Source organism: Plectropomus leopardus, chromosome 23, assembly GCF_008729295.1.
Source record: "Plectropomus leopardus isolate mb chromosome 23, YSFRI_Pleo_2.0, whole genome shotgun sequence".
In the NCBI taxonomy this organism is placed as follows: Eukaryota; Metazoa; Chordata; class Actinopteri; order Perciformes; family Serranidae; genus Plectropomus; species Plectropomus leopardus.
In genome coordinates this window covers 3,713,183-3,834,637 of record NC_056485.1, presented here as the reverse complement: position 1 = coordinate 3,834,637, position 121,455 = coordinate 3,713,183, and the positions used below count along the sequence as shown (strand labels likewise).

General features: G+C 37.9%; 5 protein-coding genes and 1 non-coding gene across 6 annotated transcripts; all 6 read left to right on the top strand.

Moving 5' to 3' along the window:
* The first annotated feature begins 15,684 nt into the window (after positions 1-15,684).
* On the top strand, positions 15,685-22,792 carry serpine1 (serpin peptidase inhibitor, clade E (nexin, plasminogen activator inhibitor type 1), member 1). The gene is made up of 9 exons (XM_042512551.1): positions 15,685-15,752; positions 18,351-18,589; positions 18,702-18,926; positions 19,335-19,529; positions 19,629-19,827; positions 20,388-20,488; positions 20,609-20,695; positions 21,375-21,458; positions 21,568-22,792. The coding sequence occupies exons 2-9, from the start codon at positions 18,352-18,354 to the stop codon at positions 21,612-21,614; spliced, it is 1,176 nt and encodes a 391-aa protein (XP_042368485.1). The 5' UTR covers positions 15,685-15,752; position 18,351; the 3' UTR covers positions 21,615-22,792.
* A 186-nt stretch (positions 22,793-22,978) lies between these two features.
* Positions 22,979-40,448, top strand: ap1s1 (adaptor related protein complex 1 subunit sigma 1). Its single transcript, XM_042512552.1, has 5 exons — positions 22,979-23,128; positions 27,156-27,334; positions 31,127-31,235; positions 31,399-31,536; positions 32,264-40,448. The coding sequence occupies exons 1-5, from the start codon at positions 23,126-23,128 to the stop codon at positions 32,309-32,311; spliced, it is 477 nt and encodes a 158-aa protein (XP_042368486.1). The 5' UTR covers positions 22,979-23,125; the 3' UTR covers positions 32,312-40,448.
* A 4,542-nt stretch (positions 40,449-44,990) lies between these two features.
* vgf (VGF nerve growth factor inducible) lies at positions 44,991-49,913 on the top strand. The gene is made up of 2 exons (XM_042512609.1): positions 44,991-45,142; positions 47,707-49,913. Exon 2 carries the CDS (start codon positions 47,757-47,759, stop codon positions 49,911-49,913), a length of 2,157 nt encoding a protein of 718 aa, XP_042368543.1. The 5' UTR covers positions 44,991-45,142; positions 47,707-47,756.
* An 8,164-nt stretch (positions 49,914-58,077) lies between these two features.
* On the top strand, positions 58,078-58,159 carry trnal-aag. Its single transcript has one exon. It is a non-coding gene; the product is annotated as a tRNA-Leu (tRNA).
* Positions 58,160-59,359: 1,200 nt separating this feature from the next.
* snapc2 (small nuclear RNA activating complex, polypeptide 2) lies at positions 59,360-67,740 on the top strand. Its single transcript, XM_042512806.1, has 6 exons — positions 59,360-59,727; positions 60,505-60,678; positions 60,949-61,087; positions 62,812-63,651; positions 64,623-64,711; positions 66,063-67,740. Exons 1-6 carry the CDS (start codon positions 59,518-59,520, stop codon positions 66,354-66,356), a joined length of 1,746 nt encoding a protein of 581 aa, XP_042368740.1. The 5' UTR covers positions 59,360-59,517; the 3' UTR covers positions 66,357-67,740.
* Positions 67,741-76,788: 9,048 nt separating this feature from the next.
* Positions 76,789-89,169, top strand: muc3a (mucin 3A, cell surface associated). The gene is made up of 12 exons (XM_042512375.1): positions 76,789-79,275; positions 79,395-79,510; positions 80,708-80,772; positions 81,131-81,176; positions 81,254-81,309; positions 82,753-82,874; positions 83,097-83,156; positions 84,872-85,043; positions 86,142-86,303; positions 87,491-87,585; positions 87,793-88,031; positions 88,499-89,169. Exons 1-12 carry the CDS (start codon positions 76,941-76,943, stop codon positions 88,541-88,543), a joined length of 3,513 nt encoding a protein of 1,170 aa, XP_042368309.1. The 5' UTR covers positions 76,789-76,940; the 3' UTR covers positions 88,544-89,169.
* Positions 89,170-121,455: the final 32,286 nt, after the last annotated feature.

Here is a 121,455-nt window from a genome sequence, read left to right as displayed (position 1 = left end):
TGTGGATTTTAATCTATTTGGAGAGCAAAAATTGGACAATAGCAGAATTATTATTCTTTTGTTATTATACATTTTAAGCACATTTTCCCAGGTCATTTTTTGTTTTTGTTTTTTTCTTTGTTGTCATCATGTATTTTTTATTTTATTTTATTGCTAAATTTTTAAGGTATATTGAAAATAACCTTAATTATATATTTAGAAATATTTTAAGAATTTTTAAAAAAAATTATTAGACATTTTTAAGCACAGGTCATTTCATGTTTGTTCACTAAGCCAAGTGCAGGTTATGTAGGAAGCTCCCTGCAGCATATAATTTTATCCTTTAGGTTTAGCATGTCTGTCAGTATAAAAAAAAAAAAGTAGATATTACTTAAGTTTGAGCAGCACTGGCAACTAAGACATTTACTGATAGTGCAGTGAATTCTGGTCTTTTTACATGCTTATTTTATTGATCGTATATAATCAAACAGCGCTGAGCAAACTCTGCGAAAAACTCCTTAAAAAATCAATTTCAGTGTATGCTATATTTCGAATATTTTCAGCACTTTACCTCGCTGTGCCAGTGTTAAGGGACTGTACTTTATTTATCAGAGGAGGGGGTGGCTGGAGTGTGACTTTTTTATTTAAAATAATTATAAAATAGTGCCTTTTCCATCTGTATGTCCCTCCTCAGTGCTTTTTTTTAGAATGCCTAACCCATTTTTCAGCACCCCTTCCCCTCTCACAAGGCCAGCCCCTATCGCTAACCACCATGGGAGGTCGGCCAAGGATGTGGAGCACGCATAAAACGCCTGGTCCACTTTAAGACCGATTGAGGTATTTATATAACAGAATAGTTTGACTTCCAAAGACATTATCTGGGTTTGTTAGTCCTATTTCAGGAAATTCGATTCAGTCTGATTTCAGTAGGACTAACATGTTTACACGCATTTTAAAAGTCCACTTTTGGTTCGGACTAACACAGTAATACCACTTTTTCTAACATCAGGTAAACATGCTGAGTGAGAGGCAATAGTTGGAGCTACAGCACATCTGGATCTAATTTCTGGTGCTTCACATGTTTTTCCACATTCCTCTCTTTTTTCCTGCCTTCGTGTTTCTCAGATGAATTGACATGGGAGCAGGAAGTGATGAGAAAATTAATGGTGTGTTTATCACAGAGGGGTTCTCCTCAAGAAAAGTGCAACATGGGAAAAATGAGCGAGATTTTATAAATAAGTGGAGCTCTCTGACTTCCCATTGTACACTGCTTTTCCATGTCATCCCAGTGGGAACAAGCCTGCACGGTTGAGTAATGACAGAGTGGCTTTGGGCTGGGTTAACACGTACCTTACAAGCAGCAGGATGGTGGTTTAGCTGAATCTGGACTCCATTTGTTAGAAGCAACTCTCTTTCTGGTATTGTCCTGAAGCTCTCACTTTACTGGCAGTGTGTGATGTGTTTGTTGAGCCCAACTGTGAATGGAGCAAATGGAAGAATGTGCTCGGGGTCGAGCCTTGACTTGTAGCGACTCCGCTGAGGGACTGAATCTTCAGCGACGCGCAGAGGGAGATGGAAAACACAGCGGGGGAAAGTTGACTGAAGGTTGAAGGGGCATGTTTGTCATGGTGCTGTGAGGAATGAATCACCACAGGGAGGTGTGTGTGTGCGAAAAAATAATTGGGAAAATTGGCTGCTTGATTTCTTTCAAAAACACTGAAGCAAGGCAATGAGTAATTGAAGAAGAATGACCCCAAATCAGAAAGAAATGAATAAAAAGTACAAGAAAGCTGCCCAAAAATTAGCACAAAAGAGGAAAAAAAAGGTAAAAAAAAAAAAAAAAAAAAACTTACAAAAAAGGAAATGATCTAAAATATGCTTAAAAACAATTTGTCAACATCTTCTTAAATATGTAATTATGATAATTCTAATTTTTTTAAGATCTTTTTTTTCCCAAAAAAATTTGGATGAAGGCCAATAGCAACACAAGGAGAAAATACCCAAAATTAGCAAGAAAAATGTTTTAAAGAAATACAAGAAAATTAGCTGAAAATAAGTCAACCAATTAATTTATAAATCGATAAATAAATAAATACAAAAATAGGAAAAAAGCTTAATAAAAATAATAATTTGTTTTTAAATAATTCTAAATGTGTAATTATGATAGCTTTTGCCCTAGTATTTTGGCTTTATTTTACTAGACATTTTTCTCTTGCATTTAAAAAATGTACTAAATCTGTAAATTTCTCGCAATTTCTTACCAAGTTGCTCATTACCTCTTTTTTCTCATGTTGTTGAAAGAAACTGAACCAGTGTGCACAGAGTTCAAAGGTTTAAATACTTGTTAAAGACGTCACAAAGCAGTTCCAGAAGAGTGCTGTCGATCCAGATTTCAAAGGGTTAAAAGAGGCCTTGCATTTAAAAAAGGGGGAAACATTTTGCCAGTCCCATCCACAATGGACCAGTTCAAGTTCAAATTTAAATCAAAGTTAGGTCTGTTTCAGTTTCTCTACATAATGTTTTCCGAAACTTGTATTCCAAGACACTTTTTTTATGATTCTGCCAGACAAAACTGTCACTGTTAAACTTGCATGTCTTATTAGTGTAAAACCATTTGTATCTTTATATGTGAATTGCACATCAAGTCACCAAATTTGGAAAAAAACACAGACATCACAAACTCAGTCCTCACTGCAATCTGTCGTCTGACAGGTCGAGTCTGGACTGTTATCGCTCCGACTGAATTGTGCTGAGTCTATCGTCTAATCACGTCCGTTTATGTAACACTGTTATGAGACACAGTCACTGGGAGACACAACAGCAGCTGGGCTGTGGTGGAGCGTTAGATGGAGATCAGACGGGCACTAGAAAAGAGGAGTCAGTGATGACAAATAAAAAGGCTGAAGCGAAACAGCAAACGAGGGAATATTTAGTGGAGAATGTTGCTCATCTAAGAGCTTGTCACTTTATTGCACAGCCGATATGCACACCAGTACACAGACATATATAAAAAGTTTAACTCTTTGAAAAAAATACGTCATTCAATATTTATCTTCTTAAATATTGTAATTTTACAATATTTACAGGACTGCAGCCAATAAAATGACAGGGCACAAACATGTATTTACACTGTCTCAGAATTTTAATCAGCTCATTAATTCATGGTCTGTACAGTACTGTATAATGTCCATTATATAATGACTCACACAAATACTTAACTCCTGATACCCTTGTGTTAAAGGGGAAGGATAAAGATGTTAGTTGTGTTCATTTTTGTCGAGTAATACATTCATTTGATAAGCACGGACCAGAAATCAGCCACAACCATGAAGTTAAAATGTAAATACCTCCTGTTCTCATTCACAGGATATCAAATACTACAGCTTTGTTATGTCCTTGGTTTGTGATATCGAAGTACAAAGTACGCTTTAGTGTCGGTACGAATGCACTGGGTTCTCAGCTAACTGCAATTTAAATCTAACTTTGGCAATATTAGACACTCAGGAAAACTGACTGGTCAAACAAAAACAGGGCTTTCGCTCAGGAGGCCGCAGTTTGTGTCCTCTGTAAAATCAAAGGCCAACCATGTGTTATTTTAACTTTTGTTGCACATAAGTTACGAAGGGTAACGTACTTACGTACTTATACCTTTTCACATACTCATTACCCACTTATGTCACATTACATAAGTAACTAAACAAATGTGCTTGTTTTTTATTTTATTTTTGTCTAAAAGAAGATGGCATGATTGTAATATTAGGACAAAACATAAAATATCAAATTACCGCATGTCGGTAACTACTAACTCTTTGAAGACGCTCATATTTTACACCGTCTTTGTGAATTGTTTTTTGCAATGACACTCATGTCACATTTTTTTGTCAGATAGATGCATATTATCTTATTTAAATACATGGAAATAGCACAGGAGCACAGAGATGTTATTTGCATGGCAGAGCAGTTAGGGGTGCATTTTACCGTTGGCATATACTGTGAGAATCACACAGTTTCGTTTTGTCATGTTTAGGCAGGTTTTGTGGCTGCAAAATCTACTCGCTGCTTTTGTGATTTTGCCTCTTTATCTTTTAATTTGTAACCCATTTGTTTTTCTCCCAGCAACATGCAGCGGACCTACAACCACCAACACAATCATTCCATCACCAAGTCAGATCCTGAGGCTATCTATTAAAGCTTCTGTTTTTTCCTTGTGGTTATGGTTAGATGAGTCATTAGGTAAGGGATAGGGTTGGGTTAGAGGTCAATGAATGGAAAATTCTGTTATGTAATAGTAATGTATACACAAATACGGACCTAAGCTTACTCAGTTAAAGGGCGGCAGTCTTCAGACTATTTGTTTTGTCTCCTTGCAAGACAAAGTTATGGGAGATGAGGGTGCACAACACATAGAAACACTGACTCAAAGGCCCTCATGGGTGGTGCAAATATAGCCAAAAGATACAGTGAGTCAGTCTCTCCTGCAGGTAGAAAGGAAAGGGTGGGGTGGAGGTAAGTCAGAACTTGATGTGCAAATAAATTAATGTATTTGTCAAGCATTCATGCTTTGACAGTTAACAGAGAGAAGTGAAAAGGCAAAGACCAAACACAGACCTCCTTAGCAGAAACCCAACAGCATTGGTATATCGGTCAAGAACTGAAATCAGTCAACCAATCAACCATTTTACTTGACAAACGATCTCTGGTGGTCGGGCAAGCACTGACTGTTGTTTCTCAGAAGCAAAGGATGGTGCACCATGATGTTGTAATGGCATTGCAAAGCCCCTAAGGCAGAAAGTTGGGGCGGATCTTTGGTGTTGAAAGCCGGTGACTTTAACATTAGAGACCACTGCTTCCATCTTGTCTCCCACCTATTGGTAGTTTGGCCACCATCTTTCTTGCTGTAGTTGCCTAATCCTAACCTTACCTTAACCAAAAAAGTGGTAGATACGAAAAAGCTTATATGAGTCATTTTTGCAATGCGTCAGAGGTTAAAGATTGGTATGTAGGGCTGGGTATCATTAAAAAATATATGCAGTACCAATACCAGAACCCCTAAATTGCACAGATACCAACAGAATACGTCATTTGATACCCAAATTATGATGGCAGAACAAGAAAAAATTTTCCTGATCTGGCAAGGGACCAGGATCAGACCGTAGATGCAAAAGTGATCGAATGCAGGTATTGTTTAAATGAAGAATGAAAAGTTTTGGTACTACTTGGTTCTGGATAATTTTGGTTGATACCTTAAAAGTAACTAGTTCTGATACCCTATTTGTAAGATAGAAAAATAATTGTACTGGTGACTCAGGCACCAGATAAGTGAATACTAATACATGGAATTTTGGAAGGCTATGACAAATGACCTGTTGTTGTTTGGGTTGGAGAACAGAACTCCAAGGACTAAGTTACATTTGTCCATTACCTTAAAAATTGCAGCCTGACAGGAAAACGTTCAACACAAAGTCTAATTTACCTGAGCTGAAAACTTCAGAAGCAGTAACTGGACATTGTGTTTTTTTGTCAACACTCAGAATAATGAACAGTCTAAGGAACTTGTCTCTGCAACTCAACTTAAGTAATAAAACTTTCTCAGCACACTTATGTTTGTGTTCTGCCTTGCCTGAAGAAGTTGAAAAGGTTCCTGAATTTTTTTCATGCTGTCTGTTCAGTACAAACACTTGGCCATCCAAGAAAACACTGGGTGGGTCCAGGCAAGATCCAGATTTTCTTGGCCAAGATTCAACAAGTCAAGTGTTTTATCTGTAAAATCGCTGCAGGGCTTATCTAGATTCATGTTAGTTACAGTGTTGGAGAGCAGGCATGTGAGGTGTTCCAGACTCTTTGTGATCTGTCCGGTTTTTTATGGAGGGTCAGCATGAACCGGCCAGGTTATGTAATTGTTCATGACAAGGTGTCGTAGATTAATGCAAGTGTATTCATGCATGCAGCATACCAATCTTTATGTCTGTACATTTGGTCTGGTTCACCAAAACCTCACCCACTTAATCACTCTAACCACATGTGGGTTAACTCAGGACAAACAGTAGAGTTTTCCATTCGTTTTTCCTTTCAACTCCTACTTTGTGGTTTACCATCAGAGGTCTTACTGTACATCCTGCTGATTACACGCTGACCTCTTTGAGTATGATTAGGTCCAGAGCTATGGAAAGATTATGTAATTACGTTTAGGGCAAAGGAATAAATTAGGAAACATTACTTGATCCCCTTTCCTGGGAAAAATACCCATGGCAGCCCAGAATTTTTAGCATATTTGTGTTCAGACTGCACTGTTCACACATCTTCCTACAAAATGTAATGCACAGAAATTTGTCTACATATATGTAATCATGAGCCAGTAACTCATGTATAATCGACATATTTGGGAAGGGGAATACGTTGACAGGAGAAAAGAAGGAATTGGTTTAAAAATGTGGCAGGTTTGAGGGATGGATGGGTCGCAAAACAAAGGACTTTCGCCAGGAAATTTGTGTTCGGATCCGTGTGAACTTGAATGAGTTTTGAGTCATTTTTCAGTTTGTTGTCACCATGTTTCTTTTCCTAAACCTAGCCACAGTCACCGTACTCACCTAAACCTAACCCCCATAACTTAACCATTATCGTGTAAAGAGAAGTCAGGTAAATGTTATGGAGGACTATCATGGAGGATAACGTCAGATTTTATTATCACTTTGTCTTTCTTTGTTTTTTGGGGAAATTTGGTTTTGATTTCTCTTCAGTTAAACTGACTTCACTTTCCATCAAATAAGATAACTTTTGTTATTTGGAAACTCTTGCCACACAGTGGGCTTTTGAAGGTTTACTCAGCAGCATGAATAATGCTACAACGAGCTCAGGTCATCCTTGGTCATGCAAATGGACTGTCGCTCCAATTGACACATTCATTGTCAGGGGTGAATGTGCTATTTCGACAAATTCTTTGGGTCTGAGATTATGCATTTACCAGTCACAGCGGCAGCTTTTTCCTTCAGTCTGTGTCGTTATCAACAAAACTTCACACTTTCATTTCCCATCCTCCCTTATATAGGAACTCCTTCCAGGATGACTGTTTTTCTCTAAAGATACCAAAGCTTGCTGCTATGGCTCCATTTTATTATTTCTTTTTTGTTGAACCTTTTTTCCATTTGTCATTGTTAGTTTGATTAGTTTATTTTTGTTTTTTTTTTCTTTTTCAGTTTGCTCAGCATAGACTTGGTTCGGCATGGCTCTAATATGATGGACTATTCACGCAAGGATGCCAGGTAAGTTAGTTAGCAACATTATGTCAATATAAAACATAATCTGCATGGTATTGTGTTTCCTGCTAAAATATATTTGTCATCATCTCTAAAAACTTTCTTCACTTTGGTGCCCCTTTTGTTTTTATCAACCCTGTCTCACAGACCGCCTGAGCTTGCCCCTGCAACTCACGTGCCACCTCAGTACAATGTCTTGTGTTTTTCCAACATACCACAATGCCAACAATGCGCAAGACAAATAAGATAACCTTTAGTCTCAGTCTCTGCTTGGATGCCGGGAAGTGTGACTATCTATTACCCTTGATTCACTTCCTGTTTTTAATCCCATGAGGCATGTCCTGTTGTCTGCCGTTACATGACAAAACTTGACAAATCCAGGGCTGTTCCTGTTTTTCTACAGGTTCCAAAGAGTTGTATAAACACCTCTTTAGCAGAAAGTAGCACCTTGCAAAGGAACATGCAGAGCATCTTCACGCTGACTGGAGCTTCAACTCCCTTTTATGAAAAAAAAAAAAAAAAAAAATTAATTAAATTGTTTGGCAAGGCTATGTTTTAGGGGGAGAAAAATCTAATTTTAGTGTTAAAGTTAAAATTAAAAGTTAAAATTATGAGAACTTGAACAGATTTAGCTGGCTTAATGTGGACACACTCTTACATTACGCTTACAGCAGTTGATAAAACGGACCCAATTTGGATTCATAGCCATACTAATGGGGCATATCAAGAGATGTTGATGTTGTTCTGTCTGCCGGTCAACCACTTTGGTCCAGACAGAAATAACTTGACTGCTGAATGGATTGCATGAATTTTTGTAGAGACATTTATGTTCCTCAGAGGATGAATCCTACTAACACTGGTGATCTTCTACACTGTCAAATCTAAGAAGTTGATTGTCGTTATTTATATTTACGGTACATGTAAGTATTTTCTTGAAATATAGATGTATTCACTTAATTTCGTGAAGTTGTTGGAACTTAAAAATGTATAGTGAAATGACCTTGTCCTTTGTAAGTGTTAACATCTTCAGTAAACCAGGTTAGTCTGATTTAAATTAATCATCACAAAGAGGAAAGTTAGCTGATCTATGAGTTCTGTTTTCTTAACATGTTTAAGACAAATACAAATATGATAGGCTGCAAATGGCAGAATACAGATATATAGCGCAGTAAACTTGGCTTACTGAAGTTGCTAAAACGTAAAAAGATTGATTTAATTAAACTTGTTATTTTTAAGTTGCAAAAATTTAACAAAAATAAGTACATATAAAGACAACTGGGACTGGCTGTTACGGAAAATGAATGAATAAATGAAAGTACATATAAACAAAATTTTAAGTAAACTCAGCAATAACATATTAAGTAAGCATGAATTAAGATCAATAGTTATATTTACTTACATTTTTTAAGGAGTTTCAAGTAAAATCCAGTCTTCAAAAAAGTGGTAACTCTTCACAATAACCATCATTAACACTTGGTCAATAAAACTTTTGTTAATATTTCTTTTAGGTAACCAAACAATGAAATAATAGGAAAAAGGAATAATTATCAGTAGTGCTATAATTGATGTTATTTTAACAGTTTATTGTTGCACATATTATGTTATTTTCTGTAAGAAATTAAGTATTTGTTAATGGTTAATTATTTGTTTGTGAACTGTCGATTAAGATTATTAGGATGCTTTGATGAGGTTGCAACTGATAATTATGATGATACCTTGTTTAATTATTAATTATTACTGTGTAGTGCAGCTATAATCATTTGGGTGGCCTTTAAAAAGTTGCAAATAAAGTTGCCCTAAACAAGGCATTATAATAATTGATTGTACTTTAAAGTAGCCATCCAGTAATGTTTTTGTATAGTAAACAAACCCTGTATTGACCATTCAGAAATACTTAATATAGTTTGTGAATGATATAGTTTTGAATGTGTGCAACAGTAAACTGTAAGCAAAACAAATTCTAATATTACTAACAACATTATTATTCATCATTTCATTGCTGACAGTAAAATAACTATAAACTGAAGTTTTTTGCAATCAATTTACCATTTATTAATCATGCTAAACTGTAAACTATATTTTGCTTTTTTCCACTTTCAATCATCTTTATATCGACTGTAGGGACTACAGCACACACACAGCTCCATATGACAAGACCGCACATATGGATCTACTTCTCAAGCTGTAGTCTCAAACAGAAGTATAGAAGGGGGTGTGAGCACATGGTGCAAGTAAAAAAAGAGGAAATTCCATTAGGATTCACTGAAAATTAATAGACTTCACTGCATATGACCAGTATCTCATCAAACCAGTCTGAACTGGTGACTTAAATCAGCCTTGTTGGTGACTTTTACTTGTATCAGCTGCCAGGTCTTGCATTGCAGCAATCTTTTCTTGCTGACTTTTCTTTCTTTTTTTTACCGTAAACTAATAATGTTCTTCATCCAAATGATCAAGAGACGCATGACTAACAAACAGCACAGTCCTGTGTTTGCAGTTTTTTGGATTCCAGAGAATGTATAATGAGGGGATGACATTAATGTGTGCGCACTTATGTGCTGCTGACATGTGGTCTCATGATGTTGTTTCCAAGTTATTTGTAAAACATTTAATAGTTGGCAAAATGAGACTGCAGAAATACAATATGTTATTGCTGATCAAATCAAAACACACTAGTTCATACCGGTTTGATCATAAACTTATCACATGTTCAATCTTTCTTCTTCTTTAGTGTGTTTTTATTTTCAGGGTGTTTTTTTTTTAGGTGTATCCTAATGGTTGGAAATTTGACGGAGAACCCAAACATAGAAGCTCTCTCATTCACAGTGTCATTCTTTCCAGTGTCAGACCACCAAAACCTCAATTTAAAAAGGTCAGCTAGCGAAACAGGGAATCCTCTCACTTCATACTTACACCATGTGCTCACTGCCGTTTCCTTACAAAGAGAAACCGTCTCTAGAAAACCACAGTTACTAAGAAACTTCTGAGAAGTTTTTCGCAAGAGGTTTCCCTCCTATGTCCTAATGGAACGAGTGCATGGAAGAACGTGGAGGGCGTAGGTCAGCACATTTGTTCAGAATAGTGTCTATGACAACTGGGATGTAATTCAGTGGCTGTGGTTACATAAGCCAAATGTTTCCTCCTCATGTGAAATCAATCTACAAAAGTACTTACATGGGAGCTAAATACAGCGAGTGGATAAGGTGTAATGTTTTTATTGACGTATGCACAATACTCAAGTTAATATTTCAGCACTTGAAAGTTTTGTGGGAAAAGATTTTGTCAAGATGCAAGTCCAGCTAGTTACATTTTCCCTTACCCGGCCATCCAAAATGTTGCCTTAGCAAAAGCTTATACCTGATCAATAAGCCATTAAAGTAATTATTTACAATCAAGTAGCATCTTCTGGGGTTAAAAAAATGGCACCATTACGGAAGTGCCAAAATCTGCAGTTCCTCTAATGGCCACTTGAGGCTGACTCCAATAGCGAGTCAATTCCTATTGACCCCCATGTTAAAATGCCCAGCTTTAGAGCAGAAATAAACTGCGGATTTGGTCTCTATAGCTAATTTTGATATTCAATAAAACTGTTCTGGACCCAAATTTACCCAAAGATAATTTGTTGTCAGTCATACAATTTCTTACCAGAGTTCTCTACTTTGAGTTTCCTGTATTACTCAGATGTCCTTACCTGATACTAGTAAGCTAGAATCATCTGCATAAAGCATAATTTTACATGTCACTGCTGTTTAGGTAACATAACAGTGGCATAACCCCAGATTCACTGAGTTTAGGCATAGCCATAGCTTTCACTCGACGTGTTTCAGTGTCTTTTCAGGATAAAAGCTTATTGTGACTATTTAGTCTCCTTAAAGGTCTTGTGCAGCATTTGGTTGCAGTAAAGACCCTCTAAGGAGGTTGAAATTCAGTTTTTCCGGAAGTACATTTGTTTAAGTGGTTTCTCATTTGCAAAATTTAGCATTAGCATTATCACTATCACAGCTGACTATAGATGTTTATGTGTTGTCCTGACCAAGCTAGCAGGAAGCATTTGGATAGCATTGCCACCCTCTCATCTGAAAATCCAACATGGCAATGGCCAAAATGCCAAATGTCAAATATTACTTTATACAGTTGAGTTTCAATGTGGCGTGTGAGAAAGACTTCAGAAAGGTATGTCTTTATTCTCATTTTGTTTTTATTCATTTTCCTTATGTAACTCACAAGTCATGTAACATCTAATAGTGAACACCTTTGGGATTTAATGACTAAGTCTGTGTGTGTGATGTTGTGTGTTATCTTGGCAACAGTTGATTCCCAAGTTCTTGAAGCCCCCTCAGAGAACTGGGTGGGTGGTACACACCGAAATTTCCATACATGACCCTATATGGAATGAACCCAACCCTTGGGGGTTGTGGGGGGTATGCCAAGTTCCAGTGAAAACATGTGTCGATGCATCCGTTTATTTTTGGCAACATTGTCTAAACAAACAGCAGAATGACATGTGCAGAAACAACAGTGGTCTCCATACATGACTCATGAGGCCACTCACCCGAGACCATTATTATTCTCTCATTTGTGTGGTTGTGTTTGTTCTCGCACACACATTTCCAAGTTATTTAGTGGTAACTGCAGGTCTTTAAGCTTGATAATAAATTAGCTGTGCTATGTAATTTAACAAGACAATTAAAATGCAACATCACTCAAACACAGCCACCAGGAACATGGTAAATGGTTCTATAAATGTCCCTCACAGACAGTTGTCTTGGCATGAAGAAAGATAAAAGGCTGAAGACGATGACATCAGGACAGTCTAGTTTCTAAATCTTGTCATCTTAGTTTATAGCTTGGGTTTGTTCACCCCATTCTCCTCCCCAAGTTGTCTAATACCAACACTTTGACACACCCCTATGTGTGGTATCTACACCAAAGTCACTCTTTGGTGTCTTGATGAGATGCATCACGCTTTCACCTAACTCCAGTGTAAATTCACAGTAATACTTGGCAGTAAGAATAACAAAGGTAGTTTAAAGAGTGAAAAGGCTGTGCATGGCGGCAGATGGATGGGTCAAAACAAGACTTTTACTTAGGAGTCCGCATTTCTTGGTTGATGCAAGACTCTCACCTAGGAGACCACGGTTCTTGGTCAAAACAAGACTTTCACCTGAAGGGCAGCAGTTTGTGGTTGATAAAGGACTTTCATCTGGGAGACTGGTCTTGGTGGATGTAAGACTTTCACTTAGGAGACAGCAGTCCTTGGTCAGTACAAGATTTTTACCTGGGAGACCACAGTTCTTGGTTGATACAAGACATTCATGTAGGAGACCGCAGTTTTCGATCAATACAAGACATTTACCTAGGAGACTGTTCTTGGTCAATACAAGACTTTTACCCAGGGGACCATTCTTAGTCGATAAAAGATTTTTACCTCGGAGAATGTCATTCATCTAGGTGACCACAGTTCTTGGTCAATACCAGACTTTCACCCAGGAGACAGTTCTTGGTCAGTACAAGACTTGCACTCAGAGGACTGTTCTTAGTCAATACAAGGTTTTTATCTAGGAGACCCCAGTTCATGGTCAATACAAGACTTTTACCAAGGTGGTTGATACAAGACTTTCATCTGGAGACCTCAGATCTCTGTCAAAACAAGACTTTCACCTAGAAGACAGGAGTTCTTCTCCCATGCAAAACCAAAAGTCAGTGTTGTTTCAGTATAACGTCTTACATGAAACCAAGAGTCAACACATTTCGCGTAAAAACCAAAAGTCATTGCTGTTTTAAGACATGGTTGTGTAATTTCCAGTTCATTTGCACTGGCGTCACACTCTGTAATTTATGTGCAACCTACCTATTTTACCCCAAAGCATGATCTTTTCTCTAAACCCAACCAGATAGTTTTGTTGCCTGAACCTAACCACAACCATTTCACAACATTATCCATTTGTTAGATTATATTTCAGCTGTGCCTTGCATAGATACACTAAAGGGTACCATGTGCATCATTATGACAAAGACACTAGATCATCGTTTTGCAAACACATCAAATCTAATAGTGAGATGCCTAGATTTCCACTTCAAGCATTCAGAGATCACTGATACTGGCAGTCACACCTCGTTGCACTAATTATTATAACTTAAACACATTTTAGCTTGTTATTGCTGAGTTTGCGTGTGTCTCCTTTCTTTGTTGTGGCCTATGAACTGGTCATAACAGCAATGAAGGGTATGGAGGTTCGGGGCTGTTAGTCCCTTTACAATCTAACAATTAATGTCTGCTTTTTATAAAACACTTTGCCATTCTTGACATGCACAGTTAATTTAAAAAGACATCACTGAGGAAAAATAAAACCAAAAACGATTTGCATGGATAGTTGCTGTACCAAGGAAAATAAGAAAACATGTCTTTTTGTAATGTGGTCGACCCAGCCTTTTCTCCTCCCTCTATTGCTCAGTGTTTTCCCAGTCTAAACAACTTCTAGATACATTCATTTTGCCTTTTTTTCAGTGTTTAATAACCAAAAAAGTAGACATCAAGTGCTTCAGAGCTGACGCATCAGATCCAAGAAGCTGTTAATGGCTTTGCTTTGTGACTTCTAAGAGAAAAACTGGCTTCAACCAGGATTTTTGTGGCTCCGCTAAAGGACTTGTAGATTTGGAAAAAGTGTGTTAATTCCCATTCTCTGCTCTGTCTACCAGATGCTTGATGAGTAGTGGGATTTGGAATGCTGGGAGTCACAACCAAATTTGGTATTTTGATTTGTCACCCCCAATAGTGAGTGTCGAGAGAGTGACTGTATGAAAGATGAGCTAATGTGAAAGACTTGCTAAGTTATATTAACTGCTGTGCCTTCTTGTAAAAACGTAAACATTAATATTTTTACACTTTAAGTCTTTTCTGGTAATTTAGAAGAGAGCAGAAGTTGAGTACATTTTGCTATTTCCTGTATAAAAGTGGCTATTTTGGCCTGATGGCTGAACAAAAGGTCAGCAGGTCAAAGAAACACAAGGTTTAATCCACTGAGGATGGATCTTTGCACAAGTATTTCAGGTATTCTGGCCTTGCACTGGGACTATATCTGTTTGAGCACCCCAAAAATGTCCATCACCCACAGATAAAATAAAATTATAATAAAATAGATAAAGATCAGTCTCATCTAAAGAATACAAATCAGATCTGGTTGTAATGAATGTCCTGTTTTAGATTATTTGTTTCAATACTAATCAGTCATAATAAACTCCATCAATGACATGATGTTTGAATGCAGCTGTACCCCCAGCACTAGTGGGTACTGGTACATAGTACCCAAGGGGGACCTTATTTCTTCAAGATGACGCACATTAACTGAACACAGCTGGTTTATATCCACAAAATTTAATCAGCTGAAAAAAATATTTTTGATGCAAAAGTTGCTTCAGATTACAAGCTGGTTTTGATTTGAACATTTTAATGCTTGGAAGATATCTGAGTTTTAGTACCCAAACCAAAATACTATGTTTTATACATTGCTTTGAGAAATAGATACATAATTTTCTCTGAAGCCCTATTTCCATCTAAGAGAAAAGCTCAAAATTGATGAAAGTGAATATTTTAAAATATAAATATTGCAACAACTTTAACAAATACTATTTTCAAAATTTTTCATAATTTTTAATTAAAAATCAGGAACAATCTGAAGATGTTTAGTGTCCTATATAGTTAACTTGTGATTCAGAACAATGTGAAGATAGGAGCAATCCTAGTAAAACTTTTTTCCCCAATATAATTGTTATTTCTTAGACATGAAGATCCAAGGCGGTTTCTTAGTCTATTTAATCTTTATTATTGTTGTTATAAAATTTGAACTTTTTTTTTTTTTAATAATTGTAAACAAGAAGTGTGTGCTTTCAAATGTTTTAATGACTATAGAGGATGAAAAATGTGGAGGTGAAGTATGGAGGAAGATTAAATAAATAGAACAATAAATGAATGTTTAAAGGAAAAAAAATATTAGGATAAATAATTAAATGTTTAAATGAAATATAGATAAGTAAATAAATGTTGAAATAAGTACAGAAATGGATAATTAAATACATTCAAAAACTTTTACTATCACTTCTAAAAAGTTGGCTTGTTGTATTTTATTAGTCAAAAAAAAAATGTGTTTAATAAACATTCAGCAAAAATTTGAATCTGTAAGGGTTTAGGTTATGTCAAGATTACAAAATACTTTAATTCATGACAGAACAAAACATAGAAAAACATTACGCTCATTCCCCCTGCAGGCTGATAGAGGTTTCTTCAGGGGAAACACAGACGCCTCTGAGTACATGCTCCTACGTGTACATGCCAGCGCTGTGTGTGTGAGTGTGTGTGTGTGTGTGTGTGTGTGTGTGCGTAGGTGGGGGGCGTGGCTTCAGACCACGCTGCTCCACATATAAGGGGAAAGAAGCTCATTCAGTCACTGAGACTAAAGCAGCAGACTGAAGCTGAAACAACAGAGAGCAGCTGTACTACATCTGATACATTTCAACCAGAAGGTAAGAAGCACAACTGGACTTTAGAGCTTTTAAATTGCATTTATAAAACTAACAAAGTCAAGAGAGTTTTCTCAGTTCAAAAGTGTTGAATTTGATGTATGCTTTACTTTCTTTACTTTCTTTCTTATAGTATTATAACAGAAAACACAACACAAGGAATAATATACCTTTTTGGACAACTTCACATTACTGTTGTTTCATTGTTTTTTTAGTAAATGAACTTGCAATATTTTAACTTGCACTCATATATTGCAGGTTTGCAGGCTCAGGGACTATGTTGTACCATGTGTTTTTGTGTTATTAGTATTACTTATGTTGCAGCTTTATCTCAAAGACATGCTCTCTCATTTTGTCTTGCCTAGAGATGTGTAAAAAAAAGAAAAGAAATTATTTAAAAAAAAAGAATTTAATTTCAGCAACAAAAAAAGGTGGTAAGGAGTCTTATCAGAATTTCTACTCAGGTGGTGGAATTAATCACATCAATATCCATAAATGTATATATTTTTAATATATTTTAAACAATATGTAATACTAGTAGTAGGAATAATCAGAGGCTCCATAATATGATATTATCACAATATTTAAGTTACAATACCATACAGTGATTATAATATAATATATTTTTCTCTATATATATATTGCGCTACGCTGAGTATTGCGATACCATGAATTGGAAAATGCTCAGTATTGCAATACCATGAATTGGAAAATGTTCAGTATTGCGATAACATTTATTGCAATACATTGAGTATTGCATAAACATATATTGGAATATGCTAAATATTGTGATGATGTATGTTGCAATACTCTGACTATTGCGATAACATATATTGCGAAAATGCTGAGTGTTGCAATAACATATTGCGACATGATGAGTATTGCGTTCAAGTATATTGCGATGATATTGCGATTTATGTATTTCAGTGTGGTTATCTCATTTCATTCGTTGTTATTGCAGTATTGTGTATCTAGTCATCCAAATTGACAGTCAGTTTTCTTATTTTAGTAGATAAAAGTTTAATTTGGATTTGCAATGTTAATGATTTCTATTTAAAAAAATCAATACTTGGCATCCATATATCGATACAGTATTGCCACATTGTAAAAATAAACTCTTTGTCTTAACATAAAAAGTTGGTGTTCAGGCTGCCTTATATTTTTAAGTTTGTAAGTACTGTATTTGGGAAGAGAATCATTATGAAATTACCTTGACTTGTATTCTTAAATTCAGTCAACCTAATAAGTTTCAGGGCAGCTCGTACACTGACTTTGTCAAGTCAAAATAAATAGCTTATTTTTACAGTGCAAAATATCATAATACTATACTGTATTGATTTTTTTCAAAAGTACGCAGTTTACTTTAACCACAGGCCAGTAGCTCTCAGACTGTTGGTAATGAAGCACTGTGTAGTTCAGTGTGGTGAGCGGTGAAATTGGGTGTTTGTTCAGAGCGAGATGTGATCGCCTATGCAAACAGAGGCACAGACCTGTGACCCAGCAGCAGCTCTGTGTCGCTGCTGCCACAGTATGTGAGGCATGCTATACCCACAGTACACTACACACTATTGATGTCTGCTGTGGAAAACCAATGCTACTGACACACACACATTTCCAGTTAACACACTGATGCGAATGCGTGCACATCCAGCATGAGTCACACACACACACACACACACACACACACACGTAATAGAATGTAGCTGCAAGGTCAACAACTGCAATCGGGCTTTGACAAAATTTAAAGGGTCAGTTTAACAGTTTGAATTTGGTTAGGGTTCTTTAAATGAAGGACTAAATCAGGGAAGTCAATAGGCTTAACCTGTTATGATTTATGATCATGGATGGACTACTTGTGTTGATGCAAAGGCCCAGGGGCCCAAAGTGTCAGGGCCCTCCCCTGGTCTTAACATGCAAAATGTCACTCAAATTAACAAGTTATACCATCCATGAAAAACCTTAAAAAAAAAAAACACAAAAAGACCACAAAGAGATTTTAAGAAGTGACAGAGACACGAAACAACTACAGAAACGGGCAAAATAACCACAAAAACCTGTGTGTCTTACACCTGTGTAGGAGAGGTGGTGGGGCCCTTATATCTGTGCCCAGGGGCCCATTGTCTCATAGTCTGCCCATACATATGACCTCTTTCTCTTTATTTTTATTAATACTTTGGCCCAGTACATACATTTCACATGAAACTTGTTTTGATGACACACTTTTCTTCTTTATTTTTGTACTGCCATAAATGTATTTAATATAGTTGGAATGCAAAGAAAAAAAGAAAAAAGCTACATGTTTTAACTTTCACAGGCTGCTGATGAGAAATTACCTCCTTTATCACTGCATCTGCAGCAACTTCTGTTATTTAATAGTTTTCAGGAAGCTAAAAAATGTCCTTGGCATTGTTCCTAGCTCTTAAAGTTTGATTGCAAACATCTGAGAGCTGTTTGGAGTTTCTGCTGCCGACTTCTTGATAAGAAACAGAAACTTCCATATTGAGAACATCTGGAGCAACATGTTTTTTCAATTGAATATTAAGAAAATAAATTTTACTTTAATGTGTCCAACTTACACCTACTCTCCTGTGTCTTTCCCAGGATGCTGTGCGTGTATATTTTCCTGTTGCTGACTCTGAGCAGAGCGGGGCTGGGCTCTCTGCAGGATAAACAGACCGACTTTGGCCTGAAGGTCTTCTCACAGCTGGCCCAGGACTCTGCAGACAAGAATGTGGCCTTGTCTCCTTACGGTGTAGCCTCCGTGCTGGCCATGGCTCAGCTCGGCGCTGCTGGAAACACCCACAAGGCTTTAACTGCTGCTATGGGCTTTTCTCTGAAAGGTTAGTGAAACAGATTAAAGGCATTAATCTCATGCATGGGAGGAAGAATGTATATTGGTGTATGATTAGTGTAATCATTAAAAAAAAAACTATCATGTTGCCTCTCTTGCAGAGCGAGGGATGTCCCGGCAGCAGCGCTTCTTGCAGCGCGACCTGTCCAGCGAGGAGGGGGTGGAGACAGCCAGCGGGGTCATGGTGGAGAGGAAGATGAGCCTGGAGAAGGGATACCGCAGGGCCCTGACTAAGGCCTTCCAGACTCACCCTAACCAGGTGGACTTTACCAAGCCAGACCAGGCAGTCAGCATCATCAACTCCTGGGTCTCCGACCACACTGCAGGTATTCACAGCAACTCACAGCAGGTCATCTGCAGGATTTTTGTTTTCAGGGTTCATACACATTTTTACCAGTGAATTCTATGACTTTTCCATGACTTTAAGGCAAATTTTAAAGACCATACAAACCCTTTTCATTACTATATAGTAGCCTTTTTCATTTAAATTATTAACAAAATATGTGAATTCAGAACAGGATATCTAAGTTTTTATGTTCCACTGAATATGTAAATATAGTTTAGGGGAAGGCATGTCAAATAATTTTTTAAGCACTGGGCAAAGAGCTGTGAATTTGTATTTTGGCTTTAGGAGAGGGGCATACAACTTGAAATAGCTGTAGCTTGGATTTATTGTACTGCGGATCTTTTCTGATTTTTTCTTTAAAAATGTTGGCATTTTTTCTCTTCTGCAGGTGCCATCCCAGAATTCTTGGCACCTGGATCTCTGACTGATGAGACCCGCCTGGTCCTCCTGAATGCCCTCCACTTCCAGGCTCTCTGGAAGGTTCCCTTTGACCCCAAACTGACGCAGGAGAGGATGTTCCACTGTGCTAATGGCAGCAACGTGCCCGTGCACATGATGAGACTCACCAACCGCTTCAACTATGGTAAGGTCAACACACTGAGCCCGTGCACTTTCTCAAAATTTGAACTGTGTGCTGCTTCTACCTCCTAACTACATCCACGATTTTCTCATTAATCAACAGGAGAGTTTGTGACTGCCGATGGTGTGGACTATGATGTCATTGAGGTCCCATATGAGGGGGACTCACTGAGCATGCTCCTGGTGTCACCCTTTGAGCCTGAAGTTCCACTGAGCACGCTCAGTGCCGATGTGAGCAGCCAGAGGATTAAGCAGTGGAGAATGGAGCTGAGGAATGTCAAACGACAGCTGGCCATGCCCAGGTGAGAAACAGTCAGACGGGTAGTTAACATGCAATCATCGAGCTGTTCTAATACGCCTTCTGATATAAACCTACAAAAAGCAATGCACCAGAAATAATGTTTATCCCACATTACACTGAGTACATAAAGTGACAACGACCTACCGTGTTTCTTTTCCTCAACATAACTTATGTCACTTTACCAACATAAACCTAACCTACGTACTTTTGTTTACCCAAACCTACCATACCTAACTTTACTTACCTAAATCTAAAGCTGAACTGTCTCACTTTAGTTCCCTAAACCTAACTTAAGTACTTTTACTTATGGAATTCTAAACTATTTATCTATATTTACCTTAACACAACCTACCTACCTTTACTTTCCTAAACATAATCTACACATCTTTACTTACTTAAACCTAATTCATTGGGCACTAATTTAATAGATATCAGATTGTTTTTTGTGTGAGGATACATCGGAAATTATTTTAAGAAATCAAGCTTTAAGGTTATTTGTGTCATAGTGATTATAACATTGCAAGCAGGATGAAAATTGAGGATTTGTGTGCGTTTCTGCAGGTTTACGCTGAACTCTGAGGTGGATTTGAAGACTGCTCTGCTCAACATGGGACTGGGAGACATGTTCAACCTGGCTACTGCTGATTTCACTCGCATCACCTGTAAGTTAACCTTATATACAGTAGGATGATCGCCAAGTTAGTTGGTTAAGAACTTAACTATTCCATATGAGCATGCATATGCATTCAGCTGTCTAATCTGTGTGTGTTTCTGACCTCCAGCGGATGAGAGGCTGTGCGTGTCCAAGGTCCTGCAGAGAGTGAAGATCGAAGTGAATGAGCGAGGAACCAAGGGAGCAGCAGCATCAGGTAAGCCCAAAATTGATGCCACCGAGTTTCAGTGAAGAGTTTTATTACTAATGTAGAGGGATTGGACATTTGCTGCATCCACAGCCAGCAACTCCTGATAAAATATTTGTAATTATTGTATTATTTTAACCACAAAATTATAATTGAATTATCAAAATAAAAAAAAAACCACAACACCACACACTGACATATTAACACTGAGTCGCCGCTGAGTTGCTCAGCTTGTATCACTCCATAATAAAAATCATGTCATCTTGAGTCTTTGGCTAATAAACAGCACATTTCAAATTTAGTCAGGGACAATTTTGTAGAAACATAAATGGCAACAGTTGGCACAGACTGGTTTGGGAATATACATAAAAACATAAATGATAAGGATCTTATGGCTGGGATTTTACCTAATATGTGGCCCCGTCTTGTAAAGGGCCCTGCATCAAATATAGTTTTAAGATTTATTATGTCAGATAATAGGGGGTCTGTTGAATCATGCTGGCTTGCTAAAAATGCATTATCCCAATCAACCCTATGTATGGCACATATTTCTTAATATTCTTTGTTTTTAATTTAATAATGACAAACAAAGTTGAGACATAGTAGTCGTAGTCACGAGTACTATTTGGTATTTTGGGGCTCCAGGCAAAAAAGAATGACCTGTTTTTTCATTCCTTCCCTCCATTAGCCGCCGTGATGTTCTCTCGTATGGCAGTGGAGGAGATTACCCTGGACCGACCCTTCCTCTTCCTCATCCAGCACAAACCCACAGGTAACACTCTTTCAACGTTTTATTTTGAAATCCTATTTTAGAACATCAGTCAGCACAGCAGTCCAGGCAAAGTGTATGATGTGTCTAATGTTGTACTTCCTGTGTGCAGGTGCTGTTCTATTCATGGGTCAGTTCAACCAGCCTCAACAACAGTAACCCACTCTGAAGACCGGCCTTCATCCCACTGTGTCTGACTACTGCTGCTCACACGCCACACACACACACACACACACACACACACACACACACACACACACACCATACCTACTGTACAGGGCTCATAGAACTGAAAGATGTATTTATACCGTGCTTAATCCAAAAAGATACAGATCCAACATGACAGACATTGGCAACACGATTGACTGAGAGTTTATATGTTTGCTTTTAATTTATTTTGTCTGAATGATTGTGGTTGGCAAGACAGAAAGTATTATGAAGGAAAGTTAACTAATTAAGTCGTTTACTGTTGTCTGATGCAACAGGCACCAATGCACTGCATGAGTACCAAACAAAGATGTATTTTTCTGTATTTTTTACAATGGTATTTTTAATGTCTATTTTTGTTATTGCCATGTTGTTACTAAGTTACATTTGTATTTTGCTGTATTTATATTTATTAAAATACTATGTTTTTACAAAGCTGCAGTCTGGGTTTACTGGTGTGTTGAGCCCTGTGGAAGCTCAGCACTGACCTCTTGTGTTCACACAGACAAAAGTCATGACATCCCTATCCCAAAATGACTTGGTGTACTGTAAATCTGACTATTCTTCACCTCTACTTAATAAAATCATGTAATGTTGCTGTACAGCATATGCATGTGCACATGTAAGCATGTAGGATTTATATTCAATTTAACAGTGACAGATGATACCCAGGCCTACATGTTAAAAATATTTTTGCATTTAAAACTATAAAATTACAATCTCTAATGGGGACAGTGGATGTTTGTGGTTTACAGACTGACCATTTTTGACTAATTTCCACAGAACATACAGCCTATTAGAATCAGAAATATTTTACTGATCCCCAGGTGGAAACTGTGGTTAGTTAGTTAGTTGCTTTGATGTCAGCATAGAGAATTATTGCAAGTAGAAATATGGTCAAGTGCAAGTATGTATAAATATAAATACAGTAATGGTAACCAATAAGTACTTGAAAAAAACATTTTTTAAGGCATGTATAATATGATGAATATGTAAGTGTCTAAAAATATAAATATAACGAATACAGAAATAGACCATTAGCACTAATATGTGAATATTTAGATTGCAGCATGGATAATATGCTTAGTGTATAAAGTGTGTAAAATATAAAAAGTGTGTACAATATAAAACTGCCTCATTTTTATTGTGATAAATATATAAATATATCGGACTTTCCAATTGTTAAAAATTAACGAATTCAATAAAGGTTATTGGCATTGTCAAGACAAGGTGTAACCTGAAAGACTAAACTCGGGGAAAATCTTGATCGGTACTGCGCATGCTCAGTAGAGGCGGAACTGCTCAGTGAAGCAGGGAATGGGCTGAGCTTCAGTTCCTCAGCACTGTATCTGACACAGACATGCACTGTCAACGCTAGCTGCGGTGTATTCGTTTACGTGGACCGGGCTTTGTAGACGTAGTGTTCGTTAGTACCGTCGCAGCATCTCAGAAAATCCGAACAAATGGTAAGTGACCCCCCGCCGCCTCTATTTCGCTTTAAAAATGAGAGCAGGAGATAGGTGCTAAGCTAATGCTAGCAAGGTGTATGGTTTCAGGAAGTGTCCACCTGCGCTACCTTTAACTTACCTGGCTTCTGTCAGCGTAGCCCGAAGCTAACAGGCCGTGTGACAGCATAAGGTGGGGAATAGAGTTGACTTTCTGACACACTGTGGGGCTTTTAAGCAGCGTGTGGCCCGTGTAATGTTAGCTGTATCTCAATGACATTGAGTAATGTTAGAACAGAGCATGACAGACAGTGATAATTTGGGAATGAATAATTGCCGAGCTTCCTCGTCGCAGGTAATGAGGGTAGGCCCAGGTATTAGTCAGTGTCAACAATGGAGACAGTGACAGTTAGATGACTGTTACTCAGCTGCCTGTTTCTACAGCCTACAGCTTAAATATACAGCAGGGAATTAATGACTGCATCAAAGAGCATAGCAGCTATCATCACTGCTTAAATTAATTGGTACACTACATTAACAGGTTTTCAAATATTGTATTTAAATATAAACTCATGCTTTTTAATATCACCAGCTATGATGACAATTGTGGTAGGTAGAAATAGGTGAGACTGGGGTTGGTTGGCAGACTTTTTACTCTCTGCTGTACAACTCTGGCATAAATTATTTTTTATTTATTTATTTTTTTAAAACAGCAATTGTCTCAGATTTCAGAGTTTTAGATGCTTATGAAAGGCATCTGAACACAGCACAAGAAAACTGTAACAATCCAGGCGTTAAAGGGTTAAAGTCACAGCTTTAAATATTATGTCTTATTGTACACAAATGTTTTCTAAAATTAGGTGATTTGTGATTAACCCTTAGGGACCGTTTCAATGCTGTGCACACAAAATGCGCTTTTCAAGATCAAGCTTAATATTATACATTATTATGATTTCCTACTTTCATTGCATTATTTTTTTAACCAGCATCAGCCCTAATCATAAACATCAAATGTTCATTAATTTTCAGAATTTTATTCCTTTAAATGCCTGTTTTTTGTCATGATGCCACTATGTTTATAGATGAAAAAAAAAACTTGAATTGAATAATTGAATAATTTTCAATATATTACATGCAAAGGAGATTTTTTTTTCTTCATTATCACAGTCTGGGATATGCCACTGATTAGCATCAGTCCACCTAGTGGAAAAAGCATGTATTTTCTCCATATGACAAATATCATAATAATGACATCATCAGGTGGAAAATAGTAAAAATGACAAACTCCAAGGAAAAATCCCAGAATGACATCCAGAAATAATGCAGTGCGTGTTTTTAATGCTTTGGTGGCTGCGGGATCAAAAAATATCAGTTTCAATGGCTGTCAGAGGTGCATTTTTTTATACTTAACAGTATAGCTAAATGTAATAATTTAGTTTCCACAGTGTATTTTAAACTTATTGTAGGTGCTCAGCTGGAAATTCCAAGATTAACAAAAATACACAATGTGTGCCATATAAATGAACACAGCCAAAATTATCAAAAAACGAAGAGTGAAATGTGCGTAAATTAAATGTGTGAATCTGGCCCTCCAGGATTCAGCCACAGTATCATCAGTCAGATATTAAAACTCAAAAACTAAACCTGCCAGCTGTTTGTCTTCATTGCCACAAGTGGTCAGCTGTGAAACTGTTGTAAAATCTACTGTATACACACATTCTTCTTAGCACTGAACAAATAGACTTGCATCCTGCTGCTGTAAAACAGACGGCAACCACACCTCCTCTGTCTCCCTGTCACTTAGACTCTATACACAGGTACAGACTGGTAGCAGGCAGATGTAAGTAAAATAGGTAGTCCAGTAGATTTGTGTTCGGATTTTGTGGCGTTTTGTTAAAGCTGTGATAACCCCATATTTGCAGTTGCATCAATATTTGCCTGTTGATAAAATGACCTGTGCAGTAGGCTACCATCAGTTTATGTGTGTTTACTGTGTCCACTCCCTGTAGCTGCAGAACATGTCTGTGTGTGTGTGCGCAGAGAATATCACACCAAACTCCATATAGAAATCTCATCATTCAAGAGGGTTTCATCAGTGGCTGTTAATTCACAGCAACCACTTTATAAAGCTGTTAATGTGGCATTAAACTGCCCGCTCCCGCTGTTCATGTGACCCTGGATATTGACTAATACTCCAATTCCTTATTGACATTTTGGCCTCATGCAGCAACATTGTCTTCAATTTCTCTCATATATATATTTTTTTGTTTTCTGTTAAGAGAAAATAAAAGAAGAAATAATAATAAGAAAAAATAATGAAAATAAATAAATACAATAATAATCAATAATAATGATAAAAATAAGAGAAGAAATAAAGTAAGAGAAGTCAACTCCACATGCACAAAGGCTTCGTAGTCACCCAAATTTGCTCTTACCCCGGTGTGTTTAATGATGAATCCCACTTGATCATGTCACCTACAGTGCCTTGCAAAAGGTATTCACCCCACTTGGCGATTTTCCTATTTTGTTGCGTTCCAACCTGTAATTTAAATGGATTTTTTTTGTAATGAACCTACACAAAATAGACAAACTATGGTGAAATGAAGGAGAAAAAACAGTTTAAAAAAAGTTTAAAATATGAAATTTGAAAGTGTTTTTTCGCTGTGCAATGAAAGACCTGGTGCTACCAGTTACCTCAAACAGTCACATAATTTGTTAAAAAAAAGTCTCTTAAGTAAAGTATCACATGATCTTAGGATATATACCTTTTCTGAAAGACCCCAATTTTCTTTATTTTATTTTTCAGAAATTTTTAAAAACTTTATCAGTTATCATTTCACTCCACAAGTTTTGGCTCAAGTTTTCTCTCATCTTGATACGAGTGCTCTGGACCACTCATAAAATTTCCTCTTACTCAAGAGAAAAGCATAAATATGAATTAATTGGGTGAATACCCCAAATCAGTGGGTACTAACAAAATAAGAGCAAATCCTGGATACAAGCAAAAATAAGAGAAAAATCTGTATATCAATTCTTTCATGAGTCCCATTGACTGGAGAAAAGGCCACCTTAAGTAGTTTGAAAGGAGTCTGGAGTGATATTCTTCACTGTGCAGTATTGACTCCAGTGAAATGTTTTCTGTTGGGTGTGAAACTACTGTGAATGAAACACTTACTAAAAGGAGAAATAACAAGGCATAAGCAATATGCCAAAATCTCCCTATACATACATTATTATTAGGGGTCGACTGATATTGGTTTTTCAGGGCCAATAGCGATACCGATTATTAGTACTTAATGAGACCGATAACTGTTATTTGGAACCGATATGCATTTACGATAAAAATGAAAATATTTTTTGTCGAAATTGAGAAATTGGAATATAACAATCTTCAACACACAACTTTGTTTAAATGTCTTTATTATTTATGTTTTCAAAACTTCAAAGTATATAGCAAGTTATAAAAGTTATAATTTTTATAAAGTTAAGTGAAAATTTAAATTAAAAATGACTGAATAAAAAATAGCTCCAGGAGGTCTGAGAAAAGTAAAAGTTCCTTCCACGCAGACACTCTCTTGTTTTGGTTGAGTGAAATACACACACTTCTTTAAATTTAATTTTTGATTTTTAATTTTAGCGGCGATCATTAAGATAAAAGGCCGACACAGATTATTGGCAAAATGGCAAATATCGGCCCTGAAAATCGTGGCCCAGGCCGATAATCTGTTGACCCCTAATTATTTTAATGCTGAACTGCAACATAAGCTTAATCTGATATGCTTCTTATACGTAATTTATCAATAACTTCTCATCCACGTTTTCACTTGGTGATATTCAGCGCTGCCATGCAACATATTTACCCTCAGTTGTAATCAGTAATTGAAATTCCTTTATTTGAACAATCATAATAATCACTTTTTCTCTGCTATTGACAGATTCATCAGCGTGGAATATGTATAAATAATGGTTTCCTGTCTCTGCTTTTTTCCCCTGTTTTGAACTGCTTCTACCCCTATGTGTGTGTGTGTGTGTGTGTGTGTGTGTGAAGATGCGCTTCATGCTGCTCTTCAGCCGGCAGGGGAAGCTGCGGCTGCAGAAGTGGTACACAGCCACAGCTGAGCGTGACAAGAAGAAGATGGTGAGGGAGCTGATGCAGATAGTGCTCGCCCGCAAACCAAAGATGTGCAGCTTCTTAGAGTGGAGGGACCTCAAGATTGTCTATAAAAGGTAAAAAGGCGACATCACAAACTCATACTGGTTTCTTTAGGGCAGCTCAAAGTGTCCTTTAGAAGAGTCCCTGTCAGTGGGTCTGTAATGAGCTGCTTTAGTCACATTTTTAAAACACCATTTTCACTTTCTCTTTCTAGTTACTGGAAGAAATGTCTATGACGGCACATTAACCAGACCACAGCCAAGAGTTTCATTTTGATGTCTTGCCAACTGTGTTAGTGTTCACCCTTTAAAGGTTGGAGCTGTGTTCAGACACCTTTCACAATAATTTAAACCTTTGAACCCTGAGCATACATTATTTAGAAAATTATATTTTTTAAAGGCTAGGGAAAAATGTTCAGGAGAAAAAAAAGAAAAAAGCTAAGGATAAACTATATTTAGAATGATCAGAATTACATATTTAAAATTGTTATTAGAATTATTATAACTTGCAAGCCTTTTTCCAAGTTTTTTTATCTGCCATTCTTTCTTTTTCTTTTCTACAAATAAAAGGTAATTTTATTGTTCTTTTTTTTACTAATTGCTTGCAAATTATCTTGCTAGATGTGATCAGAAAATAGGGGAAAATATCCAGAAAAGTATATTTATTATTTGTTGTTCTCTTAATTATATATTTAAGAGTCTGTAACAAAAAAAGAGAAAAAAAATCGTGGCACTTTCTAAGGTCATTTTCCTATTATTTTTGTTTTGTTTTGTTGTTTTTACTTTTCTTTTTCCCCCATTTTTTAGGCTATTTCTTCTTTTCTTATTTATTGCCTTCTACTCATGTTTTCCAAGAAACTAAGCCAAATAAAACAAGCAAATAAAATAAAAAAAATATATATATTAAAAAATCTAACTAATTTACTCAGTCGAGGTTTAATACTTGCGAAGGTGATGAAACGAGTAATTGATGAGCAAAAATATTTGGCAAGTCAATTTTTCTGTTGACCAACTAATAATGACATGTCTTTTGGGGCAAGTGGGGCAAAGCTCCACCTGCTGGCAGCTGAAAAAACATCTTTCCGAGGTAAACTATTAACTAGTATCTTATTAGAAATTGAAACCTATTAACTAGTAACTTATTAGAAATTGAAACCCAAGCTTGATTTTTATTAAAAACAGAAGAAGTTGCAAGTTATGAGTTAAAAGAAAATTACCTTAACCCCCCCACAAATAAATAAATATGTAAAAATAAATAAATAAATATAGATAAAGCACTTAAAAATACTACAGTGTTAATTTTATAAATATCTATAAAATATAAATATTTTCAGGTCATTTTCTTTATTATTATTATTATTATCATTATTATTGTTGTTATTATACCCCCCCTCTTTTAATAACCAGTTTATAGACAATTATCTTGTAACCGTCTCCAAATTCCTTGCAGTTTGTGGGACAGCTCTTGCCAAGTGACTCATGGCCCTTTTGAACATGTTTTCAAAAGAAATCAAACCCGTTTGCTCAGGTTTAAAAGGTTTACATATACGTGCAAGGTGTCGAAACACAACATAAAAAATCTGATGTTGCTCCAGGTGTCAAAGGGTTAATGTCGTTCGGGATTAATGCATGAGATCACTGGTTGCTGCTGTTGTTCATCATCCTTCTACAATCCCAATTTTGATTTCAGGCAGTAAGTCAAATGTACAGTATACCTGTATTATTTGTATGTAACATGTAGCAGTAAAACGTCTTAAATCTGACTTTAGTGCAGCATCAGTTTCTCTGGTTTTAGTGAGTCGACTTTACTTTAGTTCACCTCCCACAGACCAATAAAAGTTCTTGTCTGTTTTGTATGTGGGCTGAACAGCATTAGATTTTAGGTGGGTGGAAAGGGTGAGACCCGGCATTCCGCTCTCATTGATCTAACAGCACACACACACACACACACACACACACACACACACAGAGATCGGTGTGTGTCAGGGCTCATTACTGCGAGCAGAATGCAGAGGTGGACTAACAAAACAAGGGAGCCTGCGCTTGTGCCTCTGCGTGTGTGTGTGTGTCTCAGTGTGTGTGTCAGTGTGTGTGTCAGTGTGTGTGTCAGTGTGTGTGTCAGTGTGTGTGTGGGCGGGTGGGTGGGAGATGAGCTGAGCACGGAGGGATTTCCTGCAGTGGAGGTTGACTGAGGGAACACTGCACTTGCTATAGAAGCTCTGCTGCTGCTCAGAAACCTCCTATTAACCCTTTTTGCAAACCATGGCATTTTGGATATTTCTTTAAATTGAAAATGTCAAACTTGAATCCTGTCTTCCACTGTTTAGTGAATGTAAACGCCAGATCATGTCAAGTTATAAGATTGGAGTTGAGAGCAGAGCTGCGGCGATAAGTCCATTAATTGATTAATCAGCATTTGATATTTTAATAATGGATAAATCATTATTTAATAAACAAAAAAGTTTTTGGATAGTTTTAGGTTCTGAAATGTAAAAATATGCTACATTTCTTTGTTTTACATTGTAATATATTGAATGGAATTGGATTTTGGACTGTTTTACTGATGCAATCTAGGTAATGTAGTATCTGGTAGTTATAGAGGTAAAAGCTCCTGCTTGAAACAGTCCAGCGGAAGTGTTTGTCAGTATCAGCCAGCAGCATCCTGACAGTTAAATCCTGGTGTTTCCTCAGAGGCAGCATCTAATGGCTCAATACTTTTAACTGTGGTGCATGTAGACACAGTGGTTATTGCTCCACATGTCTTAGGAGTGGGCGATATATCCAATATACTCAAGCTATTGTGGCTTGAGTATATTGCATGTATATGCAATGTATAAATTGTTACTTTTATATCACATTTTATTAGTCAAAAGGACAGCACTCCAATTATAGCGGGATTTTTAAAAATATTATTAATGACACACTGACATTTCGGTCCAGACACCCTTCTTCAGCGTGTATATTGGCAATAACACAAAGAAAATCTCACGTGTAATTAATTATATATATGCATGAAACCAACTCCAGTGCATCCCGTATTATAAAGAAATAAATGGAAAATAAATCAATATATGCATCAAAGATACACCAACAAATATCAATAATAGTAATAATGATAATAATCAAGTAATGTCAATAAATTGAAGAAGACAAAAGAAAAGGAAAAAAGAAGAAAAAGAAAAAATTAGCATAAAGAAAAATTTTAAATTCTTTTTACTTTTCGGTTTTACTTTTACATTACAAACATTGAGTATAAATTATCACGTCATTTTTATGAGCCTTCGACTTGGAAATATTAGTCTGCTAAAGCTAACAACCAACTGTTGACCAGAACCTTCAGTTCCAAAGCAAAAACAACACTTTTGGCCTCAGACCAGCGAGGTCCTTCAAAATAAAAGCACCATGGTTGTGATTAATTTAATTAACACATTAATTTTAAAAAAATCATTATAAAAGTACTTTATTTAACTTCCTTATAACTGTATTTTATTAAATGTTATTATAACAATAGTGTATTCAACTTCATTATATGACAGTAGCTTCTTGATTTAACTTTATTGTAACTGCAGTTAATTCAGTGATTTTGTATTTAGTTATTGACATTAGTTTAAAGGACATTTAAAAATGTTGAGATATATATCGTGTATCGTGTTGTAGCCTTAATATATTGCAATAATATTTTAAAGCCATATCGCCCAGCCCTATATGTCTATATGCATTTACTTTATTAAAAAAATGTATTTTAGTCTTGTATCCAGCTTTTTCATCTAAAACAGTTCATATGCTAGATATTGATATGTTTCTGTTTTGTTTGTTTTTTTTTGTTTGTGTGTGTGTGTGTGTGTGTGTGTGTGTGTGTTCGTGCAGGTACGCCAGCCTGTATTTCTGCTGTGCAATTGAAGAGCAGGACAATGAGCTGATCACACTGGAAGTCATCCACCGCTTCGTAGAGCTGCTGGATAAATACTTTGGCAGTGTAAGTTCTAGATCTCTGAATCTCTTTGTTTTCTGCCTCTCTGGAGTTGATTTCACGCTGCCAAACTAAGGTTACAGAGTTAATTCAGAAGTTGTACCCCCCAGAGTGAGAGAAAAACTCCCCCTCTGTAGAAAACATTGATGACTTGTGTTTGTTTGTACAGGTGTGTGAGCTTGACATCATCTTTAACTTTGAGAAGGCCTACTTCATCCTAGATGAGTTCCTGATGGGAGGAGAGATCCAGGACACGTCTAAGAAGAGCGTCCTCAAAGCCATAGAACAAGCTGATCTACTGCAGGAGGTAAGGAGGATTTAAAGGTTTTACAGACAAATATTCACCTGTGGAAAATGACTTTTTTAAATTTCTACAGACTAATTTGTTTTAGTTTAAGGTTTAGTCAGACTTTGAATGGAATTATTTAGAAAAACCAGAGCGCATCGCTCCGTGTCTCATTAAGCCACTTATGCTGAGCTCTCATTATTATAACCAGGGGCAGATTTAATGATTTGGGGGCCCGGGGCCACAGGCACATTGTCTTTTTTTCACCCTTTAAGTTTTTATTTCTTATGTAATGCTGGATAGTTTGAATAGTTTCATAGTTTAAGTGATAATGCATCATTAGGCCCCAACACACTATGGTCAAATAAAACAGCATCAGTGCACTATGAAGGCAAAAAACAAACCAAAAATAAACAAGGAAAAACAAAATAATAGGTAAAATGGGGTAAAATGTTCAGTTGATGGTGATACTGATTTGAGGTCAAATCGGCCAGCCCTACTCAGAGCTGCAGGCACATTTTGGTTGGTGCTAAGAAAGTACAGCGATTCAACACCCTGCCCTTTGAGATTATAGCATGTTCGAATGTTTCAGGGCTGCATAATGCCATAATGTCACATGACTGAAAAGGTGCGACTGCAGTGAATCACATGTCTCTCAGAGCTGGCAGCCCCTGTGCAACCTCTCTTTGTTTTCATAAACAGTGTAACTGATTCCTCCATTCTGACGTCTGTGTTTTTCCTTTCACAGGAGGACGAGTCGCCCAGGAGCGTGCTGGAGGAGATGGGCCTGGCGTAGTACACAGCAAGGTTGTGAGAGACTATAGATACTGAGGCAGAGGGCTGGATGAGAGGGGGGGCTGGGCAGAATCTGGGATTGAACATGCTTGGACTGACAGCGTTGGGTTCTGTGTATGTGTTGCTCTGGGGACTGACGTGCAGCGTTTAACTGGGGGAGAGACTCATTTAAGAATGGAAGATCCTTGCATTGACAGGCCCTTTAGCTCTGTGTGTGTGTGTGTATATGTGTGTGCGATCTGAGCGTGGGGTACAAGACAGGGGATACATTTAAACTTGTGAGTGGCGGGGGGGGGGGGTTGAGATTTTTTAAAGGTCTGGAGTCCAGCTTCGCTCATCAGAGAGGTAAAATAAGATGGACGCTGATGTATGAGTCACAGTGAGGCAGCTTGGCAGTTTGACTGACGCTTTGACGCAAAGAGGGGGCTGAACAGACGCCTTCTTAAGGTTTGTAGGTACTGAACGTGGACTGAGACTAGGTCAGGGGTTTGGGTAATCACATAAGGGCGCATCACTCAAATTATAAATCTGACGTTATTTTATATATTTTTTTGTATTGTGAGCATTTCTCATGAAAACCAACTGCTTGTTACTCTGTTTCTCAAAACTTTCTGTTACCCAGACTCTGTCATGGACACTCAGCTCCAGGCCTTTTGGTTTTTACTGAACACAAATCTTAAAAAGCAGTACGGTTGGTTTTGGTCTGCACGAGATTTGGTAACAATCGGAAAAATATAGAATCACCAGACCTTTTAAAGGTCCAGCGTGCTGGATTTAGTGGCATCTAGTGGTAAGGTAGCAGAACTGAATCTTCTCCCGTGTGCCAAGTATGTAGAAGAAACGTAGGTGGCGAAAATGTGAATGGCCCTATCTAGAGCCAGTGTTTAGTTTGTTTGTTCTGGGCTACTGCAGAAACAACATGGAGGGCTGAGTTGAAGAAGACCTGCTTCATATGTAGATAAAAACAGCCCATTTTAACAAAAACCCACAAAAAAGTCTTATTTTTAAGTGATTAGAAATTAAACCATACAAGGGAAGCACAATATAGGATTTCTTGCTGATATCCAACATTCCGATATATATTGACTCATTTGGCCGATACCAATACCGGTATTGATCAGGTCTCCTCTGTTATAGAAATAACATCATATTATGCATACTCATATCATGACGGCCCACCAATAGTAATATACCAATGTAATATTCATCTGTTGTGCAAAATATGAAAAAATACTTCAGTTTAGGGTTGATGTTTTGTCAATTTGTCAATTAAAATAAATAAATAAATACATATCAGTTTATCATATCGGCAGAAGTCACCATGTTGTGCTGATATTTCATTTTAAAGTATCTGTCCATACAGATGGTGTGCCGAAATTATTGTGCATCCCCAGTAATGAATATTGCATACTATTTCTATAGATGCCCCTAAATCCAGCACACTGGACCTTCTAAAGTGAAATTCTGTATTTATACAATCCTGTCTCCTATTGGTTATTTACATGACAACAAAAAAACAAGGAAAATAGCACTCAATGTGCTGGTGAAAAACACAAACAGAATGTCTGTTTTCTTTTTATTATACTTTTTGGGTTTGTTTGTAGTCTAAGTTTGTGTAAAGGGTCATTTGTTAAATTACACCTTACCTCTTATATATTTTCTTTTCTATCGTTCCAACCAGTTACATTATTATAACCAATAGGATTGAGGGCCATAACTGCAACCCGATTTCTAAAAAAGTTAATGCACCATCAATGCTGAAAGGTGCATACAGGTTTTGGAGCAACATATGCTGCCATCCTGATGACTTTGTCAGGGGCGCCCCTGCTTATTCCAGCAAGGCAATGCAAGCCACATTCCTCACATGTGACAATAGCATAGCTTCTTAGTAAAAGAGTGTGGGTACTAGACCAGCCCTCCTGCAGTCCAGACCTGTCTCCCATTGAAAATTTTTGGCACATTATGAATTGCAAAATGCATTAAAGAAGATGCCGGACTGTTGAGCAACTTAAATTGTATATCAGGCAAGAATGGGAAAGAATTTTAATTTCAAAACTTTAATATTTAGTGTCTTACTGAGTGTTGTTCAAAGAAAAGATGATGTGACACACTGGTAAACATGCCTCTATCCTAACATTTTTGGAAATGTTATTGGCATCAAATTCTGAATAAGTGCATTTTTACAAGTTTATCAGTTTGAATATCAAATGTCTTGTCTTTGTACTATACTCAGTTGAATATTCTGTAGGTAAAAAAAAACATTTAAGCATCATTGCAATCTTTTTTTTATTTACGTTTCACACAGTGTCACAGCTTTTTTGGAATTGGGGTTGTGCCACAGAAGACAGAGGTTGTAAGAACACAGAATTGTTTTCTGGCTCCACTCTCTAATTGTTCTTATACTACGTAATCCTGAGGTGTTGTCAAAAACATCTGTCAGTATATTATTACAATTATTGGAACTAAACTTGATGTTTTAAACAGATCTCCAGACTTTTCTCATAAAGGCAGAGTTGTACTGTTTGGAATTCATTCCATTATGTAGGTGTGGATTGTGAATAATGAACCAAAGACAATTGAGATTTGCATCACAGTTTATATTACTTGTTTACATATGAGCCATGCATATGTACCATACCTGGAGTGATAAACCAGATGGGATGAAAATGTCAAGTGTGTCTTATGCAATTTAACAAAGTGCAACTGAGAATCACATCCCACTTAGTTTTCCTCTAGACAGCAGGAAGTAACCACTGAGATTGAATGAAAAGGAACAGTTCAGCCTTGAGTCGTTCTGCTGGTACTACTAACTGGTACTGTATATTAGGGCTGGGTTTAAATCCCAAGGCAATTAGAATAAACTGAATTTTAGTAAAGTATATCTTATAGTCCCATACATATTTTTACAGTGTTTTATCTTTTATTTTGATCATCCCAGTTGCTAGAGAAAATGTTGGCATTGTACCTGTCTGCAAACCACCAATGATGTAAATTCGTACATTTCATATGTAGTGGTAAAGTTGAACCATCTCACTTGGGTTTCATGGCATCCACCACTCCCCCAACCTCCTAATGACAAAGTCATTTCATATGAATGTAATCTACTACATCTCTATAGAAAGGTTGATATGCTGTGTATGAAATGTACAAATGAAACATGTCCATAATTTGCAGAAATGTACAAAGCCAACATGTTCTTCTGGTGACCAGGCTGTTTTGAATGAATGGTTGTTTCTGATGTTGGTGATCTAAATTTAATGAGTATGTGAAATGCTGTCTTAGACAGGATGAGCAACTGCTGCTAGAGCAATGGAAGTCAGTAAAGGAAAAGAGTGGGATCACATATAAATGCTCACCCTGTAAGTGGTGCTTGAGTCTTTAACTGTCATTTAATTTAAGCAAGGTGCGTTTCTAAAACAGTTGTATGTCTCTAACCAGTTCTGAACGTATTCTGTAGGGGTGTAACAGTTTATCAGGGTCATAGTGTGTCCATACCTCAGCCTACACGGCCTACACTCTTAAAAATAAGGGTTCTAAGAGGGTTCTTCCTGAAGGACTGAGGTTATACCCAGAGCCATTTGCTTCTTCAGAGCTCATTTTTAAAGAAGGGTTCTTTATAAGACTAAGGGTTTCATAGAGAGCAGGGTTTCATATCCAAAGAATCCTTTTTTTTGGGAGGAAAAAGTTCTTTGGGAGTTCATTGATTGTTGAAAGCATGGGTACTAAAATATCTCCACCCTCAATTATTATGTTTACCCATGATTCAAATGGTATTTTTAAATGTAGATGTATCTGCAATCTCCTTAATCAATTAATTTACTTGTGTTCTACTATAGTTGATATCTTTACCATCAATTTATGCCACATGCCAATTCAACATGGTCTACCGGAATTCTTTTTTTTTTTTGGGTACCCGGTACTTGGAATTTTGAGTTCTAATTTGGAACCAAATTTTGGTTTCCAACCATTCTGGATCTTGACCCTTCCTGGTAGAGCCTTTTATAAAGTTTCCACTTGGAACCCCTTCATACTCCCTTTCCAATAAATGAGCTCTGGTTCTTGAATTAGAATTGGCACTACTGAAATAGCAAAAGGCTGTAGTGGTAGTGATTTCAGAAAATCTCCCCAAAAAATGCAATTGTGAACCATGAGTCTGTTGGTTGTGCTGGACCACATCAGACCAAAGCTGCTAGGTAAAACACAAACCTTAATAATATAATCTAATTTGATCAGTTACTATTTAAGTGTTCCCCTGGGTGAATTCCAGATGAAATCCTTGGAATATTGAATGTTTTTTTAGGCAGAATCTCCTAGGGGGGTTCTTGTTATGTTCACCTAGGTTCCAGGAGCTCTGAATGCAACCAATTCAAGAACCAAAGCTAATTTGGTGGAAAAGGGGTATGAAAAGATTCCAGGTGGAACCTGTATAAAAGGTTCTACAAGGAACCAACAAGGGTTCTTCTGTGAAGACAAGCCGAAGAACTCTTTGTGGTTCTAGTTAGCAGCTTTACTTTTGAGAGTGTAGATCAACATACTGTAAAACATGGTTATTTAATGAAAGGGAAAGATGTATTTTCTCTTCTTACTTCCTTCAGTTTGACTTAGTTTGAACCGTCTCCGAATCAGAAGAAACATTTAGAATCTTTGAGCAAATACAAAAAAAAAGGGTCTACGCTCACACAATCATTGAATCCAACACCATTTGTATCTGTCTGCTTTTAACATTTGCGAGGCCCTATAGAGAGTGAATATGTGAACTGTTGCACCACTGCTATTTAGTTAGTGTGTGTGCTGGTGTGATCTTATGTTTTGCATGACATGTTTACTTCATAAAATGCTGTGAACGGGGATAAGTGTTAGCTATATCTTTGCAATCACGTAGGGTTTGCGCAAAGCTCATAACTGATTATCTTATATAGTGACTGGAAAAACTCCATGCAAGGCAGTAAGCTATTGCAAGCAGTCTTATCCATGTTCACACAAATGTTAACTTTCTTGAAATTAATATATTTAAAATATTCATCAAATCCTAACTGACTAAGTGACCATGCAGTAGTGTTTTCTACTAGCTTCCCATAGACTTTTAATTAGAGCTAGGCTATATCTACAAAATCTCTCTATCTTGAGGTCACTTGTTATATTATGACAATGTAGGGTATCAGTATCAGTGCTTCATAAAGATCTTTAATCTAAAATAGGGTTGAGTGACATAAAAAAATGTATGAATTATCATTTCACGCTGTTAAAACTGATATTTTTTAAAATAATTTCTTTAAAACTATATCACCTTATTAATTCCAAATAATTTTTCACTGGTTATTGCTTACTTAGATTTTGTTACATATTAGTTAATCCTACAGAGGAAAATCTTCCTCGTATTGCCTCAAAATGTTTGCATGTTTTTCATTTGACAGGGATCTAATTTATATAATGGGGTTCTTAACAAACGCCTCTTTCTTGATTCTAAATGAAGTTTCTTTGTTTCGTGCTCTCATGTGACCTGCTGATCATGTTGCTCGCTTATTTGTACAGAAAAAGAACATCAAAGTGAATATTGGACTGTTACTGCAACACTGTTCTCTAAGAAGGTACTTCATCCTCAAAAGACCTACGTGCAAGTGTACCTTATGGAAAAGCTATGAAAAGGTGGAAGTCATTGGCAGGAACAGGCAGCAGGACAGTCAGCCTGAAACTGTCTGAAGAGATTTGCGTCATTTCAGCTGCAGCGCTGCTGTCTGTGAACAGCGATGACTAATCCTTTGTTTGGAATGTTAGTCTGTGTTTTAAGAGTTAAGGGCTCACTGTTTGATCTGATTGTTTTCTTTGTCGACATGTATTTGAACTAATGGTAAAGAAGAGCATGTGGGGAAGAGGCGCAGTATGCTGAAAACTGCTGCAAAACAAAGACACCAGATTGTCGAAGTGTGCACAGTGTATGAAAAAGCATTAGCGAGAAATTAGTTGAGTTCTGAAATTGCATGTTTTTAAAGGTAACTGTAGTATTTTTCAACCTGGACCCTCTTTTCCAATGTTCTGTGTTTAAGTTAGCTGCGAAACAGGCTGCAAAGGAATGACTAGGGGCATATGAACACGGTCAATGCACCTTCATTAAAAGGGCTTATTTTTGCACCTGACATGCTCAAATTGTTATTCTATGCAACTGACAACTTTGTGGAAAGCATCCCTACAAAGTAAAAGGTCTGTCTCTGTAGGGATCGTATCAACGAGTTGCCAGACTTCTAATAACAGTCTGAGCCTGTCACTGGCAAAAACAAGCACTCTTGGTGGATGTACATTAAAGGTTTTGGTGATTGCACTTTAAGGGCTTTCTCAACTAAAGCAAAAAGGATCTTACTCTTTAACAAAAAGGTCTATCTCTGTAGGGATCCTGCTAATGAGTTGCCAGACTTCTAATAAGAGCCTGAGTCAATCAGTTGTAAGAACATCCTCTTAGGTATATGTGGCGCTTTCGGGGCGGTTTCTCGTTAAACAAAAGAATCTCACTCACAAAAAGGTCTATCTATGTAGGGATCTTTTCCAAAAGTTGTCAGATTTCTCATAATAGCCTGAGCCTGTCTGTGGCAAAACCAAGCAATTTTGCTGGACTTTTATTAAAGGGGCAATGGTGATTTGGGGCTGGTTAAACAAAAAAGATCTTACTTTTGACAAAAAGATCTATCTCTGTAAGGATCCTTCCAGAAAGTTGTAAAACACTTCAATCTGAGCCAAAAACAAGCACTCTTGGTGGTCATATTATAAAGGGTTTGGTGATTGCGCTTTCAGGGCTTTTTCCAGTTACACAAAAAGGATCTCAATCCTAAAAAAAAAGGTCTGTCTCTGTAGGGATCCTTCCCACAAGTTGTCAGACTTCTAATAATAGTCTGAGCCTGTCAGTGGCAAAAACAAGCACTTTTGGTGGACCATATTGAGGAGTTTGGTGATGGTGCTTTAGGGGTGGTTTCTGGGAAAACAAAAAGGTCTATCTCTGTTGGGATCCTTTTAGTAAGTTGTCAAACACTTAGAATAACACTCTAAGCCTGACAGTTGAAAAAACAAGCACTTTTGATGGATGTGAACTGACGGTGCTCAATTGCCTGTAGAAATTACATTGCCATCTGTTTTTCTGCTTCTGGCTGCAGCTATCTTTCTCAATACTGGACCAAATTAAAAAATCGTTATTTCTGTTAGTCACATAGACACAGAACAATAGGAAAATAGGGCCCAAGCTGGAATGTATTTAAGGTACCCTTCAATGCCCTTTCTTCGAACCTTTAACCTAAACCTCAAGACTTTTTGTTCTGTGGCCCTAAAGGCCCTAGTATGCTTGAAACAAAAGTGCTCCATGTTGTCCGATTCTGTCTGAAAGCAAACATGTTTGTAGCTGTTCTGAAAAACCACACTGGAAGGCTACCCTCCTCCCGCCGGCATCCCACTGCCTCCTCCATCTCTAAGAACTTAATTTCTCTGGCGTATCTTTGTCGTCATGATGCAATAACGGCTCATACTTTCAGACAGTCTCTCTTTGAAGGCATTTTTGGTGTTGTGCTCTGTTGTACACGTGCATAATGATGGTGGTAACGGTACTTTACACCTCCACAAACCTGGTCTATGGCTGCGTGAGGTGGCTTTGTTTGTTGTTTTAAATAAAGTTACCAGAATTGAACATCTGAAATTGCCTTCAGAAAGTGGGTTTGAGATGTTCAAAGTTCTGACAAACACTTCCTCCTCACATTTCTTCTGTACATTTGATATTTTACTGCTTGACCTCTGTTTTCTCCTTCAAAGGGACATTATTTGAATAGTGTGTTGAATGTTTTTCTGTCTCAGTTGAGTGAGATTCTATTTAATACCCAATTTGAACTTTGTCTTTGGTCAATCAGCTCATCATATGCAATGACTTAATCGATTTGGTGATTGTGTTGTTGTAATTCATGTGAAGAAGAATGAAGATAATCTTGTTCAAAGTAGTTTGGTCCCTTGGAGGAAGAGAAGATGAGACAGCGCACGGGTCAGAATGCTGTAAAGGGCCTAAGTGTAGAAAAGCAGAAGCTCTGTGAATCTGTGTAACACAGGGAAAGGCTAAAGGGACTCAGTGTGTGAATGTAATTTTATAAATAAATAATACATTTTAAGCTAAATTAAATGGTGCGGCCTGATGTTTTGAGTGCTTGTGCTTATATGTACAGTGTGTGCAAAAATATGTGAAATCATAAGGTAATGTATGGAGGGTGAAAAAAGACATAAGTATCAATAAATAGATATAAAATGTATAAATAAATATGAATAAATACAAATATGCATAAATGTATAAGTAAATATTAATAAATACATACATACTTATGAATGCACAGGGGGGAAATAAATATGGAAATAAGCAAGTAAATACTGGAGTAAATTGTAATACAGGGAAAAAAATGTAGAACTAGATAAACATCAAAAAATACGCATGGAAACGAAAGAATAAAAAATGCTGAAAAAACTAGAAATAAATACTTGCCTAAATAAGTAAAGGAATAAATAAATGCTCAAGTAAATGCATGCATAAAAAAAGTAAAATAATATAGAAATGCTGAAATAAATTAAAAGAATAAAGAGATGCTGAAATATAGAAATAAATACAGAAAATTAATTAAATTGTAAAGCTGATAAACAGGACATAAATAGATATCTTTGTTTCCACATTTTTGTACAACTGCATTAGTTTTTGTATCTCTGTGTTAAGGTAGGAGGGCCTAACCGCTGTATTTTTCTTTCTTTGTGCATTTATTTATTTATTTCACTGGAAAAGTAAAAAATGTAAACAAAAAAATGATTTTAAAAGATAATAAAAAAATATTTATCTTTTTCTGTAGACTAATTTTAAATATGCATATAAATACAAATTTCTTAATATTTTTTCCTAGTTATTTGATGATCTATTAATTTTCTCTCTCTTTCTTTTTAAAACAATGTTTTAGGTCATTTTTTTGTCGCTTTTAACCATTTTTGTTTGTTTTTTGCACTTTGCGAGATGTTTCATGCCAAGTTGCTGATTTAATTTTTCTCCCCGTGTTTTTGAAAGAAATCAAACCAATTTCTTCGCGCTGTTTTAAGTTTGAAATACTTCCACTACCACTAAGGTGTCTGAATGCAGCACAAGAAAACTGATGCCGATCTAGGTTTCAAAGAGTTAAACATATAAAGTGGCATAATATGTACACTAAATATCTAACATAAACCACTAGTGATGGATTTGTAAAAAACTGGACACAGCACCCACACATCCTCCTCAGACTGTCCTCAGATGACTCCTGCAGAGCTGCTGTGCTGTTTTTTTCTGAATATGTAAATTATTGCACTCTTTCAACCTGTTCTCCCTCCACAGTTTACTAAAGCATGCCGTCTTCGTTATGTCCTGACACTGAGGCCGTGTGGAAGGAGTGGGCAGACATCCCCAACACTCACACCAACACACAGCAGCTTCGACTGCTGAACTTTGTGAGGTGACTCACTGCTTTTCACTCCTGATTCAGCTGCTGACCAGCAAGTGGTGCTGCAGCTGCTCTCCATTAAGAAATATATACTTTGACAAAAGTCTGCAACGCTGTATCACCTGGATCAGCATCTGTTTTCTTGTGCTGCATTCACACACCTTTCACAAGCATTTTAACCTCTGAAGCCTGAGAATATTGGTTCCATTTTACCCAGAAACACAGGAAAAAAATTAACAATTTACAATTAACTGGGGGGGATTGTTAGACGTGATCAAAAACAAAGGAAAAAAAATGTCCAAAAAGTGTTACGTTACAGAAAAAACAAAAATTTCAGCACAGTCTTGAGACCATTTCCTTTATTATTATTATCCTAACCCATCTCTCTCTTTAAAAAACAACAACAAACAAACAAACGTATTTTCGGGTCAATTATTTAGTAACATTTTATTAATTTCTTGCTTTTTTTGTTGCTCATTGCTCTCTGCCCATGTTTTTTTTTTTTTTTTTTTTTAAGAAATCAAGCCAATTTGCTCAAGTTTTAAAGTGGCATTATTTAAACATAGTGGCATCATGATAAAAACCTGGCATTTAAAGTGTTAAAATTATTGAATATTTGATATTTATGATTAAGACTGATGCCGCTTAAAAAATGAAGTCAGTGAAAGTAGAAAATCATATTAACTTAAATATATGTTGAAGCTTGATCTTGAAAAGTGGATTTTGTGCTCAGAGCGATGTGAGTGTGTATAATATTAAAGTGGGCCCTTAAGGGTTAAATAACAACATGTTAACTCCCGTTTTTTGTAAGACATTTATAAAAAAGGGAAGTGGATGGGATGAGGAAAAGTGTCAAAACAGTAAAAGGGAGGGTGCAAAGAATAGATAAAATAAAAAAGAAAAAATTCATATATAAAGTGTATGAGGTATGAAAAAAATCACACCACAAGCTCCATTTATGAACCACAGCTTTTCATCATATTGGATGATCCTGCTAAAAAGATGGAATTTGGCAAAATACTGCAGTTACAGTCCTGATTTCTTCAGACGTTTGGGAAAACTTGTGTAGTATTAAAGACACATTTAAGTTGCCTTTATTATATATTCAAATATGAATACATATATTTATAAGTCTGTTTTTTTCACGAGGTTGGATTATTCTTGAGAAGATTGTCTTTTTTTGGTATTTTGGGTGTGCTTTTTTTTCATTCACCATCTCCACAGCTGTCCTGCATCAGCATCATTAGTCCTTCCTGCTCCTCAGTTTCTCTCAGCCAATCAGCTCCCTGCCTGTTCTTCTGGTAATCACCTGATTCTCCTCACCTGAGCAGCTTTGCCCTTTTTCTTCACCTGCACTTCATCCCCTCATCAGTCTTCTTTCAAAGACGTGCTTTTCACCTGTCTTGTTTTCATCTCTGCTGTGATGTTCAGTTGCTTTTTCTTTTGGTTACAGTGTGATCTTTTTGACTTTTGTCCTGCATTTGTGTCCACCTGCTCTGTGTCAGATGACAGCTGCTTCAGTATATCAACTGCAGGCAGTAACAACAATATACACTGATAAAAAATATATAGAAAATGATCTGCAACCATACACCACTGTCTGCAACAACCATTAGCAAATGATAATCATGACTAAATGTGACAAACCGTCATTGTTTTTACTGGCTCTGGTGTTGGGGTGTTTACTGCTGCTCTGTGTTTAGTTACATGGGTAATGATGCCAAAGGGCTCAGGGGGCACCTGAACCAGAGCCTCTGCGTCAGGTCGCTGTCATTAACTTGGCATTTCTTTTCAAAGGGCTTAGTCACCGTGTCAATAACAGAGACCCAAAAGTCCCACACAAAGAACAACTGAAGCAAATAGCCACAGAAACCACCGCGATACATTTTAAGAATGTTCCCATCAAACATGTTGTTCTGTCACCAGTTTATCTACAGAATTTAGGAGTTCAGTGGGTACAGTCAATGTCAAAGTCATATTATAGTACACTGTAAAAGACACTAATTGTTTCAACTTAAAAAGTTAGTGACCGCGCTGCCTTAAAACTGACTGAATTTAAGGTAATTTTTGTAATGATTCAACTTGCTTCTCAAATTCAGTCAACTTAAAACATTTAAGGCAGCCCTGACACTATAAATGGCCTTTGCTATAAAAGAAATTCATAGAATAGCATGTCATGATTTTTTTTAGATGCCATGGTATAAAATGTTGTTGTATAAACACAATGATATAATGTGTGCACTTTTTGTGTGTGTCCCTCAATGAGGCTGTATGCTGCCCCCCTAAATTGACACTGTCTTCAAAACTTTGAGGACCAGTTATCTACGTTTTTTTGTTTCAGAGTGCTGAAATTATATTTAACCCCTTGAAGTAGGCAATTATCGTCAATGGATTAAAATACCCCAAAATTTAAATGAAATTAGTCAAAAGTACAAGAAAATTACCTGATAATTTGTAGAGAAAAAAAAAATTAAAGAAAAGAAAATGACCTGGAAAAAAATGCTAATAAAATAATTGTGTGAGATAATTTTAAAAATGTAATTATGATAATTATAAATATCGTTTTTTCCATATTTTTCTTCTTTTTTCCCCCTGCATATTTCCCCCTAGTTTATTAACAATAATTTTCTAAATCTAATAATTTCTTGTAATTTGTGGAACATTTCTTACCACGTTGCTCATAGTCTCTTTCCCCCATGTTTTTGAAAGAAATCGCACCAATGTGCTCAGGGCTTCTGAAAACAGCACAAGAAAGTGATGTGGCTTCACGTTTTCAAAGGGTTAAAGAATATTTTCCCCACCTTTGCTTTTTCTTAAAAAATAACTCAAATTTCTATCATTCAGCCTTAACAACTTGTATTGTCAGGATTACTAACATGTTGCTCGTGTCTCCAGAGACGCTGGCTCTGGCTCTGAGAGATGGCACCATAAATTGCGAATTCATTCAGCAGCTTCTGTTCATTCAGCAGCTCGAGCACTGCAGCTAATTGGTTCGATCAAAGAGGGGGAGGGGGGGGGGGCAGAGGAATCTTATGAATGAAACCCAGTCTGGTGACGTCAATGGGGACCGCTTGACGCATGAGTCACGTGGGCAGGGAGGACCGGGCTATAAGAAAGCGGGAGCCGCTGTCCGTGGTCCTGAAATCAGAGCCGAGCCGAGGAGCGGAATCCCGGGAGACGCGAAACGCAACTCAGCGACAAACAACAGTGACGACACTTAACATTAGACAACAACTCACAAACAACAACACAAACAACAACACGGTCGAGGCGGCGGGCTCCGTGCACGACAGCGGGACTTTGAGTGTGACGTGACGGGGAGGGGAAGCTGGAATCCCCCCGCTGCTCCCACTGAACTGCAAGTGAGTGGCAACTTATTTCTTCACTTTCTCCTCTGAAGAAAAAAAAAAGGAAATATGTTGTTTGTTTCTGGGCTGATTATGGATATTGAGGAATTTTGGGAAAAATTAAAACCACTCCGAAGCTCCCTGTGTTTTCTCTGTTCAGTTTAAGAGCAAAAATGTCACAAATGTGCGAAAAAAAGAGTGATTTGTGTTTGTTGGCTTATGAACGGTTTGATTGTTAGCAGAACGCATTTAAATTCCCTTCAGACACATTTTATTTTTGCTGATCAGATTAATCCAATAAAGTATTTCATATTTAGCGGTTCATAGAAAAAATGACGATTTTTAAATGGGACTTTTGCATGGTTAATTATGAGTGGCCCCTGTGAATGTATTGTTGCTATGTCCCTTTGTTTATGGTCAACACAGAGGTGGCTGTTATCCTCCTTCCCCATCATCATCACCATCATCATCATCATCACCATCATCATCATCACCATCACCATCATCATCACCATCACCATCACCATCACCATCATCATCATCAGTTATCATGACTCGTTTTGCCAAAAATAGCCACACTGAGAAAAAAAAATGCTTCAGACGCTTCCCTTTGTGTGCATGAAGGTGCGATGGCGCAAAACAGGTTCTGGTGCCACAAAGACAATGACAGTCCTTTGTCGTGTCTAAAATGTCTGCATAACACTGACGTCCATGACTGTTGGGGGGGTTGGAGGTTTACAGTCAGTGTGTAGGCTGCTGGGAGGTTACTCATGTTGACAGTAGTCTGGAGGTGGCTTTATGCTGGCAGATTTTTTTTTTTTTAATTTTTGCTTCTAAAAAGCGGATTGTTAATCCGCTCTGCTGCTGTAAATTGGAGTGTGACCTGCTCAGGCCAGAAGGCTTCTTCTGTAGGAGAGAATAAGACAGATGCACCCAAAGCTGGTGTGTTTGGTTTATGATGGGATAAGTCATGCGTTCATCAATAATTCGCTGCGTGTTTGCACATCACGCATCACTCTGTAATCCAGCCTCCTCGGCTGCTTTTACTGCAGAACATACCCGGATTGCTCTGTTATTGGCTCTTGATATTTCATTTATTTATGTATTTATTTTGCTGAAAATAAGAATAATTTCCATTGCAAATAAATTTGTTTTGTAGACCTTTTTGTGGGTGACATGAAACATCTTTGCAGTAGGATAATAAAAATTGATTTCTAAAACTCTTTAAGTATAGATTTTGTTACTATTTTTAATGAGATCCTCTCGCCCCATGGCAGTTTTTTTTTTAAAACCAGTCTTTTAAAAAGCGCCATAATCGACAAAATTATTGCAGATATGTTTGCAGTGTCCTGAAATTACCTGCAGTAAACAGTGCAGCACGGCGGAGGTTCGTTAAAAACAAGCGCATGTTATTATGGTGATCCTTCAGACCCATCTGCGCACTTTAAACAAATCCTTGACTGGAGAGCAGACAAATGTGGAGGCGTGTTGAAAAAATGGCAATACACGTGCAAGTCAACGTCACTGCACTTGTTGCTCCCCAGAATTCTTGATAGAAAATTTCAGAACCGAAGAATACAGTTTTGACATGTAAAATGACTGTCAGCCAGGGACGTAAAGTGGGGGGCCAATGGCCCTCTCCCTATTTCCTTCTCCACTGCTTCTGGTGCCTTTGCTCAGACCACACCCATGTTCGAAGTCAGCCTAGATTTCGATGTCAAAAACAGACATGTTCATTTTTGTATACCAGGGGCGTAAAATGGGGTTGGCAATGGCCCTCTCCTAACTCCTTGACCCACATCTTCAGATCTTCTTGCTTGGACCACACCCATCTTCAAACTCTGCCTTCATTTTGATCTCAACTACTCACTAGGTCGTGTTTCGTTCAAATCCTAAAAACACTATTTGTGCTGGTTCCCCCTACCTTTGTCATCACCAGGACCATGTTTTACCATGATGACACTCATACAAACACACATCGACTGACGAATTGAAAGAACCACTAAGATGCATTGTGATCCGATCACTCAGACTACTTGCTGAGGTGGTCTAAGAAGCATTTGACCATGAATTTTTTGTAAATGCAAATGCATCTAGATGTGTCTCTGACAAACATGTTAAGGTACCGTCTATTATTTTGGCCAATTGAAAGAGACATGTTGTATCCCGCCGACATAACTATTTAGGTTCCGGGATGCCGCGGCATTCCCGCATTTGTCATATTGTCAGCAAATGCTCAAGTTCTATCCGACTGTGTTCTCAAGTGGCACTGTCTGTGCACTGTTGGGCAGATGCAACAGATGCTGTCCACATTGATAAAGTTGAGCCATTATATGAGTTTTTTAGGACCTGCAAGTGTAAGGGATGTAGGAAGTAACAAAAACTGAACTTAAGAGGTTAACTAGAAAGGCATGATAGGCACCGGTGTGAACTGTGTGTGTTTGGATTAATCAAACATGTTAATACCAGGTACAAACAGACTCTATGATTCTGCTGTGGTTATGTGGTACATAAGGAAAGAAATCAGAGAATCATTGAAACTGAAGCTGTGTTTCTCTGTGTTTTTCTCTCTCCTCCAGGCATTTCTGATCCCCTTCGCTGCACACAGAAAACCCTGTTCTGAGTGACCATGATTGGGTACCACAACGCCTCAAGTGCCCTTACCCTCCTTGTCCTCCTGACAGGGGCTTCCTTCCTCCATCTCTCCACCCCCAACCCGATCATCACCCCCGGAGATATCGATAACCCACACAGAGATACTCCTCCTGTAAAGGATGAGGAAACACGATCAATACGGAAAGAAGAGGCAGAGGAAGAAGAGGAGCTCTTTAAAGATGTTGATCCCAAAACACTTGCAGCAGTTTTACTGGAGGCACTGAATCGCTCACAAGAAGAGAAAAGGAGGGAGGGAGTGGAGCGCGGTGGGGTGGAGGAAGAAATGAAGGCTGAGACGGGGGAGGTTAAAAAAGAAGAAGCTTACAGAGAAGTGAGGACAATGGAGGGAGCAGACAGAGACAGAGACGGACGACAAGAGTTGGAGATGCTGATGGCTGCACAGGGGAAAGAGCGGGAAAAGCAGGAGGAAGAGGAGAGGAAGAAAGCTCAGGAGGAAGAAGAGAGGATGACAGAAAAGGTGACCAGTCGTACCACAAGTCAGACAGTCCAGGTCCAAACAGAGCAGCAGCCCACTAGTCCAGATGAAAGAGGGGGGAAAGGGCAAGGTGCCCCCCCACAGCAGGGACAGAACAGCCCCGAACAAAGCAGCAATGAAGAGGAGGAGCAGCTCAGCCCAGAGGAGCTGAAGAACCTTGAAACCATGATGAAGGAATTTCCTCGTTTGAATACAGCAACAAAGAGGGAGGGCGATTCAGAGCAAAACCAAAGAGAGAGCAGAGGTTACAGCAGCTACAACGACATCATACAAATCAACAAAGGCAATGACCTCGCCATGTCGAAGAAAAAACTAAAATGGCAAGAGGAGACGCAGAAAGGCCTAAACTTCCCAACATTCAGGGGAGGCAACTTTATGGATGACTTTGAGGGGAATAATTATGTCGGCAATAATGTAGAACAGTCCCAGCCTCCAGTAGAGCAGGAGGTGATGGAAGATGATGAACCAGAGGAAGAGGAGGAAGATGAGGAGGTGTTGAGTCCAGAAGAGGAGGAGGCTCGGGCTAAAGCAGAGCAAGAGGAGATGAGGAGGCAAGCAGCTGAGGCACAGAGAGCCAAGATGGAGGAGGAGAAGTTGGCTGACATTGCTTCGGACATGCTGCTGCGCTACATGGTCAAACAGAACAACGGGAACAAGAAGTACAGCTCGTCTCTGTCCAACGCTGCTGAGGACAAGAGGTCTGATGAGGAACAAGAAGTGACAGAAGAGGATGACATCGACCCTCAGACCATTGACAAGCTGATTGAGATCTCCAACAAGCTTCACCTCCCTGCCGATGACGTGGTGGACATCATCAGCGATGTGGAGAAAAAGAAGAAGAAAGATGTGCCACCTGAGATGACATCTCGTTGGCAGCGACCTCCAACTCCGTTGTCTTCTTCATTCTCATCAACCAATGGGTTCTCAGAATCACAGGTTCCAACCAATCAAAATAGCTTCCCCATCTCAAAGCAACCCTCTCCAGCTGCCAGTCTCCTCAAAACATGGCTGCAAGAGAAATCGCAAACCAAATCGCAGGATCTTTGGAGCAAACCTGCAAAGCCTCTGCTGGCCAATCCGAATCGTTGGTCCAAACCTCAGAAGCCTCTGCCAATCAAACAAGACCTCTGGCTCAAATCACCCAAACCTGTTTGGACTGGCTACCCTTTGTACCCCTACGCATACCCATCTTATTATCAGAGAAAGCTGTACCCAGATTACTACCCCATCTATTTCCCTCCTCCCCCAAGGCCCAAACCCCGTTACTACGTCCCCAAACCTTCTCTCACCCTTAACAACTACCTAGGAAATTCCGTGGATGATGCCTATTCTTTCCCCCCCAAACGCCGTTACCACAGCTGGGTCCAACCTCGACTGAGAACCCCCCCCTCAGGCCTCCAGCAGAGGCCCTACTACACCAGCTACAGGTTTCAGCCAGTACCCATCCCCAAACCCCGGTCCGGTCCCCGAATTCCTGCCATCCCTCCCCAACAGAGGTTCTATTACTCAGCCCCGGTGACACCTTCAGTGGCAAGAAATGAAGATTATTATGGAAAGCAGCCAGAAAACAACAACCATGACGATCTGGAGAAATACATTCAGCAGATTCTCATGAAGAGACCGATGGTGGACTGAAAGGACGATGAGAGGAAAGCTAGAACAAGAGGAAAAGACCAGAGATGAGCAGAAAAGAGTGTATTTCTTTATGATTTTGCTTTGCTGGTATTTGTTTTAAATATGTATCAAGTTTCTTTCTCCTGTTTTGATTGGTTGTGATTTGGACAAGGACATTAAAGACATTTAATTCCCAGATTTAGTCTGGATGAAATGGAACTTTGGTAGGAAAATAAACGGGAAGATACACATCTACACTCATCCTCTGTGAAGGAAACAGGATGAATGTGAGCTGTTGGAAAGCATGACGCGGCAAAGATTTGTATCATGCTAGAACTTTTCATCCAAACTCCGCATGACAACATTCTCCATTTGGACATTTTATAATGCCAACAAAGGAGGACGCTTAAATATGTTGTTACCTGTACCTTTAAAAAAAAATCTGTTTCAGAGTCAGAGTTGTAGGCAGTGATGGATGATGGGAAAAGTTTGATGTCTGATGGAAATTTACTGTCGAAACACAAAGAGAATATTTGTGTAGTTATCTCAGGCAGGGAAATTTGAAAAACATTTCATGAGCATAATCTGTCTGAAATGGTACAGGGCCAAAAATATGTGGACTGCAAACATTTCAGCCACGTGACACACAGGAGCTTTAGGGTGGTCCGAAAATGATGTTGGGTGGTAAGATCTGGCTCACAATTGGTGTTCCAGTTCATCCCAAAGGTCCAATCCTAGATCTGTTGACAAAAAGCTGGAATCTCACTGTATGCTGGAGCTGTAAGATTTTTCTTCATTGGAACTAGGGGTCCAGGAAAAACATACCCACAATACAGTGTCTATACACTTTTGGCCATATGGTGTATAAACTGACACACCTATCATCTCTTAGAGATGAAATCAAAATCATGCACACTCTTGGAATGGCCTCACACCGAAGCCATTCACTATCTCATTTTTTAAAAAATGACTACATTTTGATGCAAATGTATCATTTTTGTGTTCTTTGTATAAAAATGCAGCAGAAACATTTCAGCAGAACAGCACCTGCTCATCATGTATACTCACATATACCCACCGAAGCTCTTTATAATGAAATATAACACACCAAAAAGCATATTTCATACAAAGGGCTGTGGAAGCCACACTAACACCACTATAATGGCTTGGATGACTCATCCTTTTGCATAACTTCAATTACCTTGTTGCTATGGTGCCAAACCCTGGCCAAACTCTATATGGCATTCTTTTGACGCCTTCAGAGGAGGATGCAGTGATAGAGGCATACTGATCTTTTACTTAACACATGTATTTTAAAGGATAAGGCTGGTGTTATTATACATTTTATTCTCTTTCATCAAATGTGTGCAATACATGTGGACTACCCTCTCTGGCTTTCAGTTCCAAACCTTTTCTTCACGCTGAAGCAAAGGTTTTCATGGTGTTGCACTCACTTATGTATGCATAAATATCGAGAAGTTTACCAGTTTAACATCTCTACACACACAATGTACAATGGTGCCTTTGTTTGGGACTATTTTCAGTGGAAGATTAGTCTAGGGATCATAGATTTTGAACAATAACAGAGCTCTATGGCATAGAGAAAGAAATTATATCTGGCTTTCATACACACACTATACTTAATAGTAGATATGTTAATTGTTGGTTTGGCTCTGCACCAAACAGAAACATCCGGGGCCAAGAAGTTAAGCCCACTTGGAAGTGCTAAAAACTGCATTTCTCCTAAGGGCCACTTGGGGTTGGCTTCAAGAGGGTGTCGATCCCTATCATGTTAAGATTCCCAACTTTACAGCAGAGATAAGCATGTTTACAGTCTGGTACAAAACATAATAAGGTCTCTCTAGCTAATTTAAACATTCATGACAAATGTACACAGATACATTTTTATATAACTCACCCGTTTAAATGTTACAAGGCTTATACTTAAAAACAATTAAGGGCAGGGCTCCTTTGAGTGACAGGCGGTGTGCAGGGTACCAAATCAGACCTACCCTTCATCATCAAATAGTGTCACCTCTGGCTAAAAAGAAACAACAAGATGGAGACATCCAAAATGCCAGTCCACAGTCCATTATTTTATACAGTCTATGCTCTGCATTTGCATTGCATATTTGTGATATAGAAAATAACCAACCTTGTCCTTTAAAGATACTGTCCCTGGTTACATTTATACCACCCCAAAGTGCCCCCAAAGTTCCCTTCAGCTAAATGAGGACCACACAGTGCAGTTTCAGTATTCAATTTTTTTTTCATTGATCATAATCAACTCAGAATTCATTGTGATAGTTTTTCATGTTATGCAAATGTTGCACAACCATTGATCATACATTTCATACATTTGTAGGTGTTGTAAGTTGTTTCCAAACTCTGAGCTGAAATCGGCTGCCTTACATGTCACTGTGACACCACTGACATTATGCTTTATATTTTCCTTTTTCTTTTGTACCATTGATCTTATTCATGAAATAAACACTGTCATCACTTTTGTAATGGAGGCAGATGAGATTATGGAAATTATTCTCTGGAACTGATACCTGTGGGAGATCAGTTTGAGCATATTCAGGGAAAACAAAGTTCACAATTTAAAAAATGGTAAAGGGATTTTTCATTGCTTGGGCTGGATGGCAATGTTATAAAATGATTGTAAAAAAATGTTTTCTAACGTGCAAAAAAAGGATTGTACTGCAGAGATTTCCTTTCTTTACTTAAATGGCTACTGATAATCAGTGATCAATAAACACTTCCTTTTCTCCCTGTTTACCTCTTTCTCAAATAGCGTCACTGGAAACAAGAGCAGATGTTGCTCTTTGGTTTGTCTGTATTGTTGACCTTTGTGGTCATCTGTTGCTAAGGGATGAGCAAATCTCAACATCTTTGTTGCCAAGCCAAAACAGAATCATGGCATCGACAATCTCATACTGGGGAAAGAAAGTCAACAAGAGTCCATTAGCTGTAAAAAAAAAAAAAGTGAACTAAACAGAGGAGATGGGAATCAAAACAAAGCTTTTTGTAATTTCTAATGATTTCTTGTTTTTTTATGAGATCAAGAGGGAAGTTAAAGATTGAGAAGGGGAGAAAAAAGGGGCTGAGATATGAAGCGACAGACCAGAGGTGAGGGTACAGTGTCTGCACGTTTATGTATACTTGCATCTAAAACTTGCTTCTTTGAAGACATACAAGCATCAATTAAAAAAAGCATAAAAAAATCTTAAAGATGACAGAAACAATGACGTCAGTGTACCTTAAAAATCACTGTTTGAGTCATGTATGCGGCGAGTGTTGTCCATGGTCTTACTAGATGTACCTTGTTGTAACCATCGTAATAAACATGCGTTTGCTGGATGTAAATATGCGCATGTCAATGACTACTTTTGCTACACATAAAGAAACAATAAAGTCAACTATTTTTATTACGAAAACGCTTCATTGTGGACAGAGACAATTCTTACATGAGTGTGAGAGCAAACAGCAACAGTCCTGGACAGCCATCTCACTGAACCTGGACATTCCAGTCGCTCAGGTGTTTATGTTTTTAACAATCTTCTTGTTTTCTAATGTGAATACCAGAGTTACTGAAATGTCCAGGTACTATGGGATAATTATATGGGTGAAATGTATTATGATAGTCCTGGACATTGCAGTTATTGGAGAATGATAAAATGCATGGACAGAAGGATGATGGATGGCCTTTGAAGCAGCAAATCTCATTAACAATACCGGTTAACATTTAGAGATCCACAACAATTCTTCACATATGTGATAGATGATTCATTGTTCTCTTTCATATCTAGACTTTATCTCCACACTATTACATATTTAAGATGTATGGAGCTGGAGAGTGTCTTCACTCAGAGAACCAAGGTTACAATGTAACCACACTTTTCTATTGAACTGAGAGCTCCTTACAGCTCCAGCTCCTTACATATGGAATATACAAAGGAGTGAAGAGATGGTCTCTTCACATAGAGAACCAAGGTTACAATGTAACCACATGTTCTTTAAATAGGCTGGTTGTTCTTTTCCTTAAAACATTTTCAGCTTTAATTTGAAGGAATACATTGACTGCAAGGAACAAAACATTGACTGGGGGCACGACTCCTCAAATTTAGGGAAGACTTGTGGGTACCCATAGAACCCATTTTCATTCAGAAAAGGACCCCTTTGAAAATGGCCATGCCAGTTGCTCCCTTGTTAAAATTTAGCCTAAATTTGGAACATGATTTACTCCCCTTTCCCAACAAGTTATGGCGATATGGTTGTCATTGTCTCGTTTAAGTAAACTGAAGACTCCTAAAGACATTAATATCAGCTATCATAAACGTCTTCCTTGGGGGGCCAGCAATTTGTATCAGGGCTGCCATGGCCACTGGTGCTAGCAACACACAAAAAATGCCAATGCATTAGTCTACTACAAACGGCCACAGATTTGTTGTGAAACAGTTGCAGCTAGGTTAGGCAAAAGTAAAACAAAAAAAAAAATGGACAAATTAAGGAAAAGTACTTTTCATACTTATGTGAAGTGCTCACATAAAGTACTTTGTGCAGATACGAAGAGTCCGAAAAAGGGACACAACCACATTGACATTTGGTCGCTTACCGAAAAACAAACAGTGGTGTTCTCGTTGAAAGTCCATGTTTGTTGGACCCACCCCTCCCAGCTACCCTACATGGACTTTCTCACTCTTTATACTTAATCAATGTGTCCACCATGACAAAAAATGTGCCACTGACTTTGCAATGGCATTGTTTTTGTGTTGCCAACACATTACTTTAGAACATTTCATACCCCCCACTGTGTAATCCATTTTTAAGAGTTCATGTCTATTTCACGTATTTCTATTAGACTGGGCTGTCATCTCATGACAGCAATGTCAGGTTTTTACAGATTGTTGAACCGATCAACATTTTTTAGCTGATCTTCTACTCTCTAGTCTATACATTCTAAATTCATAATCATAAAAAAAAAACACTTAACAAATGTGACTAGTATTAGTTAATTAGCACATCCTGCAAGCCTTTTACCTCACTATCGGCCCAGGAGGACAGTGGACTGCAGCTCCGCAGACAAACCTTCAATTATCAGCTGTAGCAATTTGAATCCAACAAGCACAAATCCAAGTGCTGGGGGTTTCACTGGGCTGGTGGTCACCCAGTACTGGATCTAACCTGTGTGACAGCAGCAACAGAAAGTCTGCTGATCTAGCGGGGAGTCTGAACAGTCCTGGATTAGACCCCTGGTGCTGGATTTTGTGCTGGCTGGAATGAAGTTGCTACAAGGCACTATCTCAAAGTCTGTGATGGGAATGGTTGGTTTGAAAGGAATCGTGATAAAGGTCACTTGCCAAGAGCTTCCCCACTAACCGGGGGGTTGTAGTTACCTGAAATGTGAAGTTCTTCATCCTCTCATGTTGTACTGAGGGCAGACTGGACCAATCTTGGTGCATACATTGCACCTTCAAATAAACAAACATGCTAGAACTGCCAATGTATCTGTCACTAAATTAAAGCCAATAATGCCTCAATGGTGTAGTATATTGCGAAAACGACACTCCTTATAAATAAATCATGCTAAATAAATCACATCCAGGGTTAAGAAAGATAATCCCCTGTGATCCCTGTATAGTCCTTTGGGCCGATTACAGCACAGACAGTAATTAAAGGTGGGAGGGAGCAGAAGGCAGGATTTGGCTTGCTTTGATATGTCGTGCTGCTCAGGGGCGGGGGTGTTCAGCAGGATGATTAGAGGTTAGAGCAGCCATCGGAGGAGATACTGATTGTGGGCTGCAGGGGTGCGCTAACACCCACACACACCAGTAACCACAAATTCAGGTCCGTGTGAAGGTTTGAGAAACTATTGGACCTACAGACGAGGATTTCCACAGACCTTAAAATGAGGTTCAGTAATTTAACCTCAGAACAGAGCAACATGAATGGATGTGTAAAACTGGCTGGGAGGTGAGTGTGACAGAGATGCACAGAAATAAAAGTGACAAGATGAGATAGGACATGCATTAGTAAAGCGGGACTGAGACATGAGGTTAAAATTAGTTTTAAGGCTACAGTGAAATCAAATCAAAGGCTGCTGGGAAGAAAAAAAGGGAATAGAAAGTGGAGAAACAGAGAAGACGGAGAGCGTGCCAGATGACAGGGTGAGGAAAAAGTAACACAGGGCTGGGCAGAGGCAGGGAGGAGGGAGCGAGGGATGAGAGAAGGGAGGAGTGGAGTGGTTGATGGTTGCAGCTCTGCCCATGGAGAGGTGCAGTGATTCATGATGTCACGTGGTGAAGACTGGGTGACTCATCCACCAACATCATCATGCAGCCACTGCAGAGCACCCAAACACACACACGCACACACACGCACACACACACACACACACACACCTACACACACAAAAGTGCACACATTAGACACACGTATGCATGCATGCTCATACACACACACAAACACACACACACACACCTACACACACAAATGTGCACACATTAGACACACGTATGCATGCATGCTCATTCACACACACACACCTAAACACAAAAGTGCACACATTAGACACATGTATGCATGCATGCATGCTCATTCACACAACACTGCAAGCTGATCAAACATTTTCATGAGCATATAAATTCTCAGTAGTAAACATCAAGCAGCATACTCATTAAAAGTGATACATTTATATCACACACCGGCAGCAGATACAGGCAACAATTTACAGTAATGCCTATATATAGCCCATGAAAACCTATGGTTCTCTCTCTCTCTCTCTCTCTCTCTCTCTCACACACACACACACACACACACATACCCACATCCACTCTGTGTGACTTCGCCTTTACATCTGCTGTGAATAAGCCCTGTTGATTATTTCCATTTAGCCCATAATATGATCAAATCTCAGTAGGAGCTACTATTCCCCCAATATATGCTCTGCTTATTCAGTGTGTACTTGTACAACAGTGCGTATGATATCTAATGAATTGGCAGCCCAAGAATGGCATTGTCACATTGCATACTAAACAAAAAGTTATTTACTTAATTTGAAATTACATAGATAAGGCTTAGGCAAATTATGTAACATAGATTTAATTAAGAAATTGTTTGGCATCGTCACATTATGTACTTAATATTAGTTACCAAGGATAGGTTTAGGCAAATAAAGTTGCGTAGCTAAGGTTTAGGACAATAGACATGGTTGGGCACCGTCACGTTACATACTTAACATAAAGTTACAAACTTAATGTTAAACTATGTTTGTTGTGTTTATGCAAGGTTTAGGAAAATAAATTTGGCAGTGCGTCCAACCAACCTGACAACCGCAAACCACATGTAACTGCACCAGGTCAGGACCTCTACATCCAGCATCTTCACCTGCAATATCTTTTGAGAGCAAGTGCCCCAACAGCTGATCCAACAATTGATTTGCCAACCAAAAAAATGTCTGCACAAACAGTCAGAAACCATCTCAGGGAAGCTCCTCTGCTTGCCTATCATCCTAACCATGGTCTTGACCTGACAGCAGTTTGTCATCATAACTGACTTGACTGTGCAATTTCTCACCTTTTATGGCCTTGTGCACTTTACAGAAGGGTTCTCTTCAAATATTAATCCCAGTTTAAACAGTACTGGGCAAACTGCATGCAGTGTTTATAGCGTCTTGTGGACGAGAGGTTTTCCATAACCAATGTTGGGATCAGAGTGCCCCATGGTGGTGGTGGGTTTCAAGGTATCGGTTGGCATAAGCTGCGGACACATGTAGGATTTTTTTTTTTTTTTTATTGCAATTTGAATTTACAGGGATACAGTCATTATAACCTGACAATGGGTCCATTGTCATTTTATTCATCTGCCACTATCACCTTATGTTGCAGCATGTCATGATAATGCACAGCCCAATGTTGCAAAGATCTGTGCAAAATTCCTGGAAGCTCATCTAGGGCACTATAGTCATGTGAAATCCTAATAAATCTTGTTTATAATGACGAAACTTCATACTTTTAGTTGGCCTTTTATCGTGACCATCCTGAAGCACACCTGTGTGATAATGATGCTCTTCTAATAAAATGCTAGTATTTAGAAATAGATTGCAAACCACCAAACGTGACACGTTAACTAAAACTATATCATCAGAGTTCATATTCCTATATTGCAACCCCACTTTCTCACCGGTAGCGTGGCCGAGCGGTCTAAGGCGCTGGATTAAGGCTCCAGTCTCTTCGGGGGCGTGGGTTCGAATCCCACCGCTGCCAGTAGCTTTTTGAGAAAGCAATACAGATGCTAAACTAACTTTTCCTTTTGGTTTATTCTTGTGTTGCCAGGAAAAGCATGAAAATCGTCAAGCGATTTATTTGTAGCTCTACAAATTCATTATGGCTGCCATTTTGTGTTTCCTTTCCTATTTAGTCTGCATATCCCGCAGATCTCTTGACCTCAACTTGTTTTCTTTAACATTATATAATCCATAATTTTCATGGTTGTCAAGAAATGCATACAGCGTATAAGAAAACAATACCTGGAAGAAAAAGCTCAGGGCGAAGAGTTTCCAAGTCTATGACACAACCCGGAAGCATTTAGACCACTAGCTTCAAATTAAAATGAGAAAGGCTCAAGTGCGATTGACAGTCCACTTTTTTGTTGTTGCACGGACTGTACATATTTTAAAAATGAAATTAGCTTGTAGGTGTGAGTGTACTGCCATCATAACCCAAACGTTATGAAGGCTATATTGCATTTTACGGTTTAATTCCAACAAACAATAAACAATAAAGCCATTTATCAAATCTGCATGTAAGTGATTCATTTTTTTAAGGTAAAAGTTAAAGGGTAATTAAATGTTTAATTTAAGAAAATTACGTAAAAATAAAAACAAAGTAAAAGGAATTATAATATTAAAAAATACTTTAAAATCTAATTTTGTAACATAATTTTAATCATGTAATTTTGCTAATTATAAATAGGTTAGTTTTCCTTCAGCTTTTTTCTTTTTCCCTAGACATTTTTCCCCATCTTAAACAAAAAATCTAAATCTAAATCTACTAATTTGTTGCAGTTTATGGAAAATTTCTTACCAAGTTGCTCATTGCCCTTTGTAAATGTTTTTGAAAGGAATCAACAAATTTGATCAGAGTTCAATGGTTTAAATACTTGTGAAAGGTATCTGAAGCAGCACCAGAACAGTAATGTCAGGTTTCAAAGGGTTAATCGTTATTCATTAAAAAAAAAGTTCACGAGTTGGAAAAAACACCACATTTTTTTGGAGGAGCATTTAATTTGATTTAATTGTTTTTTATTTAATATTATTTTATTTGGATAAATTAACTAAACGTGGTTTAGATTTTAGCAATCTAAAATAAAATAAAAATGAATTGATCTGCAAGTATTTGCCAGATGACGCTTTTATTGTGAAAGTACCGCATCGGAAGACGTATCGTTGTCGTCGCAGTTGAACTCAGGCCGGTTGTATTTGTCCGCCTCTGTGTAAAGACACGCATTGTAGATTTAGTTTAACATTAAAATGAAAGTTTGACCCTGTGAGTAACAGACTCGGGACAGAGTTAGTGTTGTGGTTGCTGTGTCGGTTTAGTTTTTGTGCTCGACGTGAGTCGACATGAAGCCGCCTCCTCGGAAACGAAAGAAACCAGATCGCATTTACCAGCAAAGTGGACCACCTTCAGGGAAAAAGTCCTCTCAGTGGCAGCCGGGGGAGCAGAGGAATCTCCTGAAAGCCCTGAAAAGACTCGGCAAGACCACATTAGGAAAGGGAGATATCGACTATGACTTCCTGAAAACGCACGTGTCTACTCGGTCCACTTCAGAGGTAACGTTACGTTAAGTTTAGAAACCATTTATTTCAGTGAAAACATACATTTTGTTAGCACCTTAATGAAAACAGTGCTTTGTGTTGCTTTTCAGGGGGCGACCGATATTTTTTTTCAGAGCCGATACATATTATTAGTAGTTAATTTGACCAATAACAGATATTTAGAACCGATATGCTTTTACAAAAAAAAAATCTTTTTGTCATAATTTTGAATCTGAAATATAACAAACACCAAACGTTGTTTAAATGCCTTTAACAAATGTTTAATCTAAACCGAAACTTTCAACATAATATAGATAAAGTTCACAGCATTTCTTTTTTTTTGTAAAGTCAAGTGAAAATTGAAATGAATTAATATGAAAAAGCTCCCTGAGGTTTTACAAAGTAAAAATTCCTCCCATGCTGACACTTTCTTTGCATTTTTTAAATAGGCCTAATTCATTTTATCTGCAAATGTTTGATCAAAACTGAAACTTTTAACAGCATGCACTTTTTCATAAAGTCAAGTAAAAATTTGAATTAAAAAAAACAAGTACATAAAAATAGGTCCCTGTAGTTTTTCAAAGTAAAAATGCCTCCCACGCTGACACTTTCTTTGCACTTCTTAAACAAGCCTTATTCATTTTTACCTGCGGTCAATACAATAAAACGCCAATGCTGATAATCAGGAAAATGCCAAACATCAGCCTTGATAATCGGCCCGGCGGATAATCTGCCCCCCTTTAGCGCGGCGTTTGTATGTAAAAGACGTGGACTGTCCCCTCCTTCATGTAGATCCAGTCTGTGGTGGAACACCTGAAGAATGAAGTGATCTCACTGGCCGTCTCCCAGCTGCAGAAGAAGAAATTGGAAGAGAGGAATGACAGAAAGCCGATTGAGGAGTGGACACACATGGCCTCTGTTACGACTGGAACCCTGGAAGACCCCATTTCCACTGCTTTCTCTCAGGTACTGCCTGCCAGATAATATTGTATGAAGCACTTTGTGTTGCAGTTCATTTGTATGAATAGTGCTACAAATGAAGTCTGATAGAAGCATAAATAGATAGATGGTTAGATCGTAAACAAACGATGCACTTACATTGCACCTTAAGTAGCATATTAACAGACAGGACAGAGGAGATGTTTTGCCAGACCAGCTGGACATACTGCTGATTATTTGTGTGTGTTTGGCACCACTTTGAATCTTTCTCCACTCTCCTGTCCTCTTGTTTCTCAGATGCTGATAGTGTCGTCCACAGAGCCCCGCACCCTGAGGAACCGTGACCCTCCCCAGATCTACAGACCACCCAGAGATAAAGAAAAGCCTTTTGCTCGCACCATCCCTTTCAGACCAATGCCCCATGCACCGGTCAGAGGTACAGACCCTAAGATCCTCTGTGCTATCACGCTAACTATTAGGGGTGTCAACGTTTCCAATTTTTTCTACACGTGTAAACGGGACTTCTAACCGACGTGTACCCAGTTACACGATTTATGATCTTTTTCTATCGCAGTTGCGCTATATAACCACTAGATGGTTCTGTCTCCATTCAAATACCTCCTAATCTCATTAAATCAAAGCCATTCCAGTAGTTGGTTATCGCACAAAAACGTTTATTCAGCGAACAGAACTTAAAAAGTAGGCAATCCATCTCACCATTTAAGGCTTAGACCTACTTATGACAGAAAGTAAAATGAGTTGAAAATAAAATCATCAATTTTGACAGACAAGAAAACGTACAAGTGAAAGCTGGAAAAGGTTTAACCTTCTTTTTTAATCATTGTTTTAACTATTGCTCATTTTTGTACAATATATTTTTTTAAGCTCCGCTTGTTCATCGCTTGTTGCTTGTTGTCCATGCGGCCCCGAGTCAACTTGAAGTGACGCAACACTGGCTGTGGCTGCGTTTTTTTTTTTTAATATCAACTTAACATTGCCACCTGTGCATCTATTATGTATGCGGATAACTGCATTAGTGGGAACATTTAAGCGTATAGTTAGTTAATGTTATTATCTTAAGCTTTCAGGCAACATTATCACCCCTAAAAATACTATTGGTGAGAAATGAACGAGGAGGAGGAGAGGAAAAAATGACGTGTAAACGGTTATTGATTTTTCTGAACGGTTATGATTTGTTATGCGTGTACCCGTTTACACGTGCAGATGTTGACATCCCTACTAACTATATATTGATACCATGAATTTGTGAACTTTCCACTTGCATCTATTTGTGGTAATTTGTGTTTCTTTGTAGTCATTTGATTGACTTTTCAAAGACAAATGTCACTTGAATCATACTCTCTGACCCATACTCAGATGTATTGCAGTGTTCCTCCATGTTACTGTGATATTAAGAGCACTTTGCAGTTTTAACCCTCAGGGACTTTTTTTACGCACTCATCATTCTTCATTTTTTGATCATTTTGGCTGTGTTCATGCATATGCCACACATTTTGGCAAGATTGTGTATTTTTGTTTAATGCTGGAATTTCCAGCTCAGCTCGTACAATAAGTATGAAATACACTGTGTAAACCAAATTGTTACATTCTGATTGTTAAGTTAAAAAAAAGCACAATTGAAACCCATTCAAACTGCAATTTTTGATCCCACAGCCATCGAAGCATAGAAACATGCATTGTATTATTTCTGGGTGTCATTCTGGTCTTTTGCTTTTGAATTATAATTTTTACAATTTTCCACCGGACGATGTAATTTTTACCATATTTGGCATATGGAGAAAATACATGCTATTTCCACTAGGTGCACTGTCACAATTAATGTTGCTGCTAATCATTGACATATCTGAGACTGTGATCATTAAAAAGAAATCTACTTTGCAAAAAAAAAAAAACATAGTGGCTTCATGACAAAAATACTGGCATTTAAAGGATTACAATTCTGAAATTTAATCAATATTTGATATTTATGTTTAGGACCGATGATTAAAAAATGAACTCATAGAAAGTATAGGATAATAATGTATAATATTTCTTAAAGCTTGATTTTTGAAAAACTCTTTTTGTGTGCAGAGCATTACGAGTGTGTGTAATACTGAAGAGAGCCATAATGTTATAATGTAGATATTTTTCTCCCTTTAGTTGAGCATCCTGGCACCGACAAAACTGCTCCTGTCTTAGTAATCAAGACTCCAGCACCAGCCATGGGCCCGGCCAAAAGACTCCCAGCACCATCCAAAGTGATCAGAGTGCTGAACAGCAAAACGTCTCCACCACAACAACAGATATCAGCTACAACCTCATCTGTTGCTATCCTTACCTCTCAGTCCACTGCAGCCTCCACCTCTCAGTCTGCTGCTGCCTCCACCTCTCAGTCTGCTGCTGCCTCCACCTCTCAGTCCACTGCAACCTCCACCTCTCAGTCTTCTTCCACCTCCACCTCTCAGTCTGCTGCTGCCTCCACCTCTCAATCTGCAGCTGCCTCCACCTCCACCTCTCAGTCTGCAGCTGCCTCCACCTCTCAGTCTGCTGCCACCTGCAAGCCAAAGGCAGCAAAAAAGCTCAATGCACCTTCTACATCCTCACAAACTGTGACAGCACTGACAGGAAAAGTCACACCCACTTCTGGCTCTCCTGCTCTATTAAAGACCAAGAGTGGCAGCTCTGCAGCCCAGACTACCCAGCAGCCCTTAGAGCAACGCTTCACCACCTCTACATCAAAATCTACTTCATCCACGCCTCCCATACCCAGCCAAACTCCTGCCCCCAGCAATGCATCATCCTCAAATGCGTCCCCCTCCAACTCCGCGCCCCCATTCTCCACCTCTGCCGCAGCATTTCACGCCAAGTTTGGTCACAACTATGCCACAGAAGACAGTCCCCCGGTGTTTGGCGTCAAGGGCGTAGTGGACTTTGAGAGGATCTATCGCTACCTGAGTGTTAACCACAAGCCCAATGAGGACTGCAGTCTCACACCCATGGGTCAGTCAGACAGTCACTGCTTGTGTTGTTTTAAAGTGTATTTTAATGTTAACATTGAGACATATTTAAAACATCTGTAGTCACATTAAAAATACAGCACATGATCAGTGCAGATCAGTCACCAAAAAAAATGCTGGCATGTACATTTCTGCAAACCAGAGATAAGCTACATTTGATTGTTATTATTTAGTGGATGTTACAACTTTAGGTTTCAACAACGCTGTGGTTATCGTGTAGGTTTAGGAAAAGAAAACACTTGGTTGTGGTTAGGAAAAGATTACATTTCGCTTAAAATATCCGTCTTTTGAAGCACAAATACCCACTGGAAATGCAGCAATGTTGTGCTTTTCATTGCATTATTCCCGCCGATGGGTCACTACAAAACATCCACATTGGATCCTGAAAAGCTCGTAGAAAATCCCTGAAGGTTCCCTACAAAACACCAAAGTTGAGTGCCTATAAAGCCGTCGGGAAAGAATTGCTACAAAACACCTGCATTTAAAGCCTAAAAAGCTTCAAAACACCCATGTTTTAAGCCTAAAATGCCGCTGGAATAACATTGACAGATTGCTATAAAACACCACTGTTAAGAGTCTAAAAAGCTGCTTGAATAACACTGAAGAATCGTTACAAACACCTACATTTAGAGCTTAAAAATGTTTGAAGCCTAAAAAGCCACTGGAATTACACTGACTGGTCACAACAAAACATTGATGTTTTAAGCCAAAAAACCTTCCATAATGACACTGACAGGTTACTACAAAACACCTACATTTGAAGCCTCAAAGGCTGCTGGAAACTGCATTGACTCCAGTTATGTTTTCTTTTTTTTTTTTGGACTATGGTCTATATGGCCTCCAAATGTTTTGGTTACTGTCCATGTTTCTAAAAAGCAACTTAAACATTGTGAGGCATTTCCCACCGCTGCATTAAAATTAACCAAGTTTCTGATATTATCTTGTGTTCTCCAGAGAGTGCTGTAGTGTTGGACCTGTTGATGTCTCTCCCAGAGGAGCTCCCCCTGCTGGACTGCAACAAACTGCACAAACATCTGATAAAGGTACAACTTACTACACACTGCTTAGCTGGTCACTTTTTATAATGTACAGTAGCTAACACAGAGCTCTGTCTGAGTGGTTGGAGGTGAGAGTGTTGTTCCTTAATTAATTTTGTGCCCCTTCAAGGCCTATAGAGGTCAGGCTGTCCTCACAGTTTGTGTTGGTAATAAGTGTAAGAAAAACACCTTGTTAACCCTTAGGGACTGTTAGGCACATTTTACACACTTTTCATTATTTATTTCAGAATTTTTTCTGCGTTCACACATGGCATAAATTTCGGCAAGATTGTGTATTTTTGTTTGATCTTTGAATTTCTAGCTCAGCTCCTCTGAAATACACTGTGTAAACTAAATTGTTACATTCGGACTGCAAGAAATGCACCACTGAAACCCATTCAAACTGCAAGTTTTGATCCCACAGCCATCAAAGCATAAAAACATGCATTATATTATTTCTGGGTGTCATTCTGGGCTTTTGCCTTGGAATTTGTCATTTTGACTATTTTTTACTCAATGATGTCATTTTTACCATATATGGCATATGGCGAAAATACATGCTATTCCTACTAGGTACACTGTCACAATCACAGTTGCTGCAAATAAATGACATATTCCAGGCTGTGATAATCAAAAATATATTTAGAATTTAGTATATGGAAAAAATGTTTAGGTTGTTTGTTTTTTTTTCAGCCAGAAACATAGTGGTATCCTGACAAAAACCTTGCATTTAAAGGGTTACAATTCTGAAAATTAATGAATATTTCATATTTATGATAAGGACTGTCGCTGGGTAAAAAATTGATATCAATGAAAAAAGAAAATAATAATGTATAATATTTTTTAAGGCTTGCTTTTGTGTGCAGCGATACGAGCATGTGTAATATTGAAGGGAGTCCTAAGGGTTTCTTATTACTTTTCCCTTATATTTAAAGATATTTTAAGTTCTAGACAATATTGACCTGAAGACTTAAAATAGGGGTAGATTTACCTTATAATGGCTCCACTTTTTTAATTATCGTCTGTCCTACAACTGAACCGAAGTGGTCGATCAAACAGCATATGAAAATGAAGATGTCTGTCCTGGTATTTGGAGCCGTGTTGCCTTTAAATGGCATGCAACGAAAACGCTGTGGTTTGTAAAACCTGCTGGAAACACAAGGCAGGACCTAGAATCAAGACTTTACTAGGTGGTACAGCTTCAGGTCACAGGTCTTGGAGTTCTGGTGTCGACACACAGACCAGAGACCTGCAGCAAAACAACAGGACCCCACCAGAAGAAACTATCATTTTAAAATCTGATTCAACAATCCCCAAAGTCCAGTTAAGCTGACAGCCGTCCTCTGCCTGCCTCCAGATGTACCGATACCTCTCTTCCCCCGCTGACTCCAAGATGTCAGAAGAAATGTTCAGAGAGCTGCAGGAAGGACTCAGCGCTCAGACAGAGGAACCCAGCGGTCCAAGCAGCAACGAAACAAACGGTCAGCAGAACTCTGTGGCGACATCCAATGGTGGTGATGTCACTGACATCAGTGCGAAGACGCTGCCGCCGGGTGACGCTGAGAGCCAATCAGCAGGGAGCAGTAACAGACTCAGCCCCCCTCCCCTCAACCCTTTCATGGTGCCACTCAAACTGCTGAAGCGCAAGTAGCTCCAGTTCAAGGAGTGTCAAACTGATGTGCAATAGTTTGTATAGCATGTTTGTTTATTTTCTATAGTAATTTATTTTTATACTAATTCTAGAGTTGAGCTCCAGGTTGTTTGCTTACTGTTCGGTCAGGGCTTGAGGATGGAACCCGAGTTCCCAACTGAAGCTCCAGTATCGAATGTCCGCTCAGATTCATTGTCTTGTTTTTTACTTCTTTGATCAGATAGTGTCTTATCTGATCGGATAGTTTCTCATTTAAATCAGAATTCTGTCAATTTCAGACATTTCCCTTTTATTCAGGCAAAGTTCTTGTTCAGTTCTGAAGACATTAAACACTGATTAAACTCTTTAAAAAGATAACTCGACATGAATGCAGAATCTGTAAGCAATGGGACAAGATTTTGGTTTCTGTATGTAGTCTGAATAATGTCGACCAATAGTGTTTCAGCAAGCCTAGGTTGCTGGTAAACAGTCTGTGTTCAAAGTGAGGCAGAACAATCTTGAAACCCATCAGCTAGAGTCGGATGACGATGTAGCTTTGTTTTAGCTTTGCATTATGTTTTTGGGTTGTGTGTCTCATTCTCATAAACGTGATGTCTTACTGTCACCTCGAGGGATTTTTTTTTTCTTTCCAGATTTTGCACAAATGTTCCTTCAGACTCAAGTGTAAACTCATTAGATTTTGGTGGTCAAAGGTCATAAGTCAAGGTCCACATGACCTTGCATCCAGTGAAAGTGCCATCTCAATGAAGCCTTGAGAGATTTTCTTTAACTTTGTTAAAAAAAATCCACTTTGATTCAACAATGAACTGGTTAGAAATTTGTGGTCAAAGGTCAGTGTGACCTTACATCTCTCTCACTTTGTGAAGGCAATATCCCAAGAAGGTCTTGAAGGAATTAACTCAAATTTGGCACAAACGTCCACTTGGACTCAAGGATGAACTGACTAGAATTGGTGATAAAAGGTCTGGGTCAGTATGTTTTAATTAATCATTTGCGTTAGAAAATGTCAGAAAATAGTGTAACATGCCTGTTGCAATTTCTCAGCATTTTACTCAGTTTACTGTAACACAGACTCAGCAATGCTCACGTCAAAAGCCAGAAGTGGTGGATTTTCCTATTTTTTTCCTATTTTAGCTTCAAATATTACTAAAATGGTTATTTCATTATCAAAAATACTCTCTGCGTATGTTAAGACCTAATCCATTCATTATCTTTTTGGGTTGTCCGTCCCATTCTAAAATCTGGGCAGAGGGAATTTCCAGCTCAGCTCCTGCAATAAATCTGAAATACACGGTGTAAACTTAATTGTTGCATTCATACTGTTAAGTGCAAAAAATGCTCCATTGAAACCCATTCAAACTGCAATGTTTGATCCCACAGCCACCAAAGCATAAGAACACGACTGTATTATTTCTGGGTGTCATTCTGGGCCTTGGAATTGTCATTTTGACTATTTTCCACCTGATGATGTCATTTTTACCATATTTGGCATATGGAGAACATACATGCTATTTCCACCAGGTGCACTGTCACAATCAATGTTGTTTGAAAAGCACATTTTGTGCGCAGGGTGTGTGTATTATCAAAGCGGGCCCTGGAGGTGAAGTATTGATTTGCCATCAGCAGAGAAACTCCAGCCTGAAAGTTTTTGTAGAGGTGAGCAGTAGTTCAGCGGCACTGAGAATCCAAAGGAACTTAGATTTACCAGTTTGTATTTTTTGTCGCAACCAGTACTATAAAAGTACATTAGGAAAAGATTGTGTGTGAGTTAAAATCTCACCTGGCAGTTGCACTGCAGTGACACTAGGTGGCAGCCAAAGCCATTTACAGGCTTCAAATGGGCTTTTGGAGGAGGACGGTCCCATTGGGTACCAAAGCTAAATACTTTTTCCGTTTGACTTAAAACTAACTGTAGAATCAAGTATTAAAACCTATGAAGAAATCTACCATTAATGACTGGACTGATTCAAATAACTGACCTCCAGATTTAACCCTTTGAAACCCAGAACAGCATCACTTTTCTTGTGCTGTGTCCACACACCTTTCACATGAGTTTTAACCTTTGAAATCTGGAAAACTGGTTTGATTTCTTTTGAAAACATAGCTTAAAAGGCAATGAGCAACTTGGCAAAAAAAAGTCCTGAAAATTGCATGAAATTTGAGAAAAAAAATTGATGTGAGAATTTGTATAGAGAGAAAAAGTATTAGACGATAATAAAAAAAATGTGGGAAAATGCCCAGAAAGCTATATGTATCATTGTTATAATTATTACCAACTACTTCATTTACATATTTATTAATTGTTTTTCATTTATATTTTTTAATTTTCATGTTTTGTTCTGTTTATTTTTTCTTGTCTTTTGTGTACATTTCTTGTATTATGTAGCTTCTTTCAGTGTTTTTGACGGAAATCAAGCCAAAGTGGCTCAGGTTTCAGAGGGTTAAAAATGAGTATATGTTCAGTATGGGAGATTGAAAATGCCTACAATTAAAAATAATCATACAAATAAAGTTAAAGACAACACACGTTGTCCTATATGTCCATTTTATAGCATGCATTTATCGACAGAATTAAAATGATGCTAAATGACAACTATTGACCTTTTTGTTGTGATAACTGAATGTATTGTTTTTCACTTTGTCATGAATTCACCCCGTGCCGCAGTAAAACCAAATTATAACACAGAAAACAAATTTAGAGTTTTATATTTTTAGTGTTCAGTGGAGAACAACATAGAACGGCCATAATAAGATAGAACTCTGTTTATCTAGAGGGAGATGGTTGTGCAGCAGGTGTAGAAAAACAAAAGAAAAATAAAATAAAATATATTATGCATAATAAATTCACTTAATGAAAAAAATAAAATTATTATTCTGAATTAATGAGATTATAATCTAGATTGTAATGGGAAAAAAAGTCTGCTTTTGTTTTCTGAAAATTCAGGTTAATAATCCTGATAATTCAGGATTCAGAATTTTTTCTCTCAAGTGAATTCAGTACACTTCTGCAGATATGTATTTACAATATCACAATTTAGTGCAGACGTGAAGTGTTTATGTTTAATTCCAAATATTCAGTGATTGTCCATGATATAGCTCATTTTGACCAATAGTTCTTTGTAAGGCAGAGAGTTTTGCTGATAATAATACAGAAAAACAGATCAGAGATATTCTCCCTGCAGAAGCTCAATGAGTTGTAAAGTTTAACTGTCATAAGAGGAGAGGACTTCCTGTGGTGCATACATACATACATACATACATACATACATGTCTGTACTCAAGTCTTAGTTGTAAATGATCAGCATCCTCTCTATACCGAAATGAAAAAAAATCAACTATCCAATCATGGCTTAGAGCTCTGCTGGACAACACTGAAATATAACACACCCCTTTAGGTCATTTTCAGTGTAGTGATTTGAACTTAATGTGGCGTGAAAAGTTCATGTTACTCTAAGAGGAGCTGTATTCCCTGCTCTGTGTGTCATGGAGCAGCCACTGTCAGGGCCGGCCCAAAATCACTGATAAGAATCAGAATCAGAAATGGTTGGTCCCTGAGGGGAACTAGTGGTTTGTTACAGTTGCTCTGATCCCGAGCATATAAAATTATAGAAAGCAGAAAGAAGTACCAGCACAAAGTATGCAAAATATAAAATAGAAGCACAGTAATAATACAAACAAGTAGCACTTGTACATAAATATGTAAAAAATTAAAAGTATGTATTAGTGTTATCGCATTTTGACTTGGTCTTGTCTCTGTCTTGGACAAATCGGATTTTTAATCAAGTCCATTTGAGACCACACAAATTTGATTGGATGTAAAACTTCCTTTCTCAAGTCGATTGAGAAAATTGTTTTTACATGGTCTTGGTCTCAGCTATTATGGTCTAGTACACATGTACGTATAATGTGCCAAGTATGAAATATGTGTAAAAATATAAAATGTAAATGCAGTAATAATAACAACATACAATTACCACTAGTATATTTAGGATTATGAATATGTTTATGTGCTGAGTGTGTAAACCATGTAAAAATCTAAAAAATATGTAGCTTTAGCTACAATGCAAAGTATGTAAAATTAGAAATATAAAATATGTGTGATGTGAACAGATATTCTTGTCATTCTCGTGAAGGTGATATCTCAAGAATGAGGCAAATTTCCTCAAATTTGGCTAAAACGGCCGCTTTGCGTCAAGGATGAATGGATTAGAATTAGGTGATTGAAAGTCACTGTGACCTCACAAAACGTGTTTTTGGCCAAAACTCAAGATTTCATACGCTAATTATGACCGAATTTCACACAATTGTCTAACAGGATAAAAAGAAGTGTAGGCATTTTAAGCAACTTGCAGGAATTTGCTCTGTAGTGAATGATTTGTGATGCAGATTGTAGATCGGAGGCTCACTCTGCTGCTGAAGAGGCACTTTTGACTTTCTTTTTGCTTTATTAATCATTTTTATTAAAATATGGCTTTCAGATGACAAAAGGGAAACAAAAGTGCTGTTAAAAGCTGAAGGTGCAGTAGAGCCGGAGCGGCATTGCCATGACACTCAGCTTGTGTTGACGATAATGATAAAAATAGCCTGCCATGATGTCATAGCTGGGAGGGAGTGCACGGTTTTTCTTGTTTTGTTTTACTGCTTTATAACATTTATATTGTGCAACATTTATCTTTGGGTCACTAAAACTGAAATCCTGATTATGCAATCACAAAGAGCAGTGTGTCATTCACTTTCCCGGGAAACAGAAACATATGAAAAAAAACTGAGGAACGAAAAGCACGTAAAATAATTTTACCCTTAGGGGTAAAATAATTAACCCTTAAGGGTAACTTATTGCCTAGAGATGATATATAAACTATAAAATACTTTTTTAAATACAGTTTTATTTAATATTGTATCCATCAGAAGCCATATATCAGTGTGGATGTCAGCATCACTGTTTCTTTTGCTTTGCTCTCATCATTTTGGGTCCAATATGTAGTGCAGTGTGTGTGTGTGTGTGTGTGTGTGTGTCTGTGTGTCTGTGTGTGTGTGTGTTTGTTTCATTTTTCGCCACATCACTGTCACAGAAATGTGTGGAGCATGAACAGGAATAGCTACAGATTCCAAAGACCTAAAAATAAATAAATAAATAAATAATATATATATATATGTATATATATATACAATAACTTTATATCAACATTGTTTTTGAGTTATTTTCTGTTTAACCTATGTCACAATGGGCCTGAAACAAGCTGATTTCTGAAATAAATCTGTACATGTATAGTTCCACTGTTACTTGGTATATGTACAGTATTCATGGTTATACTGATTAATTAATGTATGTGTTCTATTAATAACTGGGGGCTATGTCAGGCTTTAGTGACTAATAATTCGAACGTGATCCCACCCTGGAAAAACAGAAGTTACTATTTCTTCACTAACCCCCGCCCTGTGGTTCCACCTCACTTTTAAACAGCTCTGCTATAAACCTTTGACCCTTTAGTGTCAGCAGTGACGAGCTGGGCTGTGTACTGTGGAGTCACATACCATATATTAGCCAAAAGCTCTGCATGTCTTTATACAGTATATTATCTCTGCGCTCAGATAAGGTGTGTTCCATCTTAAGCCACTGTTAACTCCAGATAAACACACACACCTTCGCTGAGAACAAGCACTCATGCCAACACCTGGCTGTGATTTCATCACCACCTGTAGATGCTCTTTTTTTTATATCAGAGCAAATGAGCATTAACTGCAGAGGCCTGTGAAAAAAATCCATAATAACGCAAAAAAAGGGAAAAGAATCAAAAGGTATAAGGTCCAGAAAGCAGCAGTGAGGTCCACTTTTTAGCTTTTTCCACAGCTTTCAACCACACCCCAGTGTCATCATTAATAGATGTGTTTGCCTAGTTGTCGTGGAGATCTTATGTCATGGTCACCATGTGACCTCACCTTCAATCAAACGATAACATAACAGCGTCCCATGTGAATGTCCTTACTCTAATCTGTCATTATGTCACCAATTTTAAAAAATCAGTTTTGATATTTTTTAGATGAAAAATGACCCATCTAGACTTCAGATAATTCATAGTTTTCTTAAGATAATGCGTTCTTAAAAACTGTTTTGATGAATTTGAAGATGTGGGAATCTGTTAGTGGATCAAGGCCAAGTGCGGACATTTCCATTCACCTTTCTATCAGATGTGTTAAATTTGCTTTCTTTTATTTATTTGGAAGTGTTGGTGGTGCTTTTAGTGGTTTGGACGGTTGTGGCATCTTGCTGCAGATATCGTGCAAGTGCGTTATAAGTAGTCACATATATCACATGCTATGGTCCTTTTTACTATTAACTTGAATTTGTTGAGTTTGAGTTTGTTTTGTTCTTTCCTCTTCTCCAGCGACGAAATTACTAACAGTACACATAGAGTGTAAAGGAAATTATGGGAGAAAGAGAAGAAAAGGTGTGTAGCCATTAACAATAACTGTATCATCTTCGAGTGGTTTTATACTGGACCATGATTGCTCTTATCTCAGCCAGTCATGCCATCTGCAATTACTATACACCTTTAAACTGGGTGTATGCCTTCACAAAGAGCTTATCCACTTGTGCTGACAGCTCTACAGAGCTTACGTCCATATATTTGTTGAGGTGGCCATTTCCACTTTTCAACATTTGGATTTGGGTCTGTCATTCCTGACGTACACCGCTGCGGGTCATGGCATTTTCTTCAAATTTCCTGATTATCTCTGCTCTACTCGTCTGCTTATGTTCTGCTGTTGGTAAGATTTGTGAGACTTTTTGTAAAACTCATAAAAATCTCAGAATTCTTCCATGAACAGGGCTCAATGTTTTTTTTGTTTTTTTAATGTCAGCTTATTACAATGGAAACCTTCTCAGTTGAATGCAATACAGTTAAATTCAATTCCATTTTATTCTATTCTGTTCTATCAAAAATCACAAATCTGCTCTCGTTTTTGTAATGGATTTTCCCTTTAATGGTTGTTTTGACTGTGCATGTGTTAATGGGTAGCATTCAGATTTTGTTGGTTTAAGTCATTTAGTAATTCTGAAATAAGGCCACCTTTTGAAAAAGTCTTTTAAACTGGAATGTGTGTGTATTTGTATTTTATTTTCACAACTGATTTAAGATCAGTTAGAGTTTTGATTGGAGGTGGGTGATATGGGCTTAAAATTACATCATGATATTCTAAGAAATATATAGAGTTTTCATTTAAAAGTATCCACTGAGTCAGTAAGCTGAATATTTACAGGCAGAGTGTTTCATATTTTGGGGGCATAGTAGCTAAAAGAAGCATCCCCAAAGGTTTTTGTAGTGACTTTGGGAAAAATCAAACCAACAGTTGTGGAAGTTCTCAGGGTTCGTGGAGGATCATAAAACAATAGTGAGTCCATGATATAAGAGAGGCTGTTTATTGCCTTAAAAACTGATAGACTGACTTTTAAAATAAATTCCAAAAGATACTGAGAGCCAGTGTAGGTTACATAAAACATGAGTTACATGGTCTCTCTTTTTATGTTTTATTACAACTGGCAGCAGTATTGTGAATCATCTGTAATTTTGCAATTGCTGCTTTAGGTGGGATAGTGTTTCAATAACCAAGATGACCAAATCCAAATGCATGAACAACCTTCTCAGCATCTTGCTATCTCAGTAGAGGTCTCACTTTTGTCGTATTATCTAAATGATAAAATACAGTTTTGGTCAATGAATTAAAATGGGCTTTAAAATTGAGATCAGACTCTAAAATTATACCGAGATTTCTTACTTGAGGTTGTGTCTCAGAGGCCAAATGTTCTTATTTTTGGGGTCAGCCAGGAAGATCTTATCTCCATTTGGCTTGAGGAAGTTCTTGCTCATCCATTCGTTGATGGCTGACACCCTGTTGGACCGGACAAAGTTTTTGGGTCATCAGCCCTCACAGACACTTACAGCTCTGTGTTGTCAGCATAGAGTCGCATCAGTCTGACGGATGATGAATCCCACGGGCAGCATGTTAATCAAGAACAGCAAAGGTCCTGAGACACCGCAGAATAGTCAACATTAACTGTTCCTGATAATTGCTACTTGATTCTGACATGTAATTTTCTCTCACTAATATAAAAATGTTAAAATTTTTGTACTTTTACTTGACAATGATTTTTTGTTACCTTAGTATTTTAACACTATGGTATTGTTACTTTTACTTGAATACAATCTTTGAGTACTTCTTCCAACCACTGCTTCAGCAAAACCATAAAAATATGCTTCTCACTACATTTCTGATCCAGGTGGCATGTTGTAATATAGAGATATCACTCTCTGAAGAAACACACTATCAGTTACAACCCAGTTCACTAGATGCACTGAGCTTGCACTGCAATAAATCCTACTAAGTTTGTGGGAGGTGCAGACTCATCTTTATTTTGGAGTTTGTAGTTTGCAACTGTTGACCTTATTGCCTAACACAAAGAGATGTTTCTAACATTAAGTATACCCCATAATTATAATGACCATGGATATGAATATTTTAACATTACTGACCTGATCTCCATTGGGTGAATATTAAAAAAAACAAACACATGGTTCACATATTAATATCTTTGAAATTAACTCCCAATATGGCTAATTAAAATTTTTGTTTTTGTAAAGTAATGTGTTTTGGTATGGTGCTAAAAAAGTCCTTACCTAAGGCTTAACCTTAATCAGAATCTTGAATATTTTAAGTTTGTCAAGTTTAGTATGAAAAAATCATGAGACAAACTTGCAGGATAAATCCCAACAAGTTGTTGAGTCCAACTGATATTTCTAAGATTACAGTCATTGTTGCATAATGGGGCCTTTACTTTTTTATTTCTCATGATTTGGACATACCATTCCCTGGCCCTACCCTGGCCTCTCCCATGCACACCCAGTTCGGGTAGGGCGCAGCACAGAGCGGCATTGATTAGCCATCCAGTGGGGACATGAATAATAGCGGTATGCTGCTATTGCACCTTCAATCTTGCAACACTGAAAATTTGGCCTGGGTGGAGGTCTGCACTCTCTGAGTGCCCCTTTACTGTATTAATGGCAACAGCATCTGCACTGTAATTCTTTAGAGCAGCAGAAAAAAGAGTCTCATCTCATTCCCTGGATGACATGGGGCTGGTCCTGGTACAGATCCAAAGTGGACTTGCTGTAGGGCCAGTATTTTAGTTGGTGTCATTCTCTCATGGCTACAGTAATCATTGATGTTTTTTAATGGTTGCAGGCGATGCAGATCAAACTGTAGTATAGATAAAATGTTGTAATCCACATTTTAAGAAAAGAAAACTATGATTTTTTTTGGCATATTTGAAGTGAAGTATTTGTTGATATGTGTTAATACTGAGGTCATTTCAATTTGTGTTGGTTTTTAGCCTTATTGGTGTTGCCCATTGGTCTGAAGTCAGTGTTTGCAATATTTGATACAATACACAGTAGTGGAGGAAATATTCAGATCCAAAAAAAAACAAAAACAAACAAGAATACCCCCCCAAAAAAGCCCCAAGCTGTTAATATACTCTCTGACATGTAAAAGTCCTGTATCTAAAATTCTATTGAATTGAAAGTAAAGAACCATTGACAGAAAACTGTACTGTGTATAGATTTGTCACCAGTCCTGTCAAAGTCAATGTCATAAATTTACAATATTACAATAGTAGCAAACAGACGCCTTACACATCTTTGTCTACAAGTTACACACTGCTAAAAGAATAAGACCATAAACAACCCACACCACCACTGAATGTGGTTCCAGCATTCAAATCTTTGAGGATGCATTGGGTATATCTACACCTATTGGGATCCAGTAAACCGAAAGCATGTTAATACCAAGTGTAAACAGGACCAAGGTTACTATAAATCTCTATAAATCTGCTAAATTCTACCACCTGAATCCCCAAGTGTATTGTGAGCTTCATGCTTGTATTTAACAAAAAAACAAATATACAAAAGAACTCATTGTCTGTCCCAAACAATTACAGAGCTTTAATCCTTTTTTACCTGTCTTTTCCTAGAATATTTCTCAAGTCATGATCAACAGTGGTCCAGAATCAGAGAGACAACAGATGCCACTTCAGGAAGTGACGAAAGTGGTCCAACTGATTCAGTAACATCACAGCCTATAGATAACTCTTCACCAGCTAAACTTACAGGTTCTACAGACAGAGTAACATCTGAGCTGTCTAGCACCACTTCAGCATCTGAATCATCGGGCCTAACTGAGTCAGTCACCGCTGTCTTTGCCACAACCACATCAACACCTGAACCAACCAGTTCTGAAACCGGGGAGACCACATCAGCAGCAGACGCAACCATTCCCACCGACACGGTTACATCTGAGTCTCCGGGGACAACCTTTGTATCTGAGCAAACCGATCCCACTGACACAGTGAACTCTAGTCCTAGCCGGGCAACCAAGTCACCTGAACCTACAGGTTCAACTGATACAGCAACATCTGTGCCTGTTGATGCCACCTTTGTATCTGAATTGACAGATCCAACTGATTCAGCAATATCACAGTCTGCATCAACCACTTTGTCAGTTGGACCTACAGGTTCTACAGATGTAGCAATGTCTGAGTCAACTACCACCACCTTGGTGTCTGAATCAACCAGTCCCGCTGACACAATAACATCTGAATCTGGGCAATCTACGTCTGCAGTGGACCAAACCAGTCCGTCTAACACAGCTACGTCTGAGTCTACTGGTACAACCTTGGTTTCTGTAACAACCAGTGAAACTGTTTCAGTGACACCTGAGCCTGCAACAGTGACCTCAGCAACTGAGCAAACCAGTTTCACTGACACAGTTACTTTTGAGTCTACTGAAACAACAGTGGTTTCTGTAACAACTAGTGAAACTGTTTCATTAACACCTGAGACTTCAGAGATTACATCAGCAACGGAGCTAACCAATCCCACTGACACAGTAACCTCTGATGCTAGCGAGGCAACCAAGTCACCTGAGCCTACAGGTCCAACTGATACAGCAACATCTGTGCCTGTTGATGCCACCTCGGTATCTGAATTGACAGATCCAACCGATTCAGCAATATCACAGTCTGCATCAACCACTTTGTCAGTTGGACCTACAGGTTCTACAGATGTAGCAATGTCTGAGTCAACTACCACCACTTTGGCGTCTGAATCAACCAGTCCCACTGACACAATAACATCTGAATCTGGGCAATCTACGTCTGCAGTGGACCAAACCAGTCCGTCTGACACAGTTACTTCTGAGTCTACTGGTACACCCTTGGTTTCTGTAACAACCAGTGAATCTGTTTCAGTGACACCTGAGCCTGCAACAGTGACCTCAGCAACTGAGCAAACCAGTTCCACTGACACAGTTACTTTTGAGTCTACTGAAACAACAGTGGTTTCTGTAACAACCAGTGAAACTGTTTCATTAACACCTGAGACTTCAGACATTACATCAGCAACGGAGCTAACCAATCCCACTGACACAGTAACCTCTGATGCTAGCGAGGCAACCAAGTCACCTGAGCCTACAGGTCCAACTGATACAGCAACATCTGTGCCTGTTGATGCCACCTCGGTATCTGAATTGACAGATCCAACTGATTTAGCAACATCACAGTCTGCAGTGAACACTTTGTCAACTGAACCTACAGGTTCTACAGATGTGGCAATGTCTGAGTCAGCTGCCACCACCTTGGTGTCTCAATCAACCAGTCCCACTGACACAATAACATCTGAAACTCGGCAATCTACGTCAGCAGTGGACCAAACCAGTCCGTCTGACACAGTTACTTCTGAGTCTACTGGTACAACATTGGTTTCTGTAACAACCAGTGAATCTGTTTCAGTGACATCTGAGACTTCAGAGATCACATCAGCAACTGAGCTAACCAATCCCACTGACACAGTAACCTCTGATCCTGGCCAGACAACCAAGTCACCTGAACCTACAAGTTCAACTAATACAGCAACATCTGTGCCCACTGGTACCACCTTTGTATCTGAATCAACAGGTCAAACCGATTTAGCAACAACACAGTCTGCAGTGACCATTTCGTCATCTGAACCTACAGGTTCTACAGATGTAGCAATGTCTGAGCCAACTACCACCACCTTGGTATCTGAATCAGCCAATCCTACTGAGAAAGTAACGTCTGAGTCCACCAAGACAACTATCGCATCTGAAACAACTACTCAGACTGAAACAGAAACATCTGAGCCTACTCAGACTACCTTACAACCTGAATCAACTGCTTCCACTGACACAGTAACATCAGCAACTGGGGAGATCACGTCAGCAGCAGACCAAACCAGTTCCACCGACAAAGTTACCTCTGAGTCTACTGGTACCACCTTGGTGTCTGTACCAACCAGTCAAACAGATTCAGTAACTTCTGTGTCTGCAGAGACCACCTCTCCAACAAAGCCTACAGGATCTACAGGTGCAGTAATATCTGATCCCACGGGTACCACCTTGGTTTCTGATCCAACTGTCACAGTCAAGACCACATCAGTCATTGATTCAACCAGTCCAACCAATACAGTAACATCTGAATCTGCTTGGACCACATCATCGGCTGAAGCAACCTCTACAACAGACCCGCTATCTACCCAGCCAAGCAAACCACCATCCTCACCTCCAACAGAACCAGCCACCAGACCGCCAACTGTAATGCCAACAGACATACCCACTGTACCTCTTACTACTTTACCAACTACACAATCGTCCCTTCCATCAACAAAACCACCAACTGACCCACCAACAACACCATCTGCCACACCAACAACTCCAACAACCCCTCGATCAACAACAACAGTAGAGCCCTTAAAGTGCCAAAACGGGGGATATTTCAATGGATACAACTGCACATGTCCTGCTGGATTCAGTGGAAAATTCTGCGAATTTGTGGAATCTGTTAATCCAGGTACTGTTAAACTCCTACAAGATTTTTGAGTTTGAAATCTAACTGAAAGTTATTAAGCGCAAATTTTAAATTGTTTAACTCATCATATATGGTGTCCTATATGTTCTATTCTCTTGCAGTTACATTCAACAGGACAGTCGTTGTTAATGTTGTGATCGATCAGGAATTTAATGACAAATACAAAGACAAAACATCATCTGAATACAAAGAGTTTGTTGGAAACTTCACTGACCAGGTAAATGGAAAAATTGATGAGTTGCCATGTGGGTTGTAGATACATCCAGTCAGAAATTCCATGCCATGTTTTGAATGTTGCAGTATGTTGTAACATTAAGGATTTTACACCATGTTGTAACCAGAGACTGAAAAAAACCCAGGGCATGTGTCTTCACTTAGTTTAGCTATGCAAAAGTGGAGCTAAAAATATTCTGGATACAGCTGCTGCCATCATGTTTATAGAGAATGTTGCCCAAACTTTAAGAACTTTAAGAACGTTATGGGAACATGAAGAAAACTTGCCACTGAAACATTATGAAAACATTCAGTGGATTTAGAGGTTCTCAGAACGTTTTTAGAGCCAAAAATTGCTAACTGGGTAATCGCCAGCAACGCCACTAAACGCGAGCACACAGATGGGCACACAGGCTGTCAATCTTGGCATCAAATACCCTTTTTATAGCCATAAATAACTCATTTAAACTAAACTTATTTGGAAAAACAAGCACTTGAATATCCATCTGGATGATAACAGTCTTAAATTACAGAAACCATCAGGAAAAATTTAGCCCATGTCCCATTCACGTTTACATAGGGGGGCGGGTTTTATGTCGTATACTGTAGCCAGTCACCAGGGGGAAATCAAGAGATTTTGGCTTCACTTTTGGGGAGCTGTTATCCATCCTTATATACAGACCATTGTTGTAACATTTGGGACGTTACACAGCTAGCTGTTTGGAGAAGTGAGAGGCAAATCTGCATTAATCAAATGCACTGAGCTGAACAAAGACCAAACATTTCAAATCATACTTTATTCTGTTGTTCAGCTCAACTTAAAGGAAAACCAAACATCAATATAGCATGCAGCTAGAACATTTATAACCAAGTTACATAACCATAGCAACATGCTGAAACAATAGCAAGACTAGAAATGCAAAAAGGTTTCCAGAATCATCATTCCCAGTGCAAAAAAGTTTGTTTTATAGGGATAGTTTTATTTATTATTACTATTAATCAAAATGCTTTCATTTTTTAAAATTTTTTGGCAATTGACTATTTTGTAGCAGAAAAAAAATCAACAAATTATAAAAAGTGAAATGGCGATGATTAAAGAAAGAGCAGACACAATTCATGCAGAAATCATCATTTCATATGAGCCATGTTTTTCCTCTACGGGAATTCTGCCTTTATTTATGTTATGTTTTTACTATTTCAGATGGAAACATATTATCGGGGAAAGAACGTAGCAAACTTCAAAGGAGTGTTGGTAACCAGTGTCAGGTAAGGAACCAAATTTTCACAGTTTTCCATCACTTGCTATACAATATAAACACTGAAATTTAGATTTGAAACGTTTTATTGTCTGCAAGGGGAAATTTTTATTTGGAGCAGTGGTGAACACAACCAAAATCGTAATATAACAAAATAAACAGACATAAGTACATATACCATACAACAGATGTCCCATGATATTAACTGCAGTGAGACAAAAAGTGTTCAGAGTCCAATAAGGCTTGTTTAAAAACTGCATCTGATGATGGGACAAATACATATATAGACATAAGTATACATTTTTTGTTTTGAGCAAAATGTTTGCTTTTTTTTAATGACATTTTCCCCGCCTATTCTTTTTTCTTAGCCCTGGAGGCCCTCTGGTTAGATTGTCAGATAACACTGCGGAAGAGGTAAAGTTATTCACACATCTTTTGAGGATAATATTTAATCAGCGATTATATATTAACAATTGCTGTCTTTATTTCAGATGAGATTATCAGATGAAGCCATGACTGTCTACAAGATCACACCAAGAGCTGAGGGGTAACTTGAACACAAACACCTTAAACTGATAATGTCCTAATAAAGTCATATAACATATAGGCAGCTGGAAACTTTGCACTTTTGCAGCTACAAATGGAAACAGTTTGTTAACTGTTCAAATGATTTTCAATAAGGAAACTTATTGAAACTAGCACACTGATTTTTAGGGGATCATTTTATTTAAACAGAGACTTTTTCAATATTATTTGTGTGGTCAGATCTACAATCCATGTGTTAATGTACAATCTGTAAATATAAATCAACTCAAACTAATACAAGAATAGATTCATACACTTTCAAAACTATTTACAAATTTAGAAACAGATAAACAGATATGCAAATACAAAAACAAATTCCACAAATTAAAACAAAAACTGTAAGTATGTAAAATTATATACCAAAAAAAGCACTTCATTCATTCTTACCTTTGCAACTTTCGAACAAATATTTGTGAATTCTTTTTTTTTTTTTTTTTTTTTTTATGAATCAAAATTCTGCCTTTGCTGGTTTGCAATTTACACACATCAAGTTTATTTGTTAATTGGTCAAATTTTCACTTGCACATTGACTTTGAGGAGGCAATTTGATATGGAGATAGATTTTTCTCACTATTATCTGTGTGATCAGATCAACAATCTGTGTGTTAATGTGCAATCTGTAAATATAAAACAACTAGAACTAATACAAAAAAAATTTGTAAACTCATAAAACTATTTACAAATATGAAACAGATCTGCAAATACAAAAAAATGAAAAGCATTTCTGAAATGCAACAGCACATAAATACATTAGCTACTTCCATCAAAAAAAGGCACACAATACAGTTAAACACATGTAGCATATATTTTTTTTCAAAAAATGACCCAAAAATTAGAAAGAAAAAAAGTAAAAATCTACAAGAAAATTACCTGTAAATAGCATAATTAAGAAAATAAAAAAAAAATCAGGTAATAACCTGAAAAAAGCAACAAAATAAAATAATAACAATATTTTCTTCTGTAACCTGATTCCAATTATATTATTTTTTAAAAATATAATTTTCTTTATATTTTCCCTAGTTATTTGATTATTTTTCAGTGATTCTCTCTTTTTAAAAAGCTAATTTTCAGGTCATTTTGTTGTCACCTTCACTTTTTTTTTTTTTTAGCAATTTCTCAGACATTTCATGCCAAGTTGCTGAACCTAGCATGTCAATTCAGGTTTTTATTTTATTTATATTGCCCAATATCAAAAATCTAAAATTTGCCTCAGGTGACTTTCAGATAGAAAAAAAACTCCAAAGAAAACTTTAATTGGGGAAAAAACAGATGAAACCTCAGGAAGAGCAGCAGAGAGGGGATCCTTCTCCAAGGATGGAGTAGATGTTGTGTATACAGAATAGACCAGAAAAAAATAATTCCTTAAACTGTACTGACCTGCTGTATGAACTTATTTCTGCTTCAGTGTCAGTGTCACACATGACGTGGTTTTAGTGATTCCAAACAACCCCAGTGCTGAAGAATTATATAACAAAGACGCTGAAGCAGTTGAGAAGGCTGTCAATGAGCTTACTCTTTGCTTAGCAGGTAAGACAGAAAACCAGTATTTACACATATAATCATATATAGTATGCACTGTTAGCAAACCATTCAATCCAAACCACATTCATTCAAATACAAGACTATAATTTGCATTAATTTGCAAACTTTTTAACTTTTTCCTCTGATCAAAATCACTTTGTATAAGCACAAAAACACGCTGTGGTATACATTCATTAATGCAACTTTTTTTATCCTCTGAATTGTCAGATTGTCCTTACAATGTCACAGCTGAGCCCACAGTGACTGAAACACAGATAGACGCTAAATGTAAGTATTATTGTGTGCGTGCACTTTTCACAAAATTTTTCAGCATCATCAGTTTTGGTAATGAAATGTTACAATTTTTTTGACATGTTAAACACTATTTACAGCAGTTTTACACAAAAAGAAATAAATGAGTAAATCTTATTTAAATCGAGAAGAAAAGGACAGTATCTTAAAGAAAAGGCATTAAATTAATAAATAACAGCTATTGCATTAATTCTAAAATAAATCTATCCTACCTCTTCCCTTGGGGAAAAAAAACAGTATCAATAATTTTACATATCTCAAACAATTTCTGACATGCTCCAATTTGCTTTCTGAATTATTAACATTTTTCATGCTTAAATAATTAGTGAAACAGGAGACACATGTGACAGATAGTCTAAAAAAAAATCATGTCCCTTTTCTTCTCATAGCCTCTAATAGCAATCACTAGAATCAACTCCAGTCAACAAATCAAACATAAATCAAGATTCTGTTACTGCATTACCTATTACTCACCTCAGATGTGTACCAAAATCAATATTGCTGCTAATCATTGACATATCCCTGTCTGTGATAATAACAAAAATAATAATCAACTTAGCATGTGGTATAATAGGTGTATTGTATTGTATTGTAGAATTTTTCATTTTTTGTGTTTTTTTTTCATTTAAAACATAGTGGCATCATGACAAAAACTTGGCATTTAAAAGCTGATATTTCTGAATAGGATTATGATGGTTAAAAATTTAATTTAATGAAAATAGAAAATAAAAATAATGTATAATATTTTTTTAGCTTTTGTGTTGTATTAAAGAGTACCTTAAGGGAGCTTCGAATTAACTCTTTTTCACCTACTCTGGGAATGTCACATGATCCAGAACTATTGAAGAAAAGGTTCATGAATGCATTGAATACATAACCCTGAAAAACTCTGAGTTAGGCACGAGGCTTTACATTCTCAGTGACCCAAAAATGACATCTCACTTCATTCAGACCAGTATAATGGCTGGAAACAAATGATGATGAGAAACTGGAGGAAAGCAGGTGAGCCATCCTTTAAGGAGCGCTTCACAGAGTTGGCAAAAGTGGCATCATATAAACAAATTTGTTTCAGCTGTTTTGGACAATGGACAGATTGTGAAGTAAATTGCAAACCATGTGCATGGGACCCACTTACACACTTTGTGTGTCTGAGAGCTAACCTCTTTTTTGCTTGGTTTTGTTTGTTTGTTTATTATTATTATTATTATTATTATTATTATTATTATTATTATATTTAGTGACTTGTTTTTTTAATATTTATATGTATGAGTCATATGATTATGACCATAGGTGACACTGCTTAAGTGAAAAAAAATTCAATAAAATATTAATGAAAAAACAAACAAACAAAAAAAATTGGCCCTAAGGCTAAGGCCCTAATAAATACCATTGGAAATATCCTATGTGTTGTGTTCAAGTGTCGTAACATAAATAACAAACCCAAGCACTGAACAAGAAAAAGCCCAAAACAGACAGTAGGTCATAGGCCATACCCAACCCAAAATTGAACATCATGCATAAATATTTGTATGCCATTATCAATGTGAGGTATATCTGGAGGCATGAGGAAGAACCTGATGGTTGGCAGGTATAGCACTGTGCTGTAGCCACTGAGTGTAAAAGCGTATTTGCCAAAGATAGAATTGACAGAGAACTTCCTGCACTCTTCATGTCTTTGTGTCTCTCACCAGCTGTATGTGAAAAGTTTGTGGACAACGCAGATGTTGCCGGATACTATGAGGCTGTGACTGTTGATGGAAAAATCATGTGCGCGACTGTATGTAATAGTCTACATTCAAGTCCAAAAACATGCTACAATAAAGGAGTCTGCAGAGTGTACAGGAATGTCGGACCGCTTTGCCAGTAAGTTAATGTGCTGTCAGTTTGGTGTTCTTATAAACATGTTTTTGTATAATAAAGCAGGCCATCTTCTAGTATGTATACCTACAAAAAGTAATGCACAAGAATGTGTATGCAACCCAAATAATCAGAAAGGCTGTGAGCACATAACCAATACTGGAATAAAGTAAGAAGCAGCATAATGCACGAAATGTTGTATAAAGAGGCAGGTTAGGGTGGTGGATGGGTCAAGCAAACTTAGCACTTTCCCCCAGGACACCAGTCTTTGAGTCTTTTGTTAAACCAAGTGAAGTTTAAAGAATTATAAGATACATTGTCAGAATGTTTCTGATCTCAAACCTTACTCACGTGACTTTGCTTTACATTTTCTAAACATAACCGCGTAACTTTTTGATAAGTGCTTAACAGGACAACGCCCAACCATTCTTCTTTTTTCATTAAGTAACTTGAAGTTAAGTATGTAACGTAAGAAAACTGAGCCATGTTTCTTTTCCTAAACCCAACCTATGAAACATTCAATTTAAACATTTAATTACATTCCTAAACTTAACCTACCAAACTGTGCAGTAAGTACATGATGTGAGGTGCTAATTTGTTTGTTATCACATGAACCCTTAGAGTATATCCTGAATAAAGACATCGACTAAATGTAGTCTACAGGTAAATATTAATGATGGTAAATAAGCAGTAATTGTCAATATCAGTCAGCACCTGTTCATGTGTGCTGCACTGTAGTGGCCAAAAAGATGCACAATGCCCATTTAGGAACATATTGAAAGCCCCCCAAAAATTGAAAGTTGGTTTTATTAAAACATACAGACTCTAGCAAGGTCTCAAAAGAATTAAACTACCTGTTTGGTCCAAATTGAGAGATGGTGTTCTGTTTTGACTTGTATCACCCCATACTTCATGTATGTAGAGATGGTTTATGAACTTTTTCCAATGTCTTTATTGAAAAAGGTTGTACTTTCTTTATTGTACATGCTGATAGGCCTTTTATTACTGGGGTTAATAATATATCAAAGTTTCTTTATGGTGCTTTTTTTATTTGTTTGGTGCAGTTGTTTCCTGTTTAACTTTGTTATTCCTCTTCTGTTTCAGCTGCCAAAATGTGGCTTCCAACTGGTACTTGGGCAATGACTGTAGCTTCCCTATACAGAAAACTGCTTTCTACACAGGGTTAAGTGTGACCCTTGCTTGCCTGTTGGTGACTGTGGGAGCTTTAACTGCATACCTGGTGACCAGCAAACGCAAGCAAACACTGTAAGCTGTCTTTTCGGGTCAGGGAAATACAATGAAACATGACTTTACCTTTCTTCTGAAACAGTTTAGTCAGACTTTGACCGTCTGTTCAAGTCATTCAAGTGCTAACTGCTTCCTAAATCAGGCACGTTACAGTGCTGATAAGTCTGAAAACACCTTGTTTTTGCTGATGCTCCACAGAGACAAGTGAGAGAGGGGGATGAAAAACTATATTGAATATTTTTGGTACTTAAAACCACAAATATATCTTCTAATAACAAAGCGCCAAGTAAAAACTATCCATGTGTGAGAATATGGATGCTTTACACTCAGCACAGTTTCAAGGTACCTGACTTATGGCCAAAAACATACAATATAAGGTCACCGTAACCTTCACCTTTGACCTATGACTACCAGATTCTAATCAGTTCATTCTTTAGTCCAGAGTGTATGTTTGTACCAAATTTAAGGAAACTCACTCAAGGCCATCTTCAGATATTGCATCCACGAAAATGAGATGGATGCCATGTCACAGTGACCTTGACCTTTGATCACCAAATTCTAATCAGCTCATTGCTGAGTCCAAGTGAATGTCTGAGTACAATTTGAAAAAAAATTCCCTCGAGGTGTTTTTGAGATGCCGCTCCCACAAAATGAGATTAATGTTAGTTCAGCGTGACCTTGATCTTTGACCACCAAAATCTAATTAACTCATCCTTGAGTCTAGCTAAATGTGTCAACTTTAAAGACATTCCCTTCACATTCACAAAAATGAGACTGATGAGATCACAGTGACCTTGACCTTAGACTTACGATCCCCAGAATCTAATAAGCTCATCCTTAGTCCAAGTTAATATTTGTGAGAAATTTGAAGAAATTCCTTCAAGCTATTGTTAAGATATGGCATTAACAAGAATGTGCTGGGTGGACGGACAACGCAAAAACATAATGTCTCCAGCTTTGGCTATTGCCATTGTGGAGGCATAAAAAGAAAAGTGTATGGTAATGTGTCACTAAAAAGTAATTTTCTGGTGATCCTGTGTGAAAGCAGTCTCCATTAGTCAGTTTTGCACAATAAGAACAGTTCTTCTATATATTACAAGTTTAGTTACTGTTCTTGACATCAGTTCAAGTTTATACTTAGGTATATTTTGTGCATATCTTTTGCAATGAAAGCTGCAATAGTTCTATTTCCTCTGTGTCTGCAGGAGAAGAGACTTTAAACAGCAGCAGGTAAATCAGTGGCTAGCTGAGGACTATGAGTGGTCCAGATCCAAAAACTCCAACAACACACATAATGCTGGTAAGTTTGTACAGAACACTCACTTCATTTCGCACGTTGCAGCAATACAAATAAAAGTTTGTATTTGTAATTTGTAATTTTGAGCATTTTACTTACCAACTTTGGGGCAGCAGGAACTCAGTCTACAGTGACTGTGTTTGGGAACCAAAGGATTCAAAGCATGAAGTGAAATGATTCTGCTGTGTGAATAAACCCTTGTTGTGCTAGTTTTAGGATGTTACACAAACCCTTCATACCAACATGATGGATCAGCCATCCACCGAGAGGAGCCAGGTGTTGACAGACATCCTGCTCCTGTCTACCAGCGCAATGGACCATCTTGGGATACTGACAGCAGACAGTGGAGCCCATCATTACAAACAGCACACAGACACAATACTCCATATTCTAATGGTGGATTCTCACATCCTGCCAGCCTACCTCCCAGAGACTACTCATCCAATCCGGTAAATGCACACCCACAAAAACACAGAGTAGATACGCAGATGTAGAATCCATAGATCCATCCATCTTTGCAGGTGCTGGATAAAAATAGTCTGTACAAAAATGGTAAAAATGGTAAATGGACCTGCACTTGTATAACACTTCTTTTAGTCATTTTGACCACTTAAAGAACTTTCACACTATGAGTCACATTCGCACACAAGTGGCCAAGGCTACTGTACAAGGTGCTGCCTGCTATTCAGTTTTTTAACACTCATGCGCACTTAAACACTGAATGCACAGCCATCAGGAGCAACGTGGGGCTCAGTATCTTTGCCCGAGAATACTTGAACGTGTTGACCATTCAAAGCACTTTCACACTATGAGTCATATTCACCCATTGACACACATTAACACATTTAGTATTGTTTTAAGCATGTTGTTTTTTTCTCATTTTTATAATTCTTTCTTTGTGTCCTCCTTTCCACAGAGGGGGATCAACAGACCTCAGTCCAGGACATCCTGGGATGCCTGAGCGCTACGCTGAAAACTGTCAACTTGCCCGCTGAACATACTCTTCATGATGATGACTAATTGACTAATTAATTTATGTCTTTTTGCTGCCTTATATAAACTTGCTTATACACATCTGAAATGCAGCGGGTATCATAGTTTATGTACCTGTGTTTTATGTATTCATGATTTTTTTATTGATGTCTTGAACCAATAGCAAGGCAATATATATTCACTATTTATGAGTATATGAACATCCCCGTCTTAAATGGCACATTTATGAAGCTTCTAAATGTTCAGTTTGCTGACGCTGTGTCAGAGGTATTTGTTCATCTCTGTGGTCAGGTATGAGACTGTATGTTGTATAAGGGCCACAGAGACTAAAGTCAAGGTAAAGCGGAATCATTGATTTCTCTTTAAACACATCATATATGTTACATATATATAGTAAATACATGTTGAAAATGTATGAAAAGACTGTGCTGTGCTGAATTGTGGATTTAGATGGATAAACTGTTCTCCACCATTTTGGAGGAATTTTTGGGCCGGCATAAAACGTGCGTCCCCCTGTTTGCATATATATTAACACCACTTTATCTTGCATAAATAATGAACAGTCCCTCAGTTATTTTTAAATATTAATTTCTAATCCTGCTCTGAATTCTTTTTTAAGGATTACATATTATAAATAGCTATTATATAGCAATGAAAAAGAACTGATGGGAATGGTCATTTCAAAGAATGTATGGTCTTGAAAATTTGCATGGAAAAGTCATGGAAATTTATTGGTAAAAATGTGTATAAAAACTGGATTTTGCACTTTAAGTTTTGACCGTAATGCTTCGGTTGCACTTGATGTAAATAAAGTTACAGTCATCAGAAAGAGACATTTCTGTCTCAGAGTGAGTCATTTAATTCAATTTATTTATCTTTTTTTTTTTTTTAAATATTCAGTGGGCACAATGCACATTAATAAATGGTAAATGTGCCAGAATTGACCAAAATGATAATTTTTCACCTGTAGTCATGCTGAAAGACACATGGGGTTAAAATAGAGTGCACTGATTTCAGGACTTATAGGACCCTGCTTTGCAAAGTAATTATTAAAATGCAATTCAGCATAAAAAGCATAAAAAAGGGAATATGCCTTCTTGATCTTAAAAGAAATATGCACGCAATAAGAAAACATTGTGCTACATAATTTGGCACAAACATTATGAAGCCATAAACAAGGTGTTGTGATCCTATTTTGTGTCCAGAGGCCCCAAGACTTTTTATTTAGGACCACCTGACATAGATACATCTTAAAATATTAATAATATGTCTTTGTATTCATATATTTCATTATTTTAGGGATTTTGGGCCACAATGATACTTTGTTGTACTTATTCAGTTGGTCATGTTTCCTGGTTTATTTTGTAACATTCTCCTCATGTGCCATGTGTTGTGTTACTTCCTGCCTTTGTCTGTTTCCCGCCAGTTCTCTATCACACCTGCCTTCCATCAGTCTTGTCAGTCCTCCCCAGATCCCAGAGTCTTCCCTGCACACCTGTTCTGTATTGGTTTTGTTTCCTACCACACCCTCGTTTTCAGCCAATCCCCATGTTTCCCTCATTTTGCCAGTGTCCACCTACTCCAGCTGTGTCTTGTTCTTGTGATTAACATCCTGCATGTTTTCTGAGTTTGTTTCCTTGTGTTCTGGAGTTCTTGGTTTTCTTCTGGATTGCCTCATGGACTACTGTTGTAAGTGTATTTTGAATATTACATCCTACTGTCTTGTATATTCATCCTGCATTTGGTCCAAACCTGTATTTCCAGAACTGTGACATAATTGCCAAATCTTACACATGGCGTAAAGCAGCGTCTTTCATTGCGAGTTGCAGATCAATACCATTGTCTACCATGGGCCTGTAAATAATACAATGAGGTGTGGTCAGGCACATGCTGGTATACTGCTATTTTGGGGCAACAGAAAGCAACTGTGCCTCAGACCAACAAAAATCTGGTCTAAAGTCAGAATGGTGCCATATCTTCCTGTTATTTACAATTTACAATGTGGGCATTGTTGCGAAGAGGTTGCAGTGTGGTTGCATCATGGCCACTTGGTTGGGTTTTGAAAAAGGTTATGGATAAGTCAACCTTGACATGGTTTTATACTTGACACAAACAGTTGCAAACTGGATAAAGTCATGTATTTGTTTGACCAATCCATCTACCCATACCTCCTCTGCACAGGTTGTATTGCTCCCTCTTCTACATCACCTGACTTGCTCTGAGCATACATCATGGCCATGATGGGCTCACATGGAGTTAGTTGAAAGCCTAGAATGTCTCTTACAGACGCTTATGGGTGTCATACAAAGTTTTACTGATATAATAAAAGGGTTTTTATTTCAGGCTGTAAGACCAAACAGTGATCATTCTCATTCTCATTATGAACTCATAAAATAGTGCCACTTTGTCAGTGCTTTTTGGCGTAAGGCTGGTACATCAAAAGGCACCTTTCCTGTGTGTATGAAACACTGCTGGACAGCATCAGGTGTCCGCCCAATACGCGCATGGGCGGCGGTGCATGAGAACGTGGCTGGACTCAACCTTTCACATGCGTATGAAATGCAGCAGGATCAGTCATCTGACTGCAGTGTTTCTAGTTCCACCTTATAATACCAGATCTGTGTGCTTGGTACCCCAAGCAGAGGGGTGACGAAAAATGGGAATGGTTCCAAAGATACTAAAGGTAATATCCACAACTTTTCACAATGGAAAAAAAAACGCATACGAACTGAACTGAACTTAACTGACCTGCTTGTGGAAACGCCCCAAAAGACTTGAGTAGAAGATTCAACATTGTCCTCTGTAGAATCATAATTGCAGGAAAGTGCATAACCCTTAACATTTTTATTCAAACCCAGTGAAGAATAACACCTAGCAAGCTTGGCATATATGTAGTTATTTGTTGCTAAAAATGTACAACACATTTTTGTTCTCAGTCTGAAAGGCAAATCTGTGGTGCCAGTGGTTCACTGCAACATTATCATTTCTTTTATTATTTGTGAGGTGCCTGGGGTAAAGGATGCATGGCTGGTGCTAATCTTTGGACAACACAATTCTTGTTTAGCTCCATGCCTAGTAACAAGCATTTTTAATTGAATATTATAGCTTTATAAAGTTAAGAATCCCCAAATAAAATATGCTCATTTTATAGTTTCTAGATGGTGTATAAACAGCACCTACCTGCTGTGTCCACATACCTAAGTTGCTCATGTCAGCAACACAGCTTGTTTGTTTCATTTACAGCTTACTTTTGATATGACTATTGGACAACATGAGTGGCTGTTCCAAGGAGCTCACTCACAGTCTCCCTTATCAGACGCCCTTTTTCGTGATTGGACTTTTTACGAATCAACACTGTAAAATGCAACCTAACTGAAACAATAATGCCAAGCTTTTACATAGAGCTAAACAAATATTAACTGTAGCTTGTAAAACTCTAAAAAAAAATCCTTTTATTTAGCATCAAGTTCACTTCACCTTATCTCAGAAACCCCTCCCCCTTATAAATCTTTGAACCTTTGTGCGGAAGTGGTTGATAGAAATCCCTGTGCATCATACAACAGGTTTGTTTAATCACACGTGAATCTGATAAAACATGCAACCCTGATGTCTTTATTGTGGAGCAATAACTGAATCGTTATTCAGACTTTGGTATCATTTGACCACCATGCCCAGTATCTGCAAACAAACTGAGACTGAATGTTTGCATTTCCTGCTTAACATGCAGGCTTAGTGGAATCAAGACTAGGATCTCAGGGTGAAATCAACATGGCGTGGCTGCAATCTGGCATCCTCTTGTTGGCAAAAGTCTGTGGATGACCCCTCCAGTATTTATGTTGTGTGAAGATCTTGACAGTAAATAGGTGTGACGTCATTCCCAGGTCCCAGGTCCATATAGTGAGCACATGAGTTGATCGCGTTCCAGTACAAATCGGAAAATGTGAGTGCACCAGTGAATGTGACTCATGGTGGGAAAGTGGTATTCTTTGGTATTCTTTGGTCTTCTTTTTTTTTTTTTTTTTTTTTAGATAGTTTTTGGGCTTTTTTGTCTTTAATTGACAGGACAGCACAAGTGTGAAATGGGGAGAGAGAGAAGGAATGACATGCAGCAAAGGGCCAAGGTTGGAGTCAAACCTGTGGCCGCTGCGGTGAGGACACAGCCTTCACTGAGCCACCAGGCGCCTCGGAAAGTGGTATTCTTAATGTTTCTGTATGACTGTGAGCGCAAACATTCCCCAACTATAATCAGGCATTTTAGTTGTTGAACCCCAAAAAGATTGCAAAAGCATGCACATCCAGATGATATAAAAATTAGGTGCTGGACATGATATAATACAAGAGAAGAAAACGGGAAAATAGTCTGCACACCAGATTATGCTCCCTTTTTTTTCATGGTTTGATATCTTTTAAACAAACATGGGGGAAAAGGCTTTTTTTTTCCCAATTCTTGGTAGATTTCTTGCTAAGTTGTTAAATTTAGCAGAAATTTCCCAAGAATTGTAAAGAAAAGTTAAAAAAAAAATAGCTGGTCAGGATTATTAGATATTAACAGTAAAAAGCGAATATTGTCCAGGTTTTTTTTTTTTTTTTTTTTTTTTTTTTTTACCTATTTTTACTACCTTTCTACCTTTTTTTCCTTTCTTTTGTTCGATTATGTTTTTCAGGTTTCCTTTGTTTTGGCTTTTTTTCAGGTAAATTTCTTGTAACTTTTTACTAATTTCTTGCTTATTTCTGGGCCATCTCTGGTTAAGTTTCTCATTGCCATCTTCCCATGCTTTTCAAAGAAATCAATTTTCTCAGGTTTCAAAGGATTGAGGTTATTTAAATGTCTGTTTTAGTGTGGTGAAATGTTACTAAAAAATGCACATAAAAGAACAATAACACGGACCATCTTATGGCCTTCTTAACCCACCCTCAAAGCCCCCCAGATTACCTTGTCATGTACTTTAGTACTCACTGCTTAAGGTGTTGACTTCAAGGCCAATGCTGATCACCACCACTGGCAGTTGGAGTGTAAAGCAATCGCCGGATGATAGAGGAGTTTAAAAAAAGGCGTGTTAGTGCAATAAACTTGAGTTAAGGTCAAAAGGTTTTGCACCGTGCTGCTGCTTCTTATCTTGGACAGTCCTGCTATTAGTTACACTGTAATTCCTCCACTCATTCACATTGCATACAGAGAGCCACCGGCAGAGCACATCCACAGCCGTGGCTCTCTTTTCTAGACTACTTGACGATATGTGTATGACTCGTTATGTATTTTCAAGAATTTCAAGTCATTCATCACTGACATAAAGCGTTGAGATTTGGCCGACTTGGAAATAATCCTGGTGATGGCGCTTTCTTCATGTTTCATGGTCATCTTTATCATGCTCATCTGCTGCTCGTTCTCTACTGACAGAACTGCTAACGGTAAGATGAACATAAAGTATCTAGTAATCCCAGAGGCAAACTTAATGTTAAAACTGCAAAGGAAGTTCAGTTTGGCATCCCTATGAACTCAAATATATAGAAAAAAAAAAGAGAAAGTTAAGAGAAGAGTTACTAAACTAATTCTAGGCCTGAAAGAGATGTCATTTGAAGATTAAGAAAATTACATTCACCAACTCTAGCATACAGGAAACAATCTAGGACATTAGGGGGCTTAGCCTGGACCTTTGTATACGGGGGTCCAGGGGGATCCTTACATGTTTTTTTGTTTTGTTTTTTAATTCAACAAGCTCTATTTTGATGCCTTTTTAATGCATGCTGGCAACAATTACCCTTAAAACTAAAAAAAACAACAAAAAAAACCCTTTTAATTGTAAATTGTGATGAGAGAGATATTAGTCATTGTTAGTAATTAGTACTGAGTACAGAATTATAAATGCTATTTTTGAAAATGTATAGTTTAGACATGGAAACATAGTTAAAGGTATGTATTTATTATATTTTAAGTGGTGGAATATATTAATTATTCAAGTAAAAGTATGACTAGAATGACAGATTACACGTTTTAAATTAAAATAATTAGGCTTATTCTTATTTTTGAAAAATATATATAGCATATACTTTATATCCAGGGCTATTTATGAGGCCAGACCCTAATGTTGCCACTGCGAGACTCAGAGGTGACATTGAGATCTATAAGTTTGTTCACAGAATATATGATATTTTGGCTAAGCATATCATCCACATTTGGATTAATATGAAGAGGGAACTTCTAAAAATTATTTTCACTAAAGAAAAAGAAAAAATTGGGGCTTATTCATTCACTCATTAACTTTTTAAAAGTAGATCTGATAAATTCTGGTCAACAAAGGATATTTTCTATAATTTTACAGCCTACTTTTAATTTTGAAAAGCAGTGCAATCCATTTTGATTAACTCAATGCATTTTTGTTCAGCATCTGAGCAATGCAAAATTGCTGTTAAAATAAATGCAGGAGAGAGCTGATAAGATGATGGAAAAGTTGTAAAGATTAATTTATTGGTAAGAGTGGGTCAAACAGAGGGCAGAAATCAGTTGTTACTTGCCTGGCTTGTTTGTTCTTACATATATATGTGTGTGTATATATATATATATATATATATATATACACGAAAATAAACACGAATGAGGTGGATTAGAAACAAGCTATGTTTTAACAAATTAATATTGATAGTTATTTCCAGCTTTTCATAATTTTTCAAAGTTTGATCAGATTGAACTGAAGTGAACTGAACTGAACTTGAAGCATTGGTCTGCAAATTTTATTTAAATGAAGTATTCTGTAAGTTCTGTTTTCAACATTTTTTTATTCTCAGTGGTAACTACAACCATGCCTGTTAAATAAAATGACATTAAAATGTGTAGCCTATATTTATACATGCACAAGTCATTGTGAGTTAGATCATTTTTGGAGTTGATGCATGCCAGGGAAGACTGTCAAGTCAGCATCAAAGATCATCAGCAGGGAGAACGACCTTATCTCTGAAGCTGTCTGGTTGTTTACTGCTGCCTGTTTACTGCTTCTGTCTCCATGGGGTTTTAAAAATTTGATATAATAACTTTTGTGAGATAAACTTTGGTCTCGGAGTTAGCTGCCAGTGGTTTCACCTGAGAATAAAGTTAATAAGTTTTTAACTGGCAGTAAACAGACACTCCATTTGCACAAATTCTTTCAACTATCTTTGATTTTTCTTTGGTATACACATCTTTTCTTTCGTTTGGCACATATTTCTTATGATCTTAACCAAACCTTGTAATTGCCATATTAAGATGACCCCAAACAAAATTCATTAGTTTGTTTTAGGTGTCACATGCTGTTTTTTTTTAAGGCGTGATCTGATGCATACACGGGTCATAACTCTCATAATAAATTGGATTGCAACCAAATATAAGAATGTTCAAATTTCATACAACTGCATCTACAGGGGGCACTACATTAACATAAAAACAAGATTACAATTCTGCTGACTTAATTAAAATGACACTTGGTAAACAAGTTCTGCCTAAGCGTTTGTGTGACATATTTAATAATGGCACCAATACTCCCACCTTATAGCCATTAGTAAATACCACGATAGCACTTGCCTATGTTGTGATCTTTAATGGTAACCAACTTCAGCAAAGTTATACAGAACAAGTCTTTAGCATTTGATGCAATTTCACCTGTAGGCGTGACTTAAAGATTTGAAAAATTGCTATTTTGGAAGAAACTTGAAGCTGGTATTGTATTATGTATGGATAAACACTGTTGTGAAAGTAAGTACACTATTTGAAAATGTATGCAATGTTATACTATTTATGAATTGTTGTGTTAAATTATGTTGCAGGTGACAATGAATGGCCAAATGGAAATCCAAGATTTTTAACTGACCTCTCTGAAAATGAAGAAGGAACACATGATAAATCTTTAAAAGACACGTCAAAGACAACCCGAGATGACACATATTCAGAAACTAGCATCAGTCCAACAGAAACATCGATATTCACAATTTTAAGTACTACCCTTTCAAAACTGAGCTCAAGTACTGGAATAAATCAGTTCTTCTTAATATCAAATTACAATGGTGCCACTTCAACAACTGATCAAACAAATACAACTAATGAATCAACAGCAATTCAGTCCAGTCACATTTCCTTATCAATAAACCACAGTCATATGACCGCTGAAAGTTTGGAACCAGTATCCACAAATGCTGCTGCAGCTCCTGTTCAAACCGGCATGACTAAATCAATGTTATCAAATCTGTACATGGGAAAAACTGCTGCCAATGTGTACGAAAAAGACTATGAAAAATCTATAAAACCCTCTGATGACACCTACACAACTACTGAATCTCGTGCATATAAAGTGACAACTGAGCTCACAAGTGGACCAACTCAAGACACCTTCAATACTGATGTATATGAAACAACTGAGATGACAACAAGGCGCACTGATGGTACCGACACAACTGACCAGTCAGATAAAACTGAAGTAACAAGCGAGCAGACTGATGGCACCTCTGTCACTGATCAAACTTATACAACACAAGAATCCTACACAGCTGAGACCACCCACGCCTCTGCCACAACTGACCAAACAGATCTCACTGCTGCCATGTTAACGACTGAGGTCACAACAGGGCAAACTGATGGTACCTCAACCACTGAGCAGACTGCTACTACTCAGTTAACAACAGGGCAAACTGATGGTATCTCAACCACTGAGCAGATTGCTACAACTCAGTTTACAACTGGGCAAACTGATGGCACCTCAGCGACAGATCAGTCTGGGACTACTGAGCTCACAAGTGGACCGACTCAAGACATCTCCACAACTGATGTATATGAAACAACTGCAGGAACAAGTGGGACAACTGAAGGTACCTACACAACTGCTCAATCAGATAAAACTGAGGTAACAACCGTGCAGACTGATGGCACCTCTGTCACTGATCAAACTTATACAACACAAGAATCCTCCACAGCTGAGACCACCGACGCCTCTGCCACAACTGACCAAACAGATCTCACTGCTGCCGTGTTAACGACTGAGGTCACAACAGGGCAAACTGATGGTACCTCAACCACTGAGCAGACTGCTACTACTCAGTTAACAGGGCAAACTGATGGTACCTCAACCACTGATCAGACTGCTACAACTCAGTTAACAACAGGGCAAACTGATGGTATCTCAACCACTGAGCAGATTGCTACAACTCAGTTTACAACTGGGCAAACTGATGGCACCTCAGCGACAGATCAGTCTGGGACTACTGAGCTCACAAGTGGACCGACTCAAGACATCTCCACAACTGATGTATATGAAACAACTGCAGGAACAAGTGGGACAACTGAAGGTACCTACACAACTGCTCAATCAGATAAAACTGAGGTAACAACCGTGCAGACTGATGGCACCTCTGTCACTGATCAAACTTATACAACACAAGAATCCTCCACAGCTGAGACCACCGACGCCTCTGCCACAACTGACCAAACAGATCTCACTGCTGCCGTGTTAACGACTGAGGTCACAACAGGGCAAACTGATGGTACCTCAACCACTGAGCAGACTGCTACTACTCAGTTAACAGGGCAAACTGATGGTACCTCAACCACTGATCAGACTGCTACAACTCAGTTAACAACAGGGCAAACTGATGGTATCTCAACCACTGAGCAGATTGCTACAACTCAGTTTACAACTGGGCAAACTGATGGCACCTCAGCGACAGATCAGTCTGGGACTACTGAGCTCACAAGTGGACCGACTCAAGACATCTCCACAACTGATGTATATGAAACAACTGCAGGAACAAGTGGGACAACTGAAGGTACCTACACAACTGCTCAATCAGATAAAACTGAGGTAACAACCGTGCAGACTGATGGCACCTCTGTCACTGATCAAACTTATACAACACAAGAATCCTCCACAGCTGAGACCACCGACGCCTCTGCCACAACTGACCAAACAGATCTCACTGCTGCCGTGTTAACGACTGAGGTCACAACAGGGCAAACTGATGGTACCTCAACCACTGAGCAGACTGCTACTACTCAGTTAACAGGGCAAACTGATGGTACCTCAACCACTGATCAGACTGCTACAACTCAGTTAACAACAGGGCAAACTGATGGTATCTCAACCACTGAGCAGATTGCTACAACTCAGTTTACAACTGGGCAAACTGATGGCACCTCAGCGACAGATCAGTCTGGGACTACTGAGCTCACAAGTGGACCGACTCAAGACATCTCCACAACTGATGTATATGAAACAACTGCAGGAACAAGTGGGACAACTGAAGGTACCTACACAACTGCTCAATCAGATAAAACTGAGGTAACAACCGTGCAGACTGATGGCACCTCTGTCACTGATCAAACTTATACAACACAAGAATCCTCCACAGCTGAGACCACCGACGCCTCTTTCACAACTGAACAGACTTATGCGACTGCCGCTGTTTTAACAACAGAGTCCACCAATCCCACTGCAACGTCTGACCAAAGTGGCACAACAGTCTCAATGTTATCAACTGAGTTCACTGATGCAACTTCTTCCACTGACCACATTACAACCACTGAATCAGCTGTGACAAGTCAAACCACTGATGGCACATCCACAACTGATTTTTCTGGTACAACTGATGTGACAATAGGGCAAACTGATGGTACCTCAACCACTGAGCAGATTGCTACAACTCAGTTTACAACTGGGCAAATTGATGGCACCTCTGTCACTGATCAAACTCATACAACACAAGAATCTTCCACAGCTGAGACCACCGGCACCTCTTTCACAACAGGCAAAACCGATCTCACTGCTTCAGTGGTCACGACTGAGTCCACTTATCCCACTGCAACATCTGACCAAAGTGGCACAACAGTTTCAATGTTATCAACTGAGTTCACTGATGCAGGTTCTTCCACTCACTACATCACAACCACCCAATCAGCTGTGACAAGTAAACCGACTGATGGCACATCCACAACTGATGTATCTGGTACAACTGAGGTAATAACAGAGCAAACCGATGGTATCTCAACTACTGAGCAGACTGCTACATCGCAGTTCACAACTGAGCTACCTGATGGCACCTCAACGACCGAACAGTCTGGTACAACTGAGCTCACAAGTGGACCAACTCAAGACACCTACACAACTGATGCAAGGACTTCCAATGACAACATTACAACCACTGAATCAAGTGGGACAAGTAATCCCACTAATGGCATGTTCACAACTGATTTCCCTGGTACAACTGAGTCAACAACTACACAAACCAATGCCACCTCCACAACTGATCATACTGTCACAACTCAGTTAACAACTGGCCAAACTGTTGGCATATCTACACCTGGAACATCTGAGGTAACACCTGTGCAATCAACCACACCATCCATTAACCCACCCACTCACCCAACGACAGCTCCAACTAAACCAACTACAAATCTACCAACTCTGCCAAGCACTGACCCACCAGTTTCCACGTCAGAGCCCTTACAATGTCAGAATGGAGGGACTTTCAATGGCTACAATTGCACATGCCCTGTTGGACTTAATGGCACAGTTTGCCAGTTTGTTGAAATTGATGTTGAACCAGGTAAAAAAGATTACTAACAAAATATAGTCTTTGCAATTTTTAAAGAGCGTTAAATATCCTTAATAATTTTTTGCTTCATTTCATCTTCACATAAACATTTGTTCCCATTCACAGTTACAATCATCCGGATGGTTGTGGTTAATTTGATGATCAATCAGGAATATAATGTAAAATATGATGATGAAACATCCCGTGAATACAAAGAATTTGTTGGAAACTTCACCAACCAGGTGAGATATTCAGATATTATATGCTTGTTTAAAGCTACTGTATGACACCTTATGCATTTATTAATCTTTTTTTGTTACTAACAGGTGAACAGCTTCTAATATAACTCAAAAACTGAAACTTTTTTTGCCTTCCTTGCTTGTCATTTTTCAGATGGAGAAGTATTACCTGGCAAAGAAGATAGCAAACTTTAAAGAAGTGGTGGTAAAAAGTGTTAGGTAATGTACTAAAGTTTTTGAAAAGAGAATATTCATAATTGAAGTTGTCTTAAAGACGCAGATTTAATAAGATTTTGATGCACATCCTAACATGACAAGAGTTTCAGGTACCAAGCTTTTTGTCCATAACAAATCTCCCTCGCTCTTTTTTCTAAGTCGTGGAGCCGCTTTGATCAGAGTCTCTCGTGAAACTGTGGATGAGGTAAAGCAAGTCAACGATTTTTAAACAGTGCATTTGAGTCAGAGATGAGAGACAAAGGCATAACTTTCATTCAGTGTCATTCATTCATTTTTTTAAAATCTTTATTTCAGACACGATTATTGGATGAAGCCATGGCTGTCAACCACATCACATCAAGAGCAGAAAGGTAATTAGAGAAGAGTAAACAAGAGTACTTCCAATAAGTGCAACTGATAAATGTCAAACATCAACGTCAACCCCTCTATTCTCAGTTAAGACCCACTGAAAAAACTTTAATATCCGGTGTGTAGCATTTAGGGGCATCACTGTCTGTCTGTCCAAAACATTGGCTGGTTCATTTCTATTGCGGCCTCTCAATAAAGACAATCTAATATCGCCATAATTTCTTTGCCTCGAGTAAGAGTTAAGAAGATCTCGGTCTCTTCCGCCATCTGTTTTGTAGAATGTCATATCACTTTGTTGTACTTTTCTTCCTCTTTGGGTTTAATGGCAGTTGGCATCCATAAAGACGCATTACCATCACCCCGTGTTGCACATCATATGAGCTATAAAAGCGAAAAAATTATTATTATATATATTATATATATTATAAGTAGTTTCGAGTAGGAGTATTTTGTATTCGCAATTTCACTTTGCGCAATTTGATTGTTAGTGGAGACCCGCCTACTGACATGTATGAAATTCTTTCTGCCTCAGTGTTAACGTCTCACATGATGTGGTTCTGGGGATTCCAAATACCGTTGATGCTGAACAGCTATATCAGGAAGATGTTGGAGCAATTACTGGGGCTGTTGATGGTCTTGACAGCTGCACAGGAGGTAAGAAAGAACATTTATAACCATATATACACTGTTAGCAAAACCTGAAATGAAATCATAATCATTTTGATTCAAAGGACCATGTGAAGACATATCCTTGCCTCAAATTGTTGTTATCAGTTGTCTAGATACTTCACTCAAAACCACAAATGTCTAGCTGCTTGCGGTACTTGAGGAAAATTCGGGGGTAACCAAAATTATTAGGACACCCCATCTGGAAACTGTATGTTTGTACCAATTTTCGTGCCAATCCCTTTATTTCACTGTATAAGTGAAAACTTGACCTGCTGGTACAAGATAAAAAGTCAGAGGGTCAACTTATCAAATGCATAGTTTATCTTGCTGTTTTCCATTTTTCTATCTGTAACTTGTTTTGGGTAATTTGTCTTTTCTTGTTCTGTAATCACATTATTGCAAAATAAATAAAGGAAAATGTAATAATACTAAAAAGAAAAAAGAAAGATAAAGAAAATGTGCTAATGCTAAAAGTGTGCTAAAAAAGAAAAAAGTTGAAGAAAATGTGATAATGGGGAACCATGAATACATGTACCAATTTTCACTGCAGTCCATCCAACAGGCTGAAAACGTAACCAAAAACTGTCAGGTTCTGTTTACAGAACCTTGTGATATTAGTGATTTTTAAATTAGATTGTTAATATTTTATCCTCTGAACTTTCAGAATGTCCTGATTTTAACACCACCGCTCGGCCCACAGTGACTGAAACGGAGGCTGATTTTGGATGTAAGTATTACCTTGTGCATGTGCACCTTTTGGCTGACCAGTCTTTAAATAATGACCTTTGGAGATTTTCCACTGTGTCTGTAGTTATGACTGACATACCTGAAATTAACAGTTTAATTTACTTATTTAACTCTTCTTTGTTTTCCTTCTCTATGTACCAGGGGTCTGTGAACAGTTTGTTAAAGATCCAGATATTTTTAAATACTACCAACCTTTGTCTATCGATGGAAAAATAACTTGTGTGACTGTGTGTCACAGTCAACACACAGATCATAAAAGATGCTACAACAGGGGAATCTGCTATGTGTTCAAAACCGCTGGACCTATTTGCGAGTAAGTTGTCAGTTTCATGTGTGTTCTACTACATGGGGGATCTGTGAGGATTTACTCACTCTTGGAGCCAGCCTCTAGTGGTCATTTCAGGACCTGCAGTTTTTGGCACAATACAGAGTAATTCCTCCCAATGTACAGTTCAAAGAAAAGCACATAGGAGACAAACATTAGAGGTGCTGTTCCATTATACATTTGAAGGTTAAATTAGCCTCAAAACTGAAACTTTAAATACTTAAAAAAGTGACTATCAATTTACAAGATTTTGTTAAAAATGAACCCACGTTGAGTTTAATTTATTCTGCATCACTAATTCCATGTTTATTTGTCATATCATCTAACTAATTTTGAGTGTTCTGTAATAAAGATCCATTAGAGTGACAGATCAGGTTCACTGTAATGACAGAAATGCTGCTTCTTGTGACGTCAGTTTCTGTAATTTAACTTTTCTCTTCCTTGTGTTTCAGGTGTCACAATGTGGAAGAGACATGGTACCTGAACGATGACTGCAGCCTCCCCATACATCGGACTGCTTTCTATGCAGGGTTAAGTGTGACCCTTGCTTGTCTATTGGTGGTAGTTGGAGTCTTGTCTGCGTTTCTGCTGAGGAACAAACTCAGGCAAAAGAGGAGGTAAGCTGTAATCTGATATAAGCTGCTGTTGATCAGCATACAAAGACATGACAGAATGTTCCTGAACTTTAGTTTAGTTTAGCTCAGTTCACTCAACATATATAAGAATCATGTAGTTTCAGTTTTAAATAACATTGTCCCAATTTTTTAAGTTTAAAGTTTTTAAGTGGCTGAATAGTAGATAATTTGAGACTTCTGCTCATTAGGAAGTTCTACTCAACATACCTGAGAAAGTTCAGTCATATTTTTTGTAGTTATGTCTACAAAGGTTTTTCATACTCTGTTCATTCAAAAAAAAAATCATGTTTTTTTTTATATTCTGTCATTTATGATATGATGTAAAGTATGTCATAATACCATTGATACAGTGTTTGGAATAGGTGTTTTATTTTATTTTATTAATGTTTTTAATTAATTTTTAATTGCATTGTATTTTATTGGATCTCATTTTATTTTATTTATTCTTTTTTGTTTTCATATTTTCAATACTACAAGATATGTATTTATTCTATAATGACAGCTGAAATGATAAAACCTGCTCTGCCATGTCTGCAGGAGCAGGGTCTTTAGAGACCAGCTGGTGAACGAGTGGATAAATGAGGAATTTGAGTGGTCCAGGTCCAACAGTGACATTGATAATGCTGGTAATTTATCTGTTTTACACACACACACACACACACACACACACACACACTGTTTACTCTTGTGTTCTGGATGTAGCATTGTTACAATTGAGTGTTTTTGTTTGACAAATTAATAATACGAAATTCAGGAAATATGATTAAGAACAAAATATTAAGCTTGAACTAACATTTGCATTGTGTCAGTCTGACTTGTTGCTGGCTCAAGATTTGAATATGGTTCATGCTTCAGGGCGAATTCCTTGTCCTGTGTGGGTATGCTAAGGAACGACTTAAAGGGACAGTTCACCCCAAAATCAAAAACCTTTTTTTTTTCTCTTACCTAAAGAGCTTTTTATCAGTCTAGATATCCTCGCATGAGTTGGTATTTCAACCAATTTGAAAAAGCCATATTTTGCAAAACTTCAATGGAAACACTTTTTTGGCTTTTATACCTAATATGATGTGATATTTAATGTGGCTCTATGGATGCCAACTGTCATGAAACCCAAAGAAGAAAAAGTACAACAAAGTGACATGACATTCTGCAAAATATGGCTCGGTATGTGTGATCAGAGGATAAGACTGAGATCTTTACTCTTATACGAGACAAAGAAATTATGGCGATAGGAGTGGCTGCCATTAAAATAAACCTACCAATGTTTTGAACATCCATCGCCATGGTTACTGGAATGTCATCGCAACAGGAAAGTTGTGTAACATTAGGAAAGAACTCACATCATAACACTCAATGGAAGTGCAGTCATCTCGCAATTGCGTTTAATTGAAATTTTGAAAATATCGCTAAAGTTTTGCGCAACTCTGTAATGGAAACCCGCGTTGTGTCTATTTGCAGTCTGGTGCTGAGAAGGGTGTGGCACAGTGACTTTATCACAACTTTTTATGGGATTCAGCTGCTTACTGCTGCTTGAAACAACACTCATGGGAGTCGTGTTTTTTTATTTGGTTTGGTTTTACAGTTTTAATACATGCCATAAAACTGGGAAAACAGAGGAGTGTGGTTATTCCTGCCACGTTTCACATTACACGTGGAGAGATTTAGCAAGTGTAATACACCTGCACCAATGGGGAGAGGCTTGCATGCGAAGCAGCATCGGAGCTAACTCTGTGTTCCATTTTTGTAAGAACGGGAGGCTTAAACTCATTCACAAATGTCCACTTGGACTCAACAATAAACTGATATGATTTTGGTGACCAAAGGTCAGAGTCACTGTGACGTGTATCTTTGTCATTGTCACGAACGTAATATCTCAAGAATACCAGGAGGGAGTTTCCTCATATTTGGCAGAAATGTCCACTCAGGCTCAACGATGAACTGATTAGATTTTGGCGGTCATAGTTCATGGTCAGTGTGACCTTGCATCCGTCTCATTCTTGTGAATGCAATATCTCAAGAGCACCTTGAGGAAATTTCTTCAAGTCTGACACAAACGTCCACTTGGGCTCAACAATGAACTGATAAGATTTTTGGGTTCAAAGGTCATGGTCACTATGACCTTGCATTTGTCTCATATTATGAATGCGATATCTCAAGAACATTTTTTTTTAAATTTTCACAAACATTTACTTGGACTCAGCAATGAACAATACGATTTTCGTGGTCGACAGTCAAGGTCAGTGTGACCTTGAATCTTTCTCACTCTTGCAAATGCAATATCTCAAGAACAACTTGAGGAAATTTCCTCAAATTTGACACAAACTTTAATTGGAACTTACTGATTGTATTCGATTTTGGTGATCAAAGGAACACGATATATCTCAAGAGAAACTTAAGGGAATTCTCAAAATTTTGCACAAACTCCCACTCTAACTCAACAATGAATTAGAATTAGAAATTGTCAATGTGACCTCCCATCCCTCTCATTCTTGTATACACGAACTCTTAATAACATCTTGAGGGAGCTTTCTCACATTTGGCACAAACATCCAACTGGAATCAGAAGAAAGATAATCTGGTTAGGAGGGAGAGATGTTCAGCTTCCTGTGTGACACTGCTTGAACTTACATATAATGACACATAGTCTGTAGCCCATGTGACTGACATTAACCTCATGCTGTTGTGCTGTGTTTAGGAGATGTCAACAACCTTGCTTACGCACATGAAGAATCGACCATCCACAGAGATGAAGTAGAATCATACAGACGATCTGTTCCTGTCTACACTCATACTGAACCATCTCTGGATACTGACAACACACAGTGGAGCTCATCAGCGACTATTCACGGGCTGGATACTGACTACTACCTGCCAGATACACCAAATCAACACAGTGCACCAACTACTACTACTCTATCATTCTCTAATGATGGGCATCCACAGTCTGCCGGTTTGTCTCAGCCTCACAGAGACGCTTCATCCATCCAGCCGGTCAGTACAGACACACAGAAGCACAACATAGTCCTCTTCTGTTATTGATTACTTTGCACTTATTTAACTTTTTACTTACTTTTTACATTTTCACTTTTTCTTTTATCCTCTCTCTCTCTCTCTTTCCCTCTTTCTTTCTTTCTTTCTTTCTTTCTTTCTTTCTTTCTTTCTCTCTGTCTATCTGTCTGTCTTTCTGTTTTTTCTTTTTCACTCTTTATCCCCTCCTGTTATCTATTCTAACTTTTTCCATTTTATCTTGCTTTTTTTTCTTCCATTCTTACTTTCTTTTTTAACCCCCTTTCTGTATCTTTTCATTTGTTTTCTTTTGTCCTTTTCTCTCTTCATTTATTTCTTTCAATCTTTTCCTCTGTTTTTTGTTTCTTTCTTTCTTTTTCCGTCTTTCTGTCCACAGACAAGGACAAACAGGCCTCAGATTTGGACATCCTTGGACCTCTAAGCGGTGCAATCAAAGCTGGGCAAGAGTCTCAGCTCATGCGTCATACTGTTGACTTTGACATCTTCTGTTTATAATATCAAAGTATTTGTAACTGCTGCTTTAAGGTGTCAACATCACTGTTTGATTTCTTTGTTTTTAGTTTTTATTTTGTTTTGTAAAACGGCAGCAGGGAAGGTGTCAATCAAATGCACTGCATATAGTATATTTATGAATATGTGTTTATATTGTAAAAAGAATCTCTCTTTTTAAATAATAGAAGGTATGGTATTTCACAAGTTCTCATTTAAACTGTTTCTTGCAGTCCTGATACAGTGATGAGTTGAATGTATGAAAATGACTGACTCTAGTAACAGGAATAGTTATTGGTTAGTCACTACACTATATACAGTCATTTGATCAACTGCTGATAGAAAAATATTTAAATTTGACACTGGGTCACTTTAGCAAATAGCTGACTGCCTGAGCAATGCACTACTGAACTAAGGAGTAGCTTTGTTTTTATCAATTTGCAATATCAATGTTGTTTGGGCCTTAAGGCCGTATGCACTGTGTCACCTAAATAAAAAAGTTATTTAACTTAAAGGGCTCTGTGAGATGCTTTCCATCAGAGATCTTGATAATGTTTAGTAACGCATGATATGATATTGATAGATGATGACTGCTCACCTACTCACCTGTCCAGTCACCCAGTCAATAATTTTCCATTTATCCTGGTTTCCTGCTCCTCTACATCAGTCACACCCACCTCGTCAAGGCAACTCAGTTCACCTTTGCGTGATTAGAAACAGCCACTATATATACCCAAGCCTCACACACACTCTGCTTGCTGGATTGATCTTTACAATTCCCATGGAAGACTCAGCAGTTCCACTCAAAATGAGTCATCGTTACTGACCTTGTCCATCTACTACTTATCTGCTTTGTCTGCCTCCTGTTCATTATCTTGAGTAATCGAGCCATGATTTCCAGAAAGAGACATTGCTGTTGAGTTTATCATATTTTTTTTTCTGCTTTCAGCACCACAAGCTGAGTTCCATCTAGTTCCTTTATATTGGTGAGAAAGCACACATCTCTACGGCCGATATCTCCAACACTCTGCAACTCACACCAAAATAATCTAGACTGATTAATAGTATTACAGGTAAGAGTAAAAATATGTTATTTTGATTGTTGATTTTTATTTTAGAATGAACTGTCCCTTTTAAGATCTAAAACTGGCTTTTGGTGTTCAAACAAAGTATAGCAAAATTTTAAAGCTTTAATTACCAACATACACTTGAAACATTTTGTCTATATACTGAATATCAACTTAACTAAAGCACACTTTTTCCACAAATGATAAAACAGTCTCACCTTAAATCTGAAATCTGTGAATATTGGATTGATTTCTTTCAAAAGCACGGGTAGAAGGTAATAAGCAACTTAACAACACATGGCATAAAAAGAAAGTTCTAAGAACTGAGGGGACATTTGTGTGACATTTCTTGCAAAGTTGATCATTGCCTTTTTTCCCCGTGAGCCAATTTGCTCAGTTTTGAAGGGTAAAATACCTTGAGAAAACCAATGTTGTTACAGGTTTAAAGGGGTTAAGGTCCATTTAGTAGCTGTTCTAAAGCTTTAAAATTTACATAAACAACTGCTGTTTCCAAGCCAACACTAACTAAAACTAATCTACAAGAACGAGAGTTCTCCAGGCCACTAGTGCTGTGAAAAATAAAAACACACAGCCTATAGTGTGTACTGTCAGTGTGACGCCACTGAGGGTCACTGTAGGCTTGTTTCTGTGGAGCTTCCATCACTGCAGAGAGGAAATGATTCTCAAAGAGAAAACAGATGGTCAGCTAATGAAACAAGAAAATATTTGACCACGCTTTAGCAATTGTTTAATTTAAGCTGAAATATAATGATATTGTAAATGTATTTATGGAATAGATTGAATTAAAATATTTATTGAAATAGTTTTGCAAGGTAATTTGAGGGTCATTTCTTCTTTTGTTGCTTGTCAACCTCTTTCCATGTTTAAGAAAAAAAAACATCAAGCCAATTTTCTCAGGTTTCAATGTGTTAATTGGCAATATGGGCCAAACTATAAACAAAAGCATTCACAATCTTAATAAACTGAAAGTACAACGGTATCAGCATAAAAAATGTAGTTACATTACCAAAAATCTAAGTATGCAGAATGGCAGATTCTAGAATTGTATCACTGGATTATAATTGTTGACGCATATAAATGGGTTAATCAATTATTTGTTGCTGGCTGGAGCCAATCCCAGCCGACATCGGGCGGAAGGGGGGGTACACCCTGGACAGGTTGCCAGACTATCGCAGGGCTAACACATATAGACAAACAACCAATATATATATATATACAGTATATATATATATATATATATATATATATACTGTATATATATATATATTGGTTGTTTGTCTATATGTGTTAGCCCTGCGATAGTCTGGCAACCTGTCCAGGGTGTACCCCCCCTTCCGCCCGATGTCGGCTGGGATTGGCTCCAGCCAGCAACAAATAATTGATTAACCCATTTATATGCGTCAACAATTATAATCCAGTGATACAATTCTAGAATCTGCCATTCTGCATACTTAGATTTTTGGTAATGTAACTACATTTTTTATGCTGATACCGTTGTACTTTCAGTTTATTAAGATTGTGAATGCTTTTGTTTATAGTTTGGCCCATATTGCCAATTAACACATTGAAACCTGAGAAAATTGGCTTGATGTTTTTTTTTCTTAAACATGGAAAGAGGTTGACAAGCAACAAAAGAAGAAATGACCCTCAAAATAGAAATGAGTAAAAAAAAAAAAACAAGAAAATTAGTTAAATAAAAAAATTTAAAAATAGATAAATACATTAAAATGTAAGAAGGAAGAGAAACAAGATAATGTCCTTAAAAAGAGCTTAAAATAATAATACTTAACATGACAATTTGAATATGCAATTATGATAATTTCAAATATTTTTTTCCCTAGCTATTTTCATCTTTCGCTAGATATTTTTCCTTAGCTTTTTTTTAAAAAAAAAATACATTTATTTAAGATAACCTTCTAAATCTACCAATTTCTTGCTGTTTGTTCAAAATTTCTTAACAAGTTAGTAATTGCCTTTTTCCCATGTTTTTTCAAAGAAATTGCACCAATGTGTTTTGAATGCAAAGGTTTAAATACTTCCCAGAGCCATCTAAGAGCAGCACAAGAAACATGATGTTGCACCAGATTTCAAGGGGTTAAGAGGACTGAGGAATTCGTAAAACAGTAAATAAAACAGGTTTTTTTGACCATTGTGAATCACTGCAACCATAAGAGGTCCTGCAGCATACAGTCATACATGTGCACACAAAATAATATTAGGCTGATTGGTCCAGCAGTTTATAAGATTGTGGATAGACAAACACACATAAAACCAAACACACGATCCCCTCTGGGGTTATGCCTGGTGGCGATAACGAATAAAAAAATGCATAAAGGTAACAACAATAAATGCTATTTATTGCTTCCAGCCTTGCACAGTGCCATAAACATACTGTAAATTGTTGTAAAGATGCAGCAGGCCACAGATGCTGTCTGTCCACATGGTTGAAGAACTACAATAAAGAGACTGAAACACTTTGAATGGAGGGTGAGAAAAAAACAGCACATCTCTCTCTAGTGGCTTGAATGGATGCTAAAAATGTCTGTGTGACTGAAAGGCAGAAATGTGAAGCCGATATATTTAGATCATTCATTTATTTTAATACCACTGTATCCTTTGCTGCTTATGTTAGTTTATGAGTATTAGTCATTTGTGTGTTTTAAAATGAAATTAGTTGAAAGGGTACATAGATCAACAGAAAACAGTACCAGAGAAGTCCCTTTACGGCACATATGTAAATATAACCTTTGTTAGCTGTCTCACTCTTTTTATCATCTTCTGTCATCTTTTATGGCAAATATCAGATCCAAAGCAAAACTAAAATTACCTTCTCACAGTCATATGCCTACATATGAACATAGTTTGATGTAAATTGCACTTAGAGTTAAATCCATGTTTGAAAATATGGATGCTATACACATATCTTCCCCCAGCAGCACGTAAAATCTATACATTCAGTACAGTTGAAAGATTAGTGTCGCCAATTCGGTATCTGACCAAATATGTCCTCCTCTAGACATTGAGTATTGGCTATAAGGGTTTTTGCATAACATTATGATGTCACATTGAACTTGACCTTTGATGTTTTGGATATAAAACATACTCACTTCATCTGCATGTTTGTGCCAAATTTCAAGCCGTTCTTGAGATATTGCATTCCCAAAATTAGACAAATGTAAGGTCACAGTGATTCAGTTCATGGTCAAGTCCAAGACGAAATTTGTGTTAAATTTGAAGGTATTCCCTCATGGTGTTCTTTAGATATTGCATTCATAAGACAAATGCAAAGTCACATTGACCTTGACCTTTGTCAATCAAAATCTAATCTTTTCATCATTCAGTCCAGATGGACATTTGGGCCAAATCTTAAAAAAAAAAAAAAAAATCCCTCCAGGTGTTCTGAGACATTGCATTCACAAGAATGAGGTAGATGCAAGGCTACATTAACCTTGATCTTTGACCACCAAAATCGAATCAGTTCATTGCTGAGTCAAAGAGGACATTTGTGCTAAATTTTTAAAAAATTCCTTGAGGTATTTGTGAACTATCACGTTCACAAGAATAAAATGGATCCAAGGTCACCTTTACCTTTGACCACCAAAATCTAAGCAGTTCATTGCTGAGTCCAAGTGAACGTTTGTGCCAGATTTTAAGATATTCCCTAAAGGTGTTTGTGAGATATCACATTCACAAGAATGAGACAGATGTCATTGTGCCCTTGACCTTTGACCACCAAAATCTGGCCAGTTATCACTGAGTCCAAGTTGACGTTTGTGCCAAATTTGAAGAAATTCCCTCGGGTGTTATCATGTTCATGAGAATGAGACATACTTACTTGGTTGGTATTTTGCCAGTAAAAGGCATGTATGTACACAAAAGTTTTCCTCCCTTTTTCTGTTTTGTGAGGTGTACAAATCCTGAAGGTTGTACAAATCAGCACCAAATGCTTCCAAATTGTGGACACATTATGAAAATATCAACATGTAAAATGTAAAACAAATAAGGAAAATGGTTAATGTATGACAAACCTTTTTGATGTGCACAGGGCCCATATTGTGTGTACAGAGAGTCTTAGTAAGCAGTGAGTGATGGACAGAGAAAAAACTAATTACACAGCAGATATGGGAGGGAGGTAAAGAGAGGAGGAGGGAGGGAGGGAGAGATTGATGTGTTATGCCCAGTCAGTGTTGCCGCAGTAGCAATTAGATAATAGGTTTGGATCAGCAGCACACAGCCTGCTTAACACCATTAGAGATTAGCCTGAGAAAGCTGTTTCACTGCCTGCTGGATGTCGATCTGTTCTGTCTATATGGATCTCATCTTTGCACCTGTCTAACCCTGTAGACCTTAACACAATTCACTGGCATGCTGGATAAAAAAAATCGCTGTACCTGTATGCACCTATCCATCTATTCTATTGCCAAAATTTGAGTGAAATATTGGTCTCTGAGATGCACCTGTTTGCATTCAGCGATGTAACCTGGAGCCATGAGGTCTTTCAGGTCTTTTACATCCTCCTCCAGGTGACCAAGCCAGGGTTGATCTGGCCAAGATCTCTTTCAGCAGAGTTCCATGTCGATCTGATCGCTCTTGTCTTCGCCAACTTCTTTATGCACAGCTGCACAAATATTCTGCAGAGCGACTGTGCAGTGTCTCATGGGCCTCTTCTGGTCATATTTCTATGGATGATTGTCCAATGCTCCAATAGCTCAAAATTCTAAGCCCCTGTTATTCTGAAAGCTATGCTATTGAACTGAAAGTCCAGTTCTCCAACAGCTTGTTATCCACCCCCTAAAAACAAACACTCATTGCACTAACGTTTTTCTAAAATAAAGACCATGCAGGTAGACAGCCCAATCACAACTGTATATTGCAATTGCACATTTGTACATTATTTTGTCGTGGATACATTTAAACATTACATTTCTCAGCACTGCAGAAGTAAAACTTTTGGTTATGGTTAGTAAAAGATACTGTTTTGGCTTAAGTCATCCATGTTCAGATATTTGGGGATATTGTTTAAAATTCTGTGTAGTCTGTGCTGCTCTGCTCCTTGTTGATGCTAATAAAAGCTGGAGATGCCGTAGCAGCCAGAGATGTAGCAGGATGAAGGACAAATGTAATTTCGTTTTTTAAACTTTGTTTAAAAAATGACCAATAGATCTACCTGCTACCTTATTCCTTCTACCTTCCAGTGGAATTAAATCTCCTAAACTCACAGTCTTTCCACTCATCCTTGCTGTTCTGAGTCAAGTCTTTTTCAAAACCATGTTGAATTAGGTGAGCTCTGCACAGATAAAGCATACTTCTTTGCTGATCGCTGAAAACCTTTTTTTAAAGCTGAAAATGAGCTAACAACCGGACCTTCTTGGCTAGCTGCTGCAGGTGCAGTGTCGTCAGCGGCTGCAGTTCTCTCACCTGATATGTCTGTGGTTTTAAACCATTTTTGTCTATCCATTTTGAATTTAAAACAGAATACTGCCACTACGTTTTTGTTGTTGTTGTTCACATAGTTGCTCCAGTTTCTGCCTGTTTGAAAAAGTTCTAGTAAGCTGAGCAGGCAGACATGTCAAATCCATGGGTCTGGCTTGGTCTGGCCTGCCCTTAACCCCAGGCCTGGCCTTAACCCCGGGCCTGTCCTTAACCCCGGGCCTGCATGGGACTCCAAAGATTTGAAGTTCTTGTACCACATTAGGAACTAGTGCTAATGCTAACACAAACACGAACTAACTTCAGTTTTTCAATATTTCACTCCTCTGCCTCTGTTGACATTTGTGGACATTTGTCTTTATTACATACTTTAACATTTCTGATTATAAACAACTGACAGTTATGGCACTTATCCTTTCAAGATGACAGTGCCGCAATGCCCATTGCCTTTACGTTCCCAATAGACATGTTTTGAACGGGCACGACACTAGTTAAAGATAGATTTGCAAGTCTTACAGGTCGCTCGCAATGCTTATATATGGTTGCCAGTTTGATGGTTTTGTTCGCGCAACATTAAAAACTAAAAATAAAATAAACTGCAGTTTGCATCATCAAAATCCCATCAAAATCTAAGCATTAGAAGCATTCAATTCTTAGTCCAAAATGGCCCTGCCTGAGTTCAGCAAAACTGCTTTAATGTTGTGGTTATGTTGCCAAAGGGACATAAAGTAATGGGACACAGAAGTGCACACTGTCCTTGGTATTTTCATGGCCAAAGATACATAAGACAGCTGGTAATAAGGCAGTATGAAGGGAGGTACTTTATCAGTGGGTATAGTTAGGGCTGACATTAATCATAGCCAATAAAATTAAATGTTCTCATTGCCATTAAAAGCAGTGTGCTCTCAGCCGTGGTGTGCGATCAAGACATAACTAATGCTCCTGTGTAAGAGGGTGCACATACACAGCATGGTTCTACAGAGCCCGGTCTCTAAGGTGGCTATGATTTTAAAATATATTGGAAAAAATGCCGCAGTGTATGATTAAGTGTTTTACAATCAGGCTGGATTGCTTGTTCAGACTCTTTGTTTCTCTCCTAGTTCCAGCTCTTCCATCAGAGCGTTGAGATTGCATTTTTTTAGACGTGGAGGTTTGGGATTGAGGCTGGCAGTCTGAGCAGTGGCTCTAGTATGAGCTACCACCACATGTCTGAGCTCTTTACTTGTCTCTAAGAACCCAACCACCCAACACGGTCTCATAACAAGTCGTCACATATTGCCGCTTTGGAGTGGACTTCCGTGTCTACATATTAAGCTACTTATTCTTCTCCATATGCTGTTGACGTTCTGGGATGCCAATATCGTGATGTCAATAAAAGCACATACTTAGATTACACTGTACATGGTTATGTTTACGCAACAATAGCACATGGCAACCAATGCCAGGATGTCAACAAAAGCACAGGTCAGAACGGACGTTTAGGATTAGGGGAAGGAAGCACATGGCAAGATGTTGAAGAAAAAAAAAGTCCTGCCGCATTTCATGTGGCTGCAACAGGTTCCGTCCAGTTCTTAAGTGACACTGCTTGTGCCCATACCGGCTGTCCACTGGCATATAATACCACAGTGACCAGCTCTGTCTGGTGGCGTGTGGCTTTTGGTGTTGCAATTTTAGGCCAAAAGCACTGTCAGAACGGCAGTATTTTTCAAGTTCAGAATGAGAATGGGCTGGTTATTGTAGACATTTGTGAAGTAGTTCAGCTATAGCCCCCTAGTGTAATCCACAATTCTAAAATATCATTGTGTTAAATTAGCTTTTCTTACTTCTTACCTGAAACACGGAAGTTATTCTCTGTTGATGGATGTTGGTGGGAAATCAGAATAGCTAACAGGATTAAGAACGAAAATGTTGGGGCGGCCTCTGGCTCACCTGCTAGACTGTGCTCCCCATGTGCCAAGGCCTTTGCAGCAGCAGCCGGGGTTCGATTCGACAGCCCTTTGCTGTGTGTCATTCTCCCTCTCTCTCCCACATTTCCTGTCATTCTACAACTGTCCTATCAGTAAAGGGTAAAAATAATCTTTTTTTAAAAGAGAGAATGGAAATGTAATCTCCTTAGTTAGCTAGCTTCACAGAAGCTGAAAAAAAAACAAAAATGGCCACAAAATTATGCAATTATTAAAACAGATTATTTAAGTAATTTTCCAGAATGACAACTCTTAAATCAACATTCGTTGCAAATGAATATTACACTACAGTAACCACTCCGAGCTAATGCAATCACAGCATCAGTGTCAGTATATTGATCAGGACAAACACAACAAATTAACCCCGAAACAGAAACTCCAAATTCTCTGCATTGCATCTTTGTAACTTATGTTCCATATTCCAGTCAGAACTCTGCCAGGTTAAGGGTCTACAGTATGTTTTTAATCAGAATCAAAGGAAGAAAATGGATAGATTGTGTTTCTACTTGACGATTAACAGCTAGATAAATGTATGGTTAGGCCATTTAGCAGATGGATAGATTGTTGTGTGCAGCAGTGTGGATGACAGTGAACAGTGTCTGCACTTTTAGGGCAGACCATATTGATTATGTAATATACAACCAGTGGTGCTGCAATGACTCCTTCTTAATTCTCTGAGAGCTGTTTGCCATTATGCTGAGACAGACACTGTAATGGAGAGAAAGAGAGGGGGAGAGAGGGATGGGGATAAAGAAGAAGAGGAGGTCAGAATGAGATTAATTTGACAGTGTGTATTTGTGTGTGTGTGTGTGTGTGTGTGTTCACAATATCAAATCTTCCTACAGTTGGCTCCAGTTTTTACACAACCTTAATCAGAGAAGAGCAGCTATTCAGTGAAATCACTGGGTGAATATGCCCAGTGGGTAAAAGCCAAAATAGTAATCAGAGTTGTGCACTTTTTGGTGCACTTCAGTGCCTACTGAGCCATAGTTGTAATTGGTAGCTTCCAGATTTGGCTGCAATACATTTAGTCAAGGGTATTACAACTTAATCACCAGAGTATGTGTTGACATTGAATGTGGCTCCAAATCATGGATATGCCAAATTTGTTTGTTTCATTTATAGCGGATATGTTGAAACTTTGAGTTTCTCTATATTTTAGTTTTTTATTTGACAGCACCTTGGTGAACATGTCATTTGATTTAGGCACAAAAAAATAGGCTTTTTTTCATGTTATTAACATGTTTTACATATTTTGGCTTAAAATAACTGCTTTTGTCAGTGCAAACACGGCTGGAAATGTCCTGACCTTTTGATAAAAATACCAGTTTTAAAGCTACAAACACAGCTTGAAATATCCTGGCCTTTTGTGGAAAAGTACCTTATTTTGACGCTACAAACACAGCTGGAAATGCCCCAACCTTTCATGAAATAGTACCTTATTTTTATACTACAAAGGTAGCTGGAAATGTACTCACATCTCCTTAAAAACTCCCTCTTTGTGTGACTTAAAACTTTGCTGAAAGTGTCCCAATCTCTCCTTTAAAAAAAAAAACCCTCTGTTGTTACACATACAGCATGAAATTTCCTGATCTCTGGTTAAAAAGGACCTGTTTTGTTGCTCTAAACATGGCTGGAAATGTCCTGACTTCTTGTTAAAAAATACCTGATCACATTGTTACAAACGTGGTTGATAATGTCCCAACCTCTCATTAAAAATTACCTGCTTTGATCACAACAAACATGGCTAGAAATGTCCCAACATCTTGTTAAAAAATACTCACATTTGTAACTGAAAACACAAGTGAAAATGTCCAGAACCTCCTAACGAAAGGTAGTCCAAACTTCTCATTAAAAAAATTCAGCTTTTGCAGCCACAAACACGGTTGAAAATGTCCCGTCCCCTCCTAAAAAAAACAAAAAAAAACTGGTTTTGCTGTCACAAACACAGCTTTAAATGTCCCAATGTCTCCTTAAAAAAAGGAAACACCTGGTTCTGTTGTTACAAAACAAAGCTGGAAATGTCCAGACCTAAAAAGTACCCACTTTCGTCACTACCACCAAGGCTAAAAAATGTCCAAACCTCGTTTTTGTAGCTACAAACACAGCTGGAAATGTCCTGACCATCATTGGGCTGCAGGTAGTCAGATTCTAAAGGTGCTTTTTTGCAAAATATTGCATTGCATTATACTGAGAGATGTGGCACACCATTTAAGACAAAAACAGAATGGAACTGAAATTAAGAAAGAGGGAGAGAGAGAAAAAAAACTCTGGTGGTGCTGATATTTACTGTATGTCTGTGCCTGGAGAGTGATGTCATCAGTTAGATCATTAAAATACAGGACAATGTCTGCATTTCACTGATGTATCTGCCAGTGAAGGATCTCACTCAAAGACAAAAGTTTTTGGTAGGGGAACTGTAGGAAATCATTATACACAAAATAAACATAGTGTGAGATGTGTCATGCCCAGAGAAGCAGCTCTGTTTTCACATTATTGGCACTGTAACCCGAGACAGGTGCCACCTGATTTTATGCCTCATGAAGGCGACGCAAAATATTTGTTCTATTCTGCTCTTGTAATAGATCCTCTACAACTGCATGACGGCATGAGGTGTGTGTGTGTGTGTGTGTGTGTGTGTGGTGTGTGTGTGTGTGTGTGCGTGCGTGCGTGCGTGCGTGCGTGTGTGTGTGTGTGTGTGTGTGTTTAAAGTACCCTGAGGAGTGGAGAGAGGTGGGACAGGTCGGATTCGAGGCACTTAAATTGATTAAAATCTCTCTCTGCTGCAGTACCTCCTCTCCTCCCTGCCCTATCTCCCTTCTTCTCCTCATCCACCCTTTCCTCTCCACTTCTCCTTCCCTCTGCTCTTCCCTTTGCTCTTCAGAGAATGCTGCAATACACCAATCTTGTTAACCAAAGGCACGAGGAGAATAGCCAGACTCCTTCAAGCGCTCGTATTAATTAGGTTACCCAAAGACCTGATTTCTTTTCCGTGGTTCGCTGAAGAATATTTGTAGGGTCCCTTACCTAGAATATGCCTAATGGAAATGCGTCAGTTTTGAGAAAAACTCTTTATTGCTTTATTCTTACGCTCGCATGAGGTGATATTTCAGGCGATTTGAAAAAGCCATATTTTGCAAAAGTCACATGATGCAAGGTTGCATGATGCTATGGCTATGTGCTTGTTAGTAGGAACTGGCTCCCTCATGATGCAGCAGGTGCTACAAGAGTTGTTACTGCATCACATAACTCTTCAAAAGTTGAGCGTTTCATCTGAAAGTTTTGAATCCACAATTCTTCTGTGAAATCATGGACTATCGTGGCTGCTCCCATGTATATGGAGCTTGCCTTTCCATTATTACTTGCATAACATGCCTACGGTGGCTGCAACAACATTTTTTTTTAAATAAATAAAAATGTAATGTAATGTGATATGTTAACATTTTTTTTCAAAATGGAACTTTTTTAAATGTTTATAGAGAGAGTACAATGTCATTATTACCAATGGGAAAGATTTTTATTTTTTATTTTTGTTTATTGGGCAAAAGGATGGATGGACACAAGACTGAAGATGTGATTGTATCTACAGCATTAATTTTAAAAAAGTCCCAGTTGACCACCATGTGATAAACCAGAATTCTCCCTTAAACTTGTCAACTGTGAAAGCAGAATGTCCTTCGCTGCCCCTCCACCACCCTGCACCTCCAGTGTCAAGGCTTGTCAATGACTCTCCAGAGGGGGATCACTGGAATAGCAGCCCTTTTATTGGGCCCTTCTCCCTTTTAAATTGATTTCTTCATGGAGTCAATACCAAAGACGACATGGTGTCTCCCATTCCTTTGTCCCGTCTTCTGTCTGCAGTTCACTTTCATTTGGTGTTTGGGTGTGTGTTAACCATTTCCTGTCCTTGCGGCCACCACCTGCCCACTACTTATTGATAGTTGGTCAGAAATGTTCTATTCTGAGATACTTTATCTCTGTTTGATTCGGTCTCGGTTATTGAATTGTGCAATCAAAATTACTATTACAAATTTGTTAATAACTGTTAAATAATGCATTAACAAACACAAAGTAGAAGAAAATTAGGAAATGTTCTTAAATTAGCTAATTCATGATTATTTTGCCTTTTCTGTCTTTGAATGATGAATTAATAATTGAATTTTAAAATGACTTTTAAATTGTACATGATACATTATATACTAATGTGCCAGCCTTTTTCAGTCTTATATTCATTTGTCTCTGAATTTAACATTTACAGTTTACGTTTTATAAAGGCTTTAATCAAGCATGGGGTTTCAGTCATTGCAAACTACTGCTGGAGCCAAAAAGCTTTCTTATAACTCATTGATTTTATATTGTGTTTTCAAAGACACAAATTTCGGGGGGGTGGTGCACAAGACGATGAAGAAGATGATAAAGAGGTGATGCCATGGAATACGATTAATTTTCTAATCTTAAAGCTAATGAAAGAAAATTAGACTTTATGATAAGGTATGAAGGCTAAAAGTCACTTATTTAGTTCCATGTTATGTGGCCCACTGGCAAATTTCAAAAAATGAATAAAAGGTGACAAGAGACTGACCTGAAATGAGATATTGTTAGATATTAATAAAATAAAATAGGGACCAATATCCAGAAAAATGTATTTATATTTTTATGAGTGTATATTTAAAATTATGTTACAGAAAAATATATTTTTTATTTTTTTTCAGTCTTTTTAAATAAAAATAATTTAAATTATATTATTTTCATGTTATCCTGTAACTTTTTACTCATTTCTTGCTAAATTTTGGTCGCTCCTTGATTTTTTCCCATATTTTTGATAGAAATCAAACCAATGTGCTCAGATTTCAAAGGGTTACCTCTCTGTCATTTAATATTGTTGATGCAGGACCACTTAAATGAGTCTTCTCTGTTTTATTTGTTTAGCTTTTTCCATGTGAGCAATTTTTTGGGTTTGCCTTCCTTAATTTTTCATTATTTGATCCGCATAATCATATCAAGGAAAAGAACTTTGAATTCTTTGAAGTTAATATTCATTTCATTAAGTATTTTCTTTTTTCATTAGGGGTTCTGATTATTTGTTATTTGACAATGTCAGGAATCAATCATTTGTTGTAGGTAATCAAGGACTCCCACAGAGACATGCATACATAGTACACACACAAGACATTCAGAGCGTCCAGCATATATGCCCACGAGATGGTTTGCAGAACAGTTGTTGTCTCCAGTGCCAATAAAAGCCAACAGTTGTCCCTTTACAAGCCTGGAGGAACCAAAGTGTGTGTGTGTGTGTGTGTGTGTGTGTGTGTGTGTGTGTGTGTGTGTGTGTGTGTGTGTGTGTGCAGCCAAGGACAGCCAGCCCCATTCTTATTAATTACTGTGAACAAGCCCTCTTGATGAGCCAGGCTCTCCCTGTAGTAAAGAGTTATTTGAGGTAAACTTTAATGCGCTGCACATGCAGTAAACTCGTCCAATCCAGTGTTTTCTGTTAGATGTCGGGGTCAGAGCCATGGTTGGAATTTGAGGGCATGCAAACACAACTGGAGCAGGTGGGCTTTAGACAGAATCCATGGTGTCACGCTGTTTGTGCTGCCAACTACAAGCTACGAATTCATTACAAAAACAAAACGAGGGGTCTAGAGCTTGAAAGACATGCCCAGCTAGCAATATTTGGTTCTAAAAACACCCTGAGAATGGTGCAACATAGCCACTGAATGTTTTAATTACATTTTCAGTTGCAAGTTTTCTTTATGTTTCCAGAACGTTCTCTTTAAAGTTCAGGCATCATTCTCTGGAAACATCAAAAAATGTCTTCTTTTTTTATTGTTAACATATCATATTACATTACATTTTCATCTTTAAAAAAATGGTCTGTAGTCTCAGTCCTCAATAACATTTTCTGAATGTTGCTTTGAAAACATTTTCTTTGTTCTCATGTAACACTGTGGGAATGCTTTACAAAAGAGCATTCTGTGATTTGTCTTAAAAAAATGTTGCAACTTGTAGGTAATTTTAGTCAGCGTTGTGGGAACATTCACTGCAAGCTGTGTGGGTCAGGGTGTGGACTTATGTCACATGACTTGGACACCAGTCAGACTCGAAGCACAAATTTGATGACTAAAGACTCAGCTT

Bases quoted from the DNA above. Each gene is read 5' to 3' on its own strand.
- muc3a (XM_042512375.1), top strand. From the start codon at position 76,941: ATGTCTGAGTCAACTACCACCACCTTGGTGTCTGAATCAACCAGTCCC. The intron at 79,276-79,394 runs GTACTGTTAAAC...ATTCTCTTGCAG, and splicing joins TGTGGAATCTGTTAATCCAG to TTACATTCAACAGGACAGTC. The intron at 83,157-84,871 runs GTAAGTATTATT...GTCTCTCACCAG, and splicing joins AACACAGATAGACGCTAAAT to CTGTATGTGAAAAGTTTGTG.
- snapc2 (XM_042512806.1), top strand. From the start codon at position 59,518: ATGAAGCCGCCTCCTCGGAAACGAAAGAAACCAGATCGCATTTACCAG. The intron at 61,088-62,811 runs GTACAGACCCTA...TTCTCCCTTTAG, and splicing joins GCCCCATGCACCGGTCAGAG to TTGAGCATCCTGGCACCGAC. The intron at 64,712-66,062 runs GTACAACTTACT...GCCTGCCTCCAG, and splicing joins TGCACAAACATCTGATAAAG to ATGTACCGATACCTCTCTTC.
- serpine1 (XM_042512551.1), top strand. From the start codon at position 18,352: ATGCTGTGCGTGTATATTTTCCTGTTGCTGACTCTGAGCAGAGCGGGG. The intron at 19,530-19,628 runs GTAAGGTCAACA...ATTAATCAACAG, and splicing joins CACCAACCGCTTCAACTATG to GAGAGTTTGTGACTGCCGAT. The intron at 19,828-20,387 runs GTGAGAAACAGT...GCGTTTCTGCAG, and splicing joins CGACAGCTGGCCATGCCCAG to GTTTACGCTGAACTCTGAGG.
- ap1s1 (XM_042512552.1), top strand. The intron at 31,236-31,398 runs GTAAGTTCTAGA...TTGTTTGTACAG, and splicing joins TGGATAAATACTTTGGCAGT to GTGTGTGAGCTTGACATCAT. The intron at 31,537-32,263 runs GTAAGGAGGATT...TTCCTTTCACAG, and splicing joins AAGCTGATCTACTGCAGGAG to GAGGACGAGTCGCCCAGGAG.
- vgf (XM_042512609.1), top strand. From the start codon at position 47,757: ATGATTGGGTACCACAACGCCTCAAGTGCCCTTACCCTCCTTGTCCTC.